The 144179-nt window shown below is 38.5% G+C and overlaps 2 protein-coding genes, 2 long non-coding RNA genes, 8 other non-coding genes and 1 pseudogene across 13 annotated transcripts; all 13 read left to right on the top strand.

The window, feature by feature from the left end:
- Positions 1–29453: 29453 nt before the first annotated feature.
- On the top strand, positions 29454–29550 carry LOC113331658. Its single transcript, XR_003351101.1, has one exon. It is a non-coding gene; the product is annotated as a small nucleolar RNA snoR26 (small nucleolar RNA).
- A 275-nt stretch (positions 29551–29825) lies between these two features.
- LOC113331644 lies at positions 29826–29905 on the top strand. The gene has a single exon (XR_003351094.1). It is a non-coding gene; the product is annotated as a small nucleolar RNA U31b (small nucleolar RNA).
- Positions 29906–30549: 644 nt separating this feature from the next.
- LOC113331134 lies at positions 30550–36283 on the top strand. Its single transcript, XR_003350729.1, has 6 exons — positions 30550–30691; positions 31451–31547; positions 33948–34129; positions 34263–34650; positions 35429–35593; positions 35890–36283. It is a non-coding gene; the product is annotated as an uncharacterized LOC113331134 (long non-coding RNA).
- On the top strand, positions 32538–32634 carry LOC113331661. The gene has a single exon (XR_003351103.1). It is a non-coding gene; the product is annotated as a small nucleolar RNA snoR26 (small nucleolar RNA).
- Positions 32966–33034, top strand: LOC113331656 (annotated as a pseudogene).
- On the top strand, positions 33452–33531 carry LOC113331643. Its single transcript, XR_003351093.1, has one exon. It is a non-coding gene; the product is annotated as a small nucleolar RNA U31b (small nucleolar RNA).
- Positions 36284–45658: 9375 nt separating the features above from the next.
- On the top strand, positions 45659–50150 carry LOC113331395. The gene is made up of 5 exons (XM_026578103.1): positions 45659–45666; positions 45783–46830; positions 46873–47634; positions 47677–48320; positions 49835–50150. The coding sequence occupies exons 1-5, from the start codon at positions 45659–45661 to the stop codon at positions 50148–50150; spliced, it is 2778 nt and encodes a 925-aa protein (XP_026433888.1).
- Positions 50151–50275: 125 nt separating this feature from the next.
- On the top strand, positions 50276–51328 carry LOC113331394. The gene is made up of 3 exons (XM_026578102.1): positions 50276–50513; positions 50614–50906; positions 51005–51328. Exons 1-3 carry the CDS (start codon positions 50276–50278, stop codon positions 51326–51328), a joined length of 855 nt encoding a protein of 284 aa, XP_026433887.1.
- Positions 51329–61293: 9965 nt separating this feature from the next.
- LOC113331671 lies at positions 61294–61390 on the top strand. Its single transcript, XR_003351112.1, has one exon. It is a non-coding gene; the product is annotated as a small nucleolar RNA snoR26 (small nucleolar RNA).
- Positions 61391–61732: 342 nt separating this feature from the next.
- LOC113331649 lies at positions 61733–61812 on the top strand. Its single transcript, XR_003351097.1, has one exon. It is a non-coding gene; the product is annotated as a small nucleolar RNA U31b (small nucleolar RNA).
- A 1350-nt stretch (positions 61813–63162) lies between these two features.
- LOC113331228 lies at positions 63163–66312 on the top strand. Of its 2 annotated transcripts, none has more exons than XR_003350816.1 (3): positions 63163–64226; positions 65498–65570; positions 65805–66312. It is a non-coding gene; the product is annotated as an uncharacterized LOC113331228 (long non-coding RNA). The 2 variants fall into 2 exon arrangements; XR_003350815.1 differs by having other exon boundaries at positions 65429–65570.
- On the top strand, positions 63272–63368 carry LOC113331667. The gene has a single exon (XR_003351109.1). It is a non-coding gene; the product is annotated as a small nucleolar RNA snoR26 (small nucleolar RNA).
- LOC113331657 lies at positions 63672–63750 on the top strand. The gene has a single exon (XR_003351100.1). It is a non-coding gene; the product is annotated as a small nucleolar RNA U31b (small nucleolar RNA).
- Positions 66313–144179: the final 77867 nt, after the last annotated feature.

Here is a 144179-nt window from a genome sequence, read left to right as displayed (position 1 = left end):
TCTAATTCACTTATTCCACACATTCTCTGCCCGAAACCCTAAAGTGTGAAATAGGTAAATTAGGTTGAGCTAGAGTGAAATTGAAGGCATGGAGAGGTAGAGAAGGACAAATAGAGTAATGGGTCGAGTTCAATTTGATGTTGCTACATCAAATTAGGTGAGTAATTACCAACCCTAGCTCTGTCAGTTTGGGGATTTTTTTGTAGAACCCTAATTGTGTTGTGGGTATAAATATGTAGTGTGGGAGTGTTGTAGAAACTTTATGCTTGGAATAGCCAGCATCCAGGACTTTCATGTCCTGTTAATTGTTATGTTTGTGTTTATTGTTAATGTTTGTGTTAATTGTTATGTATGCTTGGAGTAGCCAACATCCAGGACTTTCATGTCCTGTTAACTGTTAATTTCTGTTAGATGTTAATTTTCAATTTCAGCTAAAATTTCATGTTCATGTTACTTGTGTCCTGTTATGATGTATCCTGTTAATGTGTTAGATGTTTGTGTGTGTTCATTGTTAATTTCAGTTGGTTATGTTCATAATGTTTGTGCAATGTCCTTTTAATTTCCTGTTAATGTTCTGTTTAGTTTCACTGCTTCTGTTATGTTGTCTCCTGTTGATGTTTGTTAATGTTCCTGTCATGTTTGTTTTGCTGTCACAATTGATGGAATGCTAGGCTAGGTATCTGTGAAGCTTTGAACTAATTGTGCAATGGAAGAAATCAGTGCTCATAGCAAGCTGATTTTCTTGCCATTCCTTGTGTATGCTTAGGTTGCAGTGTTGATTGTGCATTGGGAGAAACTAGTGCTTATAGCAAGCTAGTTTCTTCCCATTTTTTTAGTATACCTCCTGAATGCCTTAGCCTAGCCTTGCTTCATTTCAGCTTCACCACAACCCTGCCCTTGGCCTTAGGCCTTGGTTCATTCTTGTTTTGTTTTGCTTTTGTTCACTGTTTTGCTGCTATTTGCTTTGTTGTCACTTGCCTTGCAGTTGTCTGCAGCTGCTGCTGCAACTCTGTTGCTGCTGCTGTTGTGCACTGCCTTTTTCTGCTACACTGCTGCCTCTGCTGTTGTTGCTTTTCTCTTGCTTTCCACTGCTTGTGCAGCTGCAGTGCTGCTGCTTTTCTTCCCTTGCAGCTGCTGCTGCTGCCTTCCTGCAGTTCTTGCTGCATCACTATCTGCCCTGAAGCTGCTGCTGCTGCTGATGCTGATGCCAAGCTGCTGCTGCCCTGCCACTTCTTCTGCTGCCAAGCCAAGTCCAGTTCCTCCCCAAAAGGCCTAGTTCAATAGCTAAGCCCAATACATTTCATCCCAAAGGCCCATCAAACTAAACCCAATTCAGTCAACTGTGGGCTTAACCAAAGCCCAGTTGTTTAAGACCAAAGCCCAAATTCATTAAGGCCCAATCCAATTCAGGCTTAATCTAAAGCCTAAGTTTAAGGCCAAAGCCCATTTGCACTTCAAAGATAACTGAGCCCAAGCTCAGTTCATTTTATTTTTAACAAACCCACTAAGCCCAATTCATTCAAAGGGCATTCAAACCCATTAGTACTCAAAGCCCAATTTAAGCCAAAAGGCTTCTAAGCCCAAAGCAAATCTAGGAACCCAATTAGCTAAAAACACTTCCAAAACACACCCGATCTCTGTGGATCGACCCGTACTTGCACGAGCTACAACCGACGACCGTGCACTTGCGGTATTACTGTAGGCCCGTTCTTATCACGTTCATTTTTATACACTCTTCCGGACCCACCAAGTTTTTGGCCGGGGATCATTTTTAGGACCTTTTAGAAGCCTACCAAGTTTTTGGCGCTGCTGCCGGGGATTGGTGCTGTGTTTTTCTTGTTGTTTTATTAGTTATTTTTGCATTTCACTGCATAGTATTTGCATCTGCATCTGCTTCACTTCATTTGCTGTTGGACCTGCTGTTCTGAACCTGTTTTTCTCTGCTGGGACGCCACCAAGGAAAAGAACCAAAACCCAACTGGGTTTTTGCAACAATATCAGAGCAGCTGGGCTGTGCTTAAAAGGTAACCCATTTAAGAGAACCCGAATTGTGGGCTTCCAATTTTTAATTGTGGGCATGTAATACTAAAGCCAATTTTTGGGCTTCTCTTATTTTCTGTTGGGTTTGTAATAATTTATTTGTGGGCTTGTTTGTTTAATTTGTGGGCTTGTATTTAATTTTTGAGCTTGTTTAATTTGGACTTGTATTTTGTATTCTGGGTTTTTAAACCCAGCTGAGCTTGTAACCGATTGTGGGCCGCAGCCTTCCTTCATTCCATTAGAGGACCAACAGTGGGCTTGCTCCCAATTTTAAAAAACCAAATCTTATTTTCTTAATTTTATTTTATTTTTTTAAAAAAAAAAAAAAAAAAAAAAAATTTCTTGCTCCCATTTCAAAAAACCAAATTTATTTTCTTCATTTTATTGTTTTTGAAAAAAAAAAAAAAAAAAATATTTCTTTTGCTCCCAATTTCAAAAACCAAAAATTTCTCCCATAAAAACCAAAGTTTTCCAAATGTCTCCCGACAAAACCAATTTTTTTCCAAAAAGTCCAATCCCATTAAAAAACCAAATTTTCTTGTAGATAATGTGTTAGTTAAATTTCCTTTTGTATATATTTTGCTAATCCAATATGATCTCGGCTAAAATATGTTGGATTGTTTGCCTTGAATAACGGAGTTTTAATTCTGCTTTCGCCGAAATCGGGTATTCTCTCTCCTTTTACTCTACTCAGCATGTCCCTTTCCATATGTTGCATTTTAATTCTTTCCATATTTTGAAACATTGAGGACAATGTTTAGTTTAGGTTTGGGGGTATAGAGTAGATACCGTGATAATATGCTATAATTGAAAACGAACTCCTTCTTCTTTTGAAAAAATCGAAAAAATTCAAAAAAATTAAAAAATGAAAAATCATAAAAATGGAGCTCATTTACCTTGAAATGTTGACTCTTGTGCAAATATGTATTTTTATTAGGAGTCTTAGTCTAGATATTTAGGCACCCTGATTCTAGCACAATTCACATAGTGATAAGAAATTTGCACGCGCACGATCTACCAATACATGTATGGCCTCGATCTTCAAGGTGTTTGATAGGAAGTTACGATTGCCAATCACTTTAGAATACTGAACGAAACTTGACTAGCTTGTTCTTTGGTTGGGATAGAAGGTGGAGGTTACATTAAGAAAGACAACCATCGAATTTAACTGGGTGCATCAAAAAGGGCTACCTCTTGCAAAGTGTCATGTAATCTTTTGTTTCCTTTTGTATATGTATCAAAAGTGTCTCCTTCAAAAAATAATATATATATATATATATATATATCAGAAAAATACAAAAAAATCAAGTACTTATCAATTCCATCATCTCTTGTTCCAAAAATAAAATGAGAATAGTCAATGTAAATAAGAGTCATGTAAAGAGTCATCTTTTGTTGTTTCATTGTAATAAGCAAGGAGGGTGTATGCCATTGATGTACAACGCGAGTAATTGTGAAATACCTCCAACTCATTCACAATTCTCGTAAAGTCCGGACAGCTAGCTAGATTTCGACCTCAGTTCTTAGCCTGAGAAACTATCTCTTGGTGATTAGTAGTCATAACTTCAGATCTTTCTTTACACATGTGTAGATACACTTTACACTCTTATCACATGTCTTTTTTTGTTATCAGTGCTAGGATTGTGCCTTCGATAGCTAGATTGACATCTCCATTTTGTTGTGAGCTTAAACTGTTTTGCACATGTCACGTTTGATGGAATCTGAGCTTATATTTTGACCTAGAACTTTGTAGGTACGTTCTAGCAAACCTTCACGAGACTTCAACTCGTCCACTAGGGACACTTAGTGGTTTAAAAGGCTTAGTGCATACGCTAAATGCATTCGAGAGACCAGCGACAGTGGTATAGTTAGGATTTCCTTAGTTTTGTTTTACTTGAGGACAAGTAAAATTCAGGTTTGGGGGTATTTGATGAGTGCCAAATATTGTATATATTTATCCCTTTTTGTTGGCATTTAACTCATCTTTTGCGCATTAATTCTACATTTTATCCCATATTCTGTATTTTCATTGTTTTCAAGAATAAATATTTTTCTTACTTAATTTTGCATTTTTAGGTAATAAATAAAGTTCGGATGAGTCGCGGAGCGAAAAGAGCAGAAAAGTAGTGAAAAGCCGGGAGAAATCACGCAAGGAAGCCGCGAAGAATGGTGCGCACAACCTCATTTTCTACACACAAAAGCGCCTCCGTTCTCAGCCGTCAGATCAGTTCCCAGAAGCATCCGATGGTCGCTCCTTCATAGAGCATCAAAATCTGAAGTCTCTGCCAAGCACCACAGCGCTGAAATTCCAAGCCTTCAGATTAGATGGTAGTTGAATCCAACGGTCGCTCCCTTGTTGTTCATCAACGTTGGATATCTCTGCCTTACACTACAACACCTAACCCCATCTAGAGACGTTAACTTCGTTGTATCAACAAATCTGACGGTCGCTACAAGCTTCACTTCACATCACCATCCGATCCACCTACCAGCTTCGCATCTCGCGGCCCATCTCACGAAACATCATCTCTTGATGAACCCGTCTCACACCCTAGCGACCGAACCCATCCACCTAACCAAACACGCCCCCTACCCCAAACTCAGTCGAGCCACTCTCCCCCATTCCTCTCTGCAACTTCACCACCGTCTTCAACAGAACCATGTCCACCACCTTCTCCACCTCTGTCACCACCTGCTCCGCCACCCACTCTCTGTCACCACGTCAAACAATGATAACCCATCATTGTTCCCATCTCCCTAGTCCATCTAATTCACTTATTCCACACATTCTCTGCCCGAAACCCTAAAGTGTGAAATAGGTAAATTAGGTTGAGCTAGAGTGAAATTGAAGGCATGGAGAGGTAGAGAAGGACAAATAGAGTAATGGGTCGAGTTCAATTTGATGTTGCTACATCAAATTAGGTGAGTAATTACCAACCCTAGCTCTGTCAGTTTGGGGATTTTTATTGTAGAACCCTAATTGTGTTGTGGGTATAAATATGTAGTGTGGGAGTGTTGTAGAAACTTTATGCTTGGAATAGCCAGCATCCAGGACTTTCATGTCCTGTTAATTGTTATGTTTGTGTTTATTGTTAATGTTTGTGTTAATTGTTATGTATGCTTGGAGTAGCCAACATCCAGGACTTTCATGTCCTGTTAACTGTTAATTTCTGTTAGATGTTAATTTTCAATTTCAGCTAAAATTTCATGTTCATGTTACTTGTGTCCTGTTATGATGTATCCTGTTAATGTGTTAGATGTTTGTGTGTGTTCATTGTTAATTTCAGTTGGTTATGTTCATAATGTTTGTGCAATGTCCTTTTAATTTCCTGTTAATGTTCTGTTTAGTTTCACTGCTTCTGTTATGTTGTCTCCTGTTGATGTTTGTTAATGTTCCTGTCATGTTTGTTTTGCTGTCACAATTGATGGAATGCTAGGCTAGGTATCTGTGAAGCTTTGAACTAATTGTGCAATGGAAGAAATCAGTGCTCATAGCAAGCTGATTTTCTTGCCATTCCTTGTGTATGCTTAGGTTGCAGTGTTGATTGTGCATTGGGAGAAACTAGTGCTTATAGCAAGCTAGTTCTCTTCCCATTTTTTTAGTATACCTCCTGAATGCCTTAGCCTAGCCTTGCTTCATTTCAGCTTCACCACAACCCTGCCCTTGGCCTTAGGCCTTGGTTCATTCTTGTTTTGTTTTGCTTTTGTTCACTGTTTTGCTGCTATTTGCTTTGTTGTCACTTGCCTTGCAGTTGTCTGCAGCTGCTGCTGCAACTCTGTTGCTGCTGCTGTTGTGCACTGCCTTTTTCTGCTACACTGCTGCCTCTGCTGTTGTTGCTTTTCTCTTGCTTTCCACTGCTTGTGCAGCTGCAGTGCTGCTGCTTTTCTTCCCTTGCAGCTGCTGCTGCTGCCTTCCTGCAGTTCTTGCTGCATCACTATCTGCCCTGAAGCTGCTGCTGCTGCTGATGCTGATGCCAAGCTGCTGCTGCCCTGCCACTTCTTCTGCTGCCAAGCCAAGTCCAGTTCCTCCCCAAAAGGCCTAGTTCAATAGCTAAGCCCAATACATTTCATCCCAAAGGCCCATCAAACTAAACCCAATTCAGTCAACTGTGGGCTTAACCAAAGCCCAGTTGTTTAAGACCAAAGCCCAAATTCATTAAGGCCCAATCCAATTCAGGCTTAATCTAAAGCCTAAGTTTAAGGCCAAAGCCCATTTGCACTTCAAAGATAACTGAGCCCAAGCTCAGTTCATTTTATTTTTAACAAACCCACTAAGCCCAATTCATTCAAAGGGCATTCAAACCCATTAGTACTCAAAGCCCAATTTAAGCCAAAAGGCTTCTAAGCCCAAAGCAAATCTAGGAACCCAATTAGCTAAAAACACTTCCAAAACACACCCGATCTCTGTGGATCGACCCGTACTTGCACGAGCTACAACCGACGACCGTGCATTTGCGGTATTACTGTAGGCCCGTTCTTATCACGTTCATTTTTATACACTCTTCCGGACCCACCAAGTTTTTGGCCGGGGATCATTTTTAGGACCTTTTAGAAGCCTACCAAGTTTTTGGCGCCGCTGCCGGGGATCATTAAAAATCCAAGGCTGATACCCATCATACTTCTCAGGCAAAGAACGAGTTGAACGAGGGACTGATACCCATCAAGTTTTTGGCGCCGCTGCCGGGGATCATTAAAAATCCAAGGCTGATACCCATCATACTTCTCAGGCAAAGAACGAGTTGAACGAGGGACTGAGGGGTCCGCAGTGGTGAAACCATAAGCCCAAGGACCAACCACACGAAGAGGAGTACGAGCCTAACGATCATCATGATCAATACGAATACGGTCATACTTTGGCAAAGGCGGCCTAGCAGAATAAGGGATGGTAGTCAAACCAGTCTTATCAATCTCCTCCAGCAAGCGAAGGCTATTACCCTCCCTAATCTGCCTAACAGTAACATGAATACGACGAGGACCAACACTCCAAGGAAGAAAGTTGCTTTTTTGAATAACATCAGCATACGTAGCATTGAAGTTGGCAGGAGTATAGTCCTCCTGCTCAGATCTCCCTTCAGGAGTATTTCCATTGCTACGATACCGGCTTTCGTAAGGGCACGCCAGTAATTACCAATATACTTGTAAATTCCTCGGACCTGGGTCTTGTTTGTCAGGTCATCCCTGGTGGACAAGACGTCATAATAGAAAGGATCATTTCTACTATACAGAGGAAGAAGCATACCTGCGGCCAATTGGCCAACGATAATCAAAAGATTATTCTCATCATAAGGGAAATCCCGAATGTGAGACTCAGTGAGAACATCAGATCCATTGACGAAGAAAATATCGAATTTATGAAGGCGAAAAGACTTGGTAATCTCATCAATAGACAAATGAGCAAAGCTGTCCTTGTCACACAGTTGGAGCCTCTGAAGCTCATAGTGAGGAGGAGGAGGTGGAAGATCCTCGATAACAAATTCCTCCTCAGCGACCGTAGCCACTTCAGTACCAGCAGACACCTCAGAATCCTCAGGAAGAGGAGATGGTGTAGCATCAGGATGATCCATTCGCGGAGGAGGATCAGTCGACGAAGATATCGTTGGACCCTTACGCGTAGGTTTCTTGGAAGACTCATGATGCCTAACACCAGCAGGAAGAACATCTCCATGATGCCTAACAATGGCAGAAGAAGATTGCAATTCATTCAAAAGTGAATTGGGGGCAAAAAATCGATGAACTTTGGGCATGGGTTTTACTTAACCAACCAAAGGGGACAGTCTAAACATATCACGGGGGAAAATCAAAAACCTTTGATCACATGATCAAAGTTGCAGGCGAAGAACTATCATACCGAAACCATCATCAAAAATCAAAATAGAACAAAACCTAAGTTCCCATACAGCGTAAACAAGCAAAAGAAAGCAGGAATTCTCACATGTAAGCATAATAAGCAACATCAATAAATCTCCTAGTCCGACAACGATACAACAGGGGCAAGCATGGAGAAAATCAAGACCAAATACGGGCATCACTTACTTGTATGATCAACACAGTGGAACCAATGCACGCGGAGAATCGAAGGAAAAAGGGGAGCAGTTAGCAGCAAAAGAGTGTCTCAATAAAAGGGATAGAGAGCGACAGTTCGAAGAAGAAGAGGAAAGGGAGTTAATAAAATTCACTTCTCTTTGTTCCCCTCTTATAGGCGGCTGGAAAATCCAAAAAATTTGGATGTCCCGAAATTCAAGGGGAAGTTATTGCATGAAAGGACATGTAGGGACCACCCAATCGGTACGTGCAAAATTGGCGGCGTAACGGAAGTTTTCTTCCACTTATACCAAATGGTAGAAGATGAAAGAAAAGGGGGAAACTGTGAATACCAATATTCTGTGGAGTCACGATCTTAGTGTCCGCATATATGCCTAACTGTGTAGCCTTCGCTAAACAGAGAAGCCTGAGTAATAAGGGTGTAGATGGGGAAAAACGATTTGCTGGTTTTTAAGGAATTGAGGAGACGACCGTATGGAGGAGACTCCTCGAACTGAGCGAAATGTAAAACCTCACACAGATGCACCGCTGCAAAGGGGGTGCTTTAGATTCGAGAGATCAATCTGTAGTACTCCGGCCTAAATCAAGACAATGACCGTTCCAGAGTAAATTCGGTCACAAGAGAGGATGGGTTGATATGTAGGAGGGAAGCTGAGAAATGTGTGGAATCAATGGTAATCAAAGATTGTGGGTGTGTGAATTCTGAATACGATAAGCTCTGAGTGATTGAAATTGCTCAATTGAGAGTAGTTGCTCAATTGATGAGTTGATGATCTCGTGTTGTCGATGAGACGTGATATTGATGATACTGATGATGATTCAATCATGATTCAGAGACTTATTTGTATTGCTGGAATTGTAGACACCATGATTCCGTGAAGTGTAACAGTTAATGGAATCAAGGAGTGGGGAAGTGAAGATCGTGTTTGAAACCAGTTGCTCAACGTGTGGAGACTTGGTCGATTTTCCACTCACTACCTCGTGAATTCCTTCAACTGATTGCACGACTTGCTCACATTCCATCGCGTGTTTGAACACACGTACCGTAGACCGCCAGACCAAAACCCTAAGCGATATCCCCCCAAAGTGACACGATTGACGCCTCGTGGTATGTTAGTCAATTGATGACTTCGTGGTTTGATGGGACGATGAGTCCATGTAGTTGCTGAGTTTGAACATGATATTCTGAAACTCATGAGTTGAACATGTCATGAGACAGAGGTATAGTTATTATGATGAAGTGAGCAAGTATTGCTCATTCGATGGATCGTTGAATATTGATTGTTGAACCAATATTCCTTGGTTTGAGCAAATATTTATCATCTGAGCAAGTGTTGCTCATGTGATGAATTGTTGAATATTTGATCGTCTGAGCATGTGTTGCTCATCTGATGGATTATTGGAAGTGTACCAAAAATATTAATTAGAATACTAGTCGTTGAACCGAGCATAATTAATAAAATTAATGACCATGAGGCCGTCGTAAAATTATTAAGGTTGGAATATGGAATGATGATCCTTGGATTCAGAAACCCTAATTTGATCAATTGATGATCAATTCATGGTTCGTCAGAAGTTTAACCATAGGACGAACGAGGGAGCGACTATATGGGACCGTGGATCAACCATGCAGTGTCCATATGCTCACGTGAGCAAATACGAAGAACTCCTGAAGAGTTGACGATTTGTTGGTGGAATAATGATTAAATGCTGGCTTAATCATTTATTCAAAAATGCCCGTCTGAGCCTTAGTTGAGAAAACCTAATTAATTATGACGAGGCGAGGGACCGACCATGGAGTCATGAAATCGTCCCTGGGTTGTCACTGACCTCTTGACGATCACTTCATGAAAATCCAAAGTGTTTGGAAGAGTTTTGGACCTAATACGAGCAATTGTGCAAATTAGGTCAAAACTGTGAAAATTGATGGAACCGGCTTCCGTGAGCCAAAGATCCAATCTTGGTCGGTCAAGATAGTGTGCTCGTGTCCCCAAGGCGTCCGCGTCTCAGTCCTGAGAATTTTGATATTTTCTGGCGTGCAATTGAGCATCCATTCGAGAAAATATGCCAAAATTAGGGTTTCGACGAAACTGAGGAAAACACCATGAGATGATGAAAAATAATTATAAAATAAGGAATGAGGAGGCGTGGGACCTCCGTGGTCAAGGCATGGTCAGTCGGTCGTGACCACGGTCCCGTGGTGCCTTTTCCTTAATTTTATAATATTTTGATGATTTTATGAAAAATTCATGAATTTTGAGAAATTTGATGAATTTTGGGAGTTTCCATGAATTGAAGGAGTTTTCATGAGTTCAAGGAAGAAAAAATATTAAAATAATAAAACAAGGGCCTATGGGACCGTGGAAGGCATGGCCGGCCGGCTAAGGCCCGGTCCCACGAGTTTCCCTAATTTTATAATGATTTTATGAAAAATTCATGAATTTTGAGAAATTTGATGAATTTAGGGAGTTTCCATGAATTGAAGGAGTTTTCATGAGTTCAAGGAAGCAAAAAATATTAAAATAATAAAACAAGGGGGTGTGGGACTGTGGAAGGCATGGACGGCCGGCTAGGGCCCGGTCCCACGAGCTTTCCTAATTTTTTAATATTTTTAGGTATTTTGATGATTTGAGGGAATTTTTCCTAATTTGAGAGAAATACCATGAAATCAAGGAATTTGATGAATTCAAGGAAAACTAATAATAAAATAATAAAACAAAGGGGTGTGTGGGACCGGCTAGGGAATGGTCGGCCGCCCAAGGCCCGGTCCCACAGGTTTTCATAATTTATTTTATTATTATTTGATGTTTTGTGCAAAAATACCATGAAATCAAGGAGTTTTTCATGAAATTAGAGAAATAATAATAATAATAATAAAATAATAAGGAACCGTGGGGTGTGGGGCCGGTTGGGACCAAGTCATGGCCGGTTGGCCAATGGTCACGCCCCACACTCCTTTCCTTAATTTTATATTATTTTTCATGGATTTATGGAAGTACCATGAAACCGAGGAGTTTCCTCGAGACGAAGGAGGTTTGATAAAATGAGAGAATTTTCATCAAATCATGGAAAATAATAAAAATGCATTAAAAATATAAAACTGGCGTGGGATTGACCACGACACGGTCGGTTGGTCGTGTGTCCGTGCTCCCAGCACCCTGGTCAATATTTTTAATTATTTATTATTTTCTTCTCTATTTTGCATAGGTTCATTGTTTCGTTGTATTTTTTGAAATACTCGTTCTTGCGGTGACTGTTAGTGTATCATCGTTGAATACACCTTCACCATTTGAATCGAGGCTTACGTAGAGGTAGCTCAGACGCCCGGTTGTTGATTATTCATTACTAATTGTGGAATTCGGTGGAGAATACTTCACAAAACTGAGTAATAAAATGTTTATTATTAATTCATAGGATCAGCTGAGGATCCGACTATGAATTCAGAATAATAAAGTGAGCATTACCATTCCATGGGATCGTAGATTCGACCATAGAATCGGAGTAATTAAGATTTATCTATTATGATTTATGAGACCAGTTGTGGATTCGATCATGAAATCGGAGTAATGAGATAATATAGTTATTGCTATTCTATGAGATCAAGTGGTGGATTCGAACATAGAATCAGAAAAATTGTTATTGCCATTCCATGGGACCAGTCGTGGATTCGACCATGGAATAGGAGCAATTGTTATTGCCATTCCATGGGACCAGTCGTGGATTCGACCATGGAATAGGAGCAATAATAGATTATTTTGGGAATTCAGTAGTGAATGTCACGGCAGAATCAATCTTAATTAGGAATAATTAACTTTGTGGCTTTATACTAGCAGAGCAAGCTGTCTAGGAGCATTAATTATCCCGATATGAGCTTGTCGGTAAGTCATATCCTTTATATAGTCAGGGTAAACTCGTTGTTTGTTCCTGAAGATGTTATCGCTCTATATTAGCAGAGCAAGCTTTCTAGGAGCTGTCCATCTCGTGATGCTATATAGAAATAATCACTGAAAGTATTCAGTATACATGAGATGTGCCGTTGTCCAGTCGTGAGACTACATATCTACATGTACTCTGAGAGAAAGTACTCTCCGTTGAAAATTCGATGAGAGACTCCTGTCTCTATACTCACGTCTGATTGCTGAATCGGAGTTTCGTATAATTATGAGTTTACGAATTTAGCCTTTGTCGAAAATCCACCATCTACAAAGGGATACCTCCACAGATCTACTTTATCTCATCCCAAGAAAGAAGGCGTGAACGGTCAAGGTAAGGAAGGAAAAATCCTAGTCTATATAGAGTCAGCTGGCGAGGGGACAGAGGTAGATGACGCATCCAATCAGCATTAAATGCTCAAATCTCTTATCTACACGCATGAATCTAGGCACGTGGAGAGAGAAAGCGTGGCAGAACCCGATTGGCGGAATCTGGAGGTGAACGAAGGTACAACCTGTACTAAGGTTGGGTAGTTCCCGAAGGAACGTGGGCCAGCTGAGGTGGCGAAATATAACTGGAGAAAGTACGCGGTGGACGAAGGTACCATTGGTACGAAAGCTATATCAGCAGATGATGGACCTAGAGGCAGCAAAGATATGCCTGGAGCAAGAGGGGATATAAATATCAAGCTTCACCAACAAACTAAGGGCATTCAAGATCTAGGAGAGAAGATCTAGTCTTTATCTTATACCTCTATAATGTTTAGAACTTAAGTATTTACTTCCACTTGAGTTCTCTCTATTACTTTGGGAATCATTTAAGATCTTTGTAACCACCACAACTTAATACAAAAACAAGCACTCATTATCCGGTAGATGTAGACAAATGTCGAACTACGTAAATATCTTGTGTCTCATGATAACTTAGAAGCTTTTACATTATACTTGTGTTCTTCGTTGTTATTGTGATCTTAGATATCATTTATTACTTGGAAATATCGTTTCAACGGAGGTATCAATACTACTTAGTATCAGATCCTCAGAGATGTATACATTACGTAGACTACGGGAAAATGAGTAGTCACACCTACAAATACTTCAATTCGTAAAACCAATAAGGTTTCCACTAATCATTCAATAGAGATTCCAACACACAATTCACAAATTAATATTGTCACTAACAAGCCATGAGTTCACAACATTTTTATTATTATCAACAAACCATTTATCAAATCATCCATTTAGGATTCAACTCATCAATTCACAACAACAATTCATCCATTTGAATTTCACAAATGAGTTCATAACACCAATTATGTTTCCAACAACTCATTTAATTTAGATTCCGAACACATTATTCACATATTTATAAGTCACCTCAAACCATGAGTTCACGGTACGAAAACTTTGGTTCGTACACCCACCTATCATTTATCGGCACACATAGCCTCCATCGATGGTCAGGAACAAAAGTTCCTATGGGGATAATACCCATTTGCTCTGGGGGATCATTACCCGTTTTATTCACAGTACGAAAACCTTGGTTCGTACACCACCTATCGTTTATCAGCACGGACAGCCGCCATCGATGGTCGGGAAACACAAGTTCACATGGGGATCATTACCCATTTAATTCTTGGGGATCATTACCCGCCGTTAGCATGACACGATATTCCATTTAACGGAAAAACATGAAATCATTTACTTTTATAAATCGTTTTTACACACAACACAAGCAACCATGGCAAAAGAACATAATTTTCTTTCAAGAATTTCAACAAACAAGCTAACTGCATCCATTTTGCATCATAAATATTTGGGTGATTTATTCATCTGATCTTCCTAAAAATTTTATAGAACATACATAGCTCCATAATAAACCACATATCCAAATTTCACAGAAAACAAACGGTTCAAACAAAAGTTATCGAATTTACAAGGACATTCTAAAAACTGGGCAGATTACATGTCATTACCAAACCATTCATGATAAATTCATAGAAATATCAAATTGACTCAATCCAAATCATACTGATAGATAAATCACAAATCTACAATTTCTTTTAAGGACTCAAATCGTTTTAACATCATTAAGACTTCCTAAGGATATAAAAAACACAGAAAAGCGGAACTGTCCAGAATTTCAGAAACTATCATCCAAATTCAAACACATATTCAACGGTGAATTTGTGGTGTATTTTTCTCAAAATTTAACCATAGTTACCTAATCATGTTATCTAACAATTTAAAAATCCTGATCATCATTAAGAGATGTATATTTATGTGATTAAATTACTAAAACTCAACAATACAAAATCATACAAAATAAACACCCAAAGAAAACACCAAAAGAGAAAGGGGTTTCACATTCTACCTCAATTCCATTGATTCTCCACTGATTTTTCTAGCTCCAAATCATCTTCTTCATCTCCATCGCTTTCTCCTCTAAAAATCTCTAGCCTTTTGGTTTTCTAATCTCTAAATTCTCTCTCCAAAAATTTAATATAAACTTATACTATGCTCAAAATAATACTAACAATAAATAACTAACATTTTATTATTTTCTTTATCTTTTCACTTTTGCTTAATTTTATTTATTATTAATTTATTTATTTCCACCATAACTTGTAGCTTTTCTATTTCAATCCACCCACCTAGGCTAAGGTTAAGGAACAACAACCTAAGCCACAAGGTTAACTAATCCGGGTATAACCCGAACCGAAACAGTAGCTAAAAATACAAGGCATTACATATGTAGTTTACCCGTGGTAGGCATGAGAGTCAGTTTTGGAGTTGACTTATCAAGATCGAATCTTGTGACAAGATCTCTTGCATATTTTTCTTGATATAAGTAAATTCCATCCTTGTGTTGTTGAATTTGTAAACCCAAAAAGAATTTTAATTCACCAACATTGCTCATTTCAAACTCCTTGCTAAGAGAGACTTGAAAATCTTTTGCAAGTTTTTCAGATGTTGATCCATAGATGATATCATCTACATAGACTTGAGCGATAACAACATCTTTTCCACTCCATTTGGTAAACAACGTTTTATTAGCTCCACCTCTCGAAAAACCTTTCCTAAGGAGGGAAGTAGTCAGTTTTTCGAACCAGGCGCGCGGTGCTTGTTTTAACCCATATAACGCCTTATTAAGCTTAAGGACATGATCTGGGAAATCAGGATTTTCGAATCCTTTAGGTTGAGCGACCTCTTCCTTTAAATTTCCATTTAGGAAAGCGGATTTAATGTCTATTTGAAACATCTTAACCTTAAGAAAACAAGCATGAGATAATAACAACCGAATGGACTCAAGTCGTGCCACAAGAGAAAAGGTTTCGTGAAAGTCGATTCCTTCAATCTGTGAATATCCTTGAGCACAAGTCTAGCTTTGTTTCTGATAATGGTGCCAAATTCATCAGACTTATTCTTGAATATCCATTTAGTACCAACAATATTGATATTATAGGGACAGGGTAAGAGCTTCCATACATCTTGTCTTTGGAACTGATTTAACTCTTCATGCATTGAATTCACCCAAAAGGGATCGCTAAGAGCTTCATCAATGTTTCTTGGTTCTACTTGCGATAGATAACAACCAAAATTGCAAATATTTTGAAGTTGTCCTCTCGTCTTAGCTATAGAATCTCTTCCTCCAATAATATTGTTAGTATCATGATTTCTTTGAACCCAGAGATTCCGCGGAAGGGAACGTTCTTGTTCAACAGGAATAGCCTGACTAGGGGTTTTCTCCTCATCACTAGAAACATCAGGATCAATAACTGTTGGAAAACTGGGGTTTTTTTTATTTTCTCAATTGTCTCGGTTGGAGGCAATTCAGCAGGAGAGTCATCATGACGAAAATTACTTGGATAATCAATGATAACATTTGCAGATTCCATCATGACTTGGGTTCTGAGATTAAAAACTCGGAAACCACGATTATCAGATGCATAGCCAAGAAAAATATCTTCATCACTTTTTGAGTCAAATTTCCCTTTCTGTCCATGGTCCTTTAGAATGTGGCACTTACTGCCGAACACCCTGAGATGGTGCAAATTGGGTTTCTTACTGTACCACAACTTATAGGGAGTGTTTAAGGTCTTTGACCGTAAGTAAACACGATTTATCAAGTAACAAGCTGTAAAAACGGCCTCTCCCCAAAACCTTAACGGTAAGTTTTTGTTATGGAGCATTACCCTTGCCATTTCCTGAATGTTCATATTCTTCCTTTCTGCAACTCCATTAGCTTGTGGAGTAATGGGTGGAGAGTATTGTTGAGAAATCCCCAGAGAATCACAGTATTCAAATACTTTGGTGTCTTTGAATTTTGTGCCACGATCGCTTCTAATTTTCTTTAATTTGAGACCCAGTTCAGTCTGGACTCTATTAACAATAATCTTGAATTCACTGAGGATTTCATTCTTGTGAGCCAAAAAAGCCACTTAAGTGAATCTGGTGTAATCATCTACCATAACCAAAGCATACTTCTTTCCAGCCACAATAGGTTGTTGAATTGGGCCGAAGATATCCATATGAATTAAATCAAGTGGAGCTTTAGTGAGAATATCTCGAGATGATTTATGTGGAACTTTCGTTTGTTTACCCTTTTGATAGGCACCACATACACCTTTAATCTTAGAATTGATTTTGGAAACACCTCTAACAAGTTCTTTGTTAATGATCTTAGTTAGAAGTCGACAATTTATGTGACCAAAACGTTCATGCCAAAGATGTGTAGGTTCCACCTTAGCCAAATTGCAACAATTACTGAACTGAGTATCCAACAGATAACAGTTATTTTGCCACGTGATCCTTGAAAAACCACTTTTCCAGATTTGTTTACAATGTTACATCCATTAGCATTGAAGACAACCTTATGTACTTTGTCACATATTTGACTAACAGAAAGAAAATTAGTAATCATACCTTTAACGTATACTACATCATGAATTTCAGGAACGCCAGGTAATTTGATCGTCCCCTTCTTGATTATGTAGCAGCAGCTCCCATCACCGAATGTTACCGGTTCACCATCAAAGTCGCTTGTATTGACAAACCACGAGAGATCTCCAGTCATATGCCTGCTACATCCACTATCAAGAAACCATTGAAAGGGTGATGTTGATTTCAGAGCAAAAACTCCCATACTAGCCTACTAACCATATTAGGCTTTCTTTTTAGTGTTGAATGTCTTTTAAGAGCAGACAAAAGTTGTACAATATTCTTATGAAGATTGCGTGCAACATTTAATCTTTTTCTAAAAGGCAAACATACATGTTGAAAGTGATCATGAGAACTGAAAAAAACAAACATGTACAACATCTTCACTCTTGTTCGAAGAATTCTGAACACTTTCAGTTTTCACAAAGCCTAAGCCTCGCTTATCACTTGACATACGCCAATTCTTCAATGAAGAATTAGAGGAGTTACTCAAATCCATTGAAGATGACTTTACGGATTTCAAATCCTTAAGTTTTGCAATTTCTGCAACAAGATCAGAGTTGATTCGGATTTGTTCATCCAACTTCTTTTGGAGATCAACAACCTCTTCAGAACGTTCTCGAAGCTCATATTTTTTTATATAAATATGGCAATGAAGTCCATCAATTTTCCTTATCAATCGATGTTTTTCAAGACAAAAATTATTGGTTAAATTTTTAAACTAGGATTCTCAATCATATCGATGGTTTTTAGAAAACGCTCGAAGTTGAGTTTGTCCATTTCTGGTGAAGCGTTTTTAGAGACAAAATCGTCCATACTCAGATTGCTACAAACACAAACTTATTAGGTCTTAAATGTGTTTGCCTGCTCTGATACCAATTGAAAAAGCGGGGATCTAACAACCACACCCAATATTTCGTGCGACAATCTGAATAGACAAACTCCAACATACTTTCAAGAGAATCAACTAGACAGTCAGATTCAATCTAGAGAAAAGTATATCAAAGAGTTTTATATCTCAATTCAATCTGCAATCAGCAAATATAAATTTGCAAGTCCGATTGAATATAAGAGAAATAATTTGAACGGTACCAAATACCAATGTTCAAGGATCAATCAATTTCAATCAACAACCAAAGGTTGGATTTACCAATTGATCGATTCAACATACAACCTGTGATATTTCTATTATATAAACAAAATATAATGCGGAAAAGAAATAACACAGAGACCAGAATTTTGTTAATAAGGAAAACCGCAAATGCAGAAAAACCCCGGGACCTAGTCCAACTTTGAACACCCCACTGTATTAAGCCGCTACAGATACTAGCCTACTACCAATGAACTTTGGACTGGAATGTAGTTGATCCCTAATCAATCTCACACTGATCAAGGTACAATTGCGCTCCTTACGTCTTTGAACCCCAGCAGAGTTCTGCACTTGATTGCCTTAACCGATCTCACCCACAACCAAGAGTTGCTACGACCCGAAGTCAAAGACTTGATAAACAAATTTGTCTCACACATAAAGTATATTGGAATAGATAAATCTGTGTACCACCAAAATACCTACGAGTTTTGTTCCGTCTTTTGATAAATCAATGTGCACAAGAACCAATTGATAAACCGAACTTATATTCCCGAAGAACAACCTAGTATTATCAATCACCTCATAATAATCTTAATCGTATGGTAGCGAAACAAGATATTGTGGAATCACAAACGATAAGACGAAGATGTTTGTGACTACTTTTAATCTTACCTATCGGAGATAAATCTCAAGCAAATCTTAGCAAAGATAATACTCAATCACGATAGTAGAAGTAAGAACAGAACACGCAACTACATAGAAAATAGTTGGGTCTGGCTTCACAATCCCAATGAAGTCTTCAAGTCGTTAACCTACATGGTTTCGTGAAAAACCTAAGGTTAAAGGAGAATTGACTCTAGTCGCAACTAGTATCACAAGGAGTTGTGGGGATTAGGTATCCCAGTTGCTAGAGTTCTCCCTTAGATAGTTTTCAAATCAGGGTTTGCAATCTAAGTTACCTTGGTAACAAAGCATTCAATATTCACCGTTAGATGAAACCTGATTAGATTCAAGCTAATATCTTTCAACTGTTAGATCGAACTTAGCTTGTTATACACAAATCAAATGTACCCTTATTTAGGTTTATGTAACCATACCTAAACGTGTACACCATGTTGGCTCAACAGTAGTTAACCGAGGTTATCTATATGAACACTCTCATATCAACCTTATTCATCTTAACCATAACTAGTTCAAATGACTCAAATGAAACTAGTTAAAGAGTTGTTCAATTTCTATATTCTCATAGAAGTATACAAGAACACAATTGAAGCAAAATCGGTTTGATTCACTCGAATCAATTCATGAACATTATAGCCACGGTTTGCAAAGACTGCATTCCTTATTATATAAATGTATTTGTTCATGTCACAACCGATTTTAGAACTTTAACCACTCAAGTATGCAAACGGGTACGCATACTTGAATAGCCGGACCAAGTTTGGTTTTCGCCAGTGTGCAAACGGGTACGCATACCTCCAAACCCAGCAGAATTTTCCGGACATGAACCTTACGCCAGTATGCGTACGGGTATGTACACTTAGGTTCCCGGACTTCTCAAACCAACAGGTACGCATACGGGTATGCATACTATGGTTCCCGGACATGGATCACATATATGCAAGAGTGCATAACATGTTTATAATCCAATGTTGGTTAAGTGTTCTAAACTCTATTTCAATCATTGAAACTTTCTTAGAGGATGACAATAGCCATTTTCGCACACTATTAGCATCAAAGAAATTTTCAAGTTATTTAAATAATCATAACGAAACATTCCAAGTCTACACCAAATGATTGTATCACACAAACCATGTAAGATGTTACTCGGCGATTTTCACATGATCATATTTTGACTTTCATCAAGAATATAAGATGAACTTGGTTGAAGCGAAAGCTTACCAACACATATTTCGAGAAATATGTAAGCCAGTTAAACTCAGCTCGAAATCTCAAATGTGCATAAACGAAAACCATATAGTAATACGACTTATGTCTCAATATAAGAGATAGAGTAGAAATAGAATTTCCGAGTGATAGATAAGTTTTAGTCTCCACATACCTTTTGTTGATGAAGTTCCACAAGATCTCCTTAGTAGTTCTTCGTCTTCAATTGATGAACACCGTGACGTCTAATGCTCAACTACACAATCTATCCTAGTTCGAGACATCACTATAAGTAGACTAGAAATCAAGACTTATAGTTTTGATCACTAACATTGACAAACAATCTTGAGATAACAACACTTGCGAGTTCGACCGAGCAGTGCTCTAACAGAGACAAATACTTGGGAATCAAGTTATGAACAATATATAAGAAGGGTTATATGGTGTTAGTTAGACATGGAATTTGGAGAGAGTTAGAGAATACACAATGTAGTTTTCTAAGGTTTCTAGGGATTGCATCCCACCTCTTCCGATAGAGTTTTAGGGGAAGAGAGAGACCATTCTCTGGTATTGAGAGATACACCGTTGATGTTTAAAGAGTATATCGTTATAGTTTTATAAAGATATGGAAGACATCATTTAGTGAAGATAAGATCATCTTGTTCATTGATGGTGGAAGATCATTATTGGTGTTGGAAGAGACATAATTTAGAATGAGATCATCTCGTTATGGAGATAAGTATTGTCTCGTTTGGTCAGACATTATTCTGTGATTTATGGAGCATTTTGTTCGTAGAGAATCATTTTGGTGTTTGTGAACCACATTCTACTAGTCATAGTTTGTTGATTGATTTGTCAATCGTCAAGTGTGTAATTCTCTGTTTGGCGGTTCCATAATAATAAAGAAAAAGTCGTAGCCATTTGGTGGATGTAGGAATATTTCCGAACCACGTTAAGTCTTGTATGCTTTTCTTAATGCTTCTTATGTGTGTCTGCATCGTTTCATTCTACGTCGATCCAAATATTTAGTGTCTTGTGGGTTAATCCGAATTGGATTTCCGTAACAAGTGGTGCGGTTAAGTGGCAGTTTCCACAACATTTTTAACATTTTTACTGAAGAAAATCCCTAATTTCTCGTAATTTATAAGTTGACAGATCCCTGGCCTAATTGATCAGGGATTTTTAAAATATTTCTACCCTTATTTTTCCAGCTTTAGTGAAGATGAGGCAATCATTTGCAAAAAATAAATGAGAGACGGTTGGAAAATATTTGTCGGAATTAACTCTATTAATCATTTCGTTTTTCTCAGCATCTCTTCTGACTCTAGACCTTCTATACATATTATGCATAGGTATATCGATAGGGAATCGCACTGTCTAAGGGCTCTACTAAGGCCGGTGAAAAAATTACAAGGCGAGCCATTAACAAAGACATCACTAGAAGGGGAGCTAGTACAGTGAAGTATTAAATCAAAGAAGAATTAAGGGAGATTTGCTGGTTGGTCCAAAAACCCAACTAGTACTTAATATAGAGGTCCAAAAATAATCTGTAACATGAAAATGACAAACATACCCATCCTTTCAAGAAAGTGTGAGACAAAAACACGGTTCTCTTTCTTCTACACCGTTTTTTTTTCTTCTTCAACTATCTATCTCTCTCTTACCTGAAACACGAACCTCCATTAACATTTCTCTTTACAAGATTAACATAGACTTCAATTTTATGGTCGGTTTTTTTCTATCAATGACAAGATGACGGTTTGACTTCATCGATTTTCATAATTGAATACAATGGTGGACATCCCCTTTTCCTATCGAAACTTATCTGAATCTCATATATCCTTGAAGAAGTTAATGTTAATGAAGAAGATTTTACCGATGCTGCTGATGATAGGGTCCATATCTGATTAAGGTATGTATTAAGTTTTTCAATTTCGATTTTACATCAAAACTAGGGTTTTCTCAATTTGATTTTTTTTGGTGAAGAAATTAATATCAATCAATTTATTAATGTTTTTGATCTTTAGTAATTCAAAACTAGTGATTCGTTGATGTAGTACGTATCATTATGTACTGTATAAATCCCTAGCCCTAGTTTATGCTTGAATATGATCATATTGTACATATTGATATGTACTTAGGGAAAAAGTGATTCATTGATGTAGTACACATATCAATATGCACTGAATAATGATATCTACAACTTATACTTGAATACAAAAAATAAATAATACATATCAATATGTACTGTCAGATATTTACATATGTATTATGTACAAATCACTATATGTTATATATGTTTATACTTCTAATTTTACTATTTTGTTGATACAAATTTCTTTCTGCTTACATGTCAATATGTACTATTGGATAGTTAGATTATTATTATGTGTATGATCCAAATATATATATATATATTGATATTTACTATGTAAAAACCTCTTTTATGCATCGGTACGTATTGATATATGCTATTGGTTACTTAGATTACATTTCATTAGGTACATACCAATATGTACTATCAACAAAGGAAAAAAATACGCAAAAATAGTATGTTTTGAAAGTAATATAGTGTATTGTGGAAAAAACTGACTTTTGACAATACATATCCAATCCATCTTGCTTGAAAACACAACTCCATCAGAGATCTTAACCAGCTCACAAACTTCATTGCTAGACCAGAGCTCGAGCAGGAGATTTCGTATCTTTATTATTTTATATCAAGAGTATTATAGGCACTTGTGAAAGAACATATTTTCCCTACACACGTGTGATGGACTAACGATAAAGAATTTTGGTCCAAAAGCATAAATTTGGACTAACGAGTGATATGTGTCAATATGTACTGTTGGATAGTTAGATTATTATTATGTGTATGATCCAAATATATATATATATATATTGATATTTACTATGTAAAAACCTCTTTTATGCATCGGTACGTATTGATATATGCTATTGGTTACTTAGATTACATTTCATTAGTACATACCAATATGTACTATCAGCAAAGGAAAAAAATACGCAAAAATAGTATGTTTTGAAAGTACATATAGATATGTATTGTGGAAAAACTGACTTTTGACGATACATATCCAATCCATCTTGCTTGAAAACACAACTCCATCAGAGATCTTAACCAGCTCACAAACTTCATTGCTAGACCAAAGCTCGAGCAGGAGATTTCGTCTCTTTATTATTTTATATCAAGAGTATTATAGGCACTTGTGAAAGAACATATTTACCCTACACACATGTGATGGACTAACGATAAAGAATTTTGGTCCAAAAGCATAAGTTTGGACTAACGAGTGATGTGTGGTAAATGGGGAGATTATCCATTAAACGGGTCCTCTAGATATGATTAACCAGCAATTCCAAGTTAAATCGATTCGAAGCTTATCAAAACCCAGTTTAAGAAAAGACTACCCATCTCGATTCAAAAAAAGAAAAGAAAAAAAAAAGGAAAATTAGGCGCAGGCCCCCAAAAAATAATATTCCCACAATTAATTTTAGGTACCGTGACACCCATAATTATTTCCGTGACACCCATAATTATATGAAACTATTAAAAATGTCTGCATGACGGATTATGCATCCGCATGACGGGTTATGCATCAGGGGTATAATTGACAACGCAACTTAGATATAACATATTTAAAAATATGCGCCTTGGAATTTTATAAATTTTATATCGTTGAAAATCTTTTTAAGAGAGCTACGCAACGAGTACAAACAACAATATCAAATTTTTGTTTTTCACGAAAAAATCGGAGGTGATCATCATTTTAGGAAAAATTTCGAAAACTGACTACATAACTATTATGCAGCCACCAAAAAAGATGCATAACACATTCTGCAGACGCATAACGAATTATACAACCATTTTCTCGACTGCATAACAAATTATGCATCTATAACAAGTTATGTAACCATTGTTTTGGTTGGTTTTATTGCGTATATAAAAAATTGATGCATAATGTAGTATGCATCCATATTTATGGATGCATATCATGGTATGCATCTATTTTCTCGATGTATAAAATATTGTGCAACAATTTTCTCGATGCATAATGCATTATGCAGTCATATTTTCGGATGCATAACAAGTTATGCATCAATTTTCACGACTGCATAACATGTTATGTAGATATTATTGTAGGTGCATGACAAGTTATGCAACCTTATTTTTTGTTGGTTTCAATACTAAGAAAAAAGTAGTTGCGTAACGTGTTATGCAACCGTTTTCTGGACTGCATAACAAGTTATGCAAAAAAAAAAGCTGCAGAACGTGTTATGCAACCAATTTCGAGAATGCATAACAAGTTATGCAACAAATTTGTAGATGCATAACAGGTTATGCAACCATTTTCATAGCTGCATAACAGATTATTCAACCACTACGACCAAACATCAACACCAATATGTCCAAATACTTCCGTAGCTTCCCAACCAACAACAACAACACCTCTGAAAAACGATAACTAAAACTACAAAGTACCATAACAACTCTGAAAAACGCAACAAAACAAAAGCATTATAGTTCACTGAAGTGCGAGATACCAACTTTTTAGGTTCAGGAAACTCTAACACATCTACCAACTGCGTGTAAGATGAAACATCATCCGAGCAATTAAACAACTCATCTCTTTGCAACAAGTTTTTCCATGAAGCTATCAGCTGCAACCCAGCAATACTGTCAGTTCCAGCTTAACTTCAATGTCGTCAGTTCCATAATCACCTTTTTTGTCAGTACACTTTAGTCTTATAGAAGTATTCACAGCAGACTTCATAAAGTCTGCCTGTAACCGACCAGAATTGAGTTGAGAAGGATTTTGAGACAATGTTTTATTTGTGTCAATGTTCTGGGACATAGAAGGAGATGAAAATGAAATTAAAATATCTTAAGAAACTTGCTTGAATTCTTACTAGGGATAAGGCGGTGAACTCTCCCCATGGGAAATGGTTGTAGTTACACTTATCTGATGGCCACTAATCGATAGTAGCACAAACAAAATGATCATAGGTCTCAACAACCTTTGTAGCATCCCTAACAACAACTGTTGCATATGTAGTTTCTTGAGCAAAAATCACAGGGAGACAACAAGTAGTATAGAGAAACAAAGGCACCCAAAAAGCCATCACTAGACAACAATTACAATTCCATCAAACACTAGGTAATTACTCGACCAATTTAGCTGCACGAAAACAATTCAAGCTAGTTACAAATGATTTTCATAATTTTAATCAAATTTTTATCCAGAACAGTTCAAAACTGCAATTTTTAGATTTAGAAGAACATCCAAATTTCAGATTTTTTTGTTTTGTTTTGTTTTGTTTTGATGTAATTAAATCAATCTTGATCTCCCCTTCATAGATGAACAAAACCCATTTCATAAAATTCCACTAAAATCCATTTGCAACTAATTTATGATACATCTAAACAACAAACAAAACAAGCTGATCTTTATCTTCAATCTAAAACAAAGGAAATGGATTCACACCAACATGATTTTTACAATAAATGAAAGAATTCAAGAAGATTGTTACCTCGTAAACCGGAAATTCAACATCTGAAATTTGAAATACTATAGAGAATTGAAGCTGCTGCTTTGTGTCACTGTCACTGTCTCTTTCTATTTCTTTACATTCTCATGTGCTTGTATTTTAATGAAAATTCCAACAACTCCCAATTATATCTGTTTTAGAACCTAGCTTCGCTGCTACCAATTGATTCTTCTCTTGTACTACCAATCGACGCCATGGATGAACCTCTTATGATCTGTTTTTGTTGGAGACGCATGGTCTCGAGAGAAAGTAATGAAAAATCCATTTCAGTTTGAGACTGAATTTCTGTTCGGTCTCTCAAATCTCCGCACAAAACTCATCCTCTGTTTCTATCTGTTCGTGTCTCTCCTCAAAGCACAGATCGAAAACCTAGTAAGCATAATTGCGAAATTGAAATCTAACTAAACCTCAAAAATAAAAATCGAAGGCCAAATCCAGTTGAAGGCGAAGATCTGTCTCAGATCTATAATAACTTGACAACCTCCATTTCTTTGAGATATGAATCGGGTGATTTCAGAGTTTTTAAGTTGGTTTGGAAAGAAGAAAAACGAAAACACAATTTCTCAAAATTATGGGCCTGTACATAATTTTGTCAACCAGAATGGGTGCGCGCTTGTAATTTTTTGAGCGTGGGTTTGACAGTGGGAGAAATCTGAAAAATGGGTGTGACTGTAGTTTTCACAAAAATAAAATGAAATCTATTTTGAGGCATACCAAAATGTTTCGAGGCATACGTTCGGCTGAAGTTATCAGCCGAACCTAGGCAAAATACACAAGGTTCGGCTCAAATTGAGTATGCCTCAAAAATTTATGGTACGCCTCAAAACAGGTTACAAAAAAAAAAGCTCGATTCAAAATTTGAATGTGAAAACTACTACAACACCCATTTTTCAGATTCTGGCCACTGTGAAACCCACGCTCAGAAAATTTCAGGCGCGCACCCATTTCCTGTAAGAAAATTATTTTCAAACCCATAATTTATGAAATTCTGTTTTGTTATTTTTTAAAGGAAAAAACTACTTCTTCGATTCGTTTTCTTCTTCTTCTTCTTCCAAATGTAAATCTTCATCAACACTTGAATTATGATTCTTAGTGCTCACTCCCAATTGATCAGTGATGGTGTAATTAGGGTTTATAAAGGAGAGATGCTGAATCGGTAAGGTTTTTAATCTCGATCTCTTGATAAAAAGTATATTTTAGATATGATTGATGCAACTATATATTAGACTATTAGTCCCGTGTTGCTCTGATCTTCTAAAACGAGTCTTTAATCTCCTTTTTCCATCGACAAACACCCATCAGTACCATCTTCGTCTTCCATCGGCATAGCCCTGTTCACTTCATGGAATTATTGTAGCCGTAAACAGCTTGAGCTTCAATAGCACCAAGCTCGTCTGTCATCATTAGCTTGTCATCAACAGCAACGAGAATCACAAACTTCAACTATCATTAGAATAGTTTGTTTATGTCAACTGAGTCAAATCTGACAGCAGTCAGAAATTGTATAGAGAAACTGCATTTTGATGCTTTTGATGACTGTATATTCGATAGTTCAGAGAGGGGTTTTTGTTGTATGCAGCTTCCCATACGAATTGTGGTCTCTTGTCAGTTTTAGTTTCTCAATTGTGTGTTCCTGCCATTATTTTTCTTCCAGAAAATTGTATTGGTATTGCAAGTGATGGCATATGGAACGCAGCCTTTGTTTCACATTTCAAGATCAATATTTCAGCTTCATGAAACATCCACTTAGTGTATAAATTAGTGTAGTATATATGCAATTCTCATTCCTGCTTGAAGACTGCAGAGTACTCAAGTGTATCTTCGCATTTACCACTGGCGTTTTACTATCTCACTTCTCCTGAAGAGTTTCAATTTATTGCGAAAAATTCAGTGTGGCAAGATTTCGGCGCATGGCAAAAGCAAGCCCGGTGTTTACTTTGTTACCAAGATATATAGAGATGAAACCTCTTCTTTATGTCATCTCTACCAAGTCGGAGAACCTGAATTTGGATCACCCACCTCCTCTGTCCATACGTAGGCAACAAAAAAGAGAGAAAAATGAAGATACCAAGATGAAGCCTCTTTTTTATTCTATACTATCATTAAAATAGTTTGTTTGTTGTGTTCGCCATCTACTGTTTTGACTGAGATTAATTAAGTGTTTCATAATATAATAATATAAAATATGAGTACGGGTCATTCTCTCTACTCTGCCACTGTGTCTGGCTCCATCTTAGTAGTGGGTATCTAGATATCCAAGACTAGACTTCTAGGTTGATTTTATTTCTAGGCTTCTGATAATCTGTGGTTCAGTACTTTAATTAACTATTATTTAAATGGTATGCTCCTTTGCAATAAATATAAATGAAGCACCGTCATCCACATAAATATGTGAAGCGCACACATAGATAAATGTGAATGCATCAGCTCAACAACAATTAACTGAAATTGGGTGTTTATGTTGTTTTGGTTTATATGGGAGATATTAAAACATGAAAGATGATGATGATGTTGTTATGGATGCATAACCTGTCATGCAGTCGAGAAAATGTCTGCATAACATGTTATGCAGTAGTGAAAACGGATGCATAACCTATTATGCATCTACAAAGTTTGTTGCATAACTTGTTATGCAGTTCAGAAAACGGTTACAAAACACGTTATGCAACAATTTTTTTGTCACTATTAAAACCAACAAAAACAAAGACTGCATAATTTGTCATGCACCTACAATAATAACTGCATAACATGTTATGCAGTCGCGAAAATGGATGCATTACCTGTTATGCATCCGAAAATATGGCTGCATAATGCATTATGCATCGAGAAAATTGTTGCACAATCTTTTATGCATCGAAAAAATAGATGCATAATGCATTATGCATCAATTTTGTTATGTACGCACTAATACAATGGTTACATAACTTGTTATAGATGCATAATTTTGTTATCCAAATGCATAATTTGTTATGCAGTGGAGAAAATGGTTGCATAATTCGTTATGCGTCTGCACAATGTGCTATGCATCTTTTTTGGTGGCTGCATAATGGTTATGTATCAAGTTTTCGAAAATTTTGCCTAAAATGATGATCACCTCCGATTTTTTCGCAAAAAACAAAAATTTGATATTCTTGTTTGTACTCGTTGCGTAGCTCTCTTTAAAATATTTCCAACAATATAAAATTTGTAAAATTCCAAGGCGCGGATTTTTAGATATGTTATATCCAAGTTGCGTTACCAATTATATCCTGATGCATAACCCGTCATGCGGATGCATAATCAGTCATGCAGACATTTTTAATAATTTCAAATAATTATGAGTGTCACGGAAATAATTATGGATGTCACGTTACCTAAAATTAATTGTGGACCTGACAATGAGAATATTTTTTTTTTTGGGCCTGCGACTAAGTTACCCAATTTGAATTTGTAGACAAGTCAAGTTTTAGGCCCACGGCCCACCTATCTATCAACATTCATACCGGACGATATGCGAATGCGAGTTCGAAGTACCAACCCGTAAATTAAAAACACAAATCCACTCTCCTCAGTACTTTCTCGAGCATTGGCCGTTCTCCCAAACCTGTAAGGTGAGATCCTAAAACCCTACTGTTGGGTTCATTAAACCCGACATCTCCAAACTCACAAAGCCTTTAAACACTCAAACTTGATTATCTCAGGCGATCTGTTAAACCCTGGTGAATCAACTTTCTTGTTTACGGCGCCTATGCCTCTCTTCTTTTAAGGTTTTTCAATTCTCTTATTGTTCCTACACTTTGATCACATCGAAGTTACTTTCTCTCTGCAATTGATTTTTTTTCTTTCTCACTTTCTTACAATTATGTCATTCATTTCTGGTTTTTATTTTCCTTCCGATTATTAGATCTAAACAGCACTTGAACATTGTTGTTGTTAAAATCTTGTTATTCCTCAAGGACACCTGAGATAGACAGACAGCATCAATGATGGACAAAAACCTTGTAATCATCCTTGCACTTTGAATTTTCATAGTGAAGAAAACTAATGGGGAAATATGAGTCTGAGATGCTTCTTTGCTTTCATTTTGGGCTTGTGATTTTTGTATGAAAAGGATTTTTTTTTGCAATCTGTAAATTTTTTAGTATTACCTGGATCAGTGATGTTTAAATACTGCGTTATCTTCCTGAAAAAATTCCTCCAATGAGGATTTTTGTTAGATGACAAAATGCCTACTGAGGTCCTTATTCCTAAATCTTTTTTTTTGTTGCTTTTGGTTTGATTGTATGATTTTATTTAGAGTTTCCTTAATTTTTGTTATAAGTTGTCAAACAACTTTGTATGTATTTGAGGATGATGATAGGTATTGTCGCCCCAGTCTTACATGCATCAATGGTGCAAGATGGTGATTGACTTCAATTTCTGATTCAAATAATTACATAAGGTTATAATCTAGACTTGATTATTTCAGTTTCAGATTTAGACTTTGATTTGTCAAGGTATTATCTACTAGCCCACACGTTTTAGAAAGAAGTTTAGAAAACCATATCATTCGTTTTTCCAATTTCATCAATAACATTGTTGGTACTGACCCAATATGCATTTTTTGTTTTCCGACGCCTTAGGGTTTAATCCTGTGGATTTGAATGAAAGATTGATACTCAATATACAGGTTTTGAGAAACTAAGGTGTCCCTCAATCAAGTATTGTCAGTTTCTTAGTTAACCAACCATGGCCGCGTTCGGTTAGGACTGGTAAATTTGTGGAGAGATTGCAGAAGATATTAAGGGTATGGTTTTAGATCCTTACAAGTTTTAATTTCTTAGTGGTATTTATGCATTGACATTGATGAATAAATCGATTTAGGAAACTAAATTGAATGCTTACAGGAAATGGGATAGGTCCGAAGATCAAATTCAAAATGCATTTGAGACATATCCTATCCGTATGAAGCTATCTGTGAAGAAAAGCATGTCTATAATGGATTACCTTGAAAAATCAAGTGGGTTTTAGTCCTTGGCTTGTTGCTAAGTGTCCATCATTTTTGTTTTTTTAGCTTGGAGAAGAGGATTATGCCGAGGTGTTCCATTTACCAAATATTAGTCTCCAAGGGTCTGATAAGGAACAAATTTTACTACGTACACTACAGATGAATCAGAAGTCTTTTTTGGAGAAGTTTGTCATCAAGTATGAGCAAGCTCCTGAGCTATTGAAGGTATATCATAGTTCACTAGTTGGTATTTCTTTATTCCGTTAGTGACATGAAATGTGCTGTAGATTATATGAATTTTTAGAACTTAAGAGTTTACATAATCTTTACTTGGCCCCTTTGTTTATATTTTCCAAAATGGAAAATGGAAAATATGGCTTTACCAGTCACTTACCTGTTATATGCTGAGAATTGAGATAGGTGCTTGTTTGACAACTTATCTTTTCTTTGCTGGAAAACTCCTATGCTTCTTTGCACTTGGTAAATTGTTGAGGAACTCAGCAGATTAACTTAAAGCTACATTTGAGCATTCTCTATTTCGTCTATGGGTTGGTAGTTCCTTGATGCTTAGCCTCTATGTTTGCGTCCATGGAAAATTTTATAGATAAGCAAATATTTATCTTAACCACATCTGCAAGATAATCCAGTTACTTACATAAATGAGGGTGCTGGACTACTCAGCTGAAGTGGACCCATGTTTAGAGCCGTCTAACCTTGTCACCCATCTTATGACTGCTTTAGCGTTTAACTAGTCACTTTTTTAAGAAATTGAATCTTCTGCAGTTGGCTATTCAGTTTTATGCAGTAAAGTGTTTTGGTCATGGGCGTAATTTTAGTAGATCACTTATTCATTCTAATTCATGTATTACTTGCATAAATAAACAAAGGCATCTGTATGCATGCACTTATGCCAGTGTAAATTTGTATCTTCTTTAAAGTTGGTCTTACATATTTAATTCCTTTTGTAATTAAATTTATAATCAGGCATCCATTCAGCATGTATCGGAAGACTGCCAAAGTGATTAGTTATTTTTGCTGCCTAGCAAGTCGAAGCCTAGCTACTGGATTCGCTGAAATTTATGTGGGTGCAGCTTGAGATAAGTACATATGTCATTGTCTTGGTGTGTTTTTACTTAAACCATGCTGTCTATGAGTTCTATCATAGCATCAAAAGACACATATTAGGCAGATAAGTGCAAACGAATTGGATGCCGCAATAAGTATTAGATTTCCTTTATTCAGTTAGTGGCATGAAATGTGCAGTAGATTTCTAAATTTACAACATTTATTACATAGCCTTTACTTGGTCATGCTTCTCCTTGGCATGTTAGGTGTCTGTATGCTTGTTTCATTCTCTCCAAAAAGAAAATATGTGTGTACCTGTCACGTGCCTCATACATGTTGACATGAAAAGAATACATTGTGTAGGTAGTAATTTTCTGGTGTCTAATAACTCTGCTTATCTAGAACATGCGTACTGGATGACAAAATTTTGGCTGTAAAACAAAAGGAATTTAGTACAATTCAGGAAAGCTACTTGTGGTTTGTTGTTCGATTTTAAGAAATTTAGTACAATGTGTTTGCAATGGCAAGAATCAAAATGGGTGCTTGTTTGAGTACTTACCTTTTGTGTTCCTGGGTAGCTCATATGCTTGTTTCATCTAGGTGAATTGTGGAGGAAATTTGCAGCTGAACTTAGAAACACATTGTGCATGTTTGATCCATGAATTTGTAGTTGTTGGATGCATAGCTACTTTTGTTGTATCCATGAATAACTTTAAATAGATAACCTGCTACTTATCCACCTTTAATAGATAACCTGCTACTTATGTTTGTTGTATCCATGTATGGCGCCATGCCTCTCTTCTTTGAGGGTTTAAAGCAAATTGGTAACCTGTATTTTGTTATTGTTTCTGGCATCGGAGTTATTTTTTTGTTTTTGCTTTCAATTTTCTGGTGTTTCTTTTTCTTCCAATGTCTTATTTTTCCTTCCGGTTATTAGATCTAAGCAACACTTGTACATTGTTGTTGTTAGAGTCTTGTTATTCCTCAAGGAAAGAGAGATAGACAGATAGCATCAACGATGGACAAAAACCTTGTAATCATCCTTGCACTTTGAATTTTAATAGTGAAGAAAACTAATGGGGAAATATGAGTCTGAGATGCTTCTTTGCTTTCTTTTTGGCCTTGTGATTTTTGCATGAAAAAGTTTTTATTTTTTTCAATTTGTGAACTTTTTAGTGTTATCAGGATCAATGATGTTTAAATACTGCGTTATCTTCCTGAAAAAATTTCTCCAATGAGGAATTTTGTTAGATGACAAAGTGCCTACTGAGGTCCTTCTTCCAAAAACAGTTTTTTGCTTTTGGTTTGATTTCATGATTTTATTTAGAGTTTCCTTAGTTTTTGAGTTCTCTTTTTGGCGTTTGGCTGATTTTGAATTTGTCTATTTTGTTGTTTCACTTAATTATAAGTTGCCAAACAACTTTGTATGGATTTGAATCTGATAATAGGTATTGTCGCCCCAGTCTTACATGCATCTGCAAGATGGCAATTGACTTCAATTTCTATAGTGAAGAAAACTAATGGGGAAATATGAGTCTGAGATGCTTCTTGGCTTTCATTTTGGGGTTGTGATTTTTGTATGAAAAGGAAAAAATTTCAATCTGTAATTTTTTTTATTTTTACCTGGATCAGTGATGTTTAAATACTGCGTTATCTTCCTGAAAAAATTCCTCCAATGAGGATTTCTGTTAGATGACAAAATGCCTACTGAGGTCCTTCTTAAATATTTTTTTTTTTTGCTTTTGGATTGATTGTATGATTTTATTTAGAGTTTCCTTAATAAGTTATTTCACTTAGTTATTGAATGCGTCTATTTAGTTTTTTTGCTTTTGGATTGATGGGATTGATTGTATGCTTTTGAATGCGTCTATTTAGTTATTTCACTTAGTTATAAGTTGTCAAACAACTTTGTATGAATTTGAGTATGATGATAGGTATTGTCGCCCCAGTCTTACATGCATCAATGGTGCAAGATGGTGATTGACTTCAATTTCTGATTCAAAAAATAACATAAGGATATATATCTAGACTTGATTATTTCAGTTTCATGTCTAGACTTTAACTTGTCAAGGTATTATCTAGTAGCCCACACGTTTTAGAAAGAAGTTCGGAAAATCATATCATTCCCTTTTCCGATTTCATCAAGAACATTGTTGGTACTGCCCCAATATACATTTTTTGTTTTCCGACGCCTTAGGGGTTGATCCTGTAGATCTGAATGAATGATATACATTTTTCGATTTTGTCCCTCAATCCGATGTTGTGTCGAGATTGTTTTTGATGTGTTGCTGGATAAATCAGAGGTTGAGATTTGCTCTTTTTATGTGTTTCGATATTTAGCTATTGGTTTGTTGTTTTCTCTTTGTTAATCCTTCATGTTCTTATTTTCTGCGACCTTATTGTACTACTATTGCAGGTATTGGGTTGAATTCCTGGCAATTAGTCAGTATCGTATACGAACCATCTTCATTTTCGAATGGAGTGAATTTTTTATGGATGAGGGGATGGTTATATGAGTTTACTCGGTGATTGCATGGGTATCTGATGCATTTTCGAGGGAACTGGTACAACAGCTTGATAGGATTTAAGATGAATGTGGTAGGTGCATACAAGGGGTATAGGTATTATTGCTTCGTATCGTATTGCATGGTTATACAATAATTCCGTAGTTTAGTTAATTTGCATTCCAACTGTTTTTTTTTTATTTGTTTTATTTGTTTTTTGTGCGCAGTGTCGACATGTCGTAAAAAGGTTCTACTGCCTGTGTTGTTTGCTAGTTAACCAACTATGTGCGCTTTCGATTAGCACTGGTATCACGGAGAGATCGTAGAAGTTATTAAGGGGAAGATCAAATTCAAAATGCATTTAAAACATATCCTATTCGTATGAAGCTGTATGTGAAGAAAATCAAGTGGGTTATAGTCCTTGGCTTGTTGCCAAGCGTCCATCAATTTTGTTTTGAGCTTGAAGAAGAAGAGTATTATACCATTTGCCGAAATTAGTCTCCAAGGGGTCTGATTAAGGAACAAATTTCCTCACATACATTGCAGATGAATCAGAAGTCATTTTTGGAGAAGTTTGTGATCAAGTATGAGCAAGAAGCTCCTGAGCTATTGAAGGTATATTATAGTCCACTATTTGGTTTTCCTTTATTCACTAAAATGTGCTGTATGTAGATTATCTGAAGTTTTACAACTTACACAGTTTACAGTCTTTACTTGGCCCTTTTGTTTATTCCTACTTCTATATAGCATGTTAGTTGTATTTATGCTTCTTTATTTTCTCCAAAACAAAAAATATGGCTTCACCAGTCACTTACCTCTTATATACTGAAAATCGAGATAGGTGCTTGTTTGACAACTTATCTTTTCTATGCTGGATAACTCTTCTGCTTCTATCCACTTGGTAAATTGTTGAGGATCTTGGCTGATAGTCATAAACTTAAAGCTACATTGAGCATTCTCTGCGGTACAGATTTTTTCCATGGATTGGTAGTTCCTTGATGCTTGGCCACCATGTTTGTGTCCATGGAAAACTCTAATAGATACGCACACATTTTATCTTCACTACTTCTGCAAGATAATCCAATTACTTACATAAATGAGGGCCCTTGACCACTCAGCTGAAGTGGACTCCTTATTGTCTAGAGCCTTCCAACCTTGCCATCCATCTTATGACTGCTTTAGTGTTTAATTAGTCGCGGTTTCTAAGAAATTGAATTTTCTGCACTTGATTATACACTTTATGCAGTAAACTGGGCATGATTTTAATAGATTAACTACTTATTCATTCTAATCCTTCTATTATTTACTTAAGTAAACAAAGGCATCTGTATGCATGTACATGTCAGTTTAGATTTGTATCTTCTTTAATTCATTTTGAAAGGCATCCATTCAGCGTGTTTCGGAAGACTCCCAAAGTGATGAGTTGATCTTTGCTGCCAAGCAAGTCGAAACCTAGCTACTGGGCTCGCTGAAATTTATGTGGGTACAGCTCGGAATAAGTATATACATCAGACATTCCCTCCCTTTGATTTGGGAGAACTGACGATGAGGGAATCAGGTAATGACAAATGTTTGTATGCAAATTTTTGCGTTTCTTCCAACAGTATCATCCCCTTCCTTACTTTGGACTGCCATATTCCCTAATGAAGTGAACTTTAGAATCTGATAACCAAAAGACATGAGTTCTATGAGTTCTATCATAGCATATCAAAAGACATGAATTAGCAGATAAGTGCAAACGAGTTGAATGCTGCATTAAGTATTAGAATTACAGGGGAACCGAATCAATTTTCTCTCAAAATTATGAACTTTTAGTTCCAATTAATGCTGACATGCTGTGTGTTATTCTGTTAGGCAGCTCTTTTTGGCTTTTGGCAACAGTCGTGGACCGGGAAAAGTATGCAGGAGAAGGGATGTACATTAAAATCTACGTTGTGATACAACTTGCTGCTGATTCCACAAATCGATCTTACGACCTAACACAATGAACAAGATTGCCGCCAACAGACAAATTCTTCATTTTGTGGCTTTCCAAATACAACGATGGCTCGACCTTGAAAGAGTTGCATGGTGTTTCACATTTCAAATATTTGGTGTAGAGTGCATCTTTAAATAGCGTTTATTTGACATTTACACTGATTGGTGTAGTAACATTAGTTACCTACTGATCCCAGTACCACTTGCTTTTAGAAAATTTGTCCTCATTACATAACTATACCTGAATTAAATCAGAAATTGATTGTCCATTGTTAAAGATTGTGCACACAATCGGACTCATCCAAGATAACGAAGGTTGCCTCTATTCCAACTTGTTTATTTTGCCCAAGGGAAACCCCAAAATGGCCTAGCCCCGACCCCAGTGTAGTGAATAAAGAATTCTTCCCGACTCCCAACTCTCGAATTATCCCCAAATTATAATTTACCCCTCCACTCCATGGATCCAAACACTACATCGTCATTTTTCTTTTTTATATAAAAGATTTATAGGCATGATAGTCTAGAATCGGTCATATGAGAAATTGTACTTTCATCCCAGTAGCTATAGCTAAAACCCCAGTGATGTTGTTGACTGACATGTTGGGTATGGTATCTGAATGAAAAGTGGAAATTTAGTGGATGATTGAAAGAAGAAAAGGCAGGGTGTCTGTTGCAGTCATTGTTTTTCGAGGTAATATATCTATGGATTTCGTAGGATTCTGTAGGGGGTGATGACGACCTTTTATTCTATCTTTTGTTAACCACCTCCTTTTAAAAGAAGATAATGCTCCACCACAACTACTAGTGTTAAGCATTACCCTCCTTTATGAGGTGTACTCTAATAGCTAAAACGACAATTGTGTTGTTGATTGACACATGTTGTGTATGGTATCTGATTGAAAAGTGGAAATTTGGTGGATGATTGAATGAAGAACATGGTGGGGGTGTCTCTTGCAGTCGTTGTGTTTCGAGGTATTGATATCAATGAATTTTTTAGGATTTTGTAGGGGGTGATGACGACCTTTTATTCTATCTTTTTTCAACCACCTCCTTTTAAAAAGGATAATGCTCCACCACAGCTACTGAAGTGGAGCATTACCCTCCTTTATGAGGTGCATGATTTGATTTTTTACTTTGCATGTTACAGCCATACTTATGCTCAATTGACCTTTTGAAGTTTGTACTCTAATAGCTAAAACGACAGTGATGTTGTTGATTGACATGGTGTGTATGATATCTGATTGAAAAATTTGGTGGGTGATTGAAAGAAGAACAAGGTGAGGGCGTCTGTTGCAGTCGTTTTTTTTCGAGGTAATGATATCTATGTATTTTGTAGGGGGTGAAGACGACATTTTATTCTACCTTTTGTTAACCACCTCCTTTTAAAAAGGGATAATGCTCCTCCACAGCTACTAGGGTGGAGCATTACCCTCCTTTATGAGGTGTATGATTTGATTTGTTACTTTGCCTGTTACAGCCATACTTATACTCAATATACATTTCGAAATTTGTACTATAATAGCTAAAACTACAGTAATGTTGTTGATTGACATGTTGGGTATGGTACCTGATTGAAACGTGGAAATATGGTGGCTGATTGAACGAACAACAAGGTGGGAGTGTCTGTTGCAGTCGTTGTGCTTCGAGGTAATGATATCTATGGATTTTGTAGGATTTTGTAGGGGGTGATGACGACCTTTTATTCTAGATTTTGTTAACCACCTCCTTTTAAAAAAGGATAACGTTCCACCACCACTACTAGGGTGGAGCATTACCCTCCTTTATGAGATGTATGATTTGATTTTTTACTTTGCCTTTTACAGCCATACTTATGCTCAATTGACCTTTCGAAATTTGTACTCTAATAGCTAAAATGACAGTGATGTTATTGATTGACATGTTAGGTATGGTATCTGATTGAAAAGTGGAAATTTGGTGGCTGATTGAAAGAATGACAGGGTGGGGGTGTCTGTTGCAGTCGTGGTGTTTCAAAGAAATGATATCGATGGATTTTTAGGATTTTGTATGGGGTGATGACGACCTTTTATTCTAGATTTTGTTAACCACATCCTTTTGAAAAAGGATAATGCTCTCCCACAACTACTAGGGTGGAGCATTACCCTCCTTTATTTGGTGTATTATTTGATTTTTTAATTTGCTTGTTACAACCATACTTATGCTCAATTGATCTTTTGAAATTTGTACTCTAATAGCTAAAACGATAGCGCTATTGTTGATTGACATCTTAGGTTTGGTATCTGATTGAAAAGTTGAAACTTGGTGGATGACTGAAAGAAGAACATGGTGGGGGTATCTGTTACATTCATTGTGTTTTAAGGTAATGATATCTATGGATTATTTAGGTTTTGTAGGGGGTGATGATGACCTTTATTCTAGCTTTTGTTAACCACCTCCTTTTAAAAGGGATAATGCTATACCACAGTTACTAGGATGGAGCATTACCCTCCTTTATGAGGTGTATGATTTGATTGTTTACTTTGCCTGTTACAGACATACTTATAATCAATTGACCTTTCGAAATTTGTACTCTAATAGCTAAAACGACAGTGATGTTGTTGATTGACATGTTGGGTATGGTATCTGATTGAAAAGTAGGAATTCTGTAGCTGATTGAAAGAGAACAAGGTGGGGGTTTCGGTTGAAGTCGTTGTGTTTCGAGGCAATTGTATCAAAGGATTTTTTAGGACTTTGTAGGGGGTGATGACGACCTTTTATTCTAGCTTTTGTTAACCACCTCCTTTTAAAAAAGGATAATGCTCCACCGCAGCTACTTGGGTGGAGCATTACCCACCTTTATGAGGTGTATGATTTGATTTTTTAGTTTTCCTGTTACAGCCATACTTATACTCAATTGACATTTCGAAATTTGTACTCTAATAGCTAAAACGACAGTGATGTTGTTGATTGACATGTTGGGTATGGTATTTGATTGAAAAGTGAAAAATTGGTGGCGGTTGAAAGAAGAACAAGGCGAGGGTGTCTGTTGCAGTCGTTGAGTTTTGAGGTAATGATACCTATGGATTTTTTAGGATTTTGTAGGGGGTGATGACGACTTTTTATTCTAGCTTTTCTTAACCACCTCCTTTTAAAAAAGGATAATGATCCACCACAACTACTAGGGTGGAGCATTACCGTCCTTTATGAGGTGTATGATTTGATTTTTTAGTTTTCCTGTTACTGCCATACTTATGCTCAATTGACATTTCGAAATTTTTAGTCTAATAGCTAAAACGACAGTGATGTTGTTGATTGACATATTGGGTATGGTATTTGATTGAAAGTGGAAATTTGGTGGCTGATTGAAAGAAGAACATAGTGGGGGTGTCTGTTGCAGTCGCTGAGTTTCCGTACAGATTGTGAAAAAGTGGGGGTCTAACAACCACACCCAATATTTCACTTAGCAATCTGTATGGACAAACTCCAATATACTTTTATGAGAATCAACTAGATAGTCAGACTCAATCTTAATAAAATTATATCAAAGAGTTATATCTGATTTTCTCGATTCAATACTTACTCAAGCAAATAGAAATCTGCGAGTCTAATTGAATACAAGAGAAATCACTTGAACGGTACCAAAGACCAATGTTCAAGGATCAATCAATTTAAATCAACAACCAAAGATTATATTTCCCAATTGATCGATTCAACGCAGAACCTGTGATATTTCAATTATATAACAAAATATAATGCGGAAAAGAAATAACACAGACACCAGAAGTTTTGTTAACGAGGAAACCGCAAATGCAGAAAAACCCCCGGACCTAGTCCAGATTGAACAAATAATGTATTAAGCCGCTACAGACACTAGCCTACTACAAACTAACTTCGGTTTGGACTGTAGTTGAACCCCAATCAATCCCACACTGATCCAAGGTACAGTTGCACTTCTTACGTCTCTGATCCCAGCAAGATACTACACACTTGATTCCCTTAGCTGATCTCACCCACAACTAAGAGTTTCTACGACCCAAAGTCGAAGACTTTAATAAACAAATCTGTATCACACAGAAAAGTCTACGGTAATAGATAAATATGTCTCCCACAGAAATACCTATGAGTTTTTGTTCCGTCTTTTGATAAATCAAGGTGAACAGGAACCAATTGATAAACCGTACTTATATTCCCGAAGAACAGCCTAGAATTATCAATCACCTCACAATAATATTAATCGCCTAGCAAAAGAAGATATTGCGGAATCACAAATGATGAGACGAAGGTGTTTGTGACTTCTTTTATATCTTTCCTATCGGAGAAATCAATCTCAAGCCAACCTTAGGATTGTACTTAAACACGATAGAAACAACAAGATCAGATCACACAACTACAAAGAAAATAGTTGGGTCTGGCTTCACAATCCCAATGAAGTCTTCAAGTCGTTAACCTACAGGGTCTCGAGAAGAAACCTAAGTTTAAAGGAGAATCGACTATAGGTAATACAACTAGTATAACACATAATGTGTGGGCATTAGGTTTCCCAGTTGCTAGAGTTCTCCTTTATATAGAATTTCAAATCAGGCTTTGCAAATCAATGTTAGCTTAGTAACAAAGCATTCAATATTCACCGTTAGATGAAAACCTGATTAGATTCAAGCTAATATCTTTCTACCGTTAGATCGAACTTAGCTTGTTACACACAAATGAAATGCACGTTTATTTAGGTTTGTGTAACCGTACCCAAGCATGTACACTTAGTTGGTTCAACAGTAGTTAACCAAATGGTTAGCCATATGAGCACTTTTATATCAACCATATTCTTCTTTACCACAACTAGTTCAAATGAATCAAATGAACTAGTTAGAGAGTTGTTCAATTGCTTAGATCTTATAGAAGTATACAAGACACGATCGAAGCAAAAAATATTTGATTCACTCGAATCAATTCATGAACTTTATAGCCATGGTTTGCAAGTATGCATTCCTTAGTTTATATAAGTTTAAGTTCACGAATAACCGTTTTTAGAAAATAACCAACTTAAGTACGCATACTGGTACGCGAACTTAAGTACCCCGAATAAGTTTGTTTTCAGTTCACAAACTCCAACAGAAATTCACGAGACGTGAACTTCCGACAATGCGCGTACTGGTACGCGGACTTTAGTTCCGTTTTTCCTGAGTAGCAAAGTACACATACTTAGGTTCAAGGAATAAGGACTTACACCCGTATGTGTTACCACACAATTTTTATATCCTTCCAAGGTTATATATTCTAAACTCTCATTTCGATCATTGAAATATTCTTAAAGGACGTTATATAGTTGTTATTCACAAGCGATTTTTCGTCAAAGCAATTTTCAAATAATTGAAACTAATATGACTTTCGTCACTAGTAAAGATGAACTTGACCAAAGCGAAAGCTTACCAACTCATATTTCGAGAAATAGATAAGCGAGATAAACTCGGCTCGAAATAACAAATGTGTATAATCATAGTCTATATAGCAATACGAATTTTGGCTCAAGATAGGAGATAGAGTAGATATACTTTTGAGTGATATATAAGTTCAAGTCTCCACATACCTTTTAGTCGATGAAGTTACACCAGTTCCTTGAGTAGTTCTTCGTCTTTGTATGATGATCGCCATGGAGTCTTGAGCTCAACTACACTTTCTATCCTAGTCCGAGACTTAGCTATAAGTAGACTAGAAATCAAGACTTATAGTTTTGATCACTAACATTGAAAAAAATGCTTGAGATAGCAACACATGCGAGTTCGACCGAGCAGTGCTCTAACAGATTGCTAAGTGAAATATTGGGTGTGGTTGTTAGACCCACGCTTTTTCAGTCTAGTTTTAAATTTTTCAACTATCGGTTCGAAGCATCTTATTTTAGACATATGAGTGAAGAGGAGAACTCTTAAATATTTATCATCCAACTTTATCCGACCCACCTTTAGGATTTCTAATATTTTCCTAGCTTTCCTATTTTGAACATTTTTATTAAAAAGATTCCCAGATTTTTTTCGTATTTTATTAGTTGACAGATCCCTAAAAAAAATCAAAGATTTTCAAAAGATTTCTACCCTCTTTTTTTCCAGCTTTAGTGAAGATGAGGCAATCATATGAAAAAGCAAATGAGAAACAGTTGGAAAATCTTTGCCGAACTTAACTCCATTTATCATTTTCTTTTTCTCAGATTCTCTTTTAACTCTAAAGAGATCTTCCACACATATTATGAAGAGGTATATCGACATGGGGTTTTTCTGTCAAAGGCCTCTACTAGGGTTGAAAAAATTAGAAAGAGAGCAACTAACAAGGACAACACTAGAAGGGGGTGCTAATACACTGAAGTGTTATATCAATCCAAATTACAGAAATCCAATTTTTCCATCATCATATCTACAAGAAAAATGAAAGTTATTTTGGGGCATACCTAATGGTGACAAAATAGGGTCACTAAGTTGTAAAACCGATTACCCTTTATCCACCGTTTTTTATTAATGACAATTATGACCATATATAATTAGTGTTAATGTTAATGATTATATATTAATAAAAATGATCAATGGTAATTTTAATGTTTTAAGTTATCAGTGGTTAACTAGTAGAGAAATCAAATTTGTGTAATAATGGGGTTTTCAAGAGGAGGAAGAAGAAGAAGTGAAAAGGAAAACGTGGTTTTTGAGATTTTAGTGATTCAAATGATGAAAGAGAATGATTTATCTCGTAAAGCCAAGATAATACATATCAATTACAATAATGATCCGGAAATGGCTTACGTTTTCGATTCTCAGAATGATTAATAATTTTACTCAAATTCAAATACATCTTCAAGCTCAAGATGATGATTTTTACGAACCAGATCCAGAAGATGAGTACATTGATGAGGAGCCTTATTCTAATAATACATAGTAATACTTCCTGACGCTATTTAATCTCCCTTTTTTTTAGGTTGAATTCTTCAAAAAATTGAATTTTTATACAAATGTTCAGTGTTGGGTTCGACTACAGAATTATAAGTCGAACCTTGTTGGGATGAACAGTTCGGCTGATATAGTTGAACCTCACTGTATGATACAGGTATTTGTAGTTCGACTTATTCGAACTGCATTTATTGTTAGCCGAACCTGCGCTTTTTAATTCGGCTTATTTTAATGGCGACATGTGTAGAAATGTTCGACTAACTATGATGCAGCCGAATCTGGTAGTGTGATTTGATTAATTAAAAACACAAGTTATAGGTTTGGCTTTAAGATTATATTATATGAAATGAACCTTACAAGATAAAATTTCGGATGGTAGTTTAAATATCGTATCAACCGAATTTGAATTTATTCCGAAATAAGTAAGGTTCGGCTGAAACTAATATATCAAATAATCTGCCGAACTTGAAGATATTTTTCAATATTAACTAGATTCAGTAGAAAAATGATATTTCAGTATCAGCCGAATTGTTCTTCTGAAACAGAAAAATTGAAGAACAAAGATAGGTTCGGCTAGGGTTTACGTGACTTTTTGAGCCGAACCTCACTCTGAAGTCCCTAATTTCATTAATGAAAGCCTATCCTGTCAATGAAATAAATGAAAAACAAGGAAAAACAAGATTGGTTTGTGGGAAATACCTTCTAATATATATTTCGACCAATTGGTACCTCGTCCTTGAAAAGAAGAGGGTACCACCAACTTTTTTCGTTTGGACCTATAAGATAAAACCTAATATTATCAACAATAAAAGATCCTTGTGTGTGATGGTATATACAGTTTATCTTTCTTGTACAATCAGTAGTTAAGATCAAAGATCTGCGAACCTGATTATGCACAGGAACTCTCGGACGATTTCAAAAATCAATATCCTAGAAAACCTGAAAAGACGAGGGTACCCAAATACACCACAATCTTTGTTTACAACCTATAAGTCCTCTACCGAATGTGATCGTCTATGGACAGAGTCAAGACAATACGACAATTTGGTTCACACTTTGTATGATCGTCTATGGATACGAGATCGATATAATACAACAACAAGATAACTTATGTGATTGACTATGGATACAAGATCGAGACGATACGACAACAAAGTGTGTACTTGATAATAGGTTCGGTAATAACCAAACTCTATATGATCACTATCAAGTATAGCGGAGTTAACGTAAAGTGCAATTTATTTTAATTATAATAAAACAATTATAATGCGAAAAAGTAAAGTAAATAACACAACAAGATCTTGTTAATGAGGAAACCGCAAATGCAGGAAAAACCTCGGGACTTTGTCCAGCTTTGAATACTCTCAGAATTAAGCCGCTATACAAAATCTAATACACACTTTGTATAGTTGAGACCAAGCAGACTATCCCTAGATACTTAGTTCCCTCAGTATCCATGTGCCTTTGACTTCGAGAGTCACGCACGTGAATAACAAGTCCTTTGGATCGTATTCCAAATAACAAAGGAACAATCTGTTTGGTAACCACTCTAAACAATTCTTGCTAGAAGATATTAGAGTTGTTGACAAAGACTCTTCCTCTTAATCTAATAAACTCCTTTGTCTGGTTAGATCAATCTAAACTTTGATTATAAATAATCAAACTCTAGACATGCAATCAATCAATATAGATCTCAAAGGGAAACTATAAGGCGATGTCGATCTCACGCAACTAATCAGTCAGATCCATCAAAGATAAACTTTTTCTAGTTGGATCCCATCCGATCAAGGTTTGTGCACTAAATTCACAAGATACGAAAACTAATAAGAACACTTATTCGTCTTCAAATCTTTTTTCGCCTTCAATTACCTGCACAACAACACTTGAATCTTCTTGTGATCAATCACACAGAACGGAATCTGTTAACAATGGATTATCAAAAGATGTCTTTATATCTAACAATAGTTCTAAAGATTCCCTCGATACTTTGATCTAGTTTGAGTGATCCTTATTTCAGAAGAGAAAGCTCTCAAGAATAATCAAACTAGGTGCAATCAAAGTTACAACAACCGTTAGTCAATCAAATCAATCAATCGAAAACTACAATAAAAATGCAATGTTATGTACCTAGGTTGCCCTGAGTATTATGTTGAGTGCCTTTATAATTTCGAGACATTGTTTCCCTTGCTGTGAGAGGAGACAGGCAGATGTTTCCATGTGTCTATCTCGGGATGGTCGATATTAGTGTACCTGATTATTGGTATTTATGCTGTAATAGAGAGAGAGTTGGGTAAGCTTAATGAATGAACTTCTTACTACTTGAGGCTGCGTTCACCTGAACCAGATTCTTCTTCTTCTTCTTTAATTCGTCTCCTTCATCTATGTTTTCGTCTAATTCTTCCATGTTCTTCTTTGATTCTTATCTAATTCTCGGATCTTGATACAAATTTGTACTAAGAACAGTACATTTGGCATCAGAGCCGTTCTATCCTTCAAACAAATGGGTTCGAAGAACTTTACAATCAAAGAGTTATCAGATTTTCACATACAAAATCAACAGAAATTCGTTGATCTAGACACTAAAGTAACGAGGGTAAGTCAACAATTAGATGAACAATCGACAACTATGAATATCCACCAAGATCAGACGAGCGACATCTTGAAGCTAATGAATACTCAACAAGATCAGACGGAGGACAATTTGAGGATACTAAACCTTCAGATAGCTGAACTAATTCAAGCTTTTCGTGCTTCACATCCCAACCATGGATAGGTAGGAGCAGGAATTTTGGGTACGCCACCAGAAGGTAATAATCAATTTGGTCATACTTTTCCAGGTGAAGCATCATATGCTAGATAGCAACGTACTCTGAAACTCGATTTTCCTAGATTCGACGGTGAGAATCCACGAGGATGGGTACAGAAAAGTGAGAGGTACTTTCATATTCACAGCACAGAAGAGAATCAGAAGGTTAGTGTTGCCTCCATATTCTTAGAAGGTAAGGCTGATAAATGGTTCCTTAATTTTCAAATTGGAAAACCTTTTTTATCTTGGAGAGAATTGGCTGATGGTGTTTGTGCTAGATTTGAAAATCCTGTGGATGACAATTTTATAGGTAGTTTTAACAAATTGTGTCAAGTAACTACTGTGGAAGAGTACTTTGAACAATTTGAATCTCTTAAGGCTCTTATGCTAAGTAGTAACCCCCATTTAAATGAGCAATACTTTGTAATGAGTTTCATTAGTGGGTTGAAGACTGAAATAAAGAACTCCGTGTTGATGTTCCAACCACCTACACTATTGCAAGCTTTTTCATTATCCAGAATGCAAGAGCAAAAATGTGTTCAACAACCTAAGCCCTCAAAGCCATTCCAGAGATCATTTACCAACTCATTTTCCAACACAAGGCCATATCAGGCTTCATTATCTCCATTTCCCCCTAAGCCTATTCAAACTACTACCACTGTTTCTAGCCCTTTTACACCCAAATCAGGCAACTCCACACCAAAATCCAGTCCACCACTTCCACCTATTAAAAGATTAACACAGGAACAAATGACGGTTAGAAGAGAGAAAGGACTGTGTTATAACTGTGATGTAGTTTACACTCCAGGCCACATTTGTAAGAGACAACAACTGTTTATGGTCCAGGTAGAGAAACCAGAGTCTTCTGAGGAAGCAGAAGAAGAAGTCTTTGAAGAAACTGTTGAATCTCCAGTGGAATCTGACATGGATATATCCTTACATGCTCTCACTGGTGCTGTTGCTGGTGACACTATAAGGATTCCTGGAACCATTAAGAGGCACAAGGTATCAATACTTATAGATACTGGAAGCACTCATAGCTTCATTGATTGTGAATTGGCAAGGAAATTAAATTGCTCCATCAGTCCCACAGGGCACATGTTGGTGATTGTTGTTAATGGGGATAAAACTGTAAGTACTGGCATATGTCCTTAGCTGCAATGGGCAATGCAGAATCATCACTTCACAGAAGATTTAAGGATATTACCTTTAGGAGGTTGTGATATGATGTTGGGAGCATATTGGCTGAGAAGGTTAGGTGACATCACTTTTAACTTCTCTAAATTAAGCATTGCATTCAAATATCAAGGCAAGAAGATTGTACTTATTGGTGAACCTGAATACCCAACCTTGAGCATAATGAGTAGTGAAGCTGCAGAAAAGTACTTCAGCAAGAACAATCATGGAATGGTGGGCCAACTATTCTCCATTACCCCACAATCTTCCAGTTCCCTCACTCCTCCATCCATACTTCCACTATTACAAGAATTCCAAGATATATTTGAGGAACCCAAACAACTGCCACCCACTAGAAATTTGGATCATACCATACCCCTCAAACCAAATTCAACACCCACTATCCAAAGGCCTTATAAATGCCCATACACACAAAAGGGGGTATTTGAACAACTTGTGAAAGAAATGCTCAATTCAGGCATCATCCAACCCAGTCATAGTCCCTTTGCTTCCCCCATTTTTTTGGTTAAGAAGAAGGATAATACATGGAGGTTCTGTGTGGACTATAGGAAGTTGAATGACATCACAGTCAAGGAAAAATTTCCAATTCCAGTCGTTAAGGAGCTTCTAGATGAACTAAATAGAGCAATGTACTTCACTAAAATTGATCTGAGGACTGGCTATCATCAGATAAGAGTCCATGTGGCAGATATTCACCAAACAACATTTCGAACTCACCAAGGACATTATGAGTTCAAGGTAATGCCTTTTTGACTAACAAATGCTCCTGCAACCTTTCAGGCCCTCATGAATGAGGTTTTTCAAGAACATTTGAGGAAGTTCATTCTGGTCTTCTTTGATGATATTTTGGTTTATAGTTCTTCCCTACAAGAGCACTTGAAGCACCTCCAAATTACTTTTTCCTTGTTGAGAGCCCACAAGATATTTGCAAAGTTATCTAAATGTTGTTTTGGACAAACAGAGCTAGAATACCTTGGTCACATTATCACTGCAGAAGGAGTCAAGACTGATCCAACCAAGATTGCATGCATGAAAGAATGGCCTACACCAACTAATATTAAAGAGCTAAGGGGGTTCCTAGGGCTCACTGGCTATTACAAAAAAAAATTTCAAGGATATGGAGCAATTAGCAGACCCCTAACTGAGCTTCTGAATAAGAACTCCTTCTTATGGAGTGAGTCAGCTACCATGGCCTTTGAACAACTCAAAGAATCCATGACTAACACACCAGTACTTGCCTTGCCATACTTTTCAAAGCAGTTTACTGTTGAGACTGATGTTAGTGATTTTTGTGTGGGGGATGTGTGGACCCAAGAAGGGAAACCAATTGCTTTTTTCAGCAAAGGGTTGAGGCCAAGAGCAAAAGCATTATCAATATATGAGAATGAGTTAATTGATGTAGTTATGGATGTCAACAAATGGAGGTAATACTTACAAGTTGGCAAGTTTATCATACAAACAGATCATCAATGTATCAAGTACTTTTTGGATCAGAAGATTACAACTGTACTTCAACAGAGGTGGTTAATGAAGCTGTTTGGCCTTGATTATGAGATCAAGTACAAAAAAAAGAACAGATAATATTTGGGATGCACATACTCCGGTACGGACCGGTTCTCTTATGGAACCGATGTATGTACCTGGTGTTGACCGGTACCTCCTTTTGAGGACCGGTACCTATACATGTACCTGGTGTTGTACCGGTCCTCCGGTACCGGGTTTTTACCTGCAAAATCATCATCACTGTAGGATGAGAAAAGCTCAACTGTACCACAATTACATCATGTACCCAACCTAGCATTCATCTAGCTCTGTTTATTCAATATTCATTGTAAATATCATCTCAACTCATACAATACAACACCTAGCAATGGACTACCATTGTTAATCTGTAACAATTCATATAATAGAATAAGAATTTACATCATAATCCATCTACACCACCAGCATCAGAACTTCAAGCATAACCCATTCACCATCAATCCACTTCAATCTAAGCATCAGATATATTCATTCTCATATCATAAAACCCCACAAATCGCCCAAAACCAAATTGAGTTGTAGCCAAACCTATTCTCATACTCTAATTACAAAACCCATCTATTATTTCATTACAAAGATTTAATTACAAAATCATGTTGTTTGATTTCAACAGAAAACCCAAATCGTAAAATCTTAAATCACACATGCAATTAGTTTCTTAAAAAAACAAAATAAAAAAAAAAAAGAAAAAGAAGTGAAGAAGAAGGTTTATCCTCTTTAATCTCTAACCACCACCAGATCTCCTTTCTTAATTACATAACCCCCTATCTCCAAATCCGATTCCAACCCAAGGTTCCATATCCTGTAAAACACCAAATCAGATCTTCATATTCAATTTCTCCACCAAATCGAAAAAACCCTAAATCAATCTACAATCAAACCCTAAATCAAACTAACAAACCCTAAATCGAACTGATGGTGAAGAATAAGAACAAACCAGAGATGGTGAAGAAAAAGAAGAACAAATCGAATTGATTCTTATCGTCTACTGTTGAATTACCTGATAGAGATGGTGAATCGATGATACCCTGAAGAACACAGAAGAGAAGAGGGTTGCCGATGCTTTTTCAGAGAGAAAAAAAGAAGAAGAAAAATGAGAGTGAACTGATTCTTCTCTCGATAGTCGATAGTCTATACCTAGTATGGACGACTACGATTAAAAACCTAGCTAGATCTTAACGGCTAATAATCACCGGTACATATGGTACGGTTCAAGTCCGGTCCTCCCCAAGAACAGGTGTTTGTATCGGTCTAGACCGGTTGTCAACTTCCAGTACCGGTGTCTGTACTGGCTAGACCGGTTCCGGTCTGGTAATTCCGGTTCCACTCCGGTCCAGGTCCTCTCAACTGGTTCTTGTGCAGCCCTAGATAATGTAGTGGCTTATGTACTCTCCAGAAGGCCACATGAAAATGCTGCATGTAGCTCTCTAGCACTCTCCAAGCCAAATTGGAATCTTGATATCCTCTCCAGCTATGCTCAATATACCAAGGCACAACAACTCATTGCTCAGACCCTTGCATCATCTACTGACAATGGTAAATTTTCAGTAAAAGAAGAAGTATTGAGGTACAAGGAAATGATTTATGTGGGGAATAACAACCAGGTCAGAAGCACCATTTTGGAGTCCATACATACTTCTGCAGTTGGTGGACACTCAAGCATACAAGCTTCTTATGTCAGGGAAAGAGGTATTTTTACTGGTCTGGCTTGAAAAAAGATGTTCTATCATTTGTATCCTCATGTGATGTCTTCCAAAGGAACAAGAATAATCATCAATATCCAAATGGATTGCTCCAACCACTTCCCATTCCAGAGCAAGCTTGGAAACATGTGACTATGGATTTCATAGAGGGGTTACCTGTTAATGAGAAGAAAAGTGTCATTCTGGTGGTGGTGGATAGGCTCACCAAATATATCCATTTTATAGGGTTGCAACACCCTTACACAGCATCCATAGTAGCTAAGGCTTATTTGGGTCAGGTTTTCAAGCTACATGAACTTCCTTCTTCCATTGTTTCAGACAGAGATAAGGTGTGTACCAGCAATTTCTGGCAAGATCTCTTTAAAGCTCTGGGTACAAGCCTAAATCTAAGCACAACTTAACACCCCCTAAGCTGATGGACAGACAGAAAGGGTGAATGCATGTCTAGAAAATTACTTGAGATGTATAACAGGGTATCAACCTAGTCAGTGGTTCAAGTGGCTTGCATTATCAGAATGGTGGTATAACATCAGTTATCACACAAGCCTGAAGATGAGTCTATTTAAGGCACTATATGGCTACAATCCCCCTCATATGGCCTTCCCATACACAACAGTCACTTCTGTTTCAGCAGTTGAGTCATATTTGAATCAAAGAGATGCCATGTTGGACTTGCTTAAGGAGAGTTTGCAGAAGGCTCAAGAGAGAATGAAATTCTTTGCTGACAAGAGCAGTACTGATAGGAGTTTAGAAGTTGGAGATAGAGTTTACTTGAAGCTACAACCTTACATACAAGCTTCAGTCTCATTGCGCAAGAACTTCAAGTATCAGCTAAGTACTGTGGTCCTTTCACTATTTTACAGAAAGTTGGATCTTTAGCCTACAAATTAGAATTACCATCTAGTGCTAGAATCCATCCTGTATTTCATGTATCTCAGTTAAAGAAGCAGATTGGTAAGGCCCACATACCATCACCAGTTTTACCTGTAGTTGATCATGCTGGAGAGGTGATTATGAGGCCAGAGAAGGTCTTATCTACCAGATCAATCACTACAAGAAGAAATGAATTTAATCAACTCCTCATACAATGGACAAACTCTGCTCCGGAAGATGCTACTTGGGAGGACAAGTCGAACATTCAAGCTCATTATCCAAATTTCATCCTTGAGGACAAGGATACCTTCTAAGGAGGGAGTAATATTATGTACCTAGGTTTCCCCGAGTATTATGTTGAGTGCCTTTATAATTTCGAGACATTGGTTCCCTTGCTGTGAGAGGAGCCAGGAAGATGTTGCCACGTGTTTATCTCGGGATGGTCGATATTAGGGTACCTGATTATTGGTATTTATGTTGTAATAGAGAGAGTTGGGTAAGCTTAATGAATGAACTTATTACTACTTGAGGCTGCGTTCACCTGAACCAGATTCTTCTTATTCTTCTCTAATTCGTCTCCTTCATCTTTGTTTTCGTCTAATTCTTCCCTGTTCTTCTTTGACTCTTATCTAATTCCCGGATCTTGATACAAATTTGTACTAAGAACAGAACATGCAATTATCTAGTTTCCCACCAACGGTACTCGTAGAGTTTCTTGATCCCATAAAAGTATTTAAACGAGCGGTCGTAAGGGATTTCGCCTAATTAGGGTACTTTCCTCTCTGGATAGACGGCTCCACGGGAAAAAATAAGAATGAAGTTTTCTTGGCTCTTAGGATAGTTTGCTAGAAATGCAAACTTAGGTATTCATAGACCAAGGTTGTTTGGACAACAAGAAAATTCCAAAATCAAAAATATTCTCAAGATATACAATACACCAATTTTCGATTTTCCTATTCCCATCAAATGTTAACCAACATTTCCGAAATCTCTCATAGAAAATTTCTATTATTAGTATTGTGCATTTACTAATAAGCATTCTTTAGAGTATATGCTTTAATTGCTGGTAATAAAATCATATCAAATTGAAAATCATAATTAAATGCTTTTCAATATTTCGGTTTGGGATCACCTTGAGCATCAAGGAATATCATTGAACAATAAATGATAAAAATTATGTACATGTTCAAATATGTCGAAATCATGAAGTTTCTAATCTTGGAAAACCCTAATTCACACACAACATGAAGAAATATGTGAATCATGGTTTTGATCCGATTGTATCATCACTTCCAAAACATGTTGTTATCAGTTACAATATGATCCCGCAATAGGTTGTACTCGGTTACACAAACATCCATAAAGTGGGTTGTGACCGGTTACACCTTACTTCTCGAAGTTACTATGTGACCGGTTACACATTGGTTCCCAAGGAAACTATGTGACCGATTACAACTAACTTCCCAATACATCTTGTGACTGGTTACACTTTGGTTCCCAAAGCTACTATGTGACCTGTTACAACAAATATCCCAATCATAGCATGTGATCGGTTACAGTTTGGTTCCCAAAGTTATTATGTGATCTATTCCAACTATCTATGCAATATAGGCCGTAACCGGTTATACCACAAATCTCAACAAGGTTAAGATAGGTTCTACCATTGTCACCTACTATTGGTCATCTAAAAGATATTCAATGAATAACAAGACTAATCATGATTTCCTTTTCGATTATGAAAACAAGTACATACATGTAGATAAGCATTCATACTTCGTAATATGTTTCCTTGATACTTTGATCATACTATAATGATCAAATCTCACTATAGAGTATTATATACAATCTTTACAGCATATACATCTTCGCATGTTATTTTTTCAATATAGCACGACTTGAAAGATACGTTAGGAATGAAACAAGTTCAAGTCAATATTACTAACCTCGAGTGGAAGAATGATGTTGTCGTTGTAATTCGTTACTTCTAATTATCCTTTTTCAGGTCTTCGAAGTAATACTTGTATGTCTCAACATTCCTAGACTTTATAGTCTAACCTAAACGAAGTTGACTCTAGTATTTAATCAAGCGACTCTTAGCTGAGTTTTGATACTAAAATATGACAACCAAACTTGACATACCAAGGATTGGTGAGTTCAATCGATCTATGCTCTAACACAACCTAATATGTACCAGAATATTACATAAACCAAATTCCAACAAGAACAAGTCTTGTAATCTCTATTTCAAGATACAAATTCACAAGAACAAGTCTTCTAGGTTTTGTGCAGTTTTAATTAAAAATTGTCTAGGTTGTTTATCTAATCACTTGCTTTTACTTTAATTATATCAAATAAAAATATAATGCAGAAGTAAAAAGTAAAGCAAGACACAAAGAATTTTGTTAACGAAGAAAACTGCACTGGCAAAAAAAAAACCAACATGGGCCTCGTCTAGATTTGAATACTAAACTATAATAAGCTGCTACGTACACTAGCCTTTTATCATACATCGAACTATAATGTAGTTGAGACCGAATTCACCCTTCAAGCAATTCAGCTTCAGTCGTGTTCTTTACATCTATTAAACCCAGATCTACGCAATTGATTCCCTTAGCTGACGTCCTTTATAGCCTAAGAGTTGCTTCATCCTAAGTGAAGAATTTTGATTTCAATATTTCTCTAACAGATAATCCTATATGATTTCCCTCTTTGAGATTTGTTTGCAATAGACAACTCTAGTAAACCTCACAAATCTGGAACACATACAGTCAGTTAGTTGAGAATCATGGATTCTTAACCACCTCTCAAAAACAATCGTTAACTGATCAATTAAGAATAGTTTTCAGATATTTATCTTGAGAAATCACAAAGTCTGAGACGAAGAGAACTTTGCGATTTCTATCTATCTTGTTCCTGAAAGAGATTACTAAAAACAAGATCATGATACAAAGAACTATCAAGGTAAAGATAATCGGATCGGGCTTCACGAATCCCTAAGTGAAGTCTTTCAGTCGTAGACCTAATTATGTTTCTCAAAGAGGAATCTAGGTCAATAGAGGACGACTCTAGCAATCAACTAGGACACAAAACTGTCAGAGATTGAATTTCCCAGTTGAATGAGTCTCTCTATTTATAGATTTTCAAGACTGGGGGTTGTTTAGAATTAAGCTAAGATAACTTAAACAATTTCTTTGTTTAGATGAAACTCTAGTTAGGGTTTTAAGTAAGCATGTGATAAACTTGTCTTAAAATCACAGAGAAGAATAAAAACTAACGTTCGGGTTCTGGAACCTTGTATAATGGTAGTTCTTGGTGAATATGTGATAGACACATTTTTGTTTCTAAGTTGTCCTCAATTTTCTCTATGTTGGTACTCGATTTTGTACTTATTTTGGTGTTTTATGTATGTGTAGGTGTTTTCGGAGAAATAAACTCTTATGAAAAAAGTTACTCGAAAGTGGTATTAGAATCCCCGGTGAAAAGTACTATAGGCACCCCGAAGGAGTGTTAGAGGCCCCCCAGAAATGTGTTGGAGACACCGCAGAAAAAGCTCTCAGGGTCCCAAAAGTGTTAAAAGCACCCACTGAACTACTAAGGGCACCCCGGTTCAGTTGTTATTCGCACCCCGGTCTCGGATAAGGGCACTCCACCTTCTTCTTCATTTTTGGCGGGAAAACTTTGCAGACATACAGGCAGATTTTGACTCGAGATTTGAAGGTGTTTTAGAGAGACTCAATGGCTGAAACTTTTTGAGATGATTTGATAGTGCATAACAGAGTTATTACGGGCAATTTAATCGCTGAAATTTGGCTGGATATTGTTTCCCAACAAAACAGGAGAGGCTAGTTTTCTCGGGTTTTCTGGGAAAGTTTGGGCAGAGATTTACTTGGAGATTTTCATTGGAAAGGCTTTGTTTGGGCCTGTGATGATGAAACAGGTCTGGTAAATCCTTTGGTTTCGAGAAAATAACAAAATTTACGTGGATTTAACAAAACAGAGAAGAATATTCTCCTGCGAGATTTTCTCAAGATTTTGTGCTATTCTTGGTTGATTTGGGCGTGGCTGAGTGTGTTTGACAACATCAGAGATGAGGAAGAAGCATGCTGGGAGTGTGCTGGCAGAAAATCAATGCGTGAAAAGGAAAGAAATGAAAGATATTATTGTCGAGATTAATTCTCTTTACTGTCGAGTTATGCGAGATCTTTTGGAGTTATGAGGAGTAATCCTTGGTCCTGACGAGTATATATAGAGTACTGGTGGAGCAGAAAAGCGGACGGAGAGTTTGGGCCAGAACATAGAGTTGCAGAATGAAGAAAAATCAAGTTGCAGTAATCTTTCTGCTGCTGCTGTTTTGAAGAAAGCACGAAGAACATAAAGCTTCCAAAGCCTGTCGTTAAAAACCGTGGTTTATTCTCGGTTTTGCAACAGTCTTTGCAGCGATATATCAACAGTGACTACAACACTTTTCTCATATCGTATATTGTAACAACGTTTTGCAACAATTTATAAGCGTTGCAAATACCCGATTTTCATCATTTTCTCTCTATTTCATCTTTGTAAACAATTTTTGAGCATGAATCAATATTTTGAGCAAGTTATGTGGTAAAATTTATTTAAATTAATTTATGCAATTCTTTTATGATTATTTGCGCCGAATGAAAATTGAGTGAATAATTTCTATTAATTAGTTGTGTTTTCTATTGATGAAGTATGCTTAGTTTAGTGCTTTTGATACTTCATGCTTGCGATTAACAATTGATGTTTTGAAAATCTAGGATGGGCAATAATTTAGAATCACAATTTCTTTTTATTGGAGCTATATTGTCTAGAATTGCATGATAAAAATTATTATTGAACCACATATGTATTGATGAACGGTGGAATCCTTAGCCTCAATACTCTCAATCATTTTTCACGTTAACTTTAATTTTCTTTATTTTCTTTGCTTTAAAAATTAAGTCTAAAAATCAAAATCTCTACAAGTCTTGAACGAACTATTACTACAACATCATTGAAAATAACCATCAATATATATGCCTTTCGAACATGTAAGCAATATTGTGTTCATTTTAAACACTTAAGACTTGAATCATGATCCACATACATGTTTTAGTGATCAATGATATCTTAGAGGTGTTTATGGGAGTCATAAAAATGCCAAACACATTTATAAAAATAGTCTTTGAGCATTTACTAATACGTACTTGGACAGTTTGTGAAATAGTTCGTGAACCGTTAGCGAGTTCGTGAATTCAGGGCGTTACGGTTCGTGAACCGTGCTGCCATTCCCGAACTCAGATAGCTACGGATCGTGAACCATTGGCTATTTCACATGTTCGGATCACCATGGGGATCTCGACTTTGGTTCGTGAACCTACCTATATTCCCGAATTTCAGATATCCATGGTTTTCGAAATGGTTCGCCAACCTATCCTGAGTCCAGATTTCAATAATTATGAATCTGATGCACTCTATTTTTGATATTGTAACATTCTCATTTGCCATAGATATAAAATATCATTGTTTGAGAAATTTTCAAATGATCCATATGACACAAAAGTAGTTCTTGAATAATAAATTGTTTTGAACTAAGATTGCGAAGGACCAATAAACATCCATTGCTTAAATCATATTTTGAGATGTATAACAAGACAAACTTGGCTCAAAATTTCTTATTTGCAATATTAAGTCTACCAGAAGTCATACAACATAGTCTCATAAAGATAAAATGGTAATGCATGTAAGCAAACAGAATAGTCTAGCCTTCACATAAATCTTTGTTGATGAAGTTCTCCTAATGTATTTGTTGATCTTCAGTCTTCGAGGGTTATTCAGTGATGTCTGATACTCAACTACCAACCCCCCTATACCTAGTCCGAGACATGACTTTAGTAGAATAAAAATCAAGATATAGTTTTGTACATCTAACATTGACAAAAAGCTTGAGATAACAAAACTTGCGAATTTGACTGAGCAGTGCTCGCAGTTCTCGCTCTCCAGCATCACTAAATTCAATTTGCGGTTCACTTGCTTCATTACTTGTTTTTCTATTTTGATTTCGGCTGAGAATTAGATAAGGAATGAAACTGATTTTTTACTTTGATTAGATTAGATAATTATTGATTTTTGATTAAGTTACGTAATATTTGATTAGCAGAAAGGGCATTTATCTTATCTAAACCAAAGGTAACTTAGTCTTTCACTCAAGACTAGTGTTAGAGCATAGCTCGGTCGACCTCGCATGCGTTGCTATCTCAAGCATGTTTGTCAATGTTAATGATCAAAAATATGAGTCTTGATTTCTAGCCTACATAGCTAAGTCTCGGACTAGGATAGAAAAGTGTAGTTGAGCTCAAGGACTTCATGGCGATTCATCATACAACGACGAAGATCTATTCAAGGAACCGTGGAACTTCATCAACAAAAAGGTATGTGGAGACTTGAACTTATCTATCACTCAAAAGTCTATCTCTTCTATCTCCTACTTCTTATGAGACAAAAGTCGTATGCTATATAGACTGGATCATACACATTTGATATTTCGAGCCGAGTATATCTCGCCTATCTATATCTCGAAATCATGTGTTGCTAAAGCGTTTCGCTTTGATCAAGTTTATCTTCACCTAGTGACGAAAGTCATGAAAAGTTTCAATTACTTTGAGAATTGCTCTGACGCGAACCGGTCTGTGAATAACGGCTATATAACGTCCTCTGAGAATGTCTCAATGATTGGAATTAGAGTTTAAATTAGATAACCATGTATTCCTTAATCCAAGTTTTCGAACTTTGTTGATTGAGAGAAACCGGAGGAATTAGCTTTGCCAAGTCCGCGAACCCAGTCCGCGAACTCAGTCCGCGAACTGACGGAAGTTCTTGTACCGAGAATTTCTGCTGGGATTTTCCAAAAACTCGTTTGCGTGTAAGTTCCCGAACTTAGTCCGCGAACCTAGTCCGGGAACTGGCGAAAGTCTCTTTGCCGAGATTTTCTGCTGAGTTTGGAAAACTCCACCGGTTGTCTTAAGTCCGCGAACTTGTTTGTGAGCTTAAGTGGTTATGATCTAAAGATGCGCTCTGAACATGAAACCTAAATTACTAAGGAATGCTTTATGCAAACCGCGGCTATAAAGTTCATGAGCCGATTCAATCGAATCGAATCATATTTGTTTCAATTGTGTCTTGTGTAGTTACATAAGATCTCATATCAATTGAACAACTCTTTAACTAGTTCATTTGAGTCAATTAAACTAGTTATGGTGAAGAAGAACAAGGTTAATATGAAATGCTCATATGGTTAACCTTTTGGGTTACTATGTTGAACCAACATACACGTACACGTTTGGGCATGGTTTTCACAAACCCAGTAAAAGTCTACCCAAGTGTGTGTGACAAGCTAAGTTTTCGATCTAATGGTTGAGAAATATTAGCTTGAATCTAAGTCAGGTTTTCATCTAACGGTGAATATAGATTGCTTTGTAACTAAGGCAAAACCCTGTTTTGAAGGCTATATAAAGGAGACATCTAGCATTGTGCAAAACTAATCCCCACACGTCTATGTGATACTAGTGTGTTCGCTAGAGTCGATTATCCTTTAACCTTTGGTTTTCTTCTCTAAAACCAGGTTAACGACTTAAAGACTTCATTGGGATTGTGAAGCCAGATCGATACTACTTTTATCGTAGTTGTGTGATCTGATCTTGCATCTTCTATCATACGAGTACAATTTTTGATTTTCTTTAGATCGTGAGAGGTCTCCGATAGGCAAGATAAAGAAGTCACAAACATCTTCGTCTCACTGTTTGTGATTCCTCGACAAACCTCCTGTGTAGTCAGGAAGGATTGTAGAGAGGTGATTGATTAATATAGGCTGTTCTTCGGGAATATAAGACCGTATTATCAATTGGTTCCTGTTCACCTTGATTTCATATCTTTAGATGGAACACAACCTAGAGTTTATCTATGGGAGACAGATTTATCCTTTGATAGACTTTTCTGTGTAAGACAGATTTGTTTATTATCAAGTCTGCGATTTTGGGTTGCAGCAACTCTTGGTTGTGGGTGAGATCAGCTAAGGGAATCAAGTGCGCAGTATCCTGCTGAGATCAGAGGCGTAGGAGTACAACTGTACCTTGGATCGGTGGGAGACTGATTAGGGTTCAACTATAGTCCAGTCCGAAGTTAGCTTGGAGTAGGCTAGTGTCTGTAGCGGCTTAATACAGTGTGTATTCAATCTGGACTAGGTCCCGGGGTTTTTCTGCATTTGCGGTTTCCTCGTTAACAAAATTTCTGGTGTCTGTGTTATTTCATTTTCCGCATTATATTATTTATCTTTATAATTGAAATAATACAGGTTGTGCGTTTGTGATCATCAATTGGAAATCCGACCTTTGATTGTTGATTGATATTGATTGATCCTTGTAAATTGGTCTTTGGTACCGTCCAAGTATTCCTTGTGTTTGATTAGGACTCGCTGATTTCTATTAGCTTGAGTAATATCAAAAACAAGAGAGAAATATTAACTCCTTGAGATACTTTTATCTAGATTGAGTCTGACTGTCTAGTTGATTCTCTAGCAAAGTATTTCGGAGTTAGTCCATACAGATTGCTAAGCGAAATATTGGGTGGTGTTGTTAGACCCCCGTTTTTTCAACTATGACATCCCTTATAAAACCATCCTAGCTAGGCAAATCATTTTGTATGCCTCGGAAAGCTTTCAAGAAAAGACTACTGTACTCGATGCAAAGCTTTGGACATGTAAATTTGTAGGTACAATAGTAATTTTTTTTGGGAAATTTTGGTGCCTATAAAATGGTATGCCTTTGCGTTTGGTGCCCAACTTTGTCCAAATTTGAGTTAGGTGCCTAGTGGATACGGGTCAAACAGTTGACTTAACGGCTGACTAGTTGACCATCCATAATTAGATTTATATTTTAGGTTAATAATTAATCATTTAACGCTACTGACGGTCGTTTGAGATAATGGTTAGAACCACCGTAATTGAACCATCACTACCAGTCTACCACCATTAAACCACCACCGTTACCATTAAGAAGAAGCATCAAAATCTAGATCAACCTATCCATCTTGCTTATAACAATTTTGAATCCATCTTGCTTATAATAATTCAAACATGAAGTACAGATTTCATGAAAAATTTCAGAAATTTCAAATAACCTGAAGTCTGAAAAATCAAAAATAACTCAAACTACAATTAGAAATGTTTACGATCGATCAAATATGATCTTAAGCAAATGAGAATTATAGAAATTAAGTGTTCATCGTCGTAGTCATGACTCAAGCCTCCTCTCTGTAAACGCTTCTAACTACTCCTCTTTAAGAGTTTTCATAATACATTCATGAATCACCTCTTCTTTTCCCTTGACATGAGTCGCCTCTTCTAACTACTACAAATCAGGGTTGCTTACAAAACAAAATCAAACCTAAAATCAGAAATCATCCAAAATTAGACCCATTTTTGGTATTATCTCGAAGCCTTCATCAAAATCAGTTCATAATGGTGGATGTACTTTTTGGAGATTGCTTCTGTTGGATTTGGATTCCACAAGTTAGTAAACAGATATGGGTGTTAAGATTAGAGAAAAAGAAGAGTGTGAGAGAGAGATGGAAACTTTGAGTTTCAGAGAATAGTAGAGGAGGAGAGATGATACCATCCGGGCAAAGTTAGTAAATAAAATGAAAATAAGAATTTAGCAGGTCATTTTGCATTTTTAACTGTTTATTGGATGGTCAAGATGGTCAAAATTTTTTTTTATTGACTGGGTACCAAACTCAAAGTTGGACAAAATTGGACACCAAATGCAAAGGTGTACCATTTTGTAGGCACCAACCTCAAAATTTCCCTTTTTTTTTTTGTTTTTAAATATTTTGACGCAACAAAAGTTAACGTATGTACCCGGCGATATGCGAGTTCCGAGTACCAACCATAAGTTAAAAGACACAAATCTTCTGTAAGGTGAGATGCTAAAACTCTCTCCAAACTCACAAAACCTTTAAACTTGATTATCTCAGTCGATCTGTTAAACCCTAGTGAATCAACTTTCTTGTTTATGGCGCCTATACCTCTCTTCTTTTAGGGTTTCTTAATTATGTTGTTGTTTTCTTCTAGATTTTGATCACATCGAAGTTACTTTCTCTGCAATTGATTTTTTTTTTCTTTCAATTATGTGATTTATTTCTGGTTTTTTATTTCCTTTCGATTATTAGATTTAAACAACACTTGTACATTGTTGTTGTTAGAATTTTGTTATTCCTTAACGGCACTTGAGCCATCAATGATGGACAAAAACCTTGTAATCATCCTTGCACTTTGAATTTCATAGTGAAGAAAACTAATGGGGAACTATGAGTCTGAGATGCTTCTTTACTTTCTCTTTTTGGCATTGTGATTTTTGTATGAAAAGGATTTTATTTTTTTTCAATCTGAAAGTTTTTTGGTGTCAGCAGGTTTCAGGATCAGTGATGTTCAAATACTGCGTTATCTTCCTGAAAAAATTCCTCCAATGAGGAATTTTCTTAGACTACAAAATGCCTACTGAGGTCCTCCTAAAACAGTTTTTTTTTTTGCTTTTGGTTTGATTTCATGATTTTGTTTAGGGTTCCCTTAATTTATGAGTACTCCATTTGGAGTTTGGCTGATTTTGAATGTGTTTATTTTGTTGTTTCTCTTAATTATAAGTTGTCTAACAACTTTGCATGGATTTGAGTATGAAGATAGGTATTGTCGCCCCAGTCTTACATGCATCAATGGTGCAACATGGTGATTTACTTCAATTTCTGATTTAAATAATTACATAAGGATATTATCTAGACTTGATTATTTCAGTTTCATATCTAGACTTTAACTCAAGGTATTATGTACTAGCCCACATGTTTTAGAAAGAAGTTTAGAAAACCATATCATTCGTTTTTTTCAATTTCATCAAGAACATTGTTGGTACTGACCCCATACGCATTTTTTGTTTTCTGACCCCTTAGGGTTTAATCCTGTGGATTTGAATGAAAAATTGATACTCAATATAGAGGTTTTGAGAAATGAAGGTTCTTAGTTAACCAACCATGGTCAGTGTTCGATTAGCACTGGTAAATTCGCGGAGAGATCGCAGAAGATATTAAGTATGGGTTTTGATCCTCAATCAAGTATTGTCAGGTTCTTAGTTAACCAGCCATGCTCCTCTTCCTTACTTTGGACTGCCATATTCCCTAATGAAGTGAGCTAAAGAATCTGATAACCACATACGTAATTGTCTTGGTGTGTCTTTACTTTACTTAAACCTTGCTGTCTATGACATATCAAAAGACACGTATTAGGCAGATAAGTGCAAACGAGCTTAATGCCACAGTAAGTATTAGGAGTCCTTTATTCAGTTAGTGGCATGAAATGTGCAGTAGATTTCTGAATTTACAACATTTATTACATAGCCTTTACTTGGTCCTTTTGTGAATTCCTGCTTCTCCTTGGCATGTTAGGTGTCTGTGTGTACCTGTCACGTGCCTCATACATGTTGACATGAAAAGAATACATTGTGTAGGTAGTAATTTTCTAGTGTCTAACAACTCTGGGTGTAATGGATGACAGAATCTTGGCTGTAGAATAAAAGGAAGTACAATTCAGGAAAGATACTTGTGGTTTGTTGTTCGGTTTTAAGAAATTTAGTATAATGTGTTCGCAATGGAAATAATCAAAATGGGACCTAGGTGCTTGTTTGAGTACTTACCTGGGAAGCTCATATGCTTGTTTTTCATCTAGGTGAATCGCGGAGGAAATTTGCAGCTTCACTTAGAACCAAATTGGATCATTCTCTGTGGTACATGTTTGATCCATGAATCTGTAGTTGCTTGATGCGTAGCTCCCCTTCTGTTTGTTGTATTCATGAATAACTTTAAATAGATACCTGCTAGGGCTACTTATCCATCTTTAATAGGTAACCTGCTACTTATGTTTGTTGTATCCATGAATTTGTAGTTGGTCGATACGGTGCCTATGCCTCTCTTCTTTGAGGGTTTAAAGCAAATTGGTAACCTATTTTGTTATTGTTTACGGAGTTTTTTTTTTTTTTTTTTTTTTTTTTTTTTTTTTTTTTTTTTTTTTTTTTTTTTTTTTTTTGCTTTCAGTTTTCTGGTGTATCTTTTTCTTCCAATGTTTTATTTTTTCTTCCGATTATTAGATCTACACAACACTTGTACATTGTACATTGCTGTTGTTGAATCTTGTCATTCCTCAAGGAAGGAGTGTTAGACAGACAGCATCAATGATGGACAAAAACCTTGTAACCATCCTTGCACTTTGAATTTTCATAGTGAAGAAAACTAATGGGGAAAAATGAGTCTGAGATGCTTTTTTGCTTTCTTTTTGGCCTTGAGTTTTTTGTATGAAAAGGAATTTTTTTTTTCAATCTGTATACTTTTTAGTGTTATCAGGATCAATGATGTTTAAATACTGCGTTATCTTCCTGAAAAAATTTCTCCAAGCGAGGAATTTTGTTAGATGACAAAATGCCTACTGAGGTCCTTCTTCCAAAAACAGTTTTTTGCTTTTGGTTTGATTTCATGATTTTATTTAGAGTTTCCTTAATTTTTGAGTACTCTGTTTGGCGTTTGGCTGATTTTGAATTTGTCTATTTGTTGTAATTGTAAGTTGCCAAATAACTTTGTATGGTTGTCACCCCAGTCTTACATGCATCAATGGTGCAAGATGGTGATTGACTTCAATTTCTGATTCAAATAATTACATAAGGATATTGTCAAGACTTGGTTAATGGAATTTCAAATCTAGACTTGAAATTGTAAGGTATTATCTACTAGCGCACACATTCTAGAATGAAGTTTAGAAAGCCATATCATTCGCTTTCTTGGTTTTATCAAGAACATTGTTGGTACTGACCAATACACATCTTTGTTTTCCAGCGCACTTAGGGTTTAATCCTGTAGATTTGAATGAAAGATTGATATACAGGTATTGAGAACCACATTGGATCATATGCTTGTTTCAACTTGGTGAATCATGGAGGAAATTGGCAGCTTAACTTAGAACCACATTGGATCATTCTCTGTGGTACATGTTGATCCATGAAGGATGGAGCCTTGAAGAAACCCAAAATGCCTAAGTAGGTTTTGAAGAAGTCAAGCAAAAAAGTGGAGGAAGTGCAAAGTAGCGTGGCGACCAAGTATGATTTAGAAGCTCCTGAGCTGTTGCAGGTATATCAAGTTCAGTATTTTGGTTCAGTTAGAATTTACAATTTAGATTACATAGCCTTTACCCGTCCCTTCTGTTTATTTCTGTTTTTCCTTGCAATGTTAGTTGTATGTATGCTTGTTTTATTCTCTCCCAATTGAAAATTATGTGTGCACCAGTGACTCGCGTCATACAGTTGACAAGAAGAAAAATACATAGTGTAGTTAGTAGTTTTCTGGTGTTTAGCAACTTTGATTATTTAGTACATGTGTACAGGATGACCAAATTTCGGTTGTAAATCAAAAAGAATACAATTTAGGAAAGCTATCTGTAGTTTGTTGTTCAGTTTAAGATATTTGTTTCTGTGCGTTAGCTGCAATCAAGCTCTTCTTGTATTTGCAATGGCAAGAACCAAGAATGGGACCTAGTAATTGCAATGGGTGTTTGTTTGAATACTTGTGTCTTTTTTTGCTGGAAAGCTGTCATGCTTGTTTCCATTTGGTAAATTTGTGGTGGAAATTGGCATTACTCAAAACTACGTTAAGCATTCTCTGTGGTGCAGGTTTCGATCATGGATTTGTAGTTGCTGGATGCTTAGCTATTATGTTCCCATTCATGGATAATTTTAATAGATAACCCGCTCCTTATCCATGCTTATTCTTCTGTGTCACATGAATGAGGGTTGTGGACCGCTCAGTTCTGATGTGGACTCCTTCCATTTCAGAGACTCTTGTTTGCTGATTAGTCTGACTATGGCATCCATCGTACAAATGATTAAGAGTTCTAATAAGTTTTGTTGTATCAGAAGTTGAATGTTCTCTATACCAGAAAGAGTTTCGAGCGAATGCTAGATAACTGCGATATCTTAATTACTTAATCAAACATATTTTTCTATTACTTTCTTAAATTAGGGTGTACTCTCCTTTTTTGCTTTCTTTTTGGCCTTGTGAAACAGAACTTTTCAATCTGTAAACTTTTTAGTGTTATCACTTATCAGGATCAGTGATGTTTAAATACTGTGTTATCTTCCTGAAAAATTCCTCCAATGAGGATTTTTGTTAGATGACAAAATGCCTACTGAGGTCCTTCCTAAAACAGTTTTTGGGTTTGGTTCGATTTCATGATTTTAATTCGACTTTCCTTAATTATGAATGTGTTCTACTTTGTTTTTTCACTTAAATATAAGCTACCAAACAATTTCGTATGGATTTGAATATGATGATAGGTATTAACGCCCCAGTCTTACATGCATCAACGGTGCGAAATATTTAATCTCTTGTGGATTAATAACCAGGCTTCTAATGGGCACTTCACAGAGGACTCACAAAGTAAAGAAGTAATATTTGTCCGGAGGTAATTTACAACAGGTGAGTTCAGACTTTTGAGAAGGATTTTTGAGAAGGATAAATGTAGTTTTGATTGTTAGTTGAATACTTTTGGTAGACGATGATTGGTAATCTGATCAAACTGTTGAACATATAAAACAATACCGGTGTATTGTGCTACCTGATGTAATTTGTAATTGTTGCATAATCTATAGCAATTACGTAGTTACAATTTGTTTGTGAGTTTGTGATAACTGCAAAATCTTTGTATTGCAGGTCTTGAAGTGTTTGGGTGTGATAAACGTGAACCAGGAAACTCCATATGGTGACATTGTTAATGGCAGCAGCTCCACGGATTTTAGCAAATCTATAGTCAGTGATAGGATATGAAAGAGACTATTAACATGCTGAAGAAATTGTAGACAAAGATCCTCAAGATGAAGAAGCCCATGCAATTGCAACCACCATGCAGAAAATGAAATAGCTTACTTAGTTCTCAGTACAGTTGCAGTCCTTGAGGTCATTTGAGTTTAACCATTTAGTTGGTAGATGAATGGGAATGAGATTGGTAGATGTCACCAAACTTTTGTAGAGTATGGCTTTACAAACAAGTTAGGAGGGCACATAGGAAAACAGAATACAACAAAGACTTTTGTTTTTCGATGTCATTTCTAGTATCCGAACTCACGACAAAAAACAACCAACCTAACTAGAGATGCCTTTATCCTCTTGTAAGTAACATTAAAGTAAATCAAGATGGTGAAAAAGATACCATTAGTGTGAATGAAGTTGCATTGTGATTAGACTCCATTGCCCAAAACACACCCATAAAAAATGAATGGAACCATCAAAGTCCGTTCCTAATTAGGCAATGTTGGTGAACAATACATACTACATCTTCTAGGAAACTCCTTTCTCAAAACTGCTTTTAGCTGGTGCTGATTTATTTAGCGCCAGTGCAGTAGTCATTTTCTTGTAGAAGCCCATCCCTGCTGAAAACCAGTTGACACCCTACTCCATTAACTGGTAGGTTTCATCACTCCATTATTGCGGTAAATTCTTTAATGCATATTTTCAAGTTACTGGTAAAATGTGAGAAAAGGTCATGGCAGTAAATGTTAGTTTATAATGCCAGTGAAAAAAACTCATTTATTGAACCCTGAACCAGAGTTGACATACCCATGGCACTCACGCTAGCTGGTGAAAAATCAAAATCAAGTTTTTGACAAGGCAAAGCTGGGTCCCACCCACTGGACCAACTAAGAACCTTATTTATGCTAAAATCATTACTTGTAGGGTCACTCACCCTATATGAGTCTTGAGAGTTCTCTTTGCGGTTTGCGCCCTCTTGAGTGCTTTTTCCATTCTAGTCAGGTAGCTAGTGCCCAGTGAGTAAACTTGAAACTCTCTAGTTATCTGACGCAACATGCCATTCCTAGTAAAATACACACATGGGTTCTCTCTGTTAGAGAATGAGTGTAAGTGTGCAGTTTGAGTGTGTGTGAGTAGTAACCGGCAGGTGTTAGTCGGTAAAGTAGGTAACCGGTTATCAGTTGTATTCACTGTCTTTAAGTATCTGTTATTCTCTCTTTCTGAGTCTGTAATGAAAACACCTGAAGAACTATCAATAACACTTTCAGAGAGAATTGTCTAGCGACATTCTTCTCTTAATATGGTATCAGATACTGTTTTCAAACCCTAATTCAATACCTATATCAATTTCACAGATCAACAATGGTTGAAATCAACAAACATATTCCTCTTACATTCAAACCTCCTTCAAAATTAACATCGACAAATGATACACTTTGGAAATCACAAATTGTTCCTCTTCATCGTAGTTACAATCTTTTCCGATTTGTTGATGGATCTTATCAGTGTCCCGTTAAATACTTTCGCAAAACATCTGCTGCTGGTGAAGCTCTTCTTACAGCTCCCAATTTTGTCGATCCTGATCTTGAGAATGATTTTATACGAAATCCTGACTACAATTACTGGGTAAATCAAGATCAAGCTATACTCTCCTGGTTGTTTAGTGCTTGCACAGAAGAATCTCACACACAGGTAATTGATTGCACCTTCTCTCATGAAATCTGGACTCATTTGGAGCATAATTTCAATTCATCTACAAAGTCTAGATTGATGCAACTAAAAACTGATTTAGTTCATCTAAACAAAAATAGTGATTCTATGCTTGTTTACTTCAACAAAGACCGATCTATTTCACACCAATTAGCACAAATAGGAAGAGCAATTACTGATGAGGATCTAGTTTTTCATATTTTACAAGGTTTACCACCAGAATTCAATTCTTTCAAAACCTCTATTAATACACAACAATTAAAAACCGAAAACCTCATAACTTCATCTGAGCTACTAGGATTATTACTCTCTGAGGAAGCTCGTGTGAATTTTGATTCCAAAGTAGATCTAACAACCGCCTCAGCCAATGTATCTACTCAACAATCACAATTTCCGACCAATTTTCCATCCTTTGATCCTCACTACTCCAATTTCAACAATTCACCTACTGCTTATTACCAACACTATTCACATCCTACAAATTATCCACCTCCCAATTCAGCTCCATGGAATAACTCTTACAGAGGCTCAGCACCTAGAGGTGGATATCGTGGTGGATATAATGGTGGCAACAGATATAATGGTGGTTATAGAGGTGGATATAGAGGTGGTAGATTTGATAATGGAGGTTGCTCTAACAGATTTGCATCAGGAGGCAGATCATATACCAACAACAACTTCTTTCCTCCTGGTTCACATTTTCAGACCAATACTGCAACACCATGTCAAATTTGTAAGAAAGATGGACATCTAGCACCTGAGTGCAGATATAGATACACTGATAACTCAATGGTTCATGCCTACAACACCAGTTATGATTCCTATGAAGATGATTATGAAGATTACTGGTGTCCAGAACCTGAAGCATTTGCTGTTTATGATGACACCAATTCCTCTGCTAGATCTTCATGGGTACCTGATTCTGGAGCTACACATCATGTTACTTCTGATCTCTCTAATCTCAATCTTCACTCAGAATATCAAGGACATGATCAAGTAAAAGTTGGCAATGGCTCAGTTTTGAATATTACTCATGTTGGTTCTTCTACTTTACACCTTAATGATGTGCAATTTACCCTCTCCAATGTGCTTCATGTGCCATCTATTACTCGAAATCTTATTTCTGTGCATCAATTTACCAAGGAGAATAACTGTTACTTTGAATTTCATCCTGCTATATTCTATGTGAAGGATTTGGTCACTCACAAGGTTATCCTCAGTGTTCCTGTTAAAGATGGCTTATATCATTTGGAATTCAGTGCAAGCCAACTCAAACAAGCCTTTTATGCAACTACTTCAGCTAGCTGGCATAACAAGTTAGGGCATCCTGCTTACAAAACCTTGAAGCATGTTTTATCCTCAGTTGATGTGATTATTGATAGACATTTATCTACTCAAATTTGTTCTGCTTGTGAAACTGCTAAAAGTCATGCTTTACCTTATCCTTCTAGTACAAATAAAGTGTGTGGCCCTTTGGACCTTATTTGAGTTGCTTTACCTGTATGGGTATCTCCCATTTTCTCCATCAATGGTTACAAGTATTATGTTTCATTTGTTGATTCTTATAGCAGGTTTACTTGGCTTTATCCACTAGCTTACAAGTCAGAAGTTCTTTCTACATTCATTAAATTTAAATCCTATGTAGAGAATCTCTTGAGTAGGAAGATAAAACTTGTTCAATCTTACTGGGGAGTAGAATATAGAAATGTGTCTACCTATTTGGATACTTGTGGCATAGGTCATAGAGTTTCATGTCCTCATGATCATGCTCAAAATGGCACAGATGAGAGAAAACACAGGCACATAGTAGAAACATGCTTAGCTTTACTCTCACATGCTACTCTTCCTATCTCTTACTGGAGCTATGCCTTTGAAACAACCAATTTCTTAATCAACAGACTGCCATCCTCAACATTACACCAATTATCACCCTTAGAAACTCTGTTTCATATCAAACCTGATTATCAATTTCTTCACACCTTTGGTTGTGCATGCTATCCATGTCTCAGGCCTTTCGATCACCATAAATTAGAACCTAGATCAGTCAAATGCATCTTTTTGGGGTACAGTCATATGCACAAAGGCTACAGATGTCTTAATCCTCTTACAAACAAAATCATTATCTCAAGAGATGTAAGATTTGCAGAAACAGAATTTCCTTATTCAACATTATTTCAAGCCCCTGCATCTGACAATAGTTCTTCTCATCTATTGAATTCCATGCCAACTGCTGTTACTTCTGCTGCAATTTCCAATGAAGTTGATCTTTCTCTGTCTGACAGTAATGATACTTCTACATCTCCTGCTCTACCACAGTCATCATCAGTTAATGATTCTGTCAAAATCCCTACTATCAATGACCACTCAATGACTACTAGAGGCAAGAAATGAGTTTTTAAACCAAAAATTTACAACTCTGAAGTACAAACAGTTTGTGAGGATATTACAGTTCCAACATGTTACTCTGAAGCTTGTAAGGATCTAAGATGGAGAGCTGCAATGGATGAAGAAATTAATGAACTTTTGCAGAATGACACTTGGAAGTTGGTATTAGCAAGTGCAGGTGATAATATTATTGGATGCAAATGTATATTCAGAATCAAAAGGCATGCTGATGGCACAATTGAAAGATTTAAAGCTAGACTAGTGGCAAAGGGCTATAATCAGGTTGAAGGCATTGACTATCAGGACACATTTAGTCCTGTTATCAAACCAACTACTGTAAGGATGATTCATTCTCATTTCTCTTTACAAGGTATGACAGATCAGACAGCTTGATGTCAAAAATGCCTTTTTGCATGGCAATCTGACAGAAGAGGTTTTCATGGTTCAGCCTCCTGGATACACTGACAAACTGCTGCCTCATCATGTTTGTAAATTGCAGAAGTCCCTATATGGGCTCAAACAGGCTCTCAGATCTTGGTTTGAAAGGCTCAGTCAATTCTTAATACAATGTGGTTTTCAGTCTTCTAAGACAGACACTTCACTATTCTTCAAGGTTACATCTGCTGCAGCCATCTATGTACTGATATATATTGATGACATTTTGGTAACTGGCAATAATCATGTGGCTGTTGAGAAATTACTAGAAGATCTGGGAAGAGAATTTTCCATTAAAGATTTGGGTGAACTTCATTTCTTCTTGGGCATTCAGGCTTCTAAGAACAATGAAGGTATTCTTTTGTCTCAGGAGCAATATATTTCCAATCTTTTACATAAGACTAAAATATCCTTTGCTCATCCATTGTCCACTCCCATTGCACCTACCAAGTGCACCAGTCCATCTCTATTGTTTGAATATCCAGCTCTGTATAGAAGTGTTGTGGGTGCTCTGCAATATACTACAATTACAAGACCAGATGTGGCCTTTGCAGTCAACATGGCATGTCAGTGCATGCAATCTCCAACTGAAGATCATTGGACAGCAATTAAGCGCATTTTAAGATATCTTAAAGGTACATTGGGATATGGACTTCAGTTTAAACGCTCTGGTTCTCTGCAACTTCAAGCTTTTTCAGATACTGATTGGGCTGGTGACATTGCTGATAGACGATCAACTAGTGGAATGGCCATTTTTATGGGTCCTAATCTTATTTCCTGGTGTGCTAGAAAGCAGAAATGTGTGTCTCGCTCCAGTACAGAAGCTGAATACCTTGCTCTCGCTGATGCTATATCAGAGTTAACTTGGATTCAATCTCTCATGACAGAACTTGAGTGTCTTTCACCTCGACCTCCAGTTCTCTGGTGTGACAACATGGGTGCCACATATTTGACAACTAATCCTATATTTCACAATCGCATGAAACACATAGAGATTGTTTTTCATTATGTACGTGAACTGGTAGCAGCTAAAGCTCTTGAAGTCAGGTTTCTCTCTACTCAGGACCAAATTGCAGACATCTTTACGAAGGGTCTGTCTACAAATCGTTTTGCTTATCTTCGTTCCAAGCTCAGTGTCTCTGTTCCACCTTCGACACTGGACTTGCGGGGGGGTGTTAGAGAATGAGTGTAAGTGTGCAGTTTGAGTGTGTGTGAGTAGTAACCGGCAGGTGTTAGTCGTTAAAGTAGGTAATCAGTTACCAACTGTATTCACTGTCTTTAAATATCCGTTATTCTCTTTTTCTGAGTCTGTAATGAAAACACCTGAAGAACTATCAATAACACTTTCAGGGAGAATTGTCTAGCGACATTCTTCTCTTAATACTCTCGCTACAATTACCAGCTGCCTTCCAAAATATCAAGCATTATTTCTTCAAGGCTCAACTGCCACCACCACCATTAAGAAGCAACAACCAAGAAGCTTCCCTTCAATTGCAATTCAGAACCACTATACATACTGATAAATTTTGTTGTCTTCTCTGTCTTTCTTTCACCATTGAAACTAAACAAACAACAATATGGAGCTCTTTACTTCAGCAAAAGACCTCAAATTCTTGGATGCAAATCAAATCATCGGAGAAGCAATGAAAATCCCAGCCAAATCACCATCTCCACTGTTTTTGATTAGTACCATAACCCTCATTCTCCCACCTTCATTGATGCAGTTACTATTTAAAATTTCATTCTCCGACTTTTGCTTACCCGCTATCCCGAATCAATCCATGAGTTCTCCTACAACCTTTCCCTTTTCCTCATGTCTCTTCTCTCGACATCCGTTATTGTCTTCACGGTAGCTTCTCTTTATGCATCCAAGTCCGTTTCCTTAATCTCCACTCTCTTTGTGATTCCTCGCATATTTGAACATCTTCTGATCACCTTCTTATACGCCTTACTTCTCAAGGCCACGACCTACTACTTGATCATCTTCACTCCTATATATGTCTTTGATTCGTTAAATAATAATGAAGGAGCTCTGTGGTGGGGAGCGTTGGGTTTTCTTATCATATCTTGTATCCTATACTTTGTTGTTCATTTCTATGTTATGGCGTTATGGCATTTGGCCAGTGTAATATCTGTTGTTGAACCAAATGTTTATGGATTGGCAGCCATGAAGAAGAGTAAGAAACTCTTACAAGGGAGAATTAAAATTGCTATCGAACTAGCAAATTTATACTTCGCGGCTACATGGTTTATAGGAAAGGTGTTTGGGTATGTGATGCAGAGTCCTGACCATTTCATGGTTAAGCTTTTCTTGGGATTGACGTGTTTGTTCTTGTAGGTGTCCGTTAATCTCACGGCGCTACTAGTTCAGAGTGTATTCTTCTTTGCCTGTAAAGCTGACCACAATCAAGTGGTTGATAAGAAGGTTTTGAATGATCATCTTTGTGGGTATGATTTCCGTGATAAATCTGAAGCATCGAATGCTCCAAGTAGTGACAGTGTGGAGGTGCAGAGCTTGGTCAAAGGTCATGACAAAGTAGGTTATCAGCCTGTTGCACTGAATGCTACTACTGACGTCTGACTGTCATATGCAAGATGCAGATATCGATCAGTTGAAGATCATGAAGGACCTTAAGCCTCTTGTCTTAATTAATTAAATGTAATTTCTAATTTCCAGTAATGTAGTTTAGCTAGCAGACTTGCAGTTGCAAGATTTCTAAGATGTGGCAACTTTGCCTGTATGTTTCCCTGAGTCCAGAACATCAATGTATTCGAAACTGCAGTCAATTATTTAAGCTCACAACCATTGTTAAGCGACTTGTATGTCTAGGGGAAATTTAAGCAAATTGTATGTCTCTATAAGAAAACTGAGACGGTGATTTCTTAAATTTGCTGACAACATCTTCTAAACAACTTGTTGGTGGTGCTTGAAAAAAAATATGTGCGTTTATTTGCCGCATCAACCTACAAGGGTTGCTGCTCAAGTCGACCAATTCTAAGAAACTTGTATATGTCTGGGGGGAAATACTGAGGCATTGATTTTGCATTTAGGGATGCAAATCTGGTGACAACATTTTAATTTTTATGTGGTGCTTTAATGAAATAATAAACCTGGCGTCATTAGGGGCGACCCTGAAAGAATTAGGGGCGACTTTTGTATTCCCAATCCATAGACACGGTTATGGGATGTTCAAATTTCCGGAGAATACCTAAGTGCCCTTCAATAATCGGTACTTTAGTATAGAGTTTTTGTGTATCGATAGAATAATAACATATCATATCTACCGATTGTTAAAGTAGAAAACTCAATTTTTATCGGTTTTGCAAAAAAATGAATTTGGGGCAACCGTCTATAATCATATTACTACCGATTGTATAATTGCCGACACAACCTTTCGACGATGAAAACCACCCAAAACCTAACCTTTCATTTCATTTTCTTTTCTTTTCTTTTCAACTCTTCTTCTCCTCTTCTTCTTCCATTCTGATTGTGGAGAGTAAAAACCATATTCCCTTGTTCTCAAACTTCAATTCATCGTCGTCGTTCATCACCGAATCAAAAATATCGTCGATTCTTCTATAAAACGATGACTAAAACTAATGAACCCACGAGAGCTCGAGTATAATTGCTGCAAATGACGAAGAAGACGACGAACACGAAGAACATGAAGAAGATGAAGCCGCTCATGTAGGTGGTGGTGGTGATTCCGATAATCAAACTCTCCAGCAAATGACCCCAATTAGGTAAGTTTCTATCGTTTTATGTGTTTATGTTGCTTCAATTTGACGAATCCATGAAAATAAGATCTAGGGTTTTCGGTTTTTTCCCGGAATCGGAAGTTAGATCTTCATTTTATCTCCCGATTGTGACCATTTTCTAGGGTTTTCGGTTACATCGACCAGAATCGAGAATTATTTTTTATAGATTACTTCCGATTATACATAGTTGTTTGCCACTGAACCCTAAAATTGACATATTCAGTAGCTAGGGTATATGTTGCCTTACGATTTTAAGAGAGAATTAGAACATGTAGGGACACACAATTGGTACCTAGAATCGGAAGATACCGTATAGTATTTGTCTTTCAATTGTGTGTAATCGTAGGTTAGATGAATTCAACCCACTACCGATTATGTAAGTTGTAAAATTTGAAAATTTTGTGATTTTCGCAAAATCCAATTTTGGGGCTACGTTTTAATCGGAAGCCAAAGGCTATTCTTTTTACTTCCAGGTATGTGCAATCGGTGGATATGTTAGATTGTTTTGTTCCAATTATATATGTCTCATGAAATTACCAATTTCTGAACCAAAATTGGTGCATATTCGGGAGATAAAATTAGAATATGACTTTCGATTGTGTGTAATCGGAAGAAAAGTTGTTACCCTTGCTTCCGATTGTTCATAATTGGAGGTTTATGTTTTAATTATGACTTCTGATTATGTAGTTTGTAGTGTAATTCTTACGAACCAAAATCTTGTTGTATCATTTACTTTTGTTTTCCGAAATTATAATTGTTGTTATTATAATTTAAAGTAAATTACACAAACGTTAATTCCATATTACTTGATAGTGATCATATATAGTTTGGTTAAGTCCGAACATATTATTAAGTAATCACACTTTGATGTTGTATTGTCTCGATCTCGTATCAATAGACGATCACATAAAGTGTGAATACCGGTTTGTTGTATTGTCTCGACTTAGTCCATAGACAATCACTTTCGGTAAGAGGGCTTATAGGTGGAAAAGTTTAAGATTGTGGTATATTTGGGTACCCTCGTCTTTTCAAATTAGTTTTGGGAATTCCATGTAGATGAACAATCTCACGGAAGAAATGATTTGCGGTAGTCACGACGTCCGTAGCCTGCTTACACGGAATAAAGTGTGCCATCTTGGAAAACGGATTGACAACCACAAAAAATGAATCACAAGCTCTTTGAGTTCTTGGTAAACCTAGAACAAAGTCCATTGATATATCTTCCCAAGGAGCATCCGAAACTGGGAGAGGAATATATAACCCTGTATTTTATGCATGGCCCTTACTTCGTTGACAAGCCATGAAAAGACGAGGGTACCCAAATATACCTCAATCTAAAAATTTTCAACCTATAAGTCCTTTCTCCGAAAGTGATTGTCTATGGACTGAGTCGAGACAATACAACAAATCGGTTCACTTCGTGTGATCATATATGGATACGAGATCGAGACAATACGACAACAAGATAACTTGTGTGATTGACTATGGATACAAGATTGAGACAATGCAACAACGAAGTATTTTTACTTGATAAATGGTTCGGTCTTAACCAAACACAAATAGGATTACTATCAAGTAAATAGGAATTAACGTTTGCGTAATTTACTTTAAATTATAATAACAAGAATTATAATTGCGGAAAATAAAAATAAACGACACAATAAGATTTTGTTAACGAGGAAACCGCAAATGCAGAAAAACCCCGGGACCTTGTCCAGAATTTAATACTCTCAGGATTAAGCCGCTATAAAAAATCAAACCAACTTCGTATAGTTGAGACCAAGCAACTAAACCTATAGTTCACCTAGTTCTGTCTGTATTCCCACGCCTCCAACTTGTAATAAGTCACGTACTTGGAACAATTCCTTTGGTTCGTATTCCAAAAAGTAAAAGAACAACAAATCTGTTTGGTATCAACTCTTTTCAACCAAGTGATGTGAGTTCGACAAAGACTCTTCTGTTTATCTCAATAAACTCCTTCGTCAGGTTCTTAGATCTATTTTATTATCAACTACCTAAGTAATTGTTAAGATTTTGCAATCAATACTTTTAATCACAAAGAATTGTATTGATGCCGATTTACACAACTAATCAATCTAATCTACCACAAGGATAAACCGAATATAGTTGGATCCTCTTTTACCGAAACAAGTATTGTGTACACCAAAGATTATGAACCCAAATCAGAAATCTTCAAAGTCTTCTTTGTCTTCAAATCTTCTTAGATCTTCAATAAACACCTGCACACAATCAACTTGAATATTTTGTGATCAATCACGCACTGAACGGAGTCTGTTAACAATGGATTATCACAATACGTCTTTACTACAAACAGTCTAAAGTTCCCCGTCGAAACTTCGATCTAGTTTGAGTGAATCTTATATCAGAAGAGAAGATTCTCAAGCATAAACAAACTAGGTGCAATCAAAGTTCAACCATCGTTAGTCAATCAAATCAATCGAAAACAAAGGATAAACCGCAATTATCTAGTTTCCCACCAAAGGTACTAATAGAGCTTCTCAATCCCAAAGAAGTCTTTAAACTAAGCGGCCGTAAGAGATTTCGCCTAATTAGGTTACTCTCCTTTCCGAATAGGCGGCTTCACCAGTAGCAGCACAACTGAGATAGTTCTTGTTGTACGAGGATTAGTTTGCTCGAAATGCAAACTTTCATATTTATAAACCAAGAAAGTTTGGACACCAAGGAATTTCCAAAACCGAAAATATTCTCAAGATATGCAATATATTCCAGATTCGGTTTCCATAATTCCTGGAAATGCTTTGTCCAAAATAATGACCGAAAATCTCTTAGAAAATCTCCAACTAGTAAATGCACATTATTAACTTTCATTTTCCAAAAATAAAATTAAAAACATGTAGATGGGGAAAAACGGTTCGCTGGTTTTTCAGGGAATTGAAGAGACGAGCGTGCGAACGAGACTCCTCAACCGAGCAAACTGCTTAACCTCACACAGATGCACTGCAAAGGGAGTGCTTAGATTCGAGAGATCAATCTATAGGACTCCATCCTAAACCTAGTCAATGGCCATTCCAGTGTCAATTCGGTCACAAAGAGGGAGATGGGTTGATCTGTAGGAGGGAAGCTGAGAATTGTGTGGGATCAATGATGATCAAGGATTGTGGATATGTTGAAGGTTTCTGCAAGTTTTCTGTGAACTGATGAGTTCGAATAAGTTCTGGTAGATTGATGAATTCTTGAGAGTAATTGCTCGAGAAATTCTGTGTATACGAATGTTGTCTTATCAATCATGGATTTAGAGACTTATTTATATTGTCAGAATAGTAAACACCTTGATCCCTGTAAGTGTGACAGTTTCTTGAGTGAAAGAGTGGGGAGTTGGAAATCGTGGTGAAACCAGTTCCAGGTCGTGCGGAGACGTGGTTAACCATTCACCCACTAATTTTCTAACTCCTTCAACCGTTTTCACGACTTACTCACATTTATCATCATGGATGAATCCACGTGCCGTAGGCCGCTAGACCAAAACCCTAATTGATATCCCCTATGTGACGTGATTGATGTCTCATGATTTGTGAAGTCTGCAAGGAAGACGTGTATTTGTTTAGTCAGTCGTTGACTATTAGACAGTAAGTCTAAGTTTTGTTGAATCGAGCATGAGTGATCGAATGCTCAATGATTCATGGATTGAACATGTTAGACGTTCTTAGATATTGCTCGTTTGAGCAAATATTGTAAATTCGAGCAACTGACTGAATATTGATAGTTGGATCAATAGTTGATCAACTGAGCAAGTATTGCTCAGTTCGACGAATTACTGATAAGTTACTGAATATTGATAGTTGGATCAATATTCGAGCAACTGAGCAAGTATTGCTCAATTCGACGAATTACTGATAAATTACTGAATATTGATAGTTGGATCAATATTCGAGCAACTGATCAAGTATTGCTCAATTCGACGAATTACTGATAAGTTACTGAATATTGATAGTTGGATCAATATTCGAGCAACTGAGCAAGTATTGCTCAATTCGAAGAATTATTTATTGGTAACGTGACCCAATAAAATATTAATTGAAATACTGGTAGACTACCAAATAGTATATGATTAATCTAGATGTTGATTGCTGAATCAACATAAATTTATTAGTGTTTGAACTTGCTCAGAATGATGATTTATAGAGCGTTGGTTTGAAACCCTAATTTTTGATCAATTGTTCGTTAATTGATGAATTGCTGAAAATAGGTCATGAGTGAGGGAGGGACCGACCACATGGGATGATGGACGTCCATGTGGTGATTGATTGCTCGAGTGAGCGTTGCACCAGGATCCTTTGTTGACCGGTTGGTGAAAGAATGATGATTAAATGCCGGTTTCATCATTTATTGAAATAGTGCTCGATTGAGCATTAGGTGATAAAATCTAATTATGGAAAAGTGAGGGACCGAACAAGAGGGCATGAGACCGGCCCTTGGTGGTCGTGGGACCAGATGATGGTCGTTTGAGCAAATTCCAAGTCGGTTGGAAAGAGTTTGGACCCAATATGAACAATTGCGCAAATTAGGTCAAACGTGTGGGACCGACTCTTTGCAAGCCTTAGGGCCGGCCTTGGTTGGTCAAGGAGGCATGCCCGTGTCATCATAACGTCCATGTCTCAACCCTGAGAGTTTTGATATTTTCTGGTGTGCGATTGAGCAATATTATGCATTTTCAGAAGAGTTTGATCTTTGACTGAAATTCTTGATTTTGCTCGAATGAGCAAGTAGAACTTTGCTCCTTTGATTAGTATTTTGAGAATATTAAAATAATAATAATATTTTAATATTTTCGTGAATAGTCTAGTCGGTCATGTGACCATTTGACTTTTTGGCTTTTTCATGGTTTGAGCAATATTTGAGAAAATATGAAGAAACCATGATCTTTGCTCAATCGGAGGAGTTTCATGAGATGAGGGAAATAATAATTATGAAAGACTAGGGATTGTAAGGTGTGGGACCGGCCACGTCTAGGGCATGGCTGGCCGACCAGGTTGCCCGGTCCAGCAACACCTTTCCCTATTTTTATTATTTTTTAACGGTGAAAATATGGAGAAACCATGAGTTTAATTTGCTCAAACAAGGAAAGTTGCTAGAATGAAGGAGTTTTCATGAGTTCATGAAAATAATAATAATAATAAAATAAGGAAGAATGAAGGAAGAGGCATGGGGACCGGCCACAGTTAGGGCATGGTCGGTCGGCCGGTGGGCCCGGTCCCTGGGCGCTTCATTATTATTATTTTCTGTCTCCTGTTTTGTGTAGGATTCCTCATTTGTCCATATTTTCGAATGCTCGTTCGTGCATTTGGGTGCTTGTTCGTGCATCATTGTTGAGTACACTTGCACAATTTTATTGAGGCTTACTCGGTCGGTGATAGTCTAGATGCCCGGTTGTTGAGTATTTATTAATAATTTATGAAATTCAGTGGATAATGATTCATGAAACTGAGTAATAAAGGTAAGTGGTTATCTATTATGATCCTACGGATTCGACCATGAATTCAGAATAATAAAATGAGTATTACCATTCCATGGGATCGTGGATTCGACCATAGAATCATAGTAATAAAATGAGTGGTTATATTACCATCCCATGGGATCGTGGATTCGACCATATAATCGGAGTAGTAAAATTATCTATTACCATTCCATGAGATCAGCCGTGGATTCGATCATGAAATCAGAGTAATGACATAAAATAATTATCTACTACCATTCCATGGGATCGGTCGTGGATTCGACCATGGAATCGGAGTAATGAGATAAAATAGATTATCTGCTAGGAATTCAGTGGTGAATGTCACGGTATAATTAATCTATTGCAGAAGGGGATATTAGATAGTAAAGCGTCATACCCGTACTGAAAGGTGTATAGTCAGGGAACAACAAGTGTTGCCGATGTCCTGAAGGCGTTTTTCCCTCTCAACAGTTATGTATGGAGAACCGCCTGAATCTACACACGGTATCTCTACATAGTCAGGGAACAGTGAGTGTCACCGACGTCCTGAAGGCATTTTTCTCTCTCAACAAACAATTATGTATGGAGGACCGCCCAATCATTCTTCTATGTAAAGGTAGGTCTCTCTATGTAATCAGGGAACAACGAGTGTCTCCGACGTCCTGAAGGCATTTTGCCATATCAACAAACAATTATGTATGGAGGACCGCTCAATATTTCTTCTACATAGAGAGGCACGATGAAATGCGTAACATCGAACGCTCAGAAAGTGGGAGGCCTTTCTAGAAACATATTCATCATGGCTCTGAGAGGTACTCGATCAGAGATTGTGAAAACGATTCACGGATCGTAGAAACACGAATCGTCACATGCGTTCCTAAAGCCGGGCTAGAAACATGCATTATCATAATTTTACAATTTTAGCCCTTGCTGAAAATACACCATCAACATTAAGTCCCCTGCTTAGTGAGGGACAGTCATGTTCCGCAGTAAGCATTAGATAGTGATTTTCTAGTTAAACGAGATAAGCAGTCGAACTTAGTCGTACAAAGGCATTTCAGAATCCCCGGTTTGCTCCAACGGTGTCATGTACGAGCAAACCATATGTGAGGACCCTGACGTGTGATAGAGTGTCGTCTCGTGGTTACAGAGAAACGAGGGATTACTGATTTGGACGGTCAGACATTCAGTTTTGGTCGGTTTAGCGTTTACGGGCCCGAGCCCAAAAAAGAAATCCTTGTTTTAGGAACAAACGTTCATTCGTTCGTTAGTTTAAGAAACAAACAAAATAGACTTGAGTCTAATGATAAAAAATTTGTCTATGCGCTTTCACGGAAGCCAAAATTTTATTTTTAAATATGTGAGATTTCACAAAAGGGAATAAACTCTCGTTTCAAAGTTGGATGCTCGGACGAGAGAAAAAAGTTTTTTTTTAATAGACATGTGTCTGTTAGTAATAAATTTTTTGTCTATGAGCTTTCATGAAATTTTTTATTTTCGATATGTGAGATTTCATAATTTTTTTGAAAATATGCTCTCGTTTCAAAGACGGATGCTCGCGAGAGGGAGCAAAAATATATACATATATTTTCAAAGTTACGTGAGTTTCACGTTAAAATATATATGTTTTGTAAAATCCATATTTTGATTTTGAACAACTGTTGAAAGTAGACAATTATTCACGATGAAATAATGCTTGTATGTGAGTTTTCATAATTGTAGAATGGATGTCTGTCCAATTTTTGAAAAACCAGTGAATGTTCACACAGTGAAAATTTATGTGAAATCAAATTTTGATTTTCAGCAATTGCTAGAAGTAAACAATTTTTGATAAAATATTGATCTGATAGTATATGCACAAAAGCAATGAGTGTTCACTCAGTGGGAGTCGCTCACACGGTGAAAATTGTGTGAATTGTTCGATGATGGAAGTTTCGTGAATTGTTCACGGTTTTATGAAAATCACGTTATGGTTTTGAATAACGAATTTTGTTCACCTTTGCAAGTTTGAAGGAGCGAACAAATTCTCGAGATTATAATCACTACAGCTAGTGAAATTGTAAATAGGTAAGAGTTGGATGGTTACCAGTTTTGTTGCATGTTTGTTGTTGGTATATCCATGACTCCATGCCTTTAGCCTCAGATAATGGTGACTTCCAGTTACAACCACCCTTCTGGTTCTTCCGGGGAACGCTCCAGAAATATCAAGTCAAAGATGAAGACTTCTGCAGATATTCATGCCGAGGTGAATCAATCTTTCAGAGACGCTGGAAAGCTGATACATTATATGTCTCTCGATCATCATCTGGGATTCGTCCATGGTGGAATCAACACTTTCTTAGCTTTAGCGGATGCATAAGAGAAGCAGGGACGAGATGAGTTATTACTGAAAAGGAAAGCTGAAGATAAAGGCTTGCAGCTTATCAGCAAACCGCCGCCGGCTTCAGCAAATGAGACTAGCGGCTGAAGATGAAGTCCGATATCGCGCGGAAGTCATAGCTTCTTATTCAGATGTAGAAGAATGAAGAATTTCTTCAGAATTCGTCATCAGAAAATTCAGAAGTCAGGTCTTCATTGAAAATGTTGTAGAATCTTCGTCCGATGTTGGATTTTCGCGATTTATGCATGTTTTTTCATGCCCAGGAAATTTCCAAGCTTTCTCAAAGAAGATTTTTGGGTTTAGAGCATGTTTAGGGGCCTAAATAGGTGAAACGGTAAACTTCTAAGAGACTTCCAAAAAAATTTCAGCTGGCATGTAGTCCAATGTTTTGGCCACATATCTTTGCTCGTTTCTCCAATTGATGTGAACTATGGATTTGTAGATGACATCCATACAAAGAGAATGGTATATGACGCATCCCTAGATTCTTCACCAATTTCTCAAAGATCGCTGCTTTGTGCGGGACAGTGTAAAATCATCTCAGACGAGCTTGTTGTAAAACACTCATGTTGTGTCTTTATACCATTCGCTTGTGTCTTGAACGGTTGGTGAAGGATTTCAATGTCATTGATTCATTTGAGATCAGGACCCCTCGATTGATACATGAGCATGGTGCTTGCAGTGCCATCTTGTTTCTGTCAGCCGTAGAAACATCACTTCTGAAACCCTGGTCATGGGACCGTAACTGAGGTTGCTCTCAAGAGCGGATGATGTAATGACCATGGTTGCATTTACTGGTGGTAGCATTCCTTTTATGATGAATTATTAACACATGAGAGTCTGGTGCCATGGGTCTTGGACTGTGAAACTGATCATCATGATCAGTGGACCGTTAGTCCCTAGTATTTTGTTAATTCTCTCCTTTTCGTTTTCTCTTCTTCTGGCAAGACTTGGATAGAGGACCCAGGTAGAAAAATTGATGTAAAGACCTAGGTGAACTAAGTTGAAGGTACCTTGATGAATGACTTAGTGGAAATACCTGGTGGACACCGATCGACTGTGGAAGTTATGAATCCCATCTAAGAATTGCTGCTTGCATGTTGTATGCTCTGGAAGATGTAGGAACCTCATACGATGTCGGAATTTGATGCTTGACCCCAACTTTTGAAGCTAAGAGACTGAGTTATCTCATGAGACAAGAATAAATCAATTTGGAGTTGTAGAGGTCATCCAACGAAGCGTGCACATTTGTAATTTGTAATCCCGTACAAATTTTTCAGATTTCGTAGACCTGACGGTAAAGGCCATATCTTTCAGCTCGTATGTCCGATTGATGCGCCCTTTTGGTATGTTGTAGAAGAGACATAAAAAAACATATTTCGCTCGGGAAGAATTGTCCCATTTGAAAAATCGAGGGTCTAACAACACCACCCAATATTTCGCTTAGCAATCTGTATGGACAAACTCGAATATACTTTTAAGAGAATCAACACGACTCAATCAATTAAAAGTATATCAAAGAGTTTATATATCTCTCTTGATTTGATTTCCTCAAACAGAAACTGCGAGTACTAATCAAATATAAGGAATAACTTGGATGGTACCAAAGACCAATATCCAAGTGTCAATCAATATCAATCAACAACCGTTAGGTCGGATTCTCCAATTGATTGATCTAACGCACAACCTGTATTATTTCAATTATAAAGATAAAACAATATAATGCGGAAATTGAAATAACACATACACCAGAAATTTTGTTAACGAGGAAACCGCAAATGCATAAAAACCACGGGACCTAGTCCAGATTGAACACACACTGTATTAAGCCGCTACAGACACTAGCCTACTCCAAGCTAACTTCGTACTGGACTGTAGTTGAAACCCAATCATCCTCCCATTGATCTAAGGTACAGTTGTACTCCCTACGCCTCTGATCCCAGCAGGATACTGCGCACTTGATTCCCTTAGATGATCTCACCCACAACTAAGAGTTTCTACGACCCAAAATCGCAGGCTTTGACAATAAACCAATCTGTCTCACACAGACAAGTCTATCAAAGGATCAATATGTCTCCCACAGAAAAACCCTAAATTTTTTGTTCCGTGTTTTGATAATAATCAAGGTGAACAAGAACCAATTGATAATCCGGTATCATATTCCCGAAGAACAGCCTAGATTAATCAATCACCTCACAACAATCTTAATCGTATGGTAGCGAAACAAGATGTTGTGGAATCACAAACAATGAGACGAAGATGTTTGTGATTACTTTTTATATCTTGCCTATCGGAGATATCAAATCTCAAGCCAATCAATCTGATTGTACTCGTACGATAGAAGATGCAAGATCAGATCACACAACCACGATAAAGGTAGTATCGGTCTGGCTTCACAATCCCAATGAAGTCTTTAAGTCGTTAACCTGGTTTTAGAAGAAGAAAACCAAAGGTTAAAGGAGAACCGACTCTAGTACGCAAACTAGTATCAAACGTAAGGTGTGGGGATTAGTTTTGCACAATACTAGATGTCTCCTTTATATAGTCTTTCAAATTAGGGCTTTGCCTTGGTAGAAAAGCAATCAATATTCATCGTTAGATGAAAACCTGATTTAGATTCAAGCTAATATTTTTCAACCATTAGATCGAAAACTTAGCTTGTTATACAAAAATGAACTGCACGCTTCTAGGTTTGCTAACCGTACCCAAATGTGTACATTGTTGGTTCAACAATAGTTAACCAAAAGGTTAGCCATATGAGCATTTCATATCAACCATGTTCTTCTTCACCATAAATAGTTCAAATGACTCAAATGAACTAGTTAGAGAGTTGTTCAATTGCAAGGAAATCTTGTGTAACTACACAAGACACAATTGAAGCAAAGATGATTTTATTCACTTGAATCGGTTCATGAACTTTTATAGCCACGGTTTTCAAACTGCATTCCTTAGTCTTTTTAAAGTTTAAATTCAGAAATCATCTTCAGATATATAACCTTCTTAAGTTCGCACACTAGGTTCGCGGACTTAAGCAACTGGGCAGAGTTTACAAACTCCAGCAGAAAATATCGGCAAGAGACCTTCCGCCGGTTCGCGAACTGGGTTCGCGGACTGGTACTCACACAACTAGGTTGTCAACTCCAGCAGAAATTCTCGGGTTTGAGAACTTCGGCAGTTCGCGGACTGAGTTCGCGGACTTGGCACTTGCCATTCTTCCGGTTCTCTTGATCAACAAAGTTCGAAAACTTTGGTTCAAGGAATAGGACTTATACATAAATGTGTTTCCACAATAATGCTTATGTACGTCATTGGTTATGTAATCTAAACTTTCATTTCAATCATTGAAACATTCTTAGAGGACGTTATATAGTTGTTACACCATTTCTCGTCAAAGCAATTTTCAAGATAAGTTCAAGTCTTCACATACCTTTTAGTCGAGAAGTTCCACCGGTTCCTTGAGTAGTTCTTTTACTTGTATGATGAATCTCCATGAAGTCCTAGAGCTCAACTACACTTTCTATCCTAGTCCGAGACTTAGCTATAATAGACTAGAAATCAAGACTTATAGCTTTGATCACTAACATTGACAAACATGCTTGAGATAGAAACGCATGCGAGTTCGACCGAGCAATGCTCTAACACCATTACTCACCCATTGGTACGTTCTTCGAAACCCATGGCCTGAAGTGTATTGTACTCATTTGTATAGGTGATGAGAACATCTTGTAGAAGTCTTTGGCTTGTGCCCGCCAGTCGTGCAAGATTTGGGAAGACTTTCATGTGAACATATTTTAATGTCTACACATCTTGATATACGAATCATTAATGCTTGGAGAAGTTCGCTTCATCGAGCGATGCTTCAGAGAATGGTTAGTTGATGAAGCCCTGTCATGAGGATGTTGCTCCTGAGACCGTTGTTGATGTTGAGATCACGATTGAATTTTCTCCATACATTCTTGTTGATGCTGAGACCATGCAAAGATTTCCTCCAAATATCGTTGTTGATGCTGGTTCAAGGTTGCTCCAAAGAACGAAAAGGCTAGAACCATGATTTATGTGATCAGTGAAGAGAAGAAGTTCCTCATTCGTTCAAGGGATCGTGATGTAGAGAAGTCCCGTTGATGAAGTCTCACGGAATCACCTTAGGTTGCCCAGTGTATATTGAAGGATTTAGTGTCATTCATGTATGAATGATGTTATATATTAAGAAGTCTTATCATGGGATAGTGAAGACTTATCGATTGCAGTTTAGTTACACTTTGATTGCGCTGGTGTTGAATCAGTGTGTCATCGTCGAGATATTTATGTTGAAGCTAGATGCGTCATTATAAAAGGTGTACTCTTTGATTGGGAGTACAATTTGAAGGATTCTTAGATGCTTGAGCGTTGAAGCGTCATATCCCTTAAGCATCGAATGTCTTCGCTTTGATTGTCTCGAGTATCTTCTGTTGATTAAGCATCCTTTTCGTTGCGGTGGTATTCAACACTTGTGCAGTCATCAGAGCTTTCTGATTTTGTGGTACACATGGACACTCCTGCAAAGTTATGGAGAAGCGCCCAAAGTGTTCTTTGCCATGCTTGGACATTATCTCAGTAATGAACGTCTCAGTGCTCGATTCCGAGAAATGTCAGATTCAACCACTTAGTAAAATACTAATGCGGTGAAGCTACCATTCGTCTTGCAATAGCGGAGTTGCTAGAAGAATTGAGTCCTCATACTAGGATAGCATGTGAGGAAGTAAATGACATATACATGGAAGGAATGAGACTTTCCTGAGTGCGAAACCTCTTGATGAATGTCTATACATCTTTTGCAGGTTCTTGTTTCAACCTCGTCAAAGTTCGAACTTCCTCCAAGTGCTCTGATGATGGAACGTCCGCCAAATCTTCTGGATCAGAATTTTCTTCGTTGGAGAGATGTGCAACCAAAGGCGCTCTGTCAGTACCCATATTTTCAGCGTGGATCAACGCTCATCTGAGTAACATGTCATATCCTGGATCTTCCTGATTATGTGAAACTTGGTTTTTGTCCAGGTTGAACTTATGTTAACTTTGGGAGCGATGTAGCCATAAGTATTTCTGAGCATTCCTTCGAGGTCTCTGATTGATATGGGATCAAGAGTATCTTCTTGTCGAGTGATGCATGCGGCTCTGAAGGTTTTCAGTGGAATGATGTTGATGGTGGTGTCAGCATCGATCAAAATCCTTTCGAATTCATTTCCTCTGAGATGGACTGTGGTAAGCAGTCCCCAGTCGAACATCTCCTTATCTGTGGATGAAGGTTCAAGGAGTATTTTTGGGATAGAAAGACATCTGACACAATGTAATTCCGTGTTGTGAACATGTCCTTCCTTTATGCCTTAGATAGATAGAGCAATTTCACAGATATGCTCGATCAACGATTGAACTGCTTCTTTGACTAGGATTCTCCATTTTTCTTCAGTTGGCTCTCTATGATGAACAACAATTTGATTGCATCATCTTGAACCCATACTTCCAGTAAATCGATCACTTTTTCAGTGGGAAGAGGGAAGTTTAAGTCCCCGTTTGATCATTTCCCCGTTCGTTGATGCCGGGTCGAGGTTTGTGCAAGATTGGTTATCCTTTCTTTGCACTTTCGGAGGAGCTTGGGATGTTGGAGAAGCGTTCTTATGTGGCTGTGCTTCGGCTTTTCTCTTGCTCCCTTCAACAAAAACGTTTGCTGAAGGCTGGAGATGGTACTGATTTTTGACTAGGCGTCGGGTGCTTCGAGGTTCCCCGACCTTGCAGACTTTTCTCTTTTCAGTAAAGCAGGTGCAGTAGTCGCTGATCGTTTGGCTGCTTCATGAAGTTCTGAGAAAGTATGGAACCGAAGATTTTCCAGCAAGGCTCTGTAGACCGGGATCATTCCGTAGATGCACAAGTCCACCAGTTGTTGTTCAGTGATATTCGGGTCATGACAATCCAAATCTTGGACTCTGAACCTCTTCACATAGTCATTCGGATGTTCATTATTCTTCTGAGATATTTTTTCTAAGTCAGAGAGAGTAATCTGCTCTGAGAAGAAGAATTATTTCCTGTAGAAAGCTTTAACCATCTCTCCCTAACTAGCGATGCTCCCTGGTGCAATGTTTTTATACCATGTGTATGCTTGACTGGTCATAGATTTAGAGAGTTCTTTCAGATGGACGACATGGTTGTGTTCGTGCTCTCCTAGTGCCTCCAAGAATCGAGAAACGTGTTCTCGAGCGTTTCTTGTTCCGTTGTACAGTGTGAACGTTGGAGAAGAGTACCCTTTTGGGAGAGGGATCCTTTGTGTAGCAGCAGGATATGGAGGTTGATGACGATGGAAAGATGGTGTCTTGTCTTTTCTTCGATCCTCCATGAAGCGTTTCAGGTCCTCACGAGTGATGAAGCTTGCAGGTTCCTTTATTGGTGGGTTATTTGCAGCCTTGTGGACTTCATCATCATCTACTACATGGATTGGAGTGACTTCAGGATCATCAACCGAAGATGTTTCTTTAGCTTTTCCTTTCTCTTGAACTTTCTCTGACATCTTGTCAGTGAGAGTTTTGAGATAATTGCATAGATCTTTCTGTGTTGCAGCCATATCAATATGATTTTTGGCGAGAGTCTCTTGCACCTTCATAAGATCATCTATGATAGGCGGATTTTTTCTGATTTCTTAGAGAAAGTGGACGAACAGGGGATGGTTGCCAACGTTGGCTTGAGGGGGAGTGTTATCACCAGCACCGTTGTTGGAAGCAGGAATAGTTTCTGGAGTACCACCGTTGTTGCTAGGGCTAGCGTTGTTTGTGTTAGGATTTGTAACTGAGCCTGACCTAAGATCAACCATTTTGTGAAAGTTTGAGATTACAACCGAGAGACTAAGGAATAACTTTGAATAATTAAAGATAAGCGTTACTGCACATGTTCAAAGTATGTCGACATCCTTACTTTGTAAGTCCTCTTTCACACGTACAATCTTGAAACCGATTTGCCACACTTCCAAACAAGTTTAGAATTGGTTCATTTGACTTTCAAGAACTACGTGATTGATCAAGAACACTCAATCACCAATCATGTGTTTCGCGGTTCTACCAAAACAAGTTTCGGTTCTACCTCCATGTGAGTACTATGCATAGTCACACTAGCTTTCCGAAAATTCGGTTGACTAGGTACTAGGATCGGTTCCCCACATATATATGGTATCTAACTTGTACTTGTTGCACATGTCCATAGGATCGGTTCCCCTTTATGCTAAAAACTTGTTGCACCTCATACAAGGATCGATTCCCCTTTGTGATAGGTTGCACCTCTTACTAGGATCGGTTTCCCTTTACCCGGAGTCGGTCATACCAATAACACTAAATCGATCATACCATCTCATGTGATTACTTAAGATCGGTTTCACTAATAAAAGTCATACCAATACAAAAGTCAGGCCTTTGTGAATAGTTTTACCAAGAACATAAACAAGTCATGAGCGGTTATACTAATCACACATATTGGTAGTTCAAAAGATATGCAATGAATAACAATACCAATAATGCCTGGCGATTTCTCTTTCGATTCACAAAACAAGTTCATGAATTTACTTCCTTAAAATAAATATAAAACATTGTTTCCTAGGATGAAATATTCACCTTATACCCATACATAATCACAATAGCATTCAAACGATTATGTCGATGTCTTATCTACAAAGTTTAATGGTTAAGCAATAAACCTCGTATGTATTCCTTAATACTATGTCTAACTAAAGTATAATCATTTATGCTTCGCAGTTTTTTTTTCAATATGCACGACTTGAAAGATAGTTAGGGAATGAAACAGTTCAAGTCAAATATCACTAACCTCAAGTGGAAGGATGATGTTGTCATTGTAGCTCCTTACTTCTTCACTTCTTCGTAATACTTGTAATATCTCATATCCTAATACTTTCAAGCTAACCTTTACGAAGTTGACTCTAGTACATAATCAAGCAACTCTTAAATCAGTTTTGGCTCACTAAAATATGACAACCAAACTTGACATACCAACGATTGGTGAGTTCAACCGAGACAATCTCCCCCTTTGTCAATTTTAGTGACAAAACTCTTATATCATATGGATATACAAATTACAAGAATTCATTACACATACGCTTGATTCCCGAATTCAGCAACACAATAACCTGTATACATTCTGAAAAAGTGGGGGTATAACAACCACACCCAATATTTCGATTAGCAATCTGTATGGACTAACTCCAATATACTTTCTAGAGAATCAACTAGACATCCAGACTAAATGTAGAGAAAAGTATATTGAGGAGTTAATATCTCTCTCACTTGATTTGATATTTACTCAAGCAAATAGAAATCTGCGAGTCTTTATCAAATAAAAGGATAATAACTTTGGTGGTACCAAAGACCAATATCCAAGTGTCAATCAATTTAAATCAACAACCAAAGGTTGGATATTCTAATTGATTGATCTTAACACACGACCTGTGATATTTCAATTATATAACGAAATATAATGAGGAAAAGAAATAACACAGACACCAGAAATTTTGTTAACGTGGATACCGCAAATGCGTAAAAACCCCGGGACCTGGTCCAGATTGAACACCACACTGTATTAAGCCGCTACAGACACTAGCCTACTACAAACTAACTTCGGTATGGACTGTAGTTTAACCCTAATCAATCTCACGCTGATTAAAGGTACAATTGCGCTCCTTACGTCTCTGATCCCAGCAGGATACTACGCACTTGATTCCCTTAGCTGATCTCACCCACAACCAAGAGTTTCTACGACCCAAAGTCGAAGACTTTAATAAACAAATCTGTATCACACAGAAAAGGCTATGATAGGTAAATCTATCTCCCACAGATAGACCTAAGAGTTTTTGTTCCGTCTTTTGATAAATCAAGGTGAACATGAACTAATTGATAATCCGGACTTATATTCCCGAAGAACAACCTAGTATTATCAATCACCTCACAACAATCTTAATCGTATGGTAGCGAAACAAGATGTTGCGGAATCACAAGCGATGTGACGAAGATGTTTGTGATTTCTTTTTATCTTGCCCTATCAGAGATATAATCTCAAGCCAATTATTCAATTAAACTCGTACGATAGAAAATGACAAGATCAGATCGCTCAACTACAAGAGAAGTAGTTTCGTCTGGCTTCACAATCCCAATGAAGTCTTTCAGTCGTTAACCTACAGGGTCTCGGGAAGAAACCTAAGGTTAAAGGAGAATCGACTCTAGCAAACTAACTATTATCACACAAGAGGTGTGGGGATTAGTTTTTCCAGTTTCTAGATGTCTCCTTTATAAAGTTTTCAAATCATGGTTTGCAATCCAAGTTACCTTGGTAACAAAGCATTCAATATTCACCGTTAGAGGAAAAATCTGATTTCTCCAAGCTAATATCTTTCAACCGTTAGATCGAAACTTAGATTGTCTTACACAAATGAAATGTGTTTCATTTAGGTTTGAGTAACCGTACCTAAACGTGTACACTTGTTTGGTTGACAAATAGTTAATCGAGGTTAGCCATATGAGTACTTTCATATCAACCATATTCATCTTTCTCATAACTAGTTCAAATGACTCACAATAACTAGTTAATAGAGTTTCTCAATTGCTTAGGTCTTTATTCATAGACACAATTGAAACAAAATCGGTTTGATTCACTTGAATCAATTCACGAACAATATAGCCATGGTTTGCAAAGATTGCATTCCTTATTGATTTATTGTTTTAAGTTCATGAATTCCGATTTGAGAAATAACCAGCTTGGGTACGCGTAAGGGTACGTGTACCTTAGCTACCAGATTTGAGTTTGGAAACTCAGCAGAAATTTTCAGTTCGAAAACTTCCGTGAGTACGCGTACGGGTACGCGTACCTAAGGTGACTGGTTTTTCAGTTTGTAAACTACAAACTCCAACAGAAGTTTTTGGTCAGAAAACTTCCGCCAGTACACGTACGGGTACGCGTACCCAACCTGTCTCCTTTACCAATGTCGCATGCACAACTGCACACAATTGGTTTCCGGCACATGAATTTATACACTAATGTGCGAACACACTATATATGCTTATATCCATAGTTGGTTACTGTTTGTGGGTGAAAACTTCTTCTGCCGGTTTTGGTAATTTTGTGTGGATGAGAAACGAGTCTAAACCCTAGACAATGCACTGCACGGGAGTACTTTTGATTTGAGAGATCAATCTGTACAATCCTGGCATAAACCAAGAAATGGCCATTCCAGGCTTGCTTCGGTCACAAAGTGAAGGAGAATGGTTGGTCTTAGGGAGGGAAGCGAAGAAAGTGTTGAGACCAGAATTGTTGATTCTGAAGGTGTGGTTGTTCACGACTTGTATCAGAAAGTAGAACTGGCTAGCAGAATGGAAAGCTATCAGGTGATTCTGGATACTGTGTTGTTCTCTGACCAAAACTTGTTTTTTGGTGGAAATAGGCGAAGCCTATTTATACAAGTCATATTGAAACGTACCCTGGTCTCGTAGGAAGTGAGAACGATTGAGTGGTGGAAGAATGGAGTAACGTATAACCGTCAGAAACCCATGCTTCCATGATGAAGGAAGTGGATCCGTTTACACCCATTACTTCTTGCCGCCACTACTTATAACGGGCGCATTGCACGCCGCATGCTGTAAATCGCAAGACCAATACCCTGATGAGTATCCCCAAGTTTGTGACATGTTTGATGTCTCGAGTGTTTTCGTCGAAAACGTGTAGCAGGTTGCTATGTGTGGAAAGTCAAAGTCAAGAGTCTTTCCACAAGAAAATAGCATGTGATGCTGTTAGGCACGTCTTGGATGATCGCCTAAAACTTTCCACAAGTCCGTCAGTTCGGTGGCGAACTTGGATGGCTGAGATTGCATCTCATGAAGAAGGGTAGCCGTTGATTATGGCTACCTTCTGTTGGCGCCTAGTAATGGCACGGTGGAGTTTTTGGTGTATGCCAGTGGCACTGCGGCATGACTGGTATAACTCATGCATGCCAGTGGAATGGTGTTATAAGTGGCGCCTGGCGTAGCCATGACCACGAGATTTAAGCGGCTGGTCCCCTAAAACTTTCCACAAGTCCGTCAGTTCGGTGGCGAACTTGGATGGCTGAGATTGCATATCAAGAGGAAAGATGTCCATTGATTATGGCCATATCTTGTTGTATAACAAAGTGGAGCCATTGGCATAGTGGCGTCTGGCGTAGCCATGGCGAGGCGGCATGCCAGTGGCATAGTCGTGGCAATTGTTGTGGCATATTGGTGTTAGACCCAAATATGACTTCAATAACATTGGCCCTGTTACTAAGTTAATCTTAAGGACTTAGGAGAGTTACTGAACTCAGTTGGCAAGGCAACTTTCGGCTAAATTAGGGTTTGGCGTATCGCAACCCTATTCAGCACGTGCGGCATCATGGTGGCGTGGCTGGCATAGTTAGCACATGCTAGTGACACGAAGTAGCGTCTGGCGTAGCCATGGCCGCTAGATTTTGGCACATTGGCGTGGCAACATTGGCCCTGTTGCCATATCAATCCCAATGCTCTGGGAAACATTACTTGGCTTGGTTGGCGTAACAACTTTGCCTAAATTAGGGTTTGGTGCGTCAAAACCCTAATTAGCGCAAACGCGCATGTGGCATGTGGCCATTGCACATCGATGTTTTGTGCAAATGGTGCCATAGCCACGCTAAAGGAACCTTAGACATGCCATCATGTGGAAATGACCACAAGAGCAGGATTCCCACGGGTGGCCATGTCATGGCGCCATTATTAGGGTTTCCTAGGTCCTGTAGGTTTTGTGGCTTGTTGTGGGGACCGAAGTGGCATGATTTGCACCACGACTGGAAATTAGGGTTAGGACTAACGCCACTAAGGTAGAGCCGTGTTTGGAATACCCTAATTGAATATGTAAAGGCGTTTGGCCATGAACAAGGAGTGGGTTAGCACATTGGCGCGCTATTTATGGTAAGTTGCCACGTTCGGCATGTTTCTGTGGAAAAGTGGCGCGTTCGGCATGTTTGGCATGCCAATTAGCGTATTAGCGCGACTTTTGGAAAGTCAATTTGGCATTGCGACCATCTGGCGCAACTTTTCCTCTTTTAATACCGCGGCATGTTTAGAGCGACCTGATTGGTCGATTAAAAGAAGGGCCGGCCAAACGCGGGCGTGTCCACACTTCTGGTGTGCGCGTGGAAAGTTTAGAGTGACCTGATTGGTCGATGGGAAGGGGGACGGCAAGCAACATGGGTCCGACCTCATTCTAAATGCGTGTGGCACATTTAGGGCGACCTGATTGGTCGACGGAAAGGGGGGACGACAAGCAAGGGCGTGGCCACACTTCCAGTGCACCGTGGCGGATTTAAAGCGACCTGATTGGTCGATGGAAAGGGGGCCGGAAAGCTGCATGGGGCCTTCCTCATTTTAAATACATGCAGCGCATTTAGAGCGACCTGATTGGTCGATGGAAAGGGGGACGGTAAGCAAGGGCGTGGCCACACTTCTAGTGCACCGTGGCGGATTTAATGCGACCTGATTGGTCGATGGAAAGGGGGGCCGGCAAGCAGCATGGGGACGGCCTCATTCTAAATGCATGTGGCCCGTTTAGAGCGACCTGATTGGTCGATGGAAAGGGGTCGGAAAGCAAGGGCGTGACCACACTTCCAGTGCACCGTGGCGGGTTTAAAGCGATCTGATTGGTCGACAAAGGAATAAGGGTCGTTTGGGTAGCATGGGGCGTGTCCAAGTGGCACCCGCTAGCTTATGGCATGGCCACGCTTCCCTCATTGTTGCTCATACTCCGCGGCTATGTTTATTCTTTGTTTTCTGAATGAGTATTTTGCGTAAGGGCCTTAACCTCGGTACTTGGAGGTCTGTGCTACTCTGCTGCGAGTGAACACAAATCCGTCATGCCATATCGATATTAAGGGTTCTGCTGGGGAACATAGCACAAGAACAATACTCAGTTTATCTTATATTAATAAGTAATATATGCAAGGCGCCGAAATTTACATAACATCTGGGATGGTTGCTACATGCGCCAGTCTGGATAAATTTCATGTAAATATATTGAACGACTCAATAAATATGCCAGTGGAGATATTAACACTCATGGCTCCATTTCCTTACAGAGTGACGTCACATCCGATGCAAGGTTTTACAATTTTAACCCTAAGATAAAAACCACCATCAACTTTAAGTCCCTTGCTTAGCTCGGAACAACGGCATTGTTGCGGGGTAAGCATGAGATGGTGACAGACAAGGATAGAATCTAAACGGAAAGTCATGAAAAAATTGTCAGTAAGATTTGGCTAACCTTTGTCAGGAGGCATGAAGAATCTGTGATCCTTGCATTGGCGTCTTTGCATAAATTCGGCTTGGACACGGGGTGTTGGCATCAGCGCTGCAACTTTGGCTACTGATTGGCAGAGGTGGCACTACAACTTGGTCCGCGGAACGGGCGCTGGCTGGTTAGGAAAGGTAGATGTCGCTGCTTTGGCTGGTGTAGATGGGGAAAAACGATTTGCTGGTTTTTACGGAATTGAGGAGACGTCCGTGTGGAGACTCCTTGAACTGAGCGAAATGTTGAACCTCACACAGATGCACTGCAAGAAGGGAGTGCTTTAAGTTCAAGAGATCAATCTGTAGGACTCCGGCCTAAACCAAGAACAATGGTCATTCCAGAGTCAATTCGGTCACAAGAGAGGATAGGTTGATTTGTAGGAGGGAAGCTGAGAAATGTGTGGGATCAATGGTGATCTGAGATTGTAGGTCTACTGTGATTTCAGCGTAAGAACGCTCTGAATGATTGAATTTTACTCAATTGAGAGTGATTGCTCAAACGATGAGTTCGTGTAGACGAAGGATTGCCTGTATGAACTTGCCGAGAAATTGCTTGTTTAGACGAATGTTCGAGTGTTCGAATCTTGTCCTTTCAATCATGATCCAAAGGTCTTTTTATATTACTAAATTAAAAACACCATGATCCCATGAAGTGTGACACTTGCTGGAATCAGAGAGTAGGGAAGTGGGAAATCGTGTTAAAACCAGTTTCTCATCGTGCAGAGACTTGGTTAATTTTACACCCACTACTTTGCTGACTCTTCCAATTGATTGCACGACTTACTCACATTCTCGTCGTGGGTGAACACACGTGTCGTAGACCGCCATACCAAAACCCTAGTTAATATCCCCCCATGTGACACGATTGATGGCTCGTGATTGTGGAGTCATTTTTTGACTTTATGGGATGATGAGTCCATGTATTGCTGAGTTGAACATGATTTGCAAATGTTCTGAAATTCATGAGTTAAATATGTCTGCTGAGACGAGGTATTATCATGTTGATAACCTAAGGCGATCAAACTGTATTGCTGAATTGTTGAATATTGATAGTTGAACCAATATTCTTTAATCTGAGCAAATATTGCTGGTTTGAGAAAATATTGCTAGTCTGAGCGAATATTGCTAGTTTGATCAAATATTGCCGGTTTGAGCAAATATTGCTCCTTTGATGAATTGTTGGTAGAAGGACCAAATAAAATTTAATTTATGATACTGACTACTGGGTCGAGCATAATAAATAAAAGTGTTGATCATGGAATCAACATAAAATTATCAGTATTCGAATCTACTCAGAATCATGTTTTTTGCAGAGTTTTGGATTCAAAATCCTAATTTTAATGAATTGATGATTTATTGAAAATCAACTGCAGAGTGAAGCAAGAACCGGCCACATGGGATGATGAGTCCACCATGTAACGCACAGATGCTCGAATGAGCAAAATACCAAAGTCTCTTGAGGACCAGTTGGTGAAAGAATGATTAAATGCTGGTTTAATCATTTATTAAAATAATGCTCGTGTGAGCGGAAGATAACAAAACCTAGCCATGAAAAGATGAGGGACCGACCAAGAGATCATGAGACCGGCACTTGGTGGTCATGGGACCAATTGATGGTCGTTTGAGAGAACCCCTGATTGTTTGAAAAGAGTTTGAACCTAATACGAGCAATTGAGCAAATTAGGTTAAAATAACTAAAATACGTGGGACCGGACATTTGCAAGCCTTAGGGTCACCCTTGGTCGGTCAAGGGGTTGTGCCCGTGTCACCATGATGTTCATGTCTTAGTCCTGAGGGTTTCGATATTTTCTGGTGTGCGTTTGAGCATCATTTTGAGAAAATATGAAGAATCCAGGGTTTTGCTGAAACTAGGAAAAATACATGAGATGATGAAAAATAATAAATAAAATAGGGAATTGCAAGGTGCGGGACCGGCCACAGCTAGGGCATGGCCGGCCGGATGACAAGCACTGTCCCAGTTTTATGTAATTTTATGTACTCTGAATTGAGGGAAATTCCATGAAACTGGAGAGTTTTATAAAATTATGGAACTTCCATGATATGGGAGAAATAAAATAATAATAAAATAGGGAATGATGGAGTGTGGGACCGGCAATGGCCAAGGCATGGCCGGCCGGTCAACGGGCACGGTCCCAGGGCACTCTTCCTAATTTTATGTAATTTTCATGATTTTAGAGAATTTTCATAAAATCAGATAGATTTGTTGAAACCAAGGTATTTTGTTGAAATCAGGGAGTTTTCATGGAATGAGGAAAACAAAACAAATAACAATAACAGACTAAGAGGCGTGTGGGATCGGTTAGGGCATGACCGGCCGGCTAGGGCCCGGTCCCACGAGTTTTCTTAATTTTATAATATTTTTCATGGGTTTAGGGAAAATTCATGAAATCAGGGAATTTTCATGGTTTTAGGGAAAATTCATGAAATCAGGAAATTTTCATGGATTGAGAGAAATAATAAAATAATGGGGACATGAGGTGTGGGACCGGCCACGGCTAGGGCATGGTTGGCCGGCTGGTGCTCGGTCCCGTGACACTTTTCCCTAATTTTATTATTTTCTTGACATAAAGAAATATCATGAGATTAAAGAATTTCCTTGAATCGAAGGAGATTTGCTCGAACGAGAGAATTTTCATGAGATCAGGGAAAAATAATAAAATATGATAAAATATAAAATTGGGCGTGGGACTGGTCACGACATGACCGGACGGCTGGTGAGCCCAGTTCCTGGCGCCTTTGCTAATATTTTATTATTATTATTTTTCCTTCCTATTTTGCATAGGTTCATCATTCATTCGTATTTTTGAAATGCTCGTTTGCGCATTCAAATGTTGTTCTGTGCATTATTGCTAAGTACACTTGCACCATTTTAGTCAGGGCTTATTCGATGCTCAGATGCCTATTTCGTTGAATATTTATCACTAACCCGTGGAATTCTGCTGGGAAGAACCACGAATTGAAATGACGAAATATAACGAAGAATCGTAGAATATTGCTGGATATTCAAGCGATTAGAGATAATTAACTGATGGCTCTATACTAGCAGGGCTTCCTATCTAGGAGCATTAATTATCTGAGAGTTGAGCAATATGAACTTGCTGGAGTATCATATTTCTCCTATATAGTCAGGGAAAACCTGGTTGTATCCTGAAGACGTTGTCGCTCTATACTAGCAGGCATGCTGTCTAGGATCCGTCCACTCTTTCGATTCTATATAAAAATAATTACTGAAATTGCTCAGTATTCATGAGATGTGCCGTGGCCTCAGCTGGGAGACTACACATTTATAGATACTCTGAGGGACAGCCTTCTCAGTCTGAGATTTTATGGCATGAGCTTTCACGCTTTGTTGAGAGGCATGAGTCTCAATACTCATCCAATTGCCTGATCCGGAGTATGCATAATTATGGTTTTATGATTTTGCCCTTGTCTAAAATCCACCATCTATATTAAGTCCCCTGCTTCGTGAGGAACAGTCATGTTCCTCAGTCAGCATTGAACGGTGATTTTCCAGGTACATACAAAAATAAGTAATTGAACTTAGTCATAAGATAAGATGTTACCGGATTTTGACCGAATGAGCAAACCATGGTTTGAGCGAAAACCCCAGTGGCATAATAAAGCGTCATTCGGTGAGCACAAATTTGTGTAGAACCGCTGATTTGATGACGGGTCTTTGGTCGTTTTAGGATTCACGGGCCGGGCCCGACGAGGAAATCCTTATGAAATTAGGTTTTGGAAATGAAATTTGATATAAAAGGGAATTAATCCTCTCTTTTTTTTATTTCCTCTCACCTTGTCCGACCACCATCTTCATCAATTCACCATCTCCCTCACGTCTCAGTAGGAGAAGAAAAAAAAATTTCGTCGGAGCCAACCGTCATTGCCCATCGCCTGCCGAATTTCGGCCAACTTCGGCGCCGACCAGGTACGTCAATTTTTTTTTCTTTTGTTGTTTTTTCATGAGTTGTTCATCATAAAATTTTATACATGTGTATATATGAGTGTGAGTTTTGTTGAAAAACCCTGATTTTATTTAAACGTATGTTCGTTCGATCATTAGTTCAAGAAACTAGCAATACTCCCTAACTTGAGAGAGATTTTTATTTTGAAATAGACCTGTATCCAGTGATAAAATTTTGTTTACGAGCTTTCATGGAAACCAAAACTTTATCCTAAAAGATGTGAGCTTTCACAAAACCAAAATAAACCTTCGTTTTAAAGAAAAACACTCGTACGAAGGAAAATAGATTTTTTTCATATGTAACCGTGACATATTATGCAAAATATGATGACATATTTTATTCACATGAGTTTGTTCTCATTAAAATTTTTTTTTGAAAATTTACGTGAGTAATTCTCATTAATTATTGCTTTGCAAAATCAAAACGTGGGTTTTGAGTAACCCTCGAAATTAGACAACTTATTTATGATGAAATATTGTCTTGGTGTAAATTTCATAGTTCAGTTATGGATGTTTATACTATGAAAATTGTGCTTATGATTTTATGAAAAATCGGTTTCAAAAATTAATAAAGCTTCGACCGTTATTGTAGGTTTCAAGAAGCGAACTAATTTTGGAGTGTTAACCCTTGCGGCACAATCACTATTTGTTAGTGGAATTGTAAAGAGGTAAAAGTTAAGAATTACCATTTTTGTAGATGTCTCCATAAGTATCCCGTTGTCAGATTATATGACCCCATCATATTATCGAAGTTTGCACCTGGTATGACGATATACTGAAGTAGAATGCTTTGTGCACATTACAGCTACTTCGCAAGGATGTCCGATTCTCAGGAAAATGACACTTCCAGTGATACGTATATGGACGAGACTTCTATTATTGGTGATGAAGAAGAAGAAGCACCTGGAATCAAAAATGTTCCCAATATAGATGGTGCATTTTTCGCGGTTCAGCAAGACACTGAAAGACGTCTCAGAACTCCAGCATTCCGCCTTTTGATAAATCCCAGAACGGTTATTCAAAAAAATTTGGTGACTCCTCGAGAAGCTATTCAGTTTTTCCTTGAACGAGGACTTTTCCTTGCCTCAATTATAGAATTCAAACTCTCTCGACGACCTTTAGAGAAATTTTCTGTATGGGCAAGACACATGCTGGGTTTTCCTCATGTTAGAGTTATGCTGGATAGAGCACAGGTTACCAGAGCTATTCAATCATCCGGAGATTTGTATATTTTGCATGATGCACGAGGTATTGTGGCCCTTCTAGCTCGCTGGTGCATTCCAACTCATACCTTTATATGAAGCTGGGGAGAGTTTACTATTACCTTGGAAGATGTAGTTGCTTTATTGCATCTTCCAATCACAGGTAACTTTCCTGAAGAGCTTTCGACGGAGGAGAAAGAAATTTCTAACACCTTAACAGTTGAGATGGAGAGAATTAACAAGGCTGCTGGCAAAGGCTGTTATGCTCACTGGTTAACGCATTGGTGGCCACGAGATGTCCCTCTCGACGAACCTGACGGTATGTTGTCTATTGCTGCTTTCTTGTGTTTATGGCTGTCTAGGGACGTGTTCGAAGACGCCGGAACTTCGCTAAAGTCATTTGTAATCCCTTTTTCCATTAAGATGGCTCAAGGTGAACAACTTCCCATAGGTATCTTATTCTTGGGTTCTTTGTACTCTAACATGGACTCCTTGGTTATAGACTCCAGTGTTTCGAACGGCTTTATGAAGATTGAATGCTACGCCAATACGATGTTTCTCCAGGCCTTGATATGGGAACGCTTTGCGAAGTATGCACCTATTCCCCGTAATATTTTGCAAGGGTTGAATGCTGCTAATTCTCGACGTATTTTCCCCGAGAAGGATAACGCTAGGATTATGCGCTGGTCAACAAAACAACCTCAATCCAAGACGCGTTTCATTGATATTGTAGACGATGAGTCTGAGTTTAACTTCCGTCCCTGGGTGTTGATTCCTCCGTATGTTTCCCAATTGACAACTTTCAATGCTGGAGAAAGCATGGCTTTGAAATCTGGTGCTCACTTGAGCAATGGTGAAAGATCCTTCATGTTGAGTTGCACTCCAGGTTATTTAATAGCAGCAACATATGGAGACTTTTCGGTGGAGGAATACAACATTGACATAGCATCCCGTCAGATAGGTATGGATCAGTGTGTTCCAACTTTTCGGAGGAGAAAACCGTCGGTAAAACAGATTAAGACTTGTTTAGACCGTACACATGTCGAAGGAAGCTCTTATTGGTTCCCTTGTGCTGACCGAGTTACGTATGTAACTCCAGGTTATATGGATTTCTGGAACCAGCAATTTGAATGCTTACATGATTTCGTAAGGGTTAGTCAACCTCTGGTGAAAGAGCCTCCTTCCGCTGATATGATTGCTTCTCGACCCAGATTGAAACACATCTCCGGCGGCGATAAGCGAAAGACATCTCCAGGATGTTCACCAGTATGTATCTTTTGCATATTCTTCGTATAATTGAAATAATTGCCTTTGATTATCACCTCAATTTCTTTTGCAGGACGGTCGTGCTGTGAGACCTCGTCTTGAAGTGAATTTCTCAGAAGCTGAAACAGTCATTCATGGTGGAGAAGGTAGGAACAAGAATTGTAAGCTGCTGCCTAACACCATAAAGTCCCCGGTTGTTTCTTTGGTGAGTTGTTGGCACCTTTTCCGCCGTGACTTCTTCTATCCGTATTAATAGGATCGTAAAACCAGTATTTGTTATTTGGTTACAGAATTTTGCTCCGTCTAGTATTTATGGCCTTCAATTCTCTACAGCTGGGCATACAATTTCTGATTCAAGCATTGAAGAAGAAAATGTTGCGAGTACTCTTCCTCGTAGCCAAATATAATGCTTCATATGTAAAATGCTAATTGTTTGAGAATGTGTCCAGGAGGATGTCTCCATGGAGGTGGAGAGTGATGATAATCGGTCATCCTCTGAGAATAGAGATGGAGGAAGTTCCAAAGGCTTGGAACCGAATGAAAGCAATGAGCCTCTTGATGTTGACACGGACAACCCCAACTCTTTGAACACTTCGGAGACTACCCAAGTAAGCACATATATTGTAAACTCTTCATAGAAGTATGAAATTGTTTATTTGTGAATGAATGAATGAGAATCCATGTGCATATACGAAAAACTATGTCAAAATTCGTCGTCAGAAAATTCAGAACCCAGTTTTTAGCAAAAACACCGTAAAACCTTCATCTGGAGTCGGATTTTCATGATCTGCAGATGAATCTTTAAGCCCGGAAAATTTAAAAGATTTAACAAAGAAGCTTTTTAAGTTTTGAGCACGTTCAGGGCCTGAAAAGGCGAAATAGTAAACTTCCAGGAGACTTTCAGAACTTTTTCAGACGGTATGTTGCTCAATGTTTTGACTACATCTCCTTGCTCGTTCATCGGATTGTCATGAAATTTTTATATGTGGTAGGGGACATCCATATGAAGAGATTTGTATATAACCCATCCTCAAATTAGTTTTAGATTTCTCCCAGTTCTTCATATAGTACAGGGATGAGTACAGTCTCTTCAGACGAGCTTGCCGCAAAACGTATTTTCATGACTTTCATGATATTTGCTCGTTCCTTGAGCGTATAATGATGAACATTGATGATGTTATACTGCATGTATATTGTATATTATGATCTCATTTCGTTTCATGTTTAGATTGCTCTAACCTCATGTAATCTTCGTATTAGGTCTCAAATACCGAAGTTGAGGATACTGAAACCAATAAGGATAACTCGAACTGCCCTGGAGTTATTGATGAAGAGACAACCATCCCTGCACTTCAAGGCCATAAGAAGGTTGTCACTGAAGTTATGGAAACCCCGATTGTTGCTGGTTTAGTGATAGAAGAAACTGAGTTACCAGTAGAGAATACTGAAGAAACTGTTGTCCTGATTATAGAAGCTTCCCCAGTAACTGAGAACCGTATAGTGGTGCATGAATATCCAAGTGCAGGAGTTGCTTTTGATCCTCCATTTGATGCATCACTCCCGTATCATGAACTAGTTGGTGGGTTCAGCGTTCCCATTGGATATGCAGGCTTGTATGAGAAAATATGGAAGAAATTTAGCCACATAATTGTTGACAGGAATCCTGGACGTGCTTATGCTTTAAAAATGCAAGTAAGTGTTATCTTACGTGTTGTAAGTGATATATGCACTAGAGCCAGAAATACTATGACTCCAGATGTACTCTTTGATTGGGAGTTTAACTTGGAGAATTCAGAAAGACTTGGCTTCAATGTAAAGTGGCTTCGTAAGCAAATGAACGCTATCAAGGACTCATGTGAGAACAACATACCCTTTCCCAATGATGCTGTGATAGAGAAAGAAGACAAGATTGCCAGGCTGACTGAAGAGTTGTACAAGGAGATGGCGGCTTTGCAGGTCTTGAAGGATGCAGAGGAGAAAAAATCCTTTTTTGCTGATTTTCTTTGATTTCCTTTTCATAATCTCTTGAATTTCTGAGAGATTTGAGGTTTTTATTTGGGTTTTGGTATTAGCTGGTTTTGGATTGGTAGATGATTGAGGATTTTCTTTTGGATTTGATAGAGATTTTCTTTTAAGAAATATGAACTGAATTTTAATAAATTTCTGAATTCAAATACTGATTGCAAGTATTGCAACCTCGCTCGCCTGCTTTGATGGGAACCTCAATCAGCCTCCCTCTTTGATTCCCCTTTTTTTCGTCGCTGGAACCTTTAGTTGTTGTTGTCGATAAAAGCAGTTTTGGAGGAATTGAAATACAATAAAAGAAAATCCTAAATGCCAAATCCGGACCTCATGAATGCTCAAACATCCAGTACCTCGAATGCCCAATGATTTCAGCCAAATACCTTAAGCCAATTCTCATGAATTACTGGCAGGGTTCTGCCATTTGTGTTGATCAATTTGTAGTATCCTCCGGTTACGGATTTAGCAACCATAAATGGTCCTTCCCAATTGGATCTCCTTGCAGAATAGAGATCATGTTTAGTCGCCTTGAGAACCAAATCTCCTTCCTCGAATTTGTTCGGTTTAGTAGTTCGCGCCTTGAATATTTTCTGCTGATTCCATGGATGTGGTACATATGGACACTCACGCAAAGGGGAGTATTCGGCATACTGTCGGTCATGCTTATCCATATCTTCAACAATAAACCTCTTGATAGAATGATCAATATGGAGAGGCTCTGAGCGTAACCATTTGGTGTAATATTGCTGAGGTGAGACTATCCATTCGTAGCTTTTGGTAATCGCTAAGTTGTTAGTAGGGAGAAGTCCCCGTACCAGAGTAGTATATTACAACATTGGTATTATTGCCGCATGAAGAGGAATAAGACTTTCCTGAGTACGGAACCTCTTGACAAAAGAATAGGCACTCTCTCCAGGTTTATGTGTGAGTTCTGTCAAGGCTTTAACTTCCTCCAGATGCTCGAACGGGGAAGTATCCTCCATTTTTTCTAAGTCAGATCCCGCTTCAACAGCAGGACGTATTGAAGGCATTGGATCCCTCTTTCCAGCGTGAATCCAAGCTCGTCCAAGGATCATGTCATATCCTGGGTCTTCTCGGATTATGTAAAACTTGGTCTCAGTGTAGGCCAAATTTTCTTTGACTTTGAGGATGATATATGGTGTGGAATGGAAAACACACAAAAACTCTTGCAAGTATACAAGGGCAAGTTTTATAATATAGGGATAAGAAAGGGATCAGTCCACAGGGAGTAGGAGTGCTTAAAAGTTTAACCTAAGCTGTCAATGAAGGAAGCAAACAATATGGCAGTGAGCAGTGATGGATGAAGGCAGATACAAAGAACTAAAACAGTTAACACAAGATGGCAGCACAACAAGGATTAGATGGCAGATGATATAAAATAACAATGGCAGGGAACCAAGGCTGTAAGCCAAGGGCAGGAGTGAGTTTGTGCACTGACTTCAGTGCACAATAGGCTTCAAAATTCAAGAACTAAGCAAAACAGTAAAGGAAAGTAACTGAGCAGTGAATAAAAGCAGAGCTGGAATTGCAAGTGACTGAAGAAAGGAATTGTGGCTAAGCTAAAGGCTTAGAATCCACCTTGGTGTCCTAGCCAAACAATGTAGTTCTAGGTTGAAATTAAGACCCTAAGCATACAATTGGAATGGAAAGAAAATCAGCTTGCTCAACTAATGTGCTCCTAGCATTGACTGTCTTTTGACAGTACAATCAATCACAAGCACACAGATGAGCACTAATCACTCCCATTGCTCAAGAAAAACAAGCATTAAGGCTCTAACCTAGCAATTCATCATCCAACAATGCACTAAGGCTTCATCTGAGCCTTAGCTGCAGTAACTTAGTTCATGAAAAACATGTTAACAGCATCAACATTCATCACATATGCTAATTGAAACAACATTCTCAACATTGAAGATAAAAATCAAAACATCATATAACATTCACTATCAACTGTCATGCAATAACTGAAATTGAAATTGTGAAATAAAACAGAACAAAATGTTTTTCTGGCTAGTCCAGAGATCATCCCCCTCTACCCCCTACATCACCCCCTATTTATCACCAAATACCCAATTTTTCCGAAACCCTAGAATTGAAATTAGGGTTTTCAATCTCCGAAATTTACTCACCAAAACTTTGAATTGACGTCGCCCCATGTCTTCTCTGCCTCTCTCGGTTCTTCTCCTGCTCCCAATCGCTACAATTGCTCCCTAATTTGAGGTGTTTTATCAACCCTCACCTAGGTCAGTTGGTGAGAGAGGTTAAAGCGCTTCGAATTAGGGGGATGGGTCGTGTCGGGTAATGATGGAGATGGTGGAGTTGGTGGTAGTTGGTGTAGGTAGGTGGTTGTGGAAGTGGAATAGGTGGTGGTACGGCAGGGTATGGTGGTTCTGTTGCAGAGAGGGGGAGAGGAAGAAGAAGGTGGAGGTCGATATGGGTTAGGGTAGGGAGCTGTTTGGCTAGGTCATAGGGTTCGAGTATTAGTGTGTTAGGCGGGTGTATCAAGATGTGTGTACCACGAGCTGAAGCCGCTGGATATGGAGATGGTAGGTGGATCGGACGGCTAAGAAAGAAGCAGCTTGTAGCGACCGTAGGATGTAAAATACAACGAAGTCTACGGTGCGAGATTAGGTTAGGTGTTGTAGTGTTTAGCGGAATCATCGGGATTTGATGCACAGGCATAGGAGCGACCGTAGGATGCTGAAATGCTTCGATCTGACGGCGAAATCCGAGAGAACGGGCTGGATATAGAAAATGGGTTTGGGTGAGGTTGTGGGCCTTGGGTATGCCAACCATATCTTCTTAAGAACAATTCGTCCTTCAAGCCCATTCCTAGCCTTTTGGTATTGTGCACGAATTCTTCGCGGCTTCTTGTGTAATTCCTCCCGGCTTTTCACTATTTTTTCTCTTTTCGCTCCGCAATTCATCCAAACTTTATTTATTACCTAAAAATGCAAAATTAAGTAAGAAAAATATTTATTCTTGAAAACAATGAAAATACAGAATATGGGATAAAATGTAGAATTATGCGCAAAAGATGAGTTAAATGCCAACAAAAAGGGATAAATTATACATATTTGGCACTCATCAAATACCCCCAAACCTGAATTTTACTTGTCCTCAAGTAAAACAAAACTAAGGAAATCCTAACTATACCACTGTCGCTGGTCTCTCGAATGCATTTAGCGTATGCACTAAGCCTTTTAAACCACTAAGTGTCCCTAGTGGACGAGTTGAAGTCTCGTGAAGGTTTGCTTAGAACGTACCTACAAAGTTCTAGGTCAAAATATAAGCTCAGATTCCATCAAATGTGACATGTGCAAAACAGTTTAAGCTCACAGCAAAATGGAGATGTCAATCTAGCTATCGAAGGCACAATCCTAGCACTGATAACAAAAAAGACATGTGATAAGAGTGTAAAGTGTATCTACACATGTGTAAAGAAAGATCTGAAGTTATGACTACTAATCACCAAGAGATAGTTTCTCAGGCTAAGAACCAAGGTCGAAATCTAGCTAGCTGTCCGGACTTTACGAGAATTGTGAATGAGTTGGAGGTATTTCACAATTACTCGCGTTGTACATCAATGGCATACACCCTCCTTGCTTATTACAATGAAACAACAAAATGACTATTTACATGACTCTTATTTACATTGACTACTCTTTTATTTTTGGAACAAGAGAGATGGAATTGAAAATACTTGATTTTTTTTTTTTTTTTTTTTTTGAAAGGAAACACTTTTGATACATATACAAAAGGAAACAAAAATTACATGACACTTTGCAAGAGGTAGCCCTTTTTGATGCACCCAGTTAAATTCGATGGTTGTCTTTCTTAATGTAACCTCCACCTTCTATCCCAACCAACCAAAGAACAAGCTAGTCAAGTTTCGTTCAGTATTCTAAAGTGATTGGCAATCGTAACTTCCTATCAAACACCTTGAAGATCGAGGCCATACATGTATTGGTAGATCGTGCGCGTGCAAATTTCTTATCACTATGTGAATTGTGCTAGAATCAGGGTGCCTAAATATCTAGACTAAGACTCCTAATAATTACATATTTGCACAAGAGTCAACATTTCAAGGTAAATGAGCTCCATTTTTATGTTTTTTTTTTTTTTAATTTTTTTTTAATTTTTCGATTTTTTAAGAAGGAGTTCGTTTTCAATTATAGCATTATATGGTATCTACTCTATACCCCCAAACCTAAACTAAACATTGTCCTCAATGTTTCAAAATATGGAAAGAATTATAAAACAATATATGAAGAGGAACATGCTGAGTAGAGTAAAAGGAGAGAGAATACCCGATTGTACGGCGAAAGCTCGATTAAAACTCCGTTATTCAAGGCAAAAATCCATCATATTAGGAGTCACAATGGATGAGCACAAATATATACAAAAGGAAATTTAACTAACACATTATCTACAAGAAAATTTGGTTTTTAATGGGATTGGACTTTTTGGAAAAAATTTGGTTTTGTTGGGAAAAAGAAAATTTTGGTTTTTAGGGAAAGATTTGGAAAACTTTTTGGTTATTTAGGGAAAGAGTGGACCAGTTTAGTCCACATAGACTGGGTCCTCCAGGTTGGTTGTTTCAATGTCGGGTGGAAATGGCTCAAGGAATGGCTTTAATCTCTGCCCGTTGACTTTGAAAACGTTCTTGTTGGAACATCCTCCAGCTCTACAGCTCCATGAGGAAAAACTGTGCGTACTAGGTACGGACCCTTCCATCTGGAACGCAGTTTTCCTGGAAAAAGATGTAATCGGGAGTCATACAGCAAGACTTTCTGACCAGGAGTGAAGGATTTGCGTAGAATACGCTTGTCATGAAACATCTTCATCTTCTGCTTATAACTTGGCACTATCATAAGCCTCATTTCTCAATTCTTCCAACTCGTTGAGTTGAAGTTTCCTTTGAATTCCAGCTTCGTCCAGAGAAAGTTCAGCTCTTTGATTGCCCAGTAGGCACGATGTTCTAATTCCACAGGTAGATGGCACGGCTTTCCATACACTAGACGATAGGGGGACATGCCAATTGGTGTCTTATAAGCTGTTCTATAGGCCCACAAAGCATCATTCAATCTCAATGACCAATCTTTCCTGGACGGGTTAACCGTCTTCTAGAATGTGCTTAATTTCCCTATTAGAACTTCCACTTGTCCACTAGTCTGAGGGTGGTACGGAGTAGCAACCTTGTGAGTTATGCCATACTTGCGTACTAAAGACTCAAAGTACTTGTTACGAAAATGTGAACCGCCGTCACTGATGATAGCTCTAGGGGTACCAAAACGTGCAAATATTTTCCTTTAGAAATGAAAGTACCACCTTGTGGTCATTTGTTCTGGTTGCTATGGCTTCTACCCACTTAGAAACGTAATCAACTGCGACTAGGATGTACAACTTGCTGTCAGACATGGGAAATGGACCCATGAAGTCTATCCCCCAAACATCAAAAATCTCCACAATCAAAATGGGGTTCAATGGCATCATGTTTCTCCTCGAAATGCTTCCTAGCTTTTGACAGCGTTCACAAGCAACACAATAATCATGGCAATCCTTGAACAATGATGGCCAATAGAATCCACACTGCAAGATCTTTGCAGCGGTTTTCTTGGCACTGAAATGGCCTCCACATGCTTGGTCATGACAGAAAGATATCACATCTTTCTGTTCAGTGTTGGGGACACATCTCCTAATGATTTGGTCTGGGCAGTACTTAAACAAATATGGGTCATCCCAAAGGAAATGTTTAACTTCAGCCAGGAATTTAGAGCGGTCTTGTCTCGACCAACGTGAGGGCATCCTACCTGTAGCGAGGTAGTTAACAATATCAGCAAACCAAGGAAGGTCTGAGATAGACATCAGCTGTTCATCTGGGAATGATTCTCTAATCAGCTCAAATTCATCAATAGACTCTAAAGTTAATCTAGACAAATGATCAGCAACCACATTCTCACAACCTTTCTTATCACGGATTTCGAGATCGAATTCCTGTAATAAGAGTATCCATCGAATAAGGCGAGCTTTAGCATCCTTCTTGGAAAGAAGATACTTCAAAGCCGCATGGTCTGTGTATATGATGATCTTAGACCCTATCAGATAAGATCTAAACTTGTCTAATGCGAAAACGACGGCAAGCAATTCCTTCTCGGTAGTTGAATAATTGAGTTGGGCATCATTAAGGGTTTTGCTAGCATAGTATATCACATATGGTAGTCTATCAACTCGCTGTCCTAAAACAGCACCAACAGCATAATCAGAGGCATCACACATAAGTTCGAACGGAAGCTTCCAATCGGGTGGTCGGACTATAGGAGCGGTGGTGAGAAGGGTTTTTAATTCCTCCCATGCCTTCACACAAGCAGCATCGAAATTGAAGGCAACATCTTTGGAGAGAAGACTGCACAGAGGTCTGGAGATTTTGCTGAAATCTTTGATGAATCGCCGGTAAAAACCAGCATGACCTAGAAATGATCTGATCTCCTTCACAGAGCAAGGTTGTGGTAGATGTTGAATGAGGTCAACTTTAGCTTTATCCACTTCAATTCCTTTTTCTGAGATGATGTGTCCTAGAACTATTCCTGAATTCACCATAAAATGGCATTTTTCCCAATTTAGAACAAGGTTCTTTTCTTTACATCTGGATATCACGAGGGCAAGATGCTTCAAACATTCGTCAAACGAGGAACCAAAAACAGAGAAATCATCCATAAAGATCTCGAGAAAACTATCTATCATGTCAGAAAAAATGCTCATCATGCAACGCTGAAAAGTAGCAGGTGCATTACACAACCCGAAGGGCATACGTCTATAAGCAAACGTCCCAAATGGACACGTGAATGTAGTTTTTTCCTGATCTGGAGCAATGTGAATTTGGTTATAACCGGAAAAGCCATCTAGAAAACAGTAGTGACTGTGTCCAGACACACGTTCTAGCATTTGGTCAATGAAAGGGAGCGGGAAGTGATCCTTCCTTGTTACTGTGTTCAACTTCCTGTAGTCGATGCATACTCGCCATCCTGTGGTTGTACGAGTAGGGACTAATTCATTCTTGTCGTTCTGAACTACAGTAATGCCTGACTTCTTAGGCACAACTTGAATGGGACTAACCCATTTGCTATCGGGAATTGGGTATATGATACCCGCATCAAGTAGTTTCAGGATCTCTCCTTTGACTACATCTCTCATGTTAGGATTAAGTCTCCTTTGCATTTCCCTCGATGGTTTGGCATTCTCTTCAAGGTTAATGTGGTGCATGCAAATGGTGGGACTAATTCCTTTGAGATCTGAGATGGTCCATCCTAAGGCCTCTTTGTGTTCCTTAAGTACTTCTAAAAGCTTACTTTCCTGTTCCGTGTCTAAACATGATGAAATAATGACGGGTAAAGTATCAGAAGAACCTAGGAATGCGTACTTCAACGTACTAGGCAATGTTTTCAATTCAAGCTTGGGTGGCTCAACAATGGATGGAAAAGCTTGGAATCAGAGAGTAAGGGTGGTTCCACTTCATATTTCCTTTCAGTGACGTCCATTTGAGGTACAGATTCGAGCAGAGATAGGACGTCACTACAGTATGCATCATCATAGGAATCTGGTTAAAGTTCTCCATACATGCTTGAAAGGGGTCGACGGATAGAATGTTAGTCAACGAATCTTGCATTAATCCTTCAATCATATTAACTTCATGCACATCATCATCATCAAGATTCACAGGTTGTTGACTAATATCGAACACATTCAATTCTACCGTCATGTTACCAAAAGACAGTTTCAACACTCCATTACGAATTAATGATCGCGTTGGACGTAGCCAAGAAAGGACGTCCTAAGATGACAGGAATGTGACAGTCTGGGTTTTGTACAGGTTGAGTGTCTAAGACAATGAAGTCTACGGGAAAATAGAATTTGTCAACCTTGATCAAAACGTCTTCGACCACTCCACGAGGAATCTTGACAGATCGGTCTGCCAGTTGTAGAGTGATAGATGTTGGTTTCAACTCCCCAAGACCTAACTGCTCATAAACAGAATATGGCAGTAGGTTAACACTTGCACCTAGGTCTAATAACGCTTTATTGACCGTGTGTTCTCCTATAGTGCAAGAAATTGTTGGACATCCTGGATCCCTAAACTTGGGTGGAGTTTTGTTCAGAATGATGGAACTCACCTGCTCAGCTAAGAAAGCACGTTTGTGCACATTGAGCTTGCGCTTTTGAGTACACAAGTCTTTGAGGAATTTGGCATAAGCAGGGATTTGCTTGATTGCTTCAAGAAAAGGAATGTTGATGTTGACTCTCTTGAACAGATCTAACATCTCATTGTAATGGGTACTTTTCTGTTGATAGATCAATCTTTGAGGAAATGGGGCAACAGGAGAATGAGTTGGCAAAGGGACATTCACAGCAGTAGAATTGTCAGCTTTCCAACTTGCTCAGATTCTTTGGTTTTCTGGGGTTGTGGAGACAGCGTGGAATTTGTATCAGATTCATTAGGTTCGCCCACGTTGTTCTCGATGACTTTACCACTTCGGAGGGTGGTAATGGCATGGACTTGATCGGGTGAGGTTTCAGTGCAGGATGTTGTGCCTGTTTGAAATATCCTCTTTGGATTTTGTTGGGGTTGGCTAGGAAGTTTACCCTTTTCTCTCCACACATTTGATCCATCTTTTGATCTAGATTTTTCTGACTTTGCATCAAACTCTGGAACATTTCCTCTAGGGTGGATAATCTCTTGTCGGTATTGTGTTGAGGATATGATTGTTGTTGAGAGTTTGATTGTTGTTGAGGGTTTCTCGGGTGTTGATAACCTTGATTGTTCTGATATCCCTGATTGTTTTGATAGCTCTGATTGGGTTGAGATGGTCCTCCCTGAGTGGGTCCTTTTGACCATGAAAAGTTAGGGTGGTTTCTCCATCCTGGATTGTAGGTCTGTGAATAAGGGTTATGCTCTGGTTTTTGAAACATGGCATGTGCCTGTTCAAGCCTAGATTCCTGGACTGCAAGCAAATCGGGACAATTTTGGAATTGATGGTTGGGATCGTTACAAGCGGCACAACACGAAGCGACATGTTCTCGGAGAGTAGTGGTGGAAGGTTTTGAATTTTTATGTAGTTCTAACTCTTCTAATCTCCTAACTATTGATGCCATGTTTGCTCTTCCCTCGAAATCCGCTTCAATCCTAAAAGCCTTTGCTTCGGATGTAGTCTTTCTGGTTCACGGATGGATTCCCACTGTTGCGTCTTTTCAGCTACTTCAATCAAGAAGTCCCAAGACGCATCAGCAGTTTTGTCTACGAATAGACCATTACACATCGACTCAACCGTTGTTCGGGTGGACACATCTAGACCTTCATACAAAATTTGCACAAGTCTCCATTTTTCAAAACCATGATGGGGACATTGGAGCAATAATTCATTGAATCTCTCCAGGTATCTAGCTAAGGTCTCACCTTCTAATTGCACAAAGCTATTCAGACTTTGACGAATTGTCGCAGTCTTGTGGTTCGGGAAAAACTTTTTGAAAAACTCCTTTATGAGGTCATCCCATGTCATGATGGATTGAGGCTGTAAAGCAAGAGCCAGGCCTTTGCCTTATCTTTCAGGGAGAAGGAAAAAGCCTTAACTTTAGGGTTTCGTCGGACATTTGAGTGAAACGCAGAGTTCCACAAATTTCCTCGAATTCTCTCACGTGGTGGTACGGGTTTTCATTCTCAACACCTCTAAAATAGGAAGCATCTGTATGGCTTGATTTCAGCTCATAAATGGCCATTAGCTCGGGTAGCACAATACAAGAGGTTGACTGGGCTCTAGTTGGGTACATATAATCCTTGGGGTACGGGTTCGCCCATTGTTTCGGATTGATCTGGGCTGTCTACCTCAGAACTCAGAATTTCGATAGGTTCTTCTTGATTAATTCTAACAAGTCTGTTTGTTTGGTCTCTAGGTCACAATCATGTCCTTGTAGGTACCTCAACTAACATGTGGTCAGACAGAGCAATCGAAACAATTTTGGACCACAAGGGTTACGAAGATTTGGTTTTGGTTTTAATAAGGGATTTTTGTTTTTTGGTTAAAGGTGGGCTTTGGAAAAAATTTTTTGAACTAAACCTAGCATAAATTAGCACAACCCATAAAGAAAATAAAAACAATAATATAATTAGACAAGCCCATAAAAGAAAAGAAAAATAAAAGAAAAATTAAAAAAAAAAAATAATTACAGTCCCAAAAAAAAAAAAAAAAAAAAAAAAAGAAAATAAATAAAAATTATTACAATCCCAAAAAAATAATTAAATTAATTATTACAAGCCCGAATTTGAATTTAAATGAGGCCCAAGTGGGTTAACTCATGGGTTAGGCTTACTTGGTTTTTGGAGGGAAGCCCAAAAATAGGCTTTTAGTCCCCTTTTTAGTTGAACAGCCCAGTTGGGCTTTAGGATCGTCCTAAGCAGCTCACGCTCAAGCCCAGCAACAGCAGTTGGGTTTAGCAGCCCGGCAGAAGCAACATCAACGAAGCCCACCTCAGTTGGACGAGCCCAGTAACACTTGGCGAGCCCAGTTCAGTTGGTGAAGCCCAGTTCAGAGAAGTACAAGCCCACCAGTAGAAGGCAGAGCCCAGCAGCAGCAGGTAGCATCCCAGTTGCTTTGGCTTGGCAGCAGCAGGCTTTGGCTTGGCAGCAGCAACAGCAGCAGCAGCAGCAGCAACTCAGGTTTCAGCAGCAGCAGCAGCTCAGGTGGCCTAGCAACACAGCTCTGCAGCAACTTAGACAACTCCGCAATGATCTTGACAGAGATGCAATGGTAGATGAAAGACAGCAAGGATAAGAAATTCAACACACAGCACCACTCCCCGGCAGCGGCGCCAAAAACTTGGTGTGGAATGGAAAACACACAAAAACTCTTGCAAGTATACAAGGTCAAGTTTTATAATATAGGGATAAGAAAGGGATCAGTCCACAGGGAGTAGGAGTGCTTAAAAGTTTAACCTAAGCTGTCAATGAAGGAAGCAAACAATATGGCAGTGAGCAGTGATGGATGAAGGCAGATACAAAGAACTAAAACAGTTAACACAAGATGGCAGCACAGCAAGGATTAGATGGCAGATGATATAAAATAACAATGGCAGGGAACCAAGGCTGTAAGCCAAGGGCAGGAGTGAGTTTGTGCACTGACTTCAGTGCACAATAGGCTTCAAAATGCAAGAACTAAGCAAAACAGTAAAGGAAAGTAACTGAGCAGTGAATAAAAGCAGAGCTGGAATTGCAAGTGACTGAAGAAAGGAATTGTGGCTAAGCTAAAGGCTTAGAATCCACCTTGGTGTCCTAGCCAAACAATGTAGTTCTAGGTTGAAATTAATACCCTAAGCATACAATTGGAATGGAAAGAAAATCAGCTTGCTCAACTAATGTGCTCCTAGCATTGACTGTCTTTTGACAGTACAATCAATCACAAGCACACAGATGAGCACTAATCACTCCCATTGCTCAAGAAAAACAAGCATTAAGGCTCTAACCTAGCAATTCATCATCCAACAATGCACTAAGGCTTCATCTGAGCCTTAGCTGCAGTAACTTAGCTCATGAAAAACATGTTAACAGCATCAACATTCATCACATATGCTAATTGAAACAACATTCTCAACATTGAAGATAAAAATCAAAACATCATATAACATTCACTATCAACTGTCATGCAATAACTGAAATTTAAATTGCAAACAAACAGAACAAAATGTTTTTCTGGCTAGTCCAGAGATCATCCCCCTCTACCCCTCTACATCACCCCCTATTTATATCACCAAATACCCAATTTTTCCGAAATTCTATAATTGAAATTAGGGTTTTCAATTTCCGAAATTTACTCACCAAAACTTTGAATTGGCGTCGCCCCATGTCTTCTCTGCCTCTCTCGGTTCTTCTCCTGCTCCCAATCGCTACAATTGCTCCCTAATTTGAGGTGTTTTATCAACCCTCACCTAGGTCAGTTGGTGAGAGAGGTTAAAGCGCTTCGAATTAGGGGGATGGGTCGTGTCGGGTAATGATGGAGATGGTGGAGTTGGTGGTAGAAATGGTGGTGACAGGAGCGATGGATGATGGAAGTAGAATAGGTGGTGGTACGGCAGGGTATGGTGGTTCTGTTGCAGAGAGGGGGAGAGGAAGAAGAAGGTGGAGGTCGATATGGGTTAGGGTAGGGAGCTGTTTGGCTAGGTCATAGGGTTCGAGTATTAGTGTGTTAGGCGGGTGTATCAAGATGTGTGTACCACGAGCTGAAGCCGCTGGATATGGAGATGGTAGGTGGATCGGACGGCTAAGAAAGAAGCAGCTTGTAGCGACCGTAGGATGTAAAATACAACGAAGTATACGGTGCGAGATTAGGTTAGGTGTTGTAGTGTTTAGGGGAATCATCGGGATTTGATGCACAGGCATAGGAGCGACCGTAGGATGCTGAAATGCTTCGATCTGACGGCTGAAATCCGAGACGGGCTTGGATATAGAAAATGGGTTTGGGTGAGGGTTTTGGGCCTTGGGTATGCCAAGCCCATATCTTCTTTAAGAACAATTCTTCCTTCTTGAGCCCATTCCTAGCCTTTTGGTCTTGTGCACGACATTCTTCGCGGCTTCCTTGTGTAATTCCTCCCGGCTTTTCACTACTTTTCTTCTCTTTTCGCTCCGCAATTCATCCAAACTTTATTTATTACCTAAAAATGCAAAATTAAGTAAGAAAAATATTTATTCTTGAAAAACAATGAAAATACAGAATATGGGATAAAATGCAGAATTACTGCGTAAAAGATGAGTTAAATGCCAACAAAAAGGGATAAAATTATACAATATTTGTCACTCATCAATATAGCCATACGCGTCTCTGAAAACCCCTTCGTGATCTCTGGTTTCCATGGGATCATGAGTAGCCTCTTGTCGAGTAATGCCAGCGGCTCTGAGAGTTTTCAAAGGAATGATGTTAATGGCAGTGCCGACATCAACAAATTCTCTCTTGAATTTGTTTCCTTTAATATGCACTGTGGTGAGCAGTCCTCAGTCATACATTTCTTTGTCAATGGCTGAAGGTTCGGGAGGTACTTCTGAAATCAGCAGGCGTTTTCCAGATACTATGTAGTTCAAAGCCGTGAACATGTCTCCCCTTTGCTCCTTTGAAAGATAGAGTAATTCGCAGACATGCTCTATTAATGATTGGACTGCTTCCTTGACTGGTTCTTCAGAGATGGAGAAAGTTCTGACTCAACCTTTTCCCTGAATATGCGTTTCAAAACTTTGCAGTTACTTGTGGGGTGATTGACGAACCTTTGGAAGCGACAGTAACGAGGATTTTCCATGTCCTCCTCAGTTGGTTCTCTCCTGACATATGGCAATTTGATTGCACCATCTTGGATCCAGGCATCCAGTATTTCGAGCACTTCTCCAATGGGGAGAGGAAAGTCAGGTGCCTCTTGATCAGGAGTCTTTGTACGTTGGACAGGGGCCTGTGCCTCTGGTTTGTCCTTCTTTTGTGTCTTTGGAGGAGATGAGGTATGCTTACTTGGAGGTTCGGCCTTGCGTTTGCTCCCTTCTGCAATAACGTTTATGGAGGGATGCAGGTTGTACTGCTTGTTGATCAAACGTCTGCTTCCTCGAGTGTCTCGTGATTCTTCTGTCTTTGTAGGTTTTGCTCTTTCCAACAGAGCAGGTGCAGCAGTCGCCGATCGCTTCGCAGCTTCGTGAAGCTCTGAGAAAGTCTTAAAACGAAGATTTTCCAGTAAAGCTCTGTAGACCGGGATCATGCCATTGGTGCATAAATATACTAGTTGCTGCTTCGTGACATTTGGATCATGGAAGTCCAGGGCCTGGACTCTTAATCTTTTCACTAGTAATTGGTATTTTCGCTAACCCTCTGAAACATTCTCCCAAGATCAGAGAGAGTGACTTGTTCTGACACAAAGAAGTACTTCCTGTAGAAGGCGTTAATCATTTTTCCCCAATTGTTGATAGTCCCTGGTGCGATGTTGTTGTACCAGGTGTATGCCCTACCTTTCAAAGATTATGAAAACTCCCTGAGGCGAACGACACGGTTGTGTTCATGTTCTCCAAAGGCTTCCAGGAAACGAGAGACGTTTTCTCGAGCATTTCCAGTTCCATCATACAGAGTGAAAGTTGGAGAAGTGTAACCTTTCGGAAGAGGGATCCTTTGCGTAGCAGCAGGATATGGAGGCTGGTGACGATGGACATGTGATGTCTTATCCTTTCCATGATTCTCCAAAAGGCGCTCCAAATCTTCCGGAGTAATGAAATTTGATGGCTCCTTTAATGATGGATCGTCTGCGCCTTTGCGGACTTCATTGTCATCCATCGTATGAATTGGAACCACCTAAGGATCAGCATTTGAGGATTTATCTTTTTCCTTTCCTTTTTCTTGAGTTCTCTCTGACATCTTGTCAGTGAGAGTCTTCAGATAATTAAACAACTCTTTCTGTGTATTAGCCATATCGGTTTGATTCTTTGCAAGAGTCTCTTGCACTTTGATGAGATCAGCAATAGTAGGTGGTGGGTCTCCTCTGACTTCCTCAGGGTGTCGGCCGAACAGAGGATGACCTTCCGTGTTAGCGTGAGGAGGAGTAACATCATCACCGCCAGTGTTAGAGGCCAGAATTGTTTCCGGGATATCCTCATTGTTGTTGTTGCTAGTGCTAGCGTCGTTTGTGTTGGAACCTGTAACTAACCCAGACCTAAGACCAGCCATATTGTGAAATTATGAGATTGCAGCCGAGAGATTAAACCCCCACTGCGGTCGCCAATCTGTAGATGGGGAAAAACGATTTGCTGGTTTTTACGGAATTGAGGAGACGTCCGTGTGGAGACTCCTTGTACCGAGAAAATTGTTGAACCGCACACAGATGCACTGCAAGAAGGGAGTTCTTTAAGTTCGAGAGATGAATCTGTAGGACTCCGGCCTAAACTAAGAACAATGGCCGTTCCAGAGTCAATTCGGTCACAAGAAAGGAAGCTGAAAAATGTGTGGGATCACTGGTGATTTGAGATTGTAGGTGTGTTGCGATTTCAGCGTACGAACGCTCTGAATGATTAAATTTTACTCAATTGAGAGTGATTGCTCAGATGATGAGTTCGTGTAGACGAAGGATTGTCTGTATGAACTTTCCTAGAAATTGCTTGTTTAGACGAATGTTCGAGTGTTTGAATCTTGTCCTTTCAATCATGATTCAGAGGTCTTTTTATATTACTAAATTAAAAACACCATGATCCCATGAAGTGTGACAGTTGCTGGAATCAGAGAGTGGGGAAGTGGGAAATCGTGTTAAAACCAGTTGCTCATCGTGCGGAGACTTGGTTAATTTTCCACCCACTACTTTGTTGACTCTTCCAACTGATTGCACGACTTGCTCACATTCTCGTCGTGGGTGAACACACATGCCGTAGACCGCCAGACCAAAACCCTAGTTAATATCCCCTCATGTGACACGATTGATGTCTCGTGATTATGGAGTCAGTTGCTGACTTTATGGGACGATGAGTCCATGTATTCCGAGTTGAACATGATTTGCAAATGTTTTGAAACTCATGAGTTAAATACGTCTGCTGAGACGAGGTATTATCATGTTGATAACCTAAGGCGAGCAAACTGTGTTGCTGAATTGTTGAATATTGATAGTTGAACAAATATTCTTTAATCTGAGCAAATATTGCTGGTTTGAGCAAATATTGCTAGTCTGAGCGAATATTGCTAGTTTGATCAAATATTGCCGGTTTGAGCAAGTATTGCTCGTTTGATGAATTGTTGGTAAGACCAAATAAAATATTAATTTAAGATACCGATTGCTGGGTCGAGAATAATAAATAAAAGTGTTGATCATGGAATCAACATAAAATTATCAGTATTCGAATCTACTCAGAATCATGTTTTTGCAGAGTTCTGGATTCAAAATCCTAATTTTAATGAATTGATGATTTATTGAAAATCAACTGCAGAGTGAAGCAGGAACCTGACACATGGGATGATGAGTCCACCATGTAACGCCCAGATGCTCGAATGAGAAAAATACCAAAGTCTCTTGAGGACCAGTTGGTGAAAGAATGATTAAATGCTGGTTTAATCATTTATTAAAATAATGCTCGTGTGAGCGGCAGATAACAAAACCTAGCCATGAAAAGATGAGGGACCGACCAAGAGATCATGAGACCGTCACTTGGTGGTCATGGGACCAATTGATGGTCTTTTGAGCGAACCCATGATTGTTTGAAAAGAGTTCGAACCTAATACGAGCAATTGAGCAAATTAGGTTAAAATAACTAAAATACGTGGGACAGGCCATTTGCAAGCCTTAGGCTCACCCTTGGTCGGTCAAGGGGATGTGCCCGTGTCACCATGATGTTCGTGTCTTAGTCCTGAGGGTTTCAATATTTTCTGGTGTGCGTTCCAGCATCATTTTGAGAAAATATGCAGAATCTAGGGTTTTGCTGAAACTAGGAAAAATACATGAGATGATGAAAAATAATAAATAAAACATGGAATTGCAAGGTGTGGGACCGGCCACGTCTAGGGAATGGCCGGCCGGCTGACAAGCATGGTCCCACACTTTCCTAGTTTTATGTAATTTTAAGTATTTTCTATGAATTGAGGGAAATTCCATGAAACTGGAGAGTTTTATAAAATTAGGGAACTTCCATGACATGAGAGAAATAAAATAATAATAATAAAATAGGGAATGATAGAGTGTGGGACCGGCAATGGCCAAGGCATGGCCGGCTGGCCAACGGGCACAGTCCCAGGGCACTCTTCCCAATTTTATGAAATTTTCATGATTTTAGAGAATTTTCATAAAATCAGAGAGATTTGTTGAAACCAAGGTATTTTGTTGAAATAAGGGAGTTTTCATGGAATGAGGAAAACAAAACAAATAACAATAATAGAATAAGAGGCGTGTGGGAACGGCTAGGGCATGACCGGCCGGCTAGGGCCCGGTCCCACGAGTTTTCTTAATTTTATAATATTTTTCATGGGTTTAGGGAAAATTCATGAAATCGGGAATTTTCATGGTTTTAGGGAAAATTCATGAAATCAGGGAATTTTCATGGATTGAGAGAAATAATAAAATAATGGGGACGTGAGGTGTAAGACCGACCACGACTAGGGCATGGCCCGCCGACTGGTGCTCGGTCCCGTGACACCTTTCCCTAATTTTATTATTATCTTGACATAAAGAAATATCATGAGATTAAAGAATTTCCTTGAATCGAAGGAGATTTGCTCGAACGAGAGAATTTTCATGAGATCAGGGAAAAATAATAAAATATGATAAAATATAAAATTGGGTGTGGGACTGGTCACGGCATGACCGGCCGGCTGGTGAGCCCAGTCCCTGGCGCATTTGCTAATATTTTATTATTATTATTTTCCTTGCTATTTTTCATAGGTTCATCGTTCATTCGTATTTTTGAAATGCTCGTTTGCGCATTCAAATGTTGGTTTGTGCATTATTCCTAAGTACACTTGCACCATTTTAGTTAGGGCTTATTCGATGCTCAGATGCCTATTTCTTTTAATACTTATCACTAACCAGTGGAATTCTGCTGGGAAGAACCACGAATTGAAATGACGAAATATAACGAAGAATCGCAGAATATTGCTGGATATTCAGGCGATGAGAGATAATTAACTGATGGCTCTATACTAGCAGGGCTTCCTATCTAGGAGCATTAATTATCTGAGAGTTGAGCAATATGAACTTGCTGGAGTATCATATTTCTCCTATGTAGTCAGGGAAAACCTGGTTGCATCCTGAAGACGTTGTCGCTCTATACTAGCAGGCATGCTGTCTAGGAGCCGTCCAATCTTTCGATTATATATAGAAATAATTACTGAAATTGCTCAGTATTCATGATATGTGTCGTGGCCTCAGCTGGGAGACTACACATCTACATATACTCTGAGAGACAACCTTCTCAGTCAGAGATTTTATGGCATGAGCTTTCATGCTTTGTTGAGAGAAATGAGTCTCAATACTCATCTGATTGCCGTATCTGGAGTATGCATAATTATGGTTTTACGATTTTGCCCTTGTCGAAAATCCACCATCTACAGCTGGCTAGGTCAATGACGCTGCTGGCTACGGAATGGTGAATTGTGCTGCTTTGGATGGCTAGGAGCAAGCGGATATGGCGCATTTCAACACTAAGATAAAGATGTGTTGAGACAGTGATATCTGAAAACACGGTAGTGAGTGTTTTGGAATTTGCACGTCTCAACACTAAGAGAAAGGATGTGTTGAGGCAGCATGCCTGGCAACATGGTGGTGAGTGTTGGGGAATTTGCACGTCTCAACACCAAGAAGAGAGTGTGTTGAGGAATCATGCCTAGCAACACAGCGGTGAGTGTTGATGAATTTGCACGTCTCAAAACTAAGAGAAAGGATGTGTTGTGGCAGCATGCCTGGCAACACAATAGTGGTGTTGAGGAATTTGCACGTCTCAACACCAAGAAGAGGGTGTGTTGAGGAAGCATGCCTAGAAACACAGTGGTGAGTGTTAAGGAATTTGCACGTCTCAACACTAAGAGAAATGATGTGTTGAGGCAGCATGCCTGGCAACATAATAATGGTCTTGAGGAATTTGCACGTCTCAACACCAAGAAGAGGGTGTGTTGAGGAAGCATGCCTAGCAACACAGTGGTGAGTGTTGAGGAATTTGCACGTCTCAACACTGAGAGAAAGGATGTGTTGAGGCAGCATGCCTGGAAACACAGTGGTGAGTGTTGAGGAATTTGCACGTCTCAACACTAAGAGAAAGGATGTGTTGAGGAAGCATGCCTGGCAACACAATAATGGTGTTGAGGAATTTTCATGCCTCAACACCAAGAAGAGAGTGTGTTGAGGAAGCATGCTTAGAAACAGAGTGGTGAGTGTTGAGGAATTTTCACGTCTCAACACTGAGAGAAAGGATGTGTTGAGGCAGCATGCATGGCAACACAATAGTGGTGTTGAGGAATTTTCACGTCTCAACACCAAGAAGAGGGTGTGTTGAGGAGACATGCCTAGCAACGCAGTGGTGAGTGTTGAGGAATTTTCAAGTCTCAACACTGAGAGAAAGCATGTCTGGCAACACAGTGGTGGTGTTGAGTAATTTGCACGTCTCAACACCAAGAAGAGGGGTGTGTTGAGGAAGCATGCCTAGCAACACAGTGGTGAGTGTTAGGAATTTGCACATAACAACACTAAGATATTTAAAATTTATTGAATATACCTAATAGATATAAAACATTTAGTTTAAGGATAGTTACTTAGCTCTGTCTCCGCTTGGAAAGTCCTTCGCGCATGATTGGGCTTTGGGTATTTTAGGCTCCCCCATGAGTGAGCAACATCAGACGTTAGTGATGACATCAGGATGATGACGGGTTGGTAGACGGACAAAAGTCCCAGGTCTTTGATGGGATGAAACAAAAGGTGGCCACAACTATGAACCTTGGATGGTTGTGATCACGATCCTTGACAGGGAGGAGTGTGGTGGCTACGGGCACGAACCTTGGAAGGAAGGAGTGTTGAAGCGGTTTCGGCTCCTGTAGAGGACGTTGAAGCTTATGGAGCAGAACGCCGAAGCTTCGGCTTCGGATCTGGGAGAGGATGTTGAGGTTTCGGCTTCGGCTATGGATCCTGGAGAAGCTTATGGAGATAATGTTTAAGCGGAGCGGATGCTGGAGCGAACGTTGAAGCGGAGTGACTTCTGGAGAGACGGTTGAAGCGGAGCGACTTATGGAGAGAACGTTGAAGCGGCTCCTGGAAAGAATTCCAGTGAAATTGCCATTAACCCTTGATTTCGAAAAACGAGTTGATATGATATGGCATATGCGAAGACGACACACAAATAGTGATGGTCGGAAAGTCGTGTTTTTCTCCTCATGGGAAAGAATACACTTCTTTTGTTTGATTTTTCCTTGCAACTCTCAGAGGCTTGACGGTTACAATGTTGAAGTTGGAGACCGCGTCAATCAGCGTGCTGTCAAACTCGACATATTTCAAGTGAACAGTGGTTAGGAGTCTCCGGTTCCATCTATCAATCGTGCTTTCCAGGAGAGGTTGGGGTTTGGGAACGGCTTCGCTGGCTGGAAATAATTGCTTTCCTGATACAATGCGGTTGAGGGCTGCAGATATGTCTTGACGCTGCACCTTGGAGAAATACAGAATCTCACATAAATGTTTCATCATAGACTGCACGATTTTGTGGACGGAGTCCCAAGAAATCATGCAGCTCCTGACGGGAAGAGGGTCTCTGTGAACTCAGGAGGGTTGCTGATTTTTTTGCCTCGATTTTGGAGAAGTCGTTCTTGATCTTCACGTGTGATGAAATTGGATTGCAGATTCTTTTCTACTGGGAGTTCAGGAGAAACACGAGCCTCTTCATCTATAGAGGCGCGTCCTACTGAAGTGCTTGCGTCAGATGTTAAAGTATTCCTTGTCAACTCCATTTGGGGTTGACGTGACTCTTGTGGTAGCCGCTCCGTTAGTGTCTTGAGGAAGATAGGTATCTCTTTCTGAATTGTAGCCATGTCTGTTTGAGACTTACGTGAACCTTTTGTCTTTCCATCAAATCAACAGTGGTAAGAGGAGGTTGGCTTCCTCTAGATCCTCCAGTCTCTTTTCCAGGTGATGGAGTGGCGGCGGCTTTGGTGACAACTGGCGGTGTCACGCTTAAAGAAATATTGGGGGTAGAGGCGGCTCTGGCGCTGGTTATAGGAGGTGTTACGCCAGAGGGGATGCTTCCGGTGTTGCTGGTGTTGGCGCTAGAGGGTGTAACGCCATGGGATGTGTTGACTGCGCTTGCATAGGACACATTGGTGTCGGTCATTTCCTCTTACTCTCGTTGGATACGTCCAGATACTATGTCTGCAACGTCGTTGGCGGGGGCACAGACCTCAGACAAGGATTCAACATTTTGTGCCATCTCTGAAATTGGTGGTGTTCTCCGAGCGAATGTTTGTTGGATCTTGCTACAACCGACTCGCCATACTCTTTAAAAGACAAAACATCTCATTTTGTGGCTTGGCAATATCAGCTCGATTTGCGACAACATCTTCTAATATTTTTGCCATGCCTTCTATGGTGATTGGATTTCGAACATCGCGGCTTTGGAAATGCTTCAGATGGCCGGGGTAACTCCTGAAGCGGAAGGTTGGGATTGGTGATTGAGATGAATTCTGGTTAATGATTGAATTTATACCTAAGACCCACCATCTTGAGTTTGGGAAGATTGGAATGAAAATCGAGAAATTGGATTCGCAACCGAGAGATTAATCTCCCACTGTGGTCGCCAATTGTTTGTGGGTGAAAACTGCTTCTGCCGGTTTTGGTAATTTTGTGTGGATGAGAAACGAGTCTAAAACCTAAACAATGCACTGCACGAGAGTACTTTTGATTCGAGAGATCAATCTGTTCAATCCTGGCCTAAACCAAGAAATGGTCGTTCCAGGCTTGCTTCGGTCACAAAGTGAAGGAGAAGGGTTAGTCTTAGGGAGGGAATCGTAGAAAGTGTTGAGACCAGAATCGTTGATTCTGAAGGTGTGGTTGTTTATGACTTGTATCATAAAGTAGAACTGGCTAGCAAAATGCAAAGCTATCAGGTGATTTCTGGATATTGTGTTGTTCTCTGACCAAAACTTGTTTTTTTGGTGGAAATAGGTGAAGCCTATTTATTCAAGTCATATTGAAACGTACCCTGGTCTCGTAGGAAGTGAGAACGATTGACTGGTGGAATAATGGAGTAACGTATAACCGTCAGAAACCCATGCTTCCATGATGAAGGAAGTGGATCCGTTTACACCCGTTACTTATTGCCTCCACTAATTGTCCCGCTTCATGACACTTTCTTATAACGGGCGCATTGCATGCCGCACGCTGTAAACCGCCAGACCAATACCCTGATGAGTATCCCCCAGTTTGTGACATGTTTGATGTCTCGAGTGTTTTTGTGGAAAACGTGTAGCAGGTTGCTATGTGTGGAAAGTCAAAGTCAAGAGTCTTGCCGCAGGAAAATAACATGTGATGCTATTAGGAACGTCTTGGATGATCGCTTAAAACTTTCCACAAGTCCGTCAGTTCGGTGGCGAGCTTGGATGGTTGAGATTGCATCTCATGAGGAAGGGTAGCCGTTGATTATGGCTACCTTATGTTGGCGCCTAGTAATAGCACGGTGGCGTTTGCACTGCGGCATGACTGGTATAGCTCGTGCATGCCAGTGGCACGGAGGTATAAGTGGCGCCTGGCGTAGCCATGGCCACGAGATTTAAACTGCTGGTCGCCTAAAACTTGCCACAAGTCCGTCAGTTTGGTGGCGAACTTGGATGGCTGAGATTGCATCTCAAAAGGAAGGATGGCCATTGATTATGGCCATATCTTGTTGTATAACAAAGTGGCGCCATTGGCATAGTAGCGTCTGGCATAGCCATGGCGAGGCGGCATGCTAGTGGCATAGCCGTGGCAATTGTTGTGGCATATTGGTGTTAGACCCAAATATGACTTCGGTAACATTGGCCATGTTACTAAGTTAATCTTAAGGACTTAGGAGAGTTACTGAACTCAGTTGGCAAGGAAACTTTTGGCTAAATTAGGGTTTGGCGTATCGCAACCCTATTCAGCACGTGCGGCATGATGGTGGCGTGGCTGGCATAGTTAGCACATGCCAGTGGCACGAAGTAGCGTCTGGCGTAGCCATGGACGCTAGATTTTGGCACATTGGCGTGGAAACATTGGCCCTGTTTCCACATCAATCCCAATTCTCTGGGAAACATTACTTGGCTTGGTTGGTGTATCAACTTTTCCTAAATTAGGGTTTGGTGCGTCAAAACCCGCAAACGCGCGTGCGGCATGTGGTCATTGCACATCGATGTTTTGTGCAAATGGTGCCATAGCCACGCCAAAGGAACCGTAGCCAAGCCATCATGTGGAAATGACCAAAAGAGCAGGATTCCCACAGGTGTCCATGTCATGGCGCCATTATTAGGGTTTCCTGGGTCCTGTACGGTTCGTGGCATGTTGTGGGGACCGAAGTGGCATGATTTGCACCACGACTGGAAATTAGGGTTAGGACTAACTCCACTAAAGAAGAGCCGTGTTTGGAATACCCTAATTGAATATGTTAAGGCGTTTGGCCATAAACAAGGAATGGGTTAGCACATTGGCGCGCTATTTATGGTAAGTTGCCACGTTCGGCATGTTTCTGTGGCAAAGTGGCGCGTTCGGCATGTTTGGCATGCCAATTAGCATATTAGCGCGACTTTTGGAAAGTCAATTTTCATTGTGACCATCTGGCGCAACTTTGCCTCTTTTAATACTGTGTCAGGTTTAGAGCGACCTGATTGGTCGATGGGAAGGGGGTCGGCAAGCAACATGGGTCCGACCTCATTCTAAATGCGTGTGGCACATATAGAGAGACCTGATTGTTCGATGGAAAGGGGGGACGGCAAGCAAGGGCGTGGCCACACTTCCAGTGCACCATGGCGGATTCAAAGCGACCTGATTGGTCGATGGAAAGGGGGTCGGAAAGCAGCATGGGTCGGCCTCATTTTAAATGCATGTGGCGCATTTAGAGCGACCTGATTGATCGTTGGAAAGGGGGATGGCAGGCAAGGGTGTGGCCACACTTCCAGTGCACTGTGGTGGATTTAAAGCGACCCGATTGGTCGATGGAAAGGGGGGCCGACAAGAAGCATGGGGCCGGCCTCATTCTAAATGCATGTGGCACATTTAGAGCGACCTGATTGGTCGATGGAAAGGGGGCGGCAAGCAAGGGCGTGGCCACACTTCCAGTGAACCGTGGCGGGTTAAAGCGATCTGATTGGTCTACAAAGGAATAAGGGCCTTTTGGGTAGCATGGGGCGTGGCCAAGTGGCACCGGCTAGCCTATGGCATGGCCACTCTTCCCTTATTGATGCTCCTACTCCGTGACTCTGTTTATTCTTTGTTTTCTGACTGAGTATTTTGCGCAAGGGCCTTAACCTTGGTACTTGGAGGTCCGTGCTACTCTGCTGCGAGTGAACACAAATCCGTCATGCCATACCGATATTAAGGGTTCTGCCGGGGAACATAGCACATGAAAAGTACTCAGTGAGTCTTATATTAATAAGTAATATAGGCAAGGCGTCAAAATTTACAAAACATCTGGGATGGCTGCTACATGCGCCAATCTGGATAAATTTCATGTAAATATATTGAACGGATTAATAAATATGCCAGTGGAGAGGTTAACACTCCTGGCTCTGTTTCCTTACAGAGTGACGTCACATCAGATGCAAGGTTTTACAATTTTAACCCTAAGCTAAAAACCACCATCAACAGTTACATAATCTCAACTCTACATTTCAATCATCGAAACATTCTTCTATAGTGTTATAACAATCGTTATTCATGACTATCGTCATCAAAACTATTTTCAAGATTGAAATGTCATCATGACTTTCGTCACGGATAAAGATGAAAAGTGGTTAAAGCGAAATCTTACCAACACGTATTTCGAGAAAAAGATAGGCGAGTAAACTCGGCTCGAAATAGCAAATGTGTATGTATGAAAACTATCATACTTATATGACCTTGCCTCAAGAGTAGGATATAGAGAGATAGACTTTTGAGTGATAGATAAGTTCAAGTCTCCACATGCCTTTTAGTCGGATGAAGTTCCACTAGTTCCTCGAGTAGTTCTTCGTCTTCGTAATATAATCGCCATGGAGTCTGGAGCTCAACTACACTAATCTGTCCTAAACCGAGACTAAGCTATAAGTAGTCTAGAAATCAAGACATATAGTTTTGACACCTAAACTTGACAAACATGCTTGAGATAGCAACGCATGCGAGTTCGACCGAGCAGTGCTCTAACACATTCAATCCATAAATGTCGTTGTTGACATTATAATAACAAAGCTAATACTCCCCCTAAAGGTAAGATAGGTAGATTTTATCAATCTGCACGTCTTTGTTATTTCCTTTGTAGTCCATATAACTACAAGTATATGATATGTTACTCCCCCTTAGTCTATGCTTTTACTATTTCGTTAGATAAACGTTTAAGCACCAATGTCCTTTCCCTTAGTGATACCAATCAATATAAATCAATACCAGTATCACTTGTTTACTCCATATATTTCTCTCGCTTTTTTGTCACAAAATGACAAAGAAACGAAAAAATAAAGGACAAACCGAAAGGATCTTACAAATCTTATTAGACTTGCAACCTATAAAGTTAAGCACGAGGGTTCCATACACCATTTTTGATAACCAATATCAAAACCGAAACAATAAAGTAATTTGTTTTGATATGTTACCAAGGAAACAATTGCCCGAATCAATTTTCCCTAATAGTTTAGCAAACCAAAAATCAACTAAGCACCTTAATTCCTTTGCTAAACCGATTGTACAAATACAATCGCTTGTTCGATAAGACCAAAATAAAGATAACTCTATTTTCTCATCAGGTTCTAATTATCCATATAATTTAGACCTTTAAATTTTAAACAAGACAAGTACTAGGTTAGTTAACTAGCATTTCTTGTTAAGGCATTCGATTAGACTTGAATAACCGAAACCTCTACTTTGATAAGTCTAACTAAGATCAGAATTAACTTAGTTTCTCTTATCCGGAATCGAATTGGACTAAACACTTCATCCCGTAAACATTTTCTTTCGTTAAGCCATAAACAATTCATACAAACCAAATAAATCAACTTGCATAATTATTCACCTCAACCGGAAGCAATTGAAACAACATAGACATTAAAGTACCGCAATTGCACCGAAATTTTGTAAGAATAAACAATTGGTACCACACAATAAAGCAAGATAACAATAGTTTTTCTTAAACGGAACAAATTGAATCATACACACACCCATAGAAAAATAATGGAATAAAACATCAATTGTATTGAAATTTTGTTAAGCAAAAGCAATAAATACATGAAATAAAATCAGGCTTTTCTTAAACAGGAAAACGGTTAACTAACAAACAAGTTACCTAAAATTTTGCATCCACTTCTCCAATATGTTTGCATCTTCTTCCAGGGAGAATTGATATCGAAATATCGTTATGTTGTCATCCTTATGAAAACAAAAGAATAACAACAACCAACCTTTACCAGTGAAAGGTTGAAAAGCCGTTTAACTATTGCAAGCAAAAGTTGAAAACCCCCAAACACATATGCTTTTATGCTAAACCAAACGATCCAACATATTGTGACTTTTTCACATATTGTTTCTATCAGAACCCGTCATGATCCTTTGATAAAGCCTACCAACATGGGCTAGAACTTAATCCTGCTAAACCAAAAAGTCACCCAAACCATAGGGGTTCACAACATTATGAGATCGAGTATTAAGGTTAGAAAACCGAAATCAAACATCCCATAAACATACATAGCAATAATATAAAGCATTCAAGCACAGGCTATGTAAATCAAAAACTATCACAAGAAAAATTATAAATCAAATAATTTTATTCATAATAAAATAGTTTTATTTATAATAGACTTAATACAATCATTGAAAGAAATCAAAAATTGTAGTGTATCATTCTCTTCTCAGTTCTTGTGAAGGTTGCTTTCAATAAAATGGATTCAAAATTTTCTGAGCACTTCCTTTTTCAGTAGATAATTTGTTCATTTCAAACAGTTGAGAATGAAGATTAGCTAGTACTTATTTTGAATCCTTTATCATCAGCTCATGATATCTAATGCAACCTTTAATAGTAAGAATTTGTTTCCTTAGAGAATCTTGAGAGTTATCATGAAGAGAGACATCATGAGTTTCAGTCATAACTGATGCACAAAGTGCTAAATCATCAAGAGATGATCCTTCTTTTACCGATTTATCCATTGAAATAAAATAGTCTTCTATCGGACAGGAAGAAGGTATATAAGATGGGAGAAAATTAAGGAATAATTTTGTTTATGTAAACTGAAAATACCTTTCCCAAAAATAAAAGATTTTTATTATTTTTCACTAAAGAAACAGTCATGAACAACTTGCCCAGATTTATGCTTCCTCACAATCAGAATTTTGGGAAACGGATGCATACTTCAACACAATCAGTGTCTGTGGAGGTGAGAAATATTCTCACCATAGTTAACAAAGACATCCTTAGGGTGGCTTATAAACACAATAGGCTGTGTTTCCTTTTGTTCTTTCTTTCTCTTGTAATTGCAAGAGTTTGCAATTTCCTTTTTTGATCTCATAAACTTACCAGTCTTCTTTATCCCCTTGCGAAGTGCTTTGATAAGTTTATTTCCAAGGAAGATTGTAGTATGATTATTTATTTCACATGAAGAACTTATCAAGTTATCAGAAAAACTAGTTTCTGATTCTCTTGGGTTTTCACCCAATTTTTCTTGATCAGATTTTACCATACGGGTTTTATCTGAAAGGAATTTCAAAAGGTTTTCAAGAACCAGTCTTAACCTTTTATTTTCCTTAATTTCCAACTCAAGCTTCTCTAGGAGTTGATTAGACTCACAGGATTCGTCATTGTTAGAGTTGGCAAGAAGTGCATTACAATCAGATATTTCTTCATTGGATTCTTCCTCCGAAATACCATCAAGAGTGGATACATACGCCTTGTTTCACTTTTGAGTTCTTCTGCTGGGATAATGTTTTGCCATATGTCCGAATCTACGACACTTGAAGCATTGTACTTCATCATTACCCTTTTTATGGCAAAGCGATAATGTATCATGAACATGTTTATCAAAAGATAAGATGTCCTTAATTCGTTGCGCTAGAAGCACAATAGTTGAGTCAAGCTCTTTTTCAACAAGTACCTTGTCCTCTTGGCAACGTTTCTCAGTTTGATTCTTCGGCAGAATTTCTATATCAAAGATCTTTAACTTCCCTACAAGAGAGCTTCGGGAAAGTATAGAAAGATCATTTCCTTCTATTATGGAATGTTTCTTAGACTCGTATCTGGATAGTAACGATCTGAGAATTTTGCATACTATTTCCTTTTCAGGTATAACCTTTCCAAGAAAGAAAGATGCATTAACAATCTCAGAAATTTTAGAGTTAAACTCCTCGAAAGTATCGTTATCATCCATTTTAAGGTGTTCCCATTCAGATGAAAGGGAAAAAGGTCGAGCTTCTTTTTCAGAATCATCTCCCTCGAATACAATCTCAAGAATATCCCATGCTTCTTTAGAAGTCCTACAAGTCAGCACATGGTGTAAAAGATCATGACTAACTGCATGTATAATGGCATCAAACCATCAGAATTCTGCTCTGCAAGAATCCTTTCTTCATGAGTATAACACGCTAAAAATGTGACCTCTGTTTCTGAATAATCTATCGGTTGTTGATATTCGTCTTTGCTTAATAGCCAAGTATTAAAATCTCGGGATTGAAGAAAATCTTTCATAACAGACTTCCATAATGGGTAATTTGTCCCATTAAATCTTGGCGCTATGTTAACTGAAGTCGATTCATGAGAATTCGAGTTCATTCTTATAGGTTGGATCTCACCAAACACAAATTGTTAGATCTTTTCGTGTTTTCCTACTCTGATACCAATTGAAAAGACGAGGGTACCCAAATATACCTCAATCTTAAACTTTTCAACCTGTAAGTCTTTTCTCCGAAAGTGATTGTCTATGGACTGAGTCGAGACAATACAACAAATCGGTTCACACTTCGTGTGATCGTCTATGGATACGAGATCGAGACAATACGACAACTAGATAACTTGTGTGATTGACTATGGATACAAGATCGAGACAATGCAATAACGAAATATGTTTACTTGATAAATGGTTCGGACTTAACCAAACACAAATAGGATTACTATCAAGTAAATAGGAATTAACGTTTGTGTAATTTATTTTAAATCATAATAACAAGAATTATAATTGCGGAAAATAAAAGTAAATGACACAGCAAGATTTTGTTAACGAGGAAACCGCAAATGCAGAAAAACCCTGGGACCTTGTCCAAAATTGAATACTCTCAGGATTAAGCCACTATACAAAATCAAACCAACTTCGTATAGTTGAGACCAAACAACTAAACGTATAGCTCACCTAGTTCCGTCTGTATTCCCACGCCTCCGACCTGTAATAAGTCACGTACTTGGAACAATTCCTTTGGCTCGTATTCCAAAAAGTAAAGGAACAACAAATCTGTTTGGTATCAACTCTTTTCAACCAAGTGATATGAGTTCGACAAAGTCTCTTCTGTTTATCTCAATAAACTCCCTCGTCAGGTTCTTAGATCTATCTTATTATCAACTACCGAAACAAATATTGTGCACACCAAAGATTATGAACCCAAATCAGAAATCTTCAAAGTCTTCTTTGTCTTCATATCTTCTTAGATCTTCAATAAACACCTGCACACAATCAACTTGAATCTCTTGTGATCAATCACGCACATAACGGAGTCTGTTAACAATGGATTATTACAAGAAGCCTTTAGATCTACAAACAGTCCAAAGATCCCCGTCGAAACTTTGATCTAGTTTGAGTGAATCTTATATCAGAAGAGAAGATTCTCAATCATAAACAAACTAGGTGCAATTAAAGTTCAAACACTGTTATTCAATCAAATCAATCGAAAACAAAAGATAAACCGCAATTATCTAGTTTCCCACCAACGATACTAATAGAGATTCTCAATCCCAAAGAAATCTTTAAACTGAGAGACCGTAAGAGATTTCGCCTAATTAGGTTACTCTCCTCTCCGAATAGGCGGCTTCACCAGTAGCAGCACAACTGAGATAATTCTTGTTGCACGAGGATTAGCTTGCTCGAAATGCAAACTTTCATATTTATAGACCAAGGAAGTTTGGACACCAAGGAATTTCCAAAACCGAAAATATTCTCAAGATATGCAATATATTCCAGATTTGGTTCCATAATTCCTGGAAATGCTTTGTCCAAAATAATGACCGAAAATCTCTTAGAAAATCTCCAACTAGTAAATGCACATTACTAATTTTCATTTTCAAAAATAAAATTAAAAACCTTAAATAAAAGATTCTCAATTTATTTTATTCGATTCAGGATTTCTTCATTTAGCTATTAAGGAATAACTTTGAACAATTAAGCGTTACTGCACATGTTCAAAGTATGTCGACATCCTTACTTTATAAGTCCTCTTTCATACTTACAATATTGAAACCGATTTGCCACACATCCAAACAAGTTTAGATTGGTTCACCTGACTTTCAAGAACTACGTGATTGATCAAGAACACTCAACACCAATCATGGGTTTCGCGGTTCTACCAAAACAAGTTTCGGTTCTACCTCCATGTGAGTACTGTGCATAGTCACACTATCTTTCCAAAAATTCAGTTGACTAGGTACTAGAATCGGTTCCCCACATATATATGGTATCTAACTTGTACTTATTTCACATGTCCATAGTATCGGTTCCCCTTTGCCTAAAATGTGTTGCACATGTCCATAGGTTAGGTTCCCCTTTATGCTAAAAACTTGCTGCACCTCATACAAGGATCAATTTCCATTTGTGATAGTGTTAGAACACTGCTCGCTCGAACTCGCATGCGGTGCTATCTCAAGCATGTTCGTCAATGTTAGCGATCAAAACTATAAGTCTTGATTTCTAGTCTACTATAGCTAAGTCTCGGACTAGGATATAAAGTGTAGTTGAGCTCAAGAATTCCATGGCGATCATCATAAAAGACGAAGAGATACTCAAGGAACTGGTGGAACTTCGTCGACTAAAAGGTATGTGGAGACTTGAACTTATCTATCACTCAAAAGTCTATCTACTCTATCTTCTATCTTGTGACAAAAGTCGTTTTGCTATATAGACTTTGATTATACACATTTGTTATTTCGATCCGAGTTTATCTCGCTTATTTATTTCTCGAAATATGTGTTAATAAGCTTTCGCTTTGGCCAAGTTCATCTTTACCTAGTGACGAAAGTCGTGTTATGTTTCAATCACTTGAAAATGGCTTTGACGAAAAACGGTTTGTGAATAACAACTATATAACGTCCTCTAAGAATGTTTCAATGATTGAAATGAGAGTTTAGATTATATAACCATTGTTGGATATAAGCATTGTGTGGAAACGCATACATGTATAAGTCCTTATTCCTTGAACCAAAGTATGCTTACTTTGTTGCTCAGGAAAACCGGAACAAGAATCCGCGAACCCAGTCCGCGTACTGTCGGAGGTTCTCTTCCCGAGAAAATCTGTTGGAGTTTGTAAACTTGTTACAAGTTTATTCCGGGTACTTAAGTCCGCGTACCAAATCCGCGTACTTAGGTTGGTTATATCTGAAAAACGATTATTCGTGAACTTATACTTATATTAACTAAGGAATGCAAGTTTGCAAACCGTGGATATAAAGTTCATGAATCGATTCGAGTGAATCAAATCGTTTTTTCTTCGACTGTGTCTTGTATACTTCTTGTTTATGGGTGAAAACTGTTTCTACTGGTTTTGGTAAATTTGGGTGTGTGTGGATAAGAAACGAATCTAAACCCTAAACAAATGCACTGCATGGGAGTGCTTTTGATTCGAGAGATCAATCTATACAATTCTGTCCTAAACCAAGAAATGGTCGTTCCAAACTTGCTTCGGCCACAAAGTGAAGGAGATGGGGTTGAAATTAGGGAGGGAAGCGAAGAAGGTGTTGAGATTGTGATGGTGTTGGATGTTTATGACTTGCATCAGACTATTGAACTGGATTGCACGATGTAAGCTATCAATTATGGGTGTTTTCTGGATACTGTGACAACACTTGATTTTTCTGTGTTTGTGTTGTTTGGAAATTGGTGAAGGACCTATTTATACAAGTCATTTAGCGCAAACCCTCATCTCGTAGGAAGTGGAGGAAGTTGAATGATGTAGTAATGGGGTAGTGTAGGTGATTACATGATCACTTCTTGGCCCACTTCCCTCATCACCTTAACCGTCCATGCCACCTGACACGTTCTTGTAAATGGGCGTGTTGCAGGCCGCACGCTGTAAACCGCCAGACCAACACCCCAGTTTGTGACATGCTTGATGTCTCGAATGAGTGGATCGTGGGACCCACAGGAAATAGCATAGGTGCTAAGTTAAATAACTAAGTTATTTAAGAAATTGATATTCATGAAATATCGTGTATGCTCGATGCATGTAATGCATTGAAAACAATCAATATGTATGAAGCATCGTTGTTTTAAATCTTAATGGTGTAAGTCGCGGATTAAGCGTCTTAAAATAGAAACATGTTCAAACATCTTCAAGGGATCATTCGAAGGCCGCATGGGCGGGCCATCCCTTGGCCGATCACTCCCTATGGTAGAGTGTCGTACGGTGATCACCAAGGTGCCTCATTGGCTATCCAACTCTTAGCTTAGGCTGCCTGACCAAGCTGGCAAAGTTGGACGGACGAGATGATCTACGGCACATATTTGCGACCGTGATGGATTTTTAGGGTTTTAAAGAGGTGTGCAAACATCACTCTTTAGCTTGACCGAAATCAAGCATGGACAACTTTTTTGGTGGGACCGACCGGTCATGCGTGTAGACGGCCTGCCGGTGTGCATGTTTGTACCACTTTGTCTCATGAAGGTGCGATCTAGGCCACTCAATTCGACTGGCAAAGATGAGTGGTCGTGATCGATTTGGGATAGAAATCCTTTGTCGCAAAGGATTTGGGAACCGCGTGATATGCCTCTTTTGGGCGTGCATTTCTAGGCGCTCGGCCATGATTGGCCTAGGCCGATTGGTCACACGCATAGGTGGTCCCATGGTGATCACGTTGATCCTCTTGGTACCTCTTAAGTCTATATCTACACCCTCCGTTAACGCTGGCGAAGATGGATGGACGCGATCGAACTGCGGAAGTTATGCAGCGTCGCAAGCCCTAATTAGGGTTTTAAAATGATCACATACACGTGACTTTGGCTAAGCGGTTTGGCAGGCTATGCTTCTCCTATGGGGAGACCGATCGTGTGGGGCCCATGTTGGGCCGACGGTGAACATATGTGTACCTGTCTGATGGTCCTAGGCGCGATCTAATCCATCCAAGTATGCCGGCAAAGTTGGATGGTTGGGATCGATCCACGACCCTTTAATCATCACGCAAACCTTACTTCGAGCAAGCGTTTTCTGCGTTATGGCTAGGACGTGAGAGAGTCGATCGGTTAGGTGAGGAATGGGCCCGCTAATTTGCATATTAGCACTTCACCAATCAATTGTGGAACGATCCAAGCCGTCCAACTAGGCTGGCGAAGTTGGACGGTCGCGATGTGTTTTTGAGACTGTCTTTGGAAGTCTTTGCTCATGCGAGCCACTCCAAGGCAAAACGAACCATCTCAACCACCCTACTTCAGGGCTGGCGTTCGATGGGTGTTTGGGAGTACAACATTTGTTCGACCGGCTAGGGCAAAAACGGGCCTGCTGGTGGTCATTACGGTGATCACCTGCTCCTTATAGGGTTCGTCTAGGCTGGTTAAATTGTGCGGCCAACTTGTGTGGTCGCGATCGTTTCTGAGACTGATATGGACAGTCCAGATTTTCCTTAAGGAAATTAAATGCGTTCGATCGAGCTGAAAGTGCATCGACTCGAAACTCTCTTTGTCAGATAGTAGCATGTACGGTTATTTCGTGCATGTCTCAAAATTGGCACTTGCAGATTCATGTTACTCTGCTGAGAGTGAACACTCAGTCGTCATGTCATGCTAATAATGAGAGCTCGGCTAGGAACATCACAGGAAATACTAGGTTAACCAGCATTAATTAATAATGCTAAAACTCACAAAATATTTGGGATTGTTGCTACATGCACCATTCTAGGTGATTTTTGTGTATTTATCGAATTTCTTCAAATAAATAAAGTGAAGAGGTACTCATCACTCATCAAACGGCTGTACCCTTTGCAGGATGTCAACACATTAAAAATTGGTTTTACAATTTTAGCCTTAAACCAAAATCCACCATCAATACCAAGCTGGCGAAGATGGATGGTCGTGATCGAACTACGACAGATATGCAACGCCGCAAACCCTAATTAGGGTTTTGAAACATTCACGTATACGTGACTTTGGCCAAACGGTTTGGCGAGCTATGCTTCTCCTTTGGAGAGACCAATCGTGCGGGGCCCACGTTGGGCTGATGGTGAACATATGTGCACCTCCCTGATGGTCCTAGGTATGATCTAAGCTATCCAAACATGCTGGCTATATTGGATGGTTGTGATCGATTTAAGACATTAGTGGAATTTCTGCGACCCTTAGAAGCATCACGCCTGTCTTGGTTTGAGCAATCGTTTCATTGCTCCACGGACTTGCCGTGAGAAAACCGATCGGGTGAGGGAGAATTGGCCCCGCCAACGCGTGCGTTAGCACTTCCCTGATCATTCATGGGATGATATGATTCGTCCAACCAGGCTGGCGAAGTTGGACGGTCGTGATGACTTTAAGACTGCCCTGAACAGTCTTGCTCGTTTGAGCTGCTTCTAAAGCGGCGTGACCACCCTATTTTAGGGTTGGCGTTTGACGCGCTGGGGGTGTATGGTGTTTGTTCGACTGGTTAGGGCATAAGTGGGCCCGACGGTGGTCATCACAACAATTGCCTATTTTTTCCAGGGTTTGGCTAGGCTTGTTAAATTGTGCGGCCAACTTGCGTTGACACGATCGTTTCTGAGACTGATATGGATAATCCAGATTTTACTTAAGGAAATTAAATACATTTGATCGAGCTGTTTCGCGTCGATTCGAAATTCTCTTTGCCAGAGAGTGATGCAGCATGTACGGGTATTTCGTACATGTCCCAAAATTGGCACTTGGAGATTCATGTTACTCCGCTGAGAGTGAACACTCAGTCGTCATGCTAATAATGAGAGTTCAGCTAGGAACAACACATGAAATACTAGGAAAATCATGCATTAATTAATAATGCTAAAATTCACAGAATATTTGGGATTGTTGCTGCATGCACCATTCTGGGTGAATTTTGTGTATTTATTGAATTGCTTCGAATAAATAAAGTGAAGAGGTACTCATCACTTATCAAACGACTTTACCCTTTGCAGGATGTCAGCGCATTAAATTTGGTTTTACAATTTTAGCCCTGAACTAAAATCCACCATCAACACTTCTATAAGATCTAAGCAATTGAACAACTCTCTAACTAGTTCATTTGAGTCATTTGAACTAGTTACGGTGAAGAAGAATATGGTTAATATAAAATTGCTCATATGGCTAACCATTTGGTTAACTATTGTTGAACCAACAAAAGTACATGTTTGGGTACGGTTACACAAACCTAAAAACGTGCATTTCATTTGTGTGTATGTAGATGGGGAAACACGATTTGCTGGTTTTTAAGGAATTGAGAAGACGACCTTACGGAGGATACTCCTCGAACCGAGCGAAATATTAAACCTCACACAGATGCACCGCTGCAAAAGGGGTGCTTTAGATTCGAGAGATCAATCTGTAGTACTCCGGCCTAAATCAAGACAATGACCATTCCGGAGTAAATTCGGTCACAAGAGAGGATGGGTTGATCTGTAGGAGGGAAGCTGAGAAATGTGTGGAATCAATGGTAATCAAAGATTATGGGTGTGTAAATTCTGAATACGATAAGCTCTGAGTGATTGAAATTGCTCAATTGAGAGTAGTTTCTCAATTGATGAGTTGATGATCTCGTGTTGTCAGTTTGACGTGAGATTGATGATATTGATGATGCCGATGATTCAATCATGATTCAGAGACTTATTTATATTGCTGGAATTTTAGACACCATGACTCCATGAAGTGTGACAGTTGATGGAATCAAGGAGTGGGGAAGTGGAGATAGTGTTTGAAACCATGTGCTCAACGTGTAGAGACTTGGTCGATTTTCCACCAACTACCTCGTGAATTCCTTCAACTGATTGCACGACTTGCTCACATTCCATCGTGTGTTTGAACACACGTGCCGTAGACCGCCAGACCAAAACCCTAAGTGATATCCCCCCAAAGTGACACGATTGACGTCTCGTGGTATGTTAATCAATTTATGACTTCGTGGTTTGATGGGACGATGAGTCCATGTAGTTGCTGAGTTGAACATGATGTTCTGAAACTCATGAATTAAACATGTCATGAGACAGAGGTATAATTCTTACGATAAAGTGAGAAAGTATTGCTCATTCGATGGATCGTTGAATATTGATTGTTGAACCAATATTCCTTGGTTTGAGAAAATATTTATCATCTGAGCAAGTGTTGCTCATGTGATGAATTGTTGAATATCTGATGGGTTATTGGCAGCGTACCAAAAATATTAATTAGAATACTGGTCGTTGAACCGAGCATAATTAATAAAATTAATGACCATGAGGTCGTCGTAAAATTATTAAGGTTGGAATATGGAATGATGATCCTTGGATTCAGAAACCCTAATTTGATCAATTGATGATCAATTTATGGTTCGTCAGAAGTTTAACCATGGGACGAAGGAGGGAGCGACTACATGAGACCGTGGATCAACCATGTAGTGTCCATATGCTCACATGAGCAAATACTAAGAACTCCTGAAGAGTTGACGATTTTTTGGTGGAAGAATGATTAAATGCTGGCTTAATCATTTATTCAAAAATGCTCGTCTGAGCCTTAGGTGAGAAAACCTAATTAATTATGACGAGGCGAGGGACCGAACATGGAGTCATGAAACTGTCCCTGGGTTGTCACGTGACCGCCTGACAATCACTTCATGAAAATCCAAAGTGTTTGGAAGAGTTTTGGACCTAATACGAGCAATTATGCAAATTAGGTCAAAACTGTGAAAATTGATGGGACCAACTTCCGTGAGCCAAAGAGCCAATCTTGGTAGGTCAAGATAGCGTGCTTGTGTCCCCAAGGCGTCCGCGTCTCAGTCCTGAGAATTTTGATATTTTTTAGCGTGCAATTGAGCATCAATTCGAGAAAATATGCCAAAATTAGGGTTTCGACGAAACTGAGGAAAACACCATGAGATGATGAAAAATAATTATAAAATAAGGAATGAGGAGGCGTGGGACCGCCATGGTCAAGGCATGGTCGGACGGTCGTGACCACGGTCCCGTGGTGCCTTTTCCTTAATTTTATAATATTTTGATGATTTTATGAAAAATTCATGAATTTTGAGAAATTGGATGAATTTAGGGAGTTTCCATGAATTGAATGAGTTTTCATGAGTTCATGGAAGCAAACTAATAAAAACACGGGGGTGTGGGACCATGGAGGCATGGCCGGCCGGCTATGGACCGGTCCCACGAGTTTTTCATAATTTTTTTTTAATATTTTTAGGTATTTTTGATGATTTGAGGGAATTTTTCCTAATTTGAGAGAAATACCATAAAATCAAGGAATTTGATGAATTCAAGGAAAAATAGGATAAATAATAATAAAATAATAAAGCAAAGGGCGTGTGGGGCCGACTAGGGCATCGCCGGCCGGCTAGTGGCCCGATCCCATAACTTTCATTATTTTATTTTATTATTATATGATGATTTGTGCAAAAAATACCATGAAATCAAGGAGTTTTTTCATGAAAATAGAGAAATAATAATAATAATAAAATAATAAGGAACCGTGGGGTGTGGGGCTTGGCTGGGACCAAGGCATGGCCGGTTGGCCAATGGTCACGCCCCACACTCCTTTCCTTAATTTTATATTATTTGTTATGGATTTATGGAAGTACCATGAAACCGAGGAGCTTCCTCGAGACGAAGGAGATTTGATCAGATGAGAGAATTTTCATCAAATCATGGAAAATAATAAAAATGTATTAAAAATATAAAACTGGCGTGGAACTGACCACGACACGGTCGGTAGGTCGTGTGTCCGTGTTCCCAGCATCTTGGTCAATATTTTTAACTATTTATTATTTTCTTCCCTATTTTGCATAGGTTCGTCGTTTCGTTGTATTTTGAAATACTCGTTCGTGCGGTAACTGTTAGTGTATCGTCGTTGAATACACTTTCACCATTTGAATCGGGGCTTACTTAGAGGTAGCTCAGACGCCCGGTTGTTGATTATTTATTACTAATTGTGGAATTCAGTGGAGAATAATTCACAAAACTGAGTAATAAGATGTTTATTATTAATTCATAGGATCAGCTGAGGATTCGACTACGAATTCAGAATAATAAAGTGAGCATTACCATTCCATGGGATCGTAGATTCGACCATAGAATCGGATTAATTAAGATTTATCTATTACCATTTATGAGACCAGTTGTGGATTCGATCATGAAATCGGAGTAATGAGATAATATAGTTATTGCTATTCTATGAGATCAAGCCGTGGATTCGATCATAGTGGGACCAGTCGCAGATTCGACCATGGAATAATAGCAATTGTTATTTTCATTCTATGGGACCAGTCGTGGATTCGACCATGGAATAGAATCAATTGTTATTGCCATTCCATGGGACCAGTCGTGGATTCGACAATGGAATAGGAGCAATTGTTATTTCTATTCCATGGGACCATTCGTGGATTCGACCATGGAATAGGAGCAATTGTAATTAGGGATAATTAACTTTGTGGCTCTATACTAGCAGAGCAAGCTATCTAGGAGCATTAATTATCACGATATGAGCTTGTCGGTAAATCATATCCTTTATATAGTCAGGGTAAACTCGTTTTTTGTTCCTGGAGACGTTATCGCTCTATACTAGCAGAGCAAGCTGTCTAGGAGCCGTCCATCTCGTGATACTATATATAAATAATCACTGAAAGTGTTCAGTATTCATGAGATATGTTGTTGTCTAGTCGTGAGACTACATATCTACATATACTCTGAGAGAAAGTACTCTCCGTTGAGAATTCTATGAGAGACCCGTGTCTCAATATTCACGTCTGATTGCTGGATCAAAGCTTCATACAATTATGAGTTTACGATTTTAGTCCTTGTCGAAAATCCACCATCTACAGTGTAACAAGATAATTTTCGATCTAACGGTGGAAAGATATTAGCTTGAATCTAATCGAGTTTTCATATAACGGTGAATATTGAATGCTTTGTTACTAAGCTAACATTGATTGCAAACCCTGATTTGAAAGACTATATAAGGGAGAACTCTAGCAACTGGGAAACCTAATCCCCACACCTCTTGTGTGATACTATTTGTATTATCTAGAGTCGATTCTCATTTAACCTTAGGTTTCTACCGAGACCCCGTAGGTTAACGACTTGAAGACTTCATTTGGATTGTGAAGCCAGACCGATACTACTTTCTTATAGTTATGTGATATGATCTTGTTGTTTCTATCGTATTGAGTAAAATCGTAACGATTGGCATGAGATTGATATCTCCGATAGGCAAGATATAAAAGTAGTCACAAACATCTTCGTCTCATCGTTTGTGATTCCACAATATCTTCTTTCGCCGCGTCGATTAAGATTATTGTGAGGTGATTGATAATACTAGGCTGTTCTTCAGGAATATAAGTCCGGGTTATTAATTGGTTCCTGTTCACCTTGATTTATCAAAAGACAGAACAAAACTCGTAGGTATTTCTGTGGGAGACAAATTTATCTATTACCGTAGACTTTTCTGTGTGATACAGATTTGTTTATTAAAGTCTTCGACTTTGGGTCGTAGAAACTCCTAGTTGTGGGTGAGATCAGCTAAGGGAATCAAGTTCGCAGTTTCCTGCTGGGATCAGAGATGTAGAAGCATAACTGTACCTTGGATCAGTGTGAGATTGATTGGGGTTCAACTACAGTCCAGACCGAAGTTAGTTTGTAGTAGGATAGTGTTTGTAGCGGCTTAATACAGTGCGTGTTCAATCTGGACTAGGTCCCGAGGTTTTTCTGTATTTGCGGTTTCCTCGTTAACAAAACTTCTGGTGTCTGTGTTATTTATTTTCCGCATTATATTTTGTTATATAATTGAAATATCACAGGTAGTGTGTTAAGTTCAATCAATTAGAATATCCAACCTTTGGTTGTTGATTTACATTGATCGACACTTGGATATTGGTCTTTGGTACCATCCAAGTTATCTCTCTTGTATTTAATAAGACTCGCAGATTTCTATTTGCTTGAGTAAGAATTAAATCGAGAGATCGAGATATTATAACTCTTTGATATACTTTATTAAGATTGAGTCTAGTTGATTCTCTTGAAAGTATATTAGAGTTAGTCCATACAGATTGCTAATCGAAATATTGGGTGTGGTTGTTGTACCCCCTCTTTTTCAGATAGGTTGCACCTCTTACTAGGATCGGTTCCCCTTTACCCAGAGTCGGTCATACCAATAAAATTAAATTGATCATACCATCTCAGGTGATTACTTAAGATCGGTTTTCACAAATAAAAGTCATAC

The sequence above is a fragment of the Papaver somniferum genome, unplaced genomic scaffold (genome assembly GCF_003573695.1).
Source record: "Papaver somniferum cultivar HN1 unplaced genomic scaffold, ASM357369v1 unplaced-scaffold_125, whole genome shotgun sequence".
NCBI lineage: Eukaryota > Viridiplantae > Streptophyta > Magnoliopsida > Ranunculales > Papaveraceae > Papaver > Papaver somniferum.
Note: the sequence above shows the minus strand (reverse complement) of the source record. Positions and strands in the feature narration are given on the sequence as shown.

Excerpts from the sequence above, each read along its gene's own strand:
- LOC113331395 (XM_026578103.1), top strand. Across the intron at positions 47,635-47,676 it reads AAGGACATTATGAGTTCAAG|GCCCTCATGAATGAGGTTTT; the intron begins GTAATGCCTTTT and ends GCAACCTTTCAG. Across the intron at positions 48,321-49,834 it reads ATGGATGTCAACAAATGGAG|AAGGCCACATGAAAATGCTG; the intron begins GTAATACTTACA and ends TGTACTCTCCAG.
- LOC113331394 (XM_026578102.1), top strand. The coding sequence starts at position 50,276 with ATGGATTTCATAGAGGGGTTACCTGTTAATGAGAAGAAAAGTGTCATT. Across the intron at positions 50,514-50,613 it reads AGATCTCTTTAAAGCTCTGG|GGTATCAACCTAGTCAGTGG; the intron begins GTACAAGCCTAA and ends GATGTATAACAG. Across the intron at positions 50,907-51,004 it reads GTTTAGAAGTTGGAGATAGA|AAAGTTGGATCTTTAGCCTA; the intron begins GTTTACTTGAAG and ends ACTATTTTACAG.